General features: G+C 42.6%; 2 protein-coding genes and 2 long non-coding RNA genes across 10 annotated transcripts; 3 read left to right on the top strand and 1 right to left on the bottom strand.

Annotated features, from left to right (window-relative positions):
• Positions 1-2601: 2601 nt before the first annotated feature.
• Positions 2602-59387, bottom strand: LOC131496141 (uncharacterized). Of its 6 annotated transcripts, none has more exons than XR_009254337.1 (6): positions 58886-59387; positions 32029-32216; positions 30502-30618; positions 12559-12703; positions 6433-6559; positions 2602-3115 (listed from the first exon to the last, which is right to left on the bottom strand). It is a non-coding gene; the product is annotated as an uncharacterized LOC131496141 (long non-coding RNA). The 6 variants fall into 6 exon arrangements; XR_009254338.1 differs by having other exon boundaries at positions 32029-32213; XR_009254339.1 differs by lacking the exon at positions 58886-59387 and adding an exon at positions 32671-34939 and having other exon boundaries at positions 32029-32213.
• Positions 3348-30660, top strand: LOC131496139 (membrane cofactor protein-like). Of its 2 annotated transcripts, none has more exons than XM_058701403.1 (11): positions 3348-3516; positions 4304-4413; positions 6509-6688; positions 7015-7114; positions 11568-11653; positions 12578-12664; positions 20663-20845; positions 23436-23483; positions 29485-29535; positions 30049-30084; positions 30578-30660. In XM_058701403.1, the coding sequence occupies exons 1-11, from the start codon at positions 3503-3505 to the stop codon at positions 30637-30639; spliced, it is 957 nt and encodes a 318-aa protein (XP_058557386.1). In that variant the 5' UTR covers positions 3348-3502; the 3' UTR covers positions 30640-30660. The 2 variants fall into 2 exon arrangements, with proteins under 2 accessions (XP_058557386.1, XP_058557385.1); XM_058701402.1 differs by having other exon boundaries at positions 3359-3516; positions 12467-12664.
• Positions 43319-50593, top strand: LOC131496142 (uncharacterized). The gene is made up of 2 exons (XR_009254342.1): positions 43319-44125; positions 50419-50593. It is a non-coding gene; the product is annotated as an uncharacterized LOC131496142 (long non-coding RNA).
• A 95-nt stretch (positions 59388-59482) lies between the features above and the next one.
• Positions 59483-95527, top strand: CD46 (CD46 molecule). The gene is made up of 12 exons (XM_058701401.1): positions 59483-59729; positions 67309-67491; positions 67809-67911; positions 74313-74407; positions 76467-76664; positions 78933-79115; positions 79840-79884; positions 81680-81742; positions 86465-86506; positions 87999-88034; positions 88554-88614; positions 94789-95527. Exons 1-12 carry the CDS (start codon positions 59612-59614, stop codon positions 94859-94861), a joined length of 1200 nt encoding a protein of 399 aa, XP_058557384.1. The 5' UTR covers positions 59483-59611; the 3' UTR covers positions 94862-95527.
• The last annotated feature ends 28406 nt before the right edge of the window (positions 95528-123933 follow it).

Here is a 123933-nt window from a genome sequence, read left to right as displayed (position 1 = left end):
TCAGGTCATGATCTTCCGATTCGTGAGTTTGAGTCCTGTGTCGGGCTCTGTGCTGATGGCTCGGAGCCTGGAGCCTGCTTCAGATTCTGTGTCTCCCTGACTCTCTGCCCCTCCCCTATTTGCACTCTGTCTCTCAAAAATAAAGATTAAAAAAAAAGTTTTTTTAAAGGTAAAATCAGGACAGGTATGAAATTAGGGAAAGTACAAATGAGCCCTCATTACATTGGGCAGGGGAACAATGGGAAGGGAGTACACAGATCAGTTTTGATGCATTTCATCCTCTCAGGAGAAGGTGTGTAGGCAGACAGTGTCGTGCCCGGAAGCCCACCACCTCAGAGGGAGTTAGTTGCCAGCTGCACGAGATGGCAAGAAGGGAACATTTGTCCAGTTTCGGGACCAGTCTCATTCTTCTCCAAAGGGTCTGCTGTTTTGTATAAAACCCACTATCTCCTGTTGTGGGTCATATCGTTAGGTCTTTTCTTTCTCTCTAATTAAAGAAGCCAAGATCTATAAGTGCTTACATGCTAGTTTCTTAGTTTCTTTACTCTACATATTGTAATACCCAGAGGACAGTCCTTCTGGTCAGTTGCTAGGTTACAGAATACTGGGAGATAGGCAACAGAAGGAATGACATGGCCAGATCTTTCTCCAGTGCTTAAAGCTTAAAGATGGTTAGTTTCAATGTCAGATGGCTGACAGCGTATTCTTCCCCATGGTGTTCTGTTTGACACCAGTGGTCCTTTGAGTGCCATGTTGTTTTGCCTTGCTACTCTGAGGGACATGGTGTGCTTGGTGTTGTGGCTGCATGGATGAATGGAGCCAGCCATGGGAACTGTTAAACACAAAAACATGTGATAGTGACTTGAGAGGTCCATGCAAAGGACGGTGCAAGGGAAGGGGAAGGGGCCCTGCCTCCCCGGGGAAGTGGAAAACGCTTGCTGGAGGAACAGTTGAGTGGATTCAGTGTAAGAAGACGAGAGTTGAACAGGGCTTGCGGGTGAGCAGGTAGGAAGGGTGTTCAGAGCAGAGGGAACGGTGTGATCAGAGGCTTAGCGATGTGACATGGCTTAGGGCATCCATGGACTGTGGAGCTACCCGGTGTGGCAGCAGGAGGACACAGAGGCGAGAGAAAGGCAGAGGACACAGAGGCGAGAGAAAGGCAGAGGACACAGAGGCGAGAGAAAGGCAGAGGACTAGATCACAGAGCAGATCACTGTGAAAGCAACAGCATAGTCAAGAATGAACAATCACCATCATTAAAATTCAGCATGACGTTAGCATCTGTCCTTTTAGGGCACCCTGAGCCCTTTTGTTTGACTTGGCACATGGCAAATCTAAACCAGAGTTACTTTAATTTCTCTAGACTCAGTAGAAGATCATTTCTTGAGGACCACATTGTAGATTGTTGGTGTAAGCGCGGGAGGGTTTCAGACGAACGTGGTGGGAAGAAGTGTTGGTAGTGGAACCATGGTGCCTCGCTGCTGGAATATTTTTGGGGGTAATTTACTTAGTCCCCTTGCCTCAGTTTGCTCATCTTATGGGGTGGGGTGGGGAGAGGGTGGATGGAACCCAACTCATTGGATGTGTATGAAGATTGTTAGTTAAAATGCTCTTAAAATAATGGTTGCACAAGTAGTGTTGAATGTTTGCAATTTCTAAAATTATTAATGTCACCACTGTTGTTTGAGAAAACAAGATACGGAATCCTTCATTACTGTACTTTGGGAGAAAATAAAATCCCCAGTGTTTGGAGTTCACCTTCTGTAATGTCAAAATACTGTTTCTAATAATAGCAGTAAGGGAGAAAGCGTTCATAATAAAACAAGAAAGCATAGATAGATTGACATGAAAGAAATTAAATACTCTGACAAGGGGAAATAGTTGTCATTAAACCGAAGGAAAAAGTTTGAAGACAGGCATAAAACAGCCGAGAAAAAAAAAACAAACTATAATTTGCCGCTATCTCCGGAAGAAGTTAGCTGAGCAGAAAAGAATTTGAGTTTTGATCTGAGAGCGTATGGAACTGATGCCAGTGCTCATTCAGCTCTGGCACCAGGCATTGGAAGTGCAGTGATGAATCACACATGGTCCTCAGAAGGTGACCGTCTCATAGGGACTATGAACAATAAAGACTAACACTTTGAAGTGTTCTCTGGAAGAGGTAAATGGGACATCATGAGGATACCTAACCCAGTTTTTCGATGAGAGATGTCAAGAGCCATAAGAAGTGGCATCTCAGCGGAAGCTGACGGATGAGTGGGCGGGAGGGACTTGGAATCTCTCTGGTCGAAAAGTTAAATGATGCGTGGGAGGTCTGGAGTGCTGATGGCATTCAGAAATGCTAGTGGCAATGTAGATAAGACAGGGTGGTGATTTGAGCTCAAAGGAAAGGCAGAATTAGAGAGATGGAACAGGAATTTCAGTTGTGAAAACCCTCTATCTTGTTTGCTGGGCATACGTGAGGCTGAAGAGTCAAGAGGCCACACTCTGCCTTCATAATGTTATTTGAGATAGCTTGACACTTTCCAAGTGGAGCGTGTGGGGACTGAACCAAAGACAAGTTCATCTGCCTGATATGCAGCAAAGCCCAGCACAAAGCTATCGGATATGCAGCGAGGAAAGTTTATTTGAGAGACAACCCAAGGAGGGGATGGGAGAACAAGCCCCAAAGCCCCCTCTCTGAAGGAGGCAAGAACAAGTGTTTTGTCTTTTTTTTTTTTTTTTTTTATAATCATAGGGTTGGGATTATATACATATTGATAAAAACAGTGGGGAAACTTACAACTAATCATGAGGAGAGGTAGAGCATGTGCATTCAGTGACCGCAAGCATATATCCCACGTTCCCTTTGGGGTGGATACTTAGCATCAGAAGGAGGCAAAATTTAGCCCCCGGCCTCATGCAGTTATCTTAGGACAAGGAGAAGGGGCTATGGGTCTGCTCTGAGAGCCAGTATAACCTGGATTGGGTCTTGGACTCCTTATCTCGGGTAAGGAATGTATGGCCTTGCTTGTTCATCCATTGACCTTGAAACCAGGCTGCTGCAGAAAAATCTTCTGAGTTTTTTTAGTAGGGTCTGAAAAGAAACAGTAGCTGATCGGGGAGAAACAGGTCTCTGGAAGAAAAAATAAAAAAGGTTTAAGCTTTCTGCTAGTTTCAACCTCATTAAGCCGATGGGGTACAGTTTCAGGGAGGCAACTGAATATATGCAGTAGGCTCCCTGGCTAGAGATCGAGGATCTCCCTGGCAGACCAGGATATGGGAGGCAGGTCTTCTCAGTGCTAATGGTCATGAGAGTATGCATACTCACCCCCGGAAGGATCTACAGAATGAAGTAACAAGAGCTCCTACAGGAACCCGTCGGGAACATCACATTATCTAATGAGGCGGAGAAGGAAAGGTAGCCAGAGGACAAGCTGAAAACCAGGGTGGTTTGCTATCCTGGAAACCAAGGAGAGAGCTTTTTGGGCAGGAGACAGCTAAGAGTCATCAATGGCTACACATGTTATACACAGGGTAACTGACATCACTCAGGAAGAAACTGTTAAGATGAATTTACCAAGAAGAGAGCCACCTAATGACTTTGAATAATTTAAGTGATTTTATAGACTCAGAAGTGAGTGGAAAGTGAGATTACAATTGACAGGGGTAGATGCCACCGTCTGTGTTTTAAGGAAGCAAAGAAAACTAGGTTGTGTAGATGCAAGAGATGTAGCGGGTAGGTCAGGTTTCACTGAGATTACAGTTTTGGTCAGAGACCATGATTTTCTGAAGGTAGCGTTTTGGGTGGAGCTGTGGGTGGGTGCCGCTGTCTGGGAGTTATTTTAATTGTTGCAAGGTTAGGGAGTGCTTGCATGATTTTTGCAAGTGTAGAGGTGAACGGTTGTCTCGATCCATAGTAGAGCACTATTTCACTTTCTTGAAACTCCTTTGGAACATTGGGGAATTTTCTGTATACTGCCTATGGTATTATATAATGGCATCTATTATTAAAGTATACCATTGCCGGGTAATAGTAATTACATGTAAACTATCTAGAACAAACTAAGCCAAGATACTCTTTTTTCTGGAGCTGGAAATATTTAGTTTCAAAATCCCCATAGGAAAAAAATTCTGAGCAATAGAAGAAGTCTGATTATAAGAGGTATAAAGCTTGTAATCAATCAACTGGTTGCCAAACTAAATTATAAACTCTGCATGTTGTTGAAAGCATGTCTTTTATAGTGCATGTTAGGAGGAAGAAATACTTCAACTTAGTTGAATAAGTTAAACAATCCAATTGATTATTTCTTTTTCCATACAGATCACTGTCTATGAAAGTCATATTTGGAATTCTATCTTCTTTATCTGCTTTCAAGATAGTTACTGAAATTGAATGCATAAAACAGGAATACTTGTATAATTTAATCAGGGGTATGCTGTTACTTAATCTTTTTCTTGGTTGTTCCAGGATTTCTAATGATGTTATATATTTGTATCTACAATGGAATTATGTAGCATTTTTAGCTTTTTTTTTTCCTATTGTAAAATGACAGGGTATTCAGTGCATGTAATGTCATTAATACAACTCTATATTAGTCCTTTTTTTAAACAATGCTTTTAATTACTATGATTTTTTGCTTTTAGCTTTTGTTCTAATTTGGACAGTTGATTGAGGAACATTCACTTATCTTGGTCAGCATAGTGGAAATGTTAAAAACAAAACAAAACAAAACAAAACATATTGCCAGTAGGTGGATTTGAGGACATGATGTAAAGGAAATGTTGGACGGTGTTTATAGATACAATTTTAGAATTTAGGAATATGGTGTAAAAGGAGAGTAATATTTCACTTGAGTAGAGTTCTCTTGACCAGTCTCTTAATCTGAAGTAAGACAGAGATCCAGGGAGTAAGAAAGAAAAGTTTCCTCAGGGATCAAAGTAGATCTATCTCCTTTGTCCTTAGGTCCTCACCCTTACAGGAGAGCCCCCCATGTTCTTTTAGCCCTTTAGGACTTTACTGGATGTGTCTCCATCATGTTATTTTACATAATTGTTCTGACAGATCTGTTTGGTTTTCAAGCTCATGGTCAATTAAAAAGGAAGAGGAGGGGCGCCTGGGTGGCGCAGTCGGTTAAGCGTCCGACTTCAGCCAGGTCACGATCTCGCGGTCCGTGAGTTCGAGCCCCGCGTCAGGCTCTGGGCTGATGGCTCGGAGCCTGGAGCCTGTTTCCGATTCTGTGTCTCCCTCTCTCTCTGCCCCTCCCCCGTTCATGCTCTGTCTCTCTCTGTCCCAAAAATAAATAAAAAACATTAAAAAAAATAATAATAAAATAAAAAAAATAAATAAATAAAAAGGAAGAGGAGTTGATGAAGTAGAAATGACACTATTCTAGGGAGAAAAATCTCCCCACCACTCCCCTCAAAATTCTAAAAGCATAGCAACATCGTAGCTTTTCTGGAAGTGGATATTGGATAAACAGCCCAGACAGCTACCTCAGGGAGTTTCTGAAGGAATGTGTGATCCACTGATCAGTAGAGGAAGATGAGCTTTTATTTGACATAATGCCCTAAAACGCAACATTTTTTTTTCCATGTAGGGCTATTCAGAGTAGTAAATTTTGATATTTAAGTGACATCTTTTCACTTATGAAAAGCTCAGTTCACTAACATGAAATGAAGCCTTATATTTTGAAAGACTTTAATGCATATTTATTTTGAGCTATGAAATACGTAATGCTTATTTAATAATCACTTGTTACTATAGCATTTCTTAAGCATCCACTGGGTACAAAGTATCCTAGAGAAAGAAGACATAAGTTGCCTGACCTCTAGGAACTCTCCTTCTGAGAGAGACTGAACCTGAAGTGGCAGGTTATCATTAGTTTGTTTCAGATCATGGGAAAGTAATCAGAGCAGAGTGCTATATGCTGTAGAAGGCTTCTTAGAGGAGGAGCGAGGTTTTTTTTTTTTTTAACTTTTTTTTTAACGTTTATTTATTTTTGAGACAGAGCATGAACGGGGGAGGGTCAGAGAGAGAGAGAGGAAGGCACAGAATCTGAAACAGGCTCCAGGCTCTGAGCTGTCAGCACAGAGCCCGACGCCGGGCTTGAACTCACAAACCGTGAGATCATGACCTGAGCCGAAGTCGGCCGCTTAACCGACTGAGCCACCCAGGCGCCCCAAGGAAGAGCGAGTTTTGAAATGAATTTAGATAAAAGTGGGGAAGGTTGCCTATCTGTATATATTTTAAGAACATGAACATTAATTTTGTCTTTTCAGTTTTATTGTTGAATGTAAATTCAGCTTGTTCCCCATCAAATCAAAAGCTAATAGGCGGTTATTTAACGCAAGCAAGGCACACATCTTACATACTCCCACTAAGTGGGTAAAAGCATGGAAGAATCATTAAAATCTTGCAAAGATCTTTCCCTTTTGTATTCTGTTACCTACCTGCTGCCAGACCAGAGCCTTGGCTGGTGAAAGAGATAAATACTTCATTTTCATATTCTCGTTGTCTTATCACTAGATGCCTGTGGTGAACCACCAAAATTCGAAACTATGAAGCTCAAGGGTAAACCTAAAAAATATTATGAGGTTGGGGAGAAAATATATTATGAGTGTCTTCCAGGACGCATTACTGTGTTTCCCGTCATGGCTTATTGTGAGCAGAATCACTCGTGGTTCCCTCTCCAAGAAGCTTGTATGAGTAAGTAAACAAAACAACGTATATGTATATATATTGTTTTCTCTAGAGATTTTTACAAATATTAGGGTCCAGTTTCCACTACCGCAATTTTTCTCATGTGAAAAATTAGTTTCAGATAGCAATATTTTTTCCAGAATTTGATAAATCTCCAGGGGATCTTTTTCTTGGCAATAATTGTTTGCCTGGTTGAATGTGAATTTTTAAGTTTGCATAACAGCTAGGTATAGAAGATAATATTGTGTTAGTTGCAGAGAGTCGTGCAGAATTTTGACCTTGATTTAAATGTTCTGAAATTGGCATTAAAGTTTTTTTCAATCTTATTTCAGAAAAAGAATGCGATAGGCTAGCACTTCAACATGGTGAAGTTGTTGCCCCAAATAAAACCTTTTCGTTTGATCACGAAGCTCACTTTTATTGTGATGAGGGGTAAGTTGCTCCTTAGAGAAAATCAGGTGAATGTCACTAATTCCATTTTTGTTTTGTTTTGCAAGCGTTCCCATAAAGTTTATTTCATTAATTTGTATGTGACAACTCACACTTATAGCCAAACAACTCTTGGGCTTTTTATGGAGACTGAAAAGATGCATAATTAATTCAAAGAAATTTATATTGAAGTGAAGCAAAATTGTCTAATACTATACCTAATAATAAGTTTATTGTAAGCATCAAAAATGTAGTAATCATGGTGACTTTATTCTTGACCAAGTATATCCTATTTAAAATGCCAACTCTCAGTTTGAAGGAGGACGTACAGAAATGTCGTGTTCTTAAAGTCCTCTATTTCTTTCTTTACTTACATTGTCTGCTTGTTCTATCCATTATTGTGAATGGGGTAGTGAGGCTTCCAACTACTGTTGTAGAAATGCCTATTATGTAGAAATGTGTATTATTTTGTCCAATTATGTCAGTTTTTGCTTCAGATGTTTTGACGGTCTGCATCAGGTGGCATAAATGTTTACAATTGTGACATCTTCTTGTTGCATGAACCCTTATTAACTAGTAACATATAATATCCTTTGTCTCTGGTAACCTTTTTTAATTTAAAGTCTACTTGGTGTGATATCAGTATAGCCAACCATACTCTCTTTTGGTTACTATTTGCTGAAATATCTTATTTAGTCCATTTACTTTCAGCCTGTTTTCATCTTTGGATCTCAAGTGAGTCTCTTATACATAGCATATGGTGGGATCATGTGTTTTTATCTATTCTACCAATCTCTGTCTTTTGATTGGAGAGTTTTAATCCACTTAAATTTGAAGTAATTACTGATAAGGAGAGGAATTACTTCTGTCATTGTGCTATTTGTTTTCAGTATGCCTTACAGCTTGTTTTGGCCCTCATCTCCTGCATTACTGTCTTCTTTGTTTATTTGACTTTTTCTGGTAAACTGTTCTTATTCCTTTCTCATTTCCTTTTGTCTATACCCTATGGCTGTTTTTTTGTGGTTACCATAGAGATTACATTTAACATCCTAAAGTTAAAACATTCTAATTTGAATTTATACCAGTTTAACTTCATAACATACAAAAACTTTTATCCTTTATAACTCCATCCCCACCCCATTTGGTTGTTAATTACACAAAAGTACATCTTTATACATCATGTGTGCCATAACGTAAACTAATAGTTCTTCTAAATTAGTCCTTTCAGTTATGTAGAAAACAAGATTTGGTGTTAAAAACAAAGTCACAGTAATACTATGTTTTACACTGATTGTTTCTTTTTTTTCTTTTAAATGCACTAGTCTCTTAAGTTATAAAGAAAATAAAAATTGCAATTATAAGCCATTGTTACAATAATACAAGCTGTAATAATTTCCCATGTATTTACCTTTAGTGTGATATTTATCTCTCCTTATGGCTCAAAGATACTTTCTAGTATCCCTTCATTTCATCTTGCAGGACTCCCTTGAGAATTTATTTCTTGCAGGGAACGTCTAGTGGTCACTAACTCCTTCAGCTTTTGCGTATCTATCAAGTCTTAGTTTCTCCTTCACTTTTTTTTTTTCAGAAATACACATTTAACCTTTATTTTTTTTAATATGAAATTTATTGTGAAATTGGTTTCTATACGATACCCAGTACTCTTCCCAACATCCCCTTCACTTTTGAAAGACAGCTTTGCTGGATAGAGGATTCTTGGTTGACAGTTTTTTTTCTTCTAGCACTTTTTGAGTATATTGTCCCACTGTCTTCTGGCCACCAAAGCTTCTGATAAGAAATCTGCTGATAGTCTTATTAAGGATCCCTTGTATGATGACTCACTTCTGTTGTCCTTCTTTTGAAGATTCTCTCTTTGTCTTTGTCTTTTGAAAGTTTGAGTGTTATGTGTCTTAGTTACTCTTTGAGTTCACTTTACCTGGAGGTTTTTGAGCTTCTTGGATGTTTATATTTATGTCTCTTTTTCTTTAATTTTATTTATTTATTTTGAGAGACAGAGAGAGAGAGAATATGTGTGCTAGAACAGGGGAGGGGCAATAAGAAAGAGAATCCCAAGGGCTTCATGCTGTCAGCCCAGAGCCTGACATAGGGCTCGATCCCATGAACCATGAGATCATGACCTGAGCCAAAATCAAGAGTCGGAGGTTTAACTGACTGAGCCACCCAGGCGCCCCCAATATATTCATGTCTTTCATTCAATTTGGGAAGTTGTCAGCCATCACTTGTTCAGATGTTCTCTCTGCCTCTGTCTGTCTCTCTTCTCCTTCTGGGACTCCCACAATATGTATGTTGGTCCACTTGATGGTGTCCCACGGGTCCCATATGTTCTGCTCACTTTTCTTCACTCTTTTTTCTTTCTTTTCCTCAGACTCAATAATTCCCATTGTTCTGTCTCCATGTCCACTAGTTTCTCCTGCTGCTCAAATCTGCATTCAATTCCTCTAGTGAATTTTTCATATCCCAGTTATTTTAATGTTCCAGAATTTATTTTTTATTTCTTTTTAGGGTTTCTGTCACCCCATTGACATCTCCATTTTGATCATGCATGATTTTCTTGACTTTCTCCAGTTCTTCCTTAGTTTTTTGAGCACGTAAAAATAGTTATTTTGAAGTCTTTGTCTAGTAAATCTGCCATCAGGTCTTTTGGGGGAACAGTTTTCGTTTATTTATTTTTTTCTTTTCAGTGTTCCAAACTCTCCCGTTTCTTTGTGTATCTTGTGATTTTTTGTGGAATAATGGACATTTGAATCTAATAATGTGGGCACTCTGTAAACCAGATTCGTCCCTTTCCCCAGGGCCAGTTGTTTTATGTTATTGTTCATGTGTTTTTTTGGTTTTGTTTTGTTTTTGAATGTTGTACAATATCTCTGTTGAAGACCAGTCTGAAATTTAAACTGAAGGCCTTCTCAGTCTTTTCTCAGCCTTTCCCTGGCCATGCACATTCACTTTTTAACTTTATTCACATATTAAGATGTTTCTGAATAATCTTTAATGTCTGGCTCCTGAGAGGGGAAAAATGAAAAATGATATGGGGATCAAAGAGCACTGGCTGTTTAAATCCCCTGGAAGTCACTTCAGCCAATTAGGAAGGGGCTTAAAAGAGTTAGGAGTAGATGTGACAGCAATGGCTGCCCACCTCATTGACTACATCTCTGTGACCAGAACCAGAATTCAGTGATAAGAGCACAGATCCCTGCTATTCAGAGGACGGGGCCCTTTTTGTCCACCCTTGATCCCCCAAACTGCTTCCAAGCTGCTCCAGGAATATGTGCACAGCTGCCTGCTGGGGGTGAGGGATGGGTACCTGACACTGTGCTAAGATGAAATCGACTGAAATCAATGGAGTTTACCTGTCCAAGTCTTTCCTGGGAAGTTGCAAGCCATCAACAGACTCCAGAGTTCCACAGTAGTTACCCATGACAGATTCTGCCCTTGCAGTTGTTGCCCAGTTGGGGAGACAGGTTCTTGGCACTTCCCACTCTGCCATTTTCCTGGAATTCTCCCCCGAACACTCTAATATAGAGAAAAGGCAACCGCATCCATGTATAGACATTTTCACGGACTACTTTTTTCACTTGATCAAGAAAACATACTGGAATATCCAGTCAGTAGTTTTAGAGAGAGAGCCTGCTAGGCAGTTTGAGGGATGCCGAAAGTTCAAGACCTATTCTTTTCTCCAAGAAGTTATAGCCTTGTTGAGAAACACAATGTATACAGAGAGGTGTCAAAGCAAAATAATTAATGAGAAGTAGCAAATAAATAAAATTATTCATGATTGTTACAAAAAAGTCGAGCAGAAGAGAGTACTGTGAATTTAAATCATGAGAGAAAATTTCATTATGTAGTATTCCTGAGCTATTCCCAGAAAAAATATTCTTGCCTAAAAATATTAAAGGGGCTGAAAACTACCCGGCACTCACTATGTACCAGATGCTAACTCATCTAATCCTTAAAACAATCCCATGGAATATTTACTATTATCCCCTTTTCATAGATGAGGAATCTGAGCAAGAGAAACACTAAAGGACTTGCCTGAGCTCAAACAGAAAGTGAGTCATGGAACTGGGACTCAGATCCAGGCAGGCAAGCTCTAGGGCCTAATGTCTCTACTCAGTTGCTTTTACTGAGAAGAATGGAGTGAGCACAGACATAGAAATGGATGTGTAATGTGGTTGCTGGAGATGACAGAGAGACCAGACTGACAGGTACGACAGAGTTATTTCAAAATCTTCTGGCTTTTGGTCAGTGAGCATTCACCGGTGGAAACTCTATTTCATTAAGTGCAGACATGGTTAGGGCTTTCACGGTATAATGTTGTTTAAGAAACTTCTCCCTCAGACTACTGTAGTGCAGAAACGCAACAGTATTGAAATTTTCATTATTGTGCACATCTTGGTAACTAATAGAGAAAACAGTAAGTTTTTCTTTTCTCATTTAGTTATTACTTAGTTGGGCAACAAGTTATAGTTTGTAACCTTCGTGGAAATGACGTGTATTGGAGTGATAACCCCCCACAATGTAAAAGTAAGTAAATTTTCCGTTTAGAATTTAGACTAGCAAGCCTCAGTCTTTTTTGACCTCATATCCCCTTTAAGCTTTTAAATTGTCAAAGATCCCAAAGAGATTTTTTTTTTTTATGTGGGCCGTGTTTATTGATATTCATTATATTGGAAGAAAAACTGAGAAGTTTGGAAAATAATTATATATTCATTCGTGTTTAAGAACAGTAAGCTCAATACATGTTAATGTATGTAGCATATTTTTATGAAAAATAATTTTCTGAAACAAAGGCTGAAAATAATGCCTTTCTTTTTTTACATTTTTGCAAATCCCTTTAATATCTGGCTTACAGAAGGACATCTGGATTCAGTCTGTTGTGAAAGCTCACAATTTGTAGCTTGGAAAATTTCACTGTACATTCATAAGGATGTAAAGAAAGACAATATCTTGTGAATTATTGTGAATCACTCATTTAGCAAATGGATATATTTAAATATTATAAAGAATTTCTCAAATAGCAGTGAATTTTATTTTTAATCACAAGCATTTTTTCTCATTACATTTTCAGTAATGAGACTAGAACGAAACTTAGCATGGCCTTCTAAAGTAATAATAGGTTTTTCATAGAGGTATTTGAGAAAAAGAGTTTTGTTCTGACAGTTCATTTGTTTATGGCTTGAACTGGGGGTAATAATACATTTTCTCATAGAAGCCTAAATAAACAGCTTGTAGAAATCATGTTAATGAATTTACTGAAGGCAGTTCATAGGACTTTACAATGCTATCTTGACACTTTTCCTTTGGCCCTGTCTTGCCTCTTTGTATTTCCTTTTTAAGAGATTTACTGTCAACCGCCTGCAAAAATAAATAACGGAAAATACAGCAATAGCCACAGAACTATATTTGAATATAATGAACTAATAACTTACAGTTGTAATCCTTCACAAGGATCAGACGAATTTTCACTTGTTGGAGACAGCAAACTTATTTGTGTTGGGAATAACAAGTGGAGTAGTGACCCTCCTCAGTGTAAAGGTAATGATGTTTCCATTTATTTCCTTCTTCATTTGTTAACTGTAAGTTTGGAAACAGTTTGTAAATGGTTTTATCTGTAAGTAAGCAAAACAGTCATATGTGCTTCCTCCTCCTGTTAAATTGACTCCTAACGTGGATTAATATAGAGAAAGTCAAATCAGTTTTAGTTACAGAGCTACCCACCCCCCATTTCACATGTTCTCAGAATTCTAGTTCACACATTGTGAACCACTGCATATATGGCATGAGTTAGGAATTTTTTGCTTGAAAGAACTCAAAAATTCAACATATACTGTCTTACAAATAAGAAATCCTTTCTTATATTACAAGATGTCTGAGAGTTCTGGCTAGACAGTAAATTATAAAATCTAACCCTCTCACAGCCAAGATTGATAAGCTCTGTACAAAACATATTTAAAAAACGGGATCGCCTGGGTGGCTCAGTCAGTTGAGCGCCGACTTCAGCTCAGGTCATGATCTCACGGTCCGTGGGTTCGAACCCCACATCAGGCTCTGTGCTGACAGCTCAGAGCCTGGAGCCTGCTTTGGATTCTGTGTCTCCCTCTCTCTCTGCCCCTCCCCCACTCACGCTCTGTCTCCCTCTGTCTCAAAAATAAATAAACATTAAAAAAATTAAAATAAATAAAATAAAAAACAATGATTAAGACACTGGAGAACGATCAAAAGCAGGGGGTCACTGGAGAGGATTTGACTCTTGGAAGAAAGGGACCACTGAATAATAGCAAAATATTTACTGTTTTCGAGCGCACATGGAGCATTCTCTAAAATGAGCAAGATAATTTTTAACAAATTTCAAAAAATTGATATGATTCCAAGTACATTACCTGATTACAGTGGAATGAATGTAGAAGTCAAAACAGGTTAATAACCTAGAAATCTTCAAATATTTGAAAATTATGCAAGATACTGCTAACCAACCCATGAATCAAAGAAGAATTCATAAGGCAATTTAGAAAGTGTTTTGAATTGAATAAATTGGATAAAAAGGAAAATACAGCATATCAAAATATCAAAAACATTGCTTAGAGGAAAATTTATGACATGAAATAGTTAATGTTAGAAAAAAAGAAAAGTCTCAATAACCTGTGCTTCTAAAAAAGAACAAATTAAGCTCTAAACAAGGAGACAGAAAGAAAGAATATCTTTAGAAATAAATCAATGAAATTGAAAAGAGAAAATTACTGAAATCAGCACCTGGTTTGGGGGGAAAACCAATAAAGTAGATAAAATTATAGCCAGACTGAAAGAAAAAAAAGAAGATACTTATTATTAACATCAAAAGTGAAAAAAAAAAAAACAACCCAAATATCCTACAGATGTTTAAGGGATAATAGGGGAATATTATGCAAACAAATTTGTGTTTATAAATTTGACAACATACGTATGAAATTGACAAATTCATTCAAAGACACAAAATACCAACCCAAACTTATTCAAAGATGTACATAAGCTGAATAATTGTCTTCTTCTTCTCCTCCCCCTCTTCCTCCTCCTCATTTTGCTTTTTTAAGTAAGTTCTATGCCTAATATGAGGTTTGAACTCACAACCCTGAGATCAAGAGTCACATGCCGTACCCACTAAGCCAGCTAGGCACCTCTGAATAGTCTTATATCTATTAAAGAAATAGAACTTACAGTTAAAAACCTTCCTAAAGGGGCGCCTGGGTGGCTCAGTCAGTTGAGCATGGGACTTCATCTCAGGTCATGATCTTGCGGTTTGTGAATTCGAGCCCCAGGTCGGGCTCTGTACTGATAGCTCACAGCCTGGAGCCTGCTTCTGATTCTGTGTCTTCCTCTCTCTCTCCCTTCCCCACTTTTTGCTCTTCCCCCCCCCACCTCAAAAATAAGTAAACATTAAAAAAAACCAAAAAACTTCCCACAGTGAGAACTGCAGGCCCACATGGCCTCCCTGGGGAATTCTAGCAAACATTTCAGGAATAAATAATAGTACCTTCATGCAAGCTTTGCAAGACATATAAGAGGAGAGGGACACCTGGGTGGCTCAGTCAGTTGCATCCAACTCTTGGTTTCAGCTCGGGTCATGATCTCATGGTTCCTGAGTTTGAGCCCAATGTCAGGCTCTGTGCTGACAGTGAGGAGCCTGCCTTGGATTCTCTCTCTCTCCCTCTGTCTCCTTCTCTGTCCCTCTCTGTCCTTCTCTCCCTGCTCCTTCTACATGCTTTCTCTCTCAAAAATAAAAACAATAATGAAAAAAATTTAAAGACATATAAGAGAAAGGAATATTTCTCAACTCATTTCATGAGGACAGCATTACCCTGTTGCCAAAACTGGACAAAAACATTGCAAGAAAATTACAAACAATATCTTTAATGACCATAGAACCAAAACTTCTCAACAAAATGTAACAAAGCAAATACTGCCATGTATAACAATAATAATACATCACAACAAAGTAAGATTTATCACATAAATGCAAGATTCGTTCAGATTCAAAGATTAATCAGTATACTAGATGAGGAGACTATAAATTTAAAAAAGTGAAACTTTTAAAGATATTTAAAAAAAAAGCACTTCACAGAATTCATCATCTTTTTCAGGATAAAATTTCTCAACAAAGTGGGAATAGAAAGGAAGTAACTACTTCATTCTGATAAAAGCCGTCAACAAAAATCTCAGAGCTAACATTATACTTAATGTTAAGACTAATTTCCCCCCAAGCAGGAACAAGAGAAGGAAATCCACTCCCACTACTCGCCACCATTGTACAAGAGGTCTTAGCTACTATAACAAGGCAAAAGAAAGAATTAGACATACACATTGCAAAGTAAGAAATATAGTCTCTATTCACTTACAACTTGGTTGTATACAATATTCCAATGACTGAAGTTTTAACAAGGTTTCAAAATATAAGATCAGCATATGGAAGACAGTTATATGTCTATATACTAGGAATAAGCCATTAGAAATTGAAATTTTAATCAACAAAACTAAAAGGCAAACAACAGAATGGGAAAAGATATTTGCAAATGACATATTGGGTAAAGGGCTAGTATCCAAAATCTGTAAAGAACTCACCAAACTCCACACCCAAAAAACAAATAATCCAGTGAAGAATTGGGCAAAAGACATGAATAGACACATTTCCAAAGAAGACATCCAGATGGCCAAGAGATACATGAAAAGATGCTCAACATCACTTGTCATCGGAGAAATACAAATTAAAACCACATTGAGATACCACATCACACCGGTCAGAGTGGCTAAAATGTACAAATCAGGAGACTACAGATGCTGGCAAGGATGTGGAGAAACGGGAACCCTCTTGCACTGTTGGTGGGAATGAAAACTGGTGCAGCCACTCTGGAAAACAGTGTGGAAGTTCCTCAAAAAATTAAAAAAGGATCTACCCAATGATCCAGCAATAGCACTACTAGGAATTTACCCAAGGGATACAGGAGTGCTGATGCATAGGGGCACGTGTACCTCAATGTTTATAGCAATGCTCTTAACAATGGCCAAATTATGGAAAGAGCCTATTGTCCCATCAACAGAAGAATAGATTAAAAAGATGTGGTTTCCTATATACAATGGAATGCTACTTGGCAATGAGAAAGAATGAAATCATGCCATTTGAGCAACGTGGATGGAACTGGAAGATATTATGCTAAGTGAAATACGTCAGTCAGAGAAGGACAGATATCATATGTTTTCGCTCATATTTGGATCTTGAGAAACTTAGCAGAAGGCCACGGAGGAAGGGAAGGGAGAAAAAAATAGTTACAGAGAGGGAGGGAGGCAAACCACAAGAGACTCTTAAATACAGAGAACAAACTGAGGTGGATGGGGGGGTGGGGGATAGGGGAGAATGGGTGATGGGTATTGAGGAGAGGGCTCTTGCTGGGATGAGCACTGGGTGTGGTATGTAAGCCAATTTGACAATAAGTTATATTCATAAAAAAAAGAAATTGAAATTTTAAGAAGTATTTACAGTAGTTCCAAAATATGAAATTCTTGAGTATAAATCTAACAATATATGTGAAAGATATTAATGCTAAAACCTACTAAACACTAATAATGGAAACTAAAGAAATCCTTAATCAATGAAAGGATACATACTAGGTATGGTTTGGAGGATTCAATGTAATAGTCAAGCCTCTCTAATTTATCTAAACTCAGCACAATCCCAACAAAAATCCTAGCAGAACCTTTTTTTAATGGTTATTTGTTCTTGAGAGACAGAGAGACAGAGCATGAGTGAGGGAGGGGCAGAGAGAGAGAGAGAGACAGAATCCAAAACAGACTCCAGGCTCTGAGCTCTCAGCACAGAGTCCTTCGCGGGGCTCAAACCCACAAGCCATGAGACCATGACCTGAGTCGAAGCTGGACACCCACCTGACTGAGCTCCCCAGGTGATCCCAGCAGAACCTTTTGTATAAATTAAACTGATTCGGAAGTTTATGTGGAAAGACAAAATATCTAGAATAGTGAAAATAATTTTGAAAAAAATTAGAAGATTCGCTCTACCGGACGTTAAGACTTAATATAAAGCACACTTAAGGCATATAATCAAAACAATGTGGTATAGGTAAAAGGATAGCCATATAGAGCAATGGAATAGAGTACTACATCCAGAATTAGATACCTGCCAATATGTCCAATGGATTTTCTTCAGGTGTACGGGTATACAAACAGTTCAGTGGAAAATGATGATATTTTCAACAAATGGTACAACACAATCGGATATCCATGTGCCAAAAAAGGGAAACTTCATCGATGTTAGAACCATAGACAAACATTTATTCAAAATGAATCATAGATATCCAATAATTCCACTACTGCGTATTTACCCAAGGAAAATGAAAACACTAATTTGAAAAGATATATGCACTCCTGTGTTTATTGCAGCATTATTTAGAATAGTCAAGCTATAGAAGCAACCTGAGTATCCATCAAGAGATGAATGGCTAAAGAAGATGTAATGTATGCACGCACACACACACACACACACACACACACACACATACATACAGGAATATTACACAGCTATAAAAAGGATGAGATGAGAACTTGCCACTTGCAACATGAATGGACCTAGAAACTTTATGCTAAGTGAAATAAGTTGGACTGAGAAAGACAAATGCCATATGATTTCATTCACGTGTGGAATTTAAGAAACAAAACAGATGAACATAGGGAAAGGGAAGGAAAAATAAGATTAAAACAGAGAGGGAGGCAAACCATAAGAGCCTCTTAAATACAGAGAACAAACTGAGGGTTGCTGGAGGGGAGGGTGGTGGGGGATGAACTAAATGGGTGATGGGCATTAAGGAGGGCACTTTTGGGGATGAGCACTGGGTGTTATGTGTGATGAATCACTACATGCTGCCTCTGACCACAATACTGCACTGTATGTTAACTAACTTCAATTTAAATAAATAAATTTAAAAATATATAAAAAAGGAAAAAACTAAAAATGACTTCTATTTCCTTGGATAATGAATTCTACACGCTGAACTGTGATGTGTAATTCTCATGCTAAAAAAATAAAAGAGCAATTAAAATTAAAAAATTAAAAATAAATAAACTTTGGGAAAAAATGGATCATAGAATTACATGTAAAACCTAAAACCTTAAGATTTTTGCAAGAAAACATACAAAATACTTGTGACCTAGCCAAAAATTTCTTAAATACCACCCATAAAGTGTGTGATCCTTTAAAGAAAAAAACTTGGATGTTCCAAATTTGAGACTTCTGGTCTGCAAAAAAATTGTTAAAGGAATGGGGAAAAAATTAGCAATAGACTGGGAAAAAAATATTAGCAAAGCATATATCAAATAATAACTTTTACCTATGATACATAAAGAATTCTCCAAGCTCAATCATAGAAAACAAGCCAATTTTTTTAAAAAATGGATAAAATATTTGAGTAGACCTATTTCAACAAACATGATATATGGAAGACAAAAAAGCACATGAACATTTCTCAATATAATTAGTGATTACAGAAATGTAATTTAAAACCACAAAGAGATACCACTCAACACCCCTAATAAAACAACTGAAATTGAATACAAAAAACTAACAATACCATGTACCAGCAATGATGTAGAAGAGTTGGAATTTTCACACATTGCTAGTAAGAATACAAAGTGGTATATGACCTCTTGGAATATATTTTTACATTTTTCATAAAGTTAAACATATACTTACCATACAACTCATCAATCCAAGTAAATGAAAACATGTTCACAGAGAAACCTGTGTGAGAATATTCAGCTGCCTTAGTCGTAATTGTCCCGCACTGGAGACAACCCACTAGCCCTTTAGCTGGTGAATGGCAAACCACCATGGTACGTCCATACAATGCAATTATACTCAGCAACCGAAAGGAGTGAGCTCTAACCCATGCAGCAATAGGAATGACTCTCAAATGCATGATGCTGAGTGAAATAACTCATACTCAGAGGCCGTGATCCCCTTATGACATTCTGGAAAAGCGACTCTTTAGGAATGGACAACAGACCAGTGTTTGGCTGGTTGGTGAAGGTGGTTGTGGGGGTGGGAAGGGTTGATTCCAAAGCGGCATGAGGAAATGTTGGGGGGCAATGGAGCTTTTCTGTGTCTTTTTTTTTTTTTTTTTCAACGTTTTTTATTTATTTTTGGGACAGAGAGAGACAAAGCATGAACGGGGCAGGGGCAGAGAGAGAGGGAGACACAGAATTGGAAACAGGCTCCAGGCTCCGAGCCATCAGCCCAGAGCCCGACGCGGGGCTCGAACTCACGGACCGCGAGATCGTGACCTGGCTGAAGTCGGACGCTTAACCGACTGCGCCACCCAGGCGCCCCTCTGTGTCTTTATTGTGGCAATTACATGATTATTTGCCTCTGTCAAACCTCATACAGCTGTCCGCTTAAGAGGATGAGGTTTGCTGTACGTAAATTATGTCTAGCCAGCATAACATAAAGAAAATTATTAGTGCAGTTAACAGTAGTTTCGCACAACGGTGAAAAGATTAATTAATAGATTAATTAATAGATTCTGAAATGAATCTATCAGGTCATGAGCAGTAGTTTACTTCCCAAGAGGTGGAGTAGAAAGGAAAACAGCGGAGCACGCTGGTATGAGGCTGACCTGTATTTCAGGCCTGTGTGCTTATATACGGGTTTACGATGTCAAATGTGCCTTTCGATCTCTGGCTTGCAGGCCAAGATGTTTGGAAAACACTGCCCTAACTCCACTGGCCTTTCTGTTTCTTGAACATCCCATTTGTGTATGTTGTTGCTACCTGAGCACTTTCTTTTTGCGTATCTTTGCATGGCTACTTGCTTTTCAACTTTTAAATCTGAACTCAAGTATTACCTTCTCAGAAAAGTCTTTCCTACCTTTCTAGAAAAGCAGGGTACTGCAGCCAGTGTCAGCATGACCTTTAAAAAAAATCCCTAGAATTGATGAAGATCAAAACTTGCCTCGAATTTGTATGTGGTGGTCAGACCTTTCTCAAAAATTGTCAGTAATGGAGGGGTGCCTGGGTGGCTTAGTTGGTTGAGCGTCCGACTTCAGCTCAGGTCATGATCTCACAGTTCATGAGTTCGAGCCCCACATCGGGCTCTGTGCTGACAGCTCTGAGCCTGGAGCCTGCTTCGGATTCTGTGTCTCCTTCTCTCTCTGCCCCTCCCCAACTTGTGCTCTGTCTCTCTATGTCTTTCAAACAATAAATAAATGTAAAAAAAAAAAAATTGTTAGTAATGGAAAAAAATATAGGAAAGTCAATAAAGTCTAATGACAGTCTTTCTAGGTGGAAAAAAGTTATTAGATTTCTCTAAATCCATTTCCTTCGAATTAAAATGTGCATATGTATAAAGGTTTCTTGGGTATTTTTTTTTCCTTTTAATTAACACCTTGCCTTTCATTCCTTGTATGTTTCTTCCCGCAGGAAATTACTACTTGGCGCTATTTTTTCTAATCCTATGTTAAAGCAGCTTTCCATTAATTCTAGAGTTTCTGTACTTTTCAGTGGTCAGATGTGAACATCCAGTACTTGTGAATGGAAGACTGGTATCAGGAGTCAGAGAAACCTATTCCTACCAAGCAGTGGTTCTATTTGAATGCCTCCCAGGTTTCTATCTTAATGGCAGCAACCCAGTGTTCTGTGGTGGGAGAAATACTTGGGAACCTGAGATGCCGACATGTATTAAAGGTACAAATGTGTTTTTTTTTTCCATCTTTTTAGTTTTAATTTTTTTGACATGAAATATCAGTGAAAACAAATAATTAAAAAAATTTAGTATTTTGTTCCATCTTGTATTTATTTACATGATGGAGATATGACATCATTCCTATGTTGTGATTTTGTACATTTTCATAGGGTCTTTCCACGTTATCTACATCACATACAAATTTCTCATTTAGTATTTTTATGTATAAAAATGTATAGCAACCACTTTTAGAGTAGACTGAAGCATGAGAATTTTTTACATTTGTAAGCCAAGACTAAAAGAATTTTACGTACATTTATTTACACTTATAAGTCAAGAATAAAAGAATAATATTCATTTATATAAATGAAATGAAGCCAATAATTCTGAAGTCGTTGATTCTACATTATTTCGTTTTTCGGTACAGATTTCTCCCAAAATAAAACCTCTAATTTTGAGTCATTCCGATTTGTACTTTCCTGCTTATATTTTACAACAATCCTTTACATTTATGTGATTTATAGTCATTCACATTTTGAGTAGTGAAAGGGTGAAGGACATATTTACAGCCATTTTAGTTCTATTTAGTTTTTCTAAAATTATTTGGCAGAGTCCACAGATATAAACAGGTATGTAAACTTGGGAAGGTTACCTACCGTTTAAGTGGGATGCATTTAACACTTAGCATAGTGCCTGGCATATGGGGAGCTTGTAAAGGTAGCTCATATGACTTATAGCATCACTCGAATTAGTATCAGTGAAGAGGAAGGCTTATGGCTTCTGTTTTTTAACATGTGTGTTTTCTGGGTCGACTTTGCTGTTTCTTTTCTTTTTTTTTTTTTTTTTTAAAGTGATCAGTTTGCTCCCAGGGTGTCTTCCTGGTCTAGGACTATGTTTCACTTGCTGGACTACAACCAGTTTAGTTTGTTGTTTGTTTGTTTGTTTGTTTGTTTGTTTTTTTAAATTTTTTTTCAACGTTTTTTATTTATTTTTGGGACAGAGAGAGACAGAGCATGAACGGGGGAGGGGCAGAGAGAGAGGGAGACACAGAATCGGAAACAGGCTCCAGGCTCCGAGCCATCAGCCCAGAGCCTGACGCGGGGCTCGAACTCACGGACCGCGAGATCGTGACCTGGCTGAAGTCGGATGCTTAACCGACTGCGCCACCCAGGCGCCCCTAGTTTGTTGTTTTTTACGTAGCACAATTTAAACTGGGAAATATCTGCTATCTCCAAATAAGACCCGTATGTCTTCCCCCACCCCCACCCCTTCCAACTTCATACAATTTTTCTTTTTCCCTTTACTGGGCATTTTTATTTGGCAACTGCACCTAAACTTCATAGCAACTGAAAGGCAGGAAAAATCCTTATTCATTGAAATGAAATGAAATGAAGGATTTCCTATAGGTCAGCTACTTTGTTTAAGACTTAAAAGATTATTTTTACTATGTTGGAAGGAAATATCTTCCTGATTTCAGTGCTCCTATCTTTGGCCTCTCTTTCCATCAGAAGCAAGAGACAACAGGAATAGTGGGAAGAACATTATCCTGGGCAACCTCACTAAGGTCCTAGTTTGGCTCAGCTTACTCAAGTAACCTCATTTCTGTGGACTTTAGCTTCCTGTTTTTTGAAAGTGTTGAACTCAAACAGATCATGATTAATAGCTTTTAATTTGTTTGTATATTTCCTATGACCATAGTATTTTAAAGGATTTGTGGAATTATGCATGTTAATACGGTAATTAGAATATATTTTTTAAATAATTCCTGTAAACCTGGTACCTGATACCCTCCTTGTGTGCTTTAGTTGAGGGCTATGAGGTTTGGGGGGGAAAGAAAATGGTTTTTTGGTGGACTGATTTATTAAGATTGCATATGAAATTTATACTCCATGAACCATCCGTATTTACTTACATGATCCCAGTGAGTACATGCACTGTGGTATATCCTATGTTTGTTGATATGCTCTTTTGAAAGAGTTGAACCATAAACATTTCATAGACTTATAAAACACTGATACAGTTTAGTTTTTAGAAGAAAAATTGTAAGAAAAAGCTTATAAAGAAGAGAAACTACAGGGATCCTTTTTAAAAAATCAAAATCAAAACTCTCCATGGGATTGTCAATCATTTTTTTTTTCATCAGTCAGAGAAAGACTATATCAAAAGGACCAGCAACAGATAATGGTGTTAAAGCAGATCTAAATGTGCAAATATTTTTTAAGTCCAAGAAATACAAGGCAGAAGAGAAAAAGGTACACCTTCTTATGTAGTATGATACGACTTGGATGGTATTTTTTTTTAAAGATATGTGTGTTTACTCTGAACACAGTATTTTTATGATTTATTATTAGTCAACTTCTAGGATTTCCATATAAAATACAAAGTTGTAGGGAACATTCTTAGTCATACATGGTTATGAACTTGTGCAAATATACATTAGACTACATTCCCAGAAGTAGAGTTGCAAACTTTGGAAAGTATTTGTATTTTTCATTTTGAGAAATAATGAGTCTTTTTTGAAAATAATTCAAAATTAAATCCATAATTTTGTGTTGATAAGGCTAGTGAATTGTATCCAATTTACTTTTCCAGGTTTCAAGCCTACTCATCCAACCAAACCTCCAGTTTCAAAGTATCCAGGTTCAGTAATTTTCTCCTGTTTATATAGTTAACAACTTTATAAGGTGATGAGTGCCACGTTGTGTCTTGTTCTAATTTGCATTTCTTTACTTATCATCAAAGAATTTGAACTTTTTTGCCCCACTTTGATTTATCCAGGCCCTTTGCTCATTATTTATTTATTTATTTTTTGTTTTATTTATTTATTTATTTATTTATTTATTTATTTTTTATTTTTTAATATATGAAATTTACTGTCAAATTGGTTTCCATACAACACCCAGTGCTCATCCCAAAAGGTGCCCTTTGCTCATTTTTTAAAAATTAGATTTCTAAAATATTTTTCTTGTTGATTTATGAGAGTTCATTATAAGTTAAAACACTTTTAATACGAAGTGAACATTTTTTCAGGGGCTTTGGGGCCTTATTTTCCCTGGTCAGTTTTCTTTCAAGATTTTTATGGTGTACTATTGGTTATAGATGGCTTTTTGTAACATTTTGTTACATGAGTGGTAAATGGATGATATATTTTTATAAATTTTCAAACATTGTGAAAGTATACAGAGTAAAGAATTACTTTAGTCTTTAGATACATCCTTAGATACATATAGTTGGGCATTTTTTCTTTTATCTTAAACAAAATTGACATCATCTTGTATGTAATTTTTTGAAACTTGCCCTTTTCCCATTGAATGTCTTATAGTGGGGTTGTATTTAGATTTATTGCCATTCTTTCCGATGATGACTTTGAAATGTATACTGTATTTATTTATTTGACTATTCTGTTAGTGGTCTTTTACATGTATAGAAATTTTACATCAATAAGTAGATGGACTGATGGACGTATCGATCTTCTCCCTAATGGCTGTGTGTGTTTTGTCTGTCTTATAAAAGCTTTAGGCTTTTCCCATGCTAAAACTTTATAAACATTTCAACCCTGTGTTCTGATTGTATTCTTTGCACTTAAATCATTGGTGCATCTGAAATTCATTCTGACAAATGGAATGAGATAGGTCTCCTCTCCACTCTACCCACCCCCTTGTAACGGTGAAATAGCAACATCTGTTGAAGAAGTTGTCCTCTCTCCAACTGTTTTCCAGTCATCTTTATGTTTCCTTGAACTCTGGCCATTCTTGTAACAGCACTGAGTCATTTTTTTCCCCCACTATAATACTATGATATGTTTTGGGTTTTTAAAAATTTTTATTTAAGTTTATTTACTTTGAGAGGGAGAGAGCGAGAGCAGAGCAGAGGAGGGGCAGAGAGAGAGGGAAAGAGAGAGAATCCCAAGCAGGCTCCTCACTGACCGCACAGAGCCTGACGTGGGGCTTGAACCTGCGAACCATGATGTCGTGACCTGAGCTGAGCCATCCAGGTGCTCCACTATAATTTGTTTTAATATCTGGCATAACACTTCCTTTTTAGCAACATTTAGACTATTCTGTATATTAGTTTTTCTAGATAAACTTGTATTATATTTTATTACTGTTTTAACCATTTTCAGTGTGCATTTCAGTGGCATAAAGTGCATCCACATTGTTTGTAACCAGCACTATCCCCCAAACTTTTTCATCTCAAATTGAAACCTTATACACATTATATATTATATACATTATATACATTATATATACATTATATATATACATTATATATATTATAAACAATAACTCTCAATCCGCCCCCGCCCCCCCCCCACCACCCCATCCCTGGTAACCATTCTGTTTTCTGTCTTTATAAATGTGACTAGTCGAGCTACTTCATAGAAGTAGAATCATTTCTGCCTTATTTCATGTAGCATAATGTTTTCAAGGTTCATCCACCTTGCAGCATGTATCAGAACTTCATTCCTTTCTATGGCTGAATAATATTCCATTGTTTTGTACATTTTGTTTGTTCATTCATCTGTTGAAAAGTCACTTGCTTGGGTTTTTTCCACATTTTGGCTACTCTGAATAATGTATCTCTGAATATTGGCTTTCAAGTGTTTGAGTCCTACCTTCAATTGTGAACTTAACAATTGAAAAGTTTTAATTTGGGGCCCCTGTTTGCAATTTTGGGGTGCTATATATCTAGGAGAATTGCTGGTTATATGACAATTCGGTGTTTACTTTTTTCGAGGAACAACCATACTGTCTTCCATAGTGGCTATACCATTTTACATTCCCATCAGCAACAAAAGTTCCGATTTCGTGGGGTGCCTAGGTGACTCACTCGGTTAAGCGTCCAACTCTTGGTTTCGGTTCACGTTATGATCTCAGTATCATGAGATCAGCCCCGTGTCAGGCTCCACACTGGGTATGGAGCCTGCTTGGGATTCTCTACCTCTATTGCCTGTGCTCTCTCTCTCTCTCTCAAAAAAATAATTTTAATTTCTTTTTTTTGTTTATTTTAATTTGAAAAAGTTTCAATTTCTTGACCTCTATCAACACGTATTATTTTCTGCTTTTTGGTAATAACCATCATAATATATGTTAGGTAATATACATGAGGTATATTGTGGTTTTTACTTACATTTCCTTAACAATTAATAATGTGTTGAGCATCTTCTTGTGTGCTTAATGGCCATTTGTATATCTTCTTTGGAGAAATGTCTATTCAAGTCCTTTGTCCATTTTTGATGGGTTGTTTTTCTGTCTTGTTTTTGAGTTTTAGGAGCTCATTTTATATTTTGGATATCAATCCCTTATTAGATATATGATTTTCAGATTTTTTTTTTTTCCCGTTCTGTGGGTTGTTTTTTCACTCTATTGTTAGTGTCCTTTGGTGCACAAAAGTTTTTAGTTTTAATGTAGTCTAATTTGTTTGGTTTTTCCTTTTGCTGCCTATGCTTTTGGTGTCACATTCAATAAAACATTACCAGATCCAACATCATGAAACCAGATCCAACATCTTATTTTCTTCTAAGAGTTTTATGGTTTTAGATATTTAGGGTCTTTGATCGATTTTGAATTAATTTTTGTGTTTGTTGTAGGGCAAGAGTTTAAATCATCCTTTTGTGTATGTGGATATCCAGTTTTCAAAACCATTTGTGAGAAGTTTGCTCTTTCCCTATTGAATTTTGATAGCACCCTTGTAGAGAATTATTTGACTATATATGCAAAGGTTTATTTTGTGGCCTCTCTTCTATTCCATTGGTCTGTATGTCTGTCTTTTTTTTTTTTTTAATGTTTATTTACTTTTGAAAGAGAGAGAGCAGGGGAAGGGCAGAGACAAAGGGAGAGAGAAAGTCCCAAGCAGGCTTCATGACATCAGCTCAGAGTCTGACATGGAGCTTGAACTCACAAACCATGAGATCATGACATGAGCTAAAATCAAGGGTCAGACACTTACCTGACTGAGCCACCCAGGTGCCCTGCTTTATGCCAGTGCCATTCTGTTCTGATTATTGTACTTGTAGTAAGTTTTGAAATCAGGAAGTACAAGTCCTTCCAACTTTGCTCTCTCTTTTCATGATTGCTTTAACTATTCCTCGTGCCTTGAGATTCCATATGAATTTTCAAATGGATTTTTCTTTCTGCAAAGAGCATCATTAGGCTTTTGGTGGGTTGCACTCCATCTGTAGGTTGCTTCATATCACATTGGCATCTTAACTTTATTAGGTCCTCCAATCCACGAACACAGGATTTTCTTTCCATTTACTTATGTCTTTTTAAATTTCTTACTGCGGTGTCTTATAGTTTTCAGTGTACAAATCTTTTACTTCCTTTGTGAAGTTTATTCCAAAGTCTTTTATTATTTTTTTAGAACTTTATTTAAATCCAAGTTAGTTAACTATAGTGTAATATTGGTTTCGGGAATAGAATTTAGTGATTCATCACTTACATATACACCTAGTGCTCATCCCATCAAGTGCCTTCCTTAGTGCCCATCACCCGTTTAGACCATTCTGCCACCAACCACCCCTCCAGCAATCCTGTTTGTTCTCTGTATTTAAGAGTCTCCTTATAGCAGCACTATCAACAGTAGCCAAATTGTTGACTGTCCATCAACTGACGAATGGATAAAGAAGATGTGGTTTATAGATACAGTGGATTACTACTTGGCAATGAGAAAGAATGAAATCTGGCCATTTGCAACTACATGGATGGAACTGGAAGGTATTATGCTAAGTGAAATAAGTCAGTCAGAGAAATACAGATACCATATGTTTTCACTCATACGTGGAACTTGAGAAACTTCACAGAAGACCATGGGGGAAAGGAAGGGGAAAAAATAGTTACAAAGAGAGAGGGAGGCAAACCATAAGAGACTGTTACATACAGAGAACAAACTGAGGGTTGAAGGGGGAGGCAGGAGGGAGGGGGAAATGGGTAATGGGCATTAAAGAGTGAACTTGTTAAGATGAGCACTGGGTGTTGTATGTAAGCAAGAAATCATGAGAATCTACTCCCCAAACCAAGAGCACACTGTATGCGCTGTATGTTAGCTAACTTGACAATAAATTATTTTTAGAAAAATAAATAAACAAACATTTTTTATAAAGGGTCTCTTATGGTTTGCCTCCCTCTCTGTTTTTCTCTTACTTTTCCTTCTCTTCCCCTATGTTCATCTGTTTTGCTTCTTAAATTCCACATATGAGTGAAATAATATATTTGTCTTTCTCCAACTGACTTATTTCGCTTCGCACGTATTGAATGTATTCGTTCTAGCTCCATCCACATTGTTGCAAAGGGCAGGATGTCATTGTTTTTAATCACTGAGTAATATTCCATTTTAAATATATTCCTTATCTTCTTTATCTATTCATCAGTCAATGGGCATCTTTCCATAATTTCTTTATTGTCAATAGTGCTTCTATAAACATCGGGGTGCGTGTGCCCCTTTGAATCAGGATTTTTTATGCTCCGGATAAATATCTAGTAGTGCAATTGGCAGGTCATAGGGTAGCTCCTTTTCATTCAATTGTAAATGGAATTGTTTTCTTAATTTCCTTTTTACATTGCTGTTAGTGTGTAGAAACAAAATTGATTTTTTTAATTTATTTTATTTTTTATTATTATTTTTTTAATATGAAATTTATTGTCAAGTTGGTTTCCATAAAACACCCAGTGCTCATCCCAACAAGTACCCTCCTCAATACCCATCACCCGCCCACCCCTCCCTCCCACTCCCCATCAACTTTTATTTTATTTTAATGTTTTTATTTATTTTTGAGACAGAGATAGACAGAGCATGAGCAGGGGAGGGGCAGACAGAGGGGGAGACACAGAATCCGAAGCAGCTCCAGGCTCTGAGCTGTCAGCACAGAGCCCGACACAGGGCTCGAACCTGCAGAGTGTGAGATCATGACCCGAGCTGAAGTTGGATGCTCAACCGACTGAGCCACCCAGGCGCCCCAAAACACAATTGATTTTTTCATGTTGATTTTGTATCCTGCAACTTAACTGAATTCATTTATTGGTTGTACTAGGTGTGTGTGTGTGTGTGTGTGTGTGTGATCTTTAGAGTTTTCTATGTAAAAGATCATGTCATGTGTGAACAGAGATCATCTTATTTCTTCCCAATTTGGATGCTTTTTATTTTATTTTTTTTACCTAACTGCTCTAATATGAACTTGCAGTATTTATGTTGAATAGAAGTGACAAACATAAGCACCCTGTCCTGTTCCTGATCTTAAAGGAAAAACTTGCAGTCTTAAATATGATGTTGGCTATGGGTTTTTCATAAATGGCTTTTATTATGTTGATTCCTGATCAACTTCTAAATTGTTTTAAAGTCCTCCTCTATCTTTTAATTTTAAGTAGACTCATGTTGAATTCAGGCTAATTTTGAGGATGCGGTGGTGATAAATTTGCTTGCCATACTGCAGAATCTTGTCACAGGAAACACCAATGTACAGGAAGAAGATTGTTGGTGACATCAAATATAAATTTATAACTTATGATATTTTTATTAAGAAACATTAATATATAAGGAAAATGAAATTATTAGCAGTTTCATACAAAAGCAAAAAATGAAAACCAGTGAATTTATGGATCTTTAAGGTTTAGTCTTCCTTCTTTTTTTCCATTTTGCCCCCCAGGCTATCCTGAGCCCAATGAATCAGCATTATTTGAAGAATTGGAGGAATTAGGTATTATTTTGGCTATTAATTACTCTTCCTTACGAAACCTCGGAGTACTATATAGAAATAGCTATCATGTTCCAATTATTTGTAGTTAAGGAAGGAACCAAGTTTCACAAAATTTGACATTGATAGGGATTTTAGTAGTCCAGATAACATGATAAACATAAGTGGTACTTATGTGTAGACACATGTAGGTAATTTCCTCCCATCTAGGGAATTCTAAGCGCCCAAGAAGCTTTACTAAATAACCTGATATGGCAACGACAGCACAAAACAATGAAAAGTGAGGTTCCTCTGAAGAGTCTTACAAGGTGGACCCTGGATGTGGGATCAGAGTCCAAGGGCTCTGTGATCAGAACGATCTGGACACACTAGCAGTCGTGCTAAAACTACACTGAGGACCTCTTTCTTTGCTGTCGTGTATCGATGTAGTGTATGATCCGAGCAAGGTTAAATGCGACTACTCTCTGGAACCCTTGTGCGCTCAATGATCTTCAAACTGTTTTCATGTTTTCCCAGATGCAGGTATCATTGCTGTGATTATTCTTACTCTCCGTAAGTAGCCCAAACTTCAGTGCCACTTAAATCACAATAGTATTGCGAGGAAGTGCATTATTTTTTAAGTGACTTTTCAGTTTCTGTGGTTTTTATAGCTGGAAATGAAGTACAGCAGTCTAGAACAGTCTGACCTTGTGTATGATACTACACGTTTTGCTGGTGAATGTGTATTCTTTTATATTCCACTTGTCCACTTAGTAACAGACCTAAATACTCCATGTGTCTTCAGGACGATTAGTCATGACTCTGCGTCCCAAATATGCTTTGGGTACTTTTCTAAACTAAGCAAGGATTCTTCCCTGACTTACTGTGGACTGTTCACGAACTTCTGATAGTGAAGAGTCTAGACGGAATATGAATATATATGTGCTTAAATGAAGTAGCATTTTCTGACCACTGAAATGTAACCAACACTTACTTCTGCTGCTACAGTTTGAATCTTGGCAATTAGCTCTCAATTACATGTCCTTTGTTTCCTGGTTTCTTGTAGTTGTCGGCCTTGGAGTACTTTGCACCTGCCTGTACAGATGTCTTCAAAGAAAGAAAGGGTAAATTAAAGGACATTTCTTCCAACTTCCGGTCCTTCTCACTCCCCACCTACGTGCGCGCAGCATTTGCACCTGTGCCTGTGCCATCTCTCCCTAAGCTGAGCCCGCATCAGTGTGCCCTGTCGCATCTGTTTACTAACAATATTTTAGGCTGCTTTTCCTGTCCCGGCGGCCAGAGCGACCTGCGCAGACTTGCTTCGTCTGTTATGACTTCACGAAAAATTTCCGTGGGGCGGGACTTGAGGTTTAAGTTCTATAGCAAATCACGGAGCGTTACGGGGCCTTCCCCACCCACCTTCCCCCTATTTCCTAAATTGGACCGGGGGCCAAGATGAAACTTAGAACAGTTCACTGTGGAGACTCGGACAGTTGTATTCAGTGGAGTTTTTATGATGAAAGTTTCCATTTGTCCGGAGAAGTTAGGGAATTGTTAGAAGCTGTGCAGGTGTCTCTTTCGAATACCCAGTTTGATTTCTTTTCCTTTAGAGCTGTTACTTACACTTGTTAAACCGGGGAGTGAAAAGCAGCAGTGCTTGATTTCCCTCTTTTGTTCTCTCAATTTACTAGGTTGCAGTAAAACTGTTGGGGTTAAACTTAACATTACTGAGGGGTAAGATTTACGAGGCACCTCATTACCCTTATTTTTGTTTTTGTCTATAAAAATGAAAAATGTGGGGGAGGAACTTATAATAGAAAAAAAAGTGTACAAGTACGTGTCTTCTAGGGAGAATAGGGTTTTTAAACATCAAACTTAAATTTTAATGAAATACTTTTCAATGTTGTGAAAGACTTAGAATAAATCCTGGAGCATAGACTAAGGTTAAGTACTTTGAAATTTGATTTTTATTGATTTTCAATAATTTTCTTTCCTTGTAGTTTTGGAAATGACTTTCACAGCAAACCGAATAATTTTAAGACTTTTGGTATTCATGGTTTTATGATATATTTTGCCTTTATACTAGTCATCTGGTTTAGGGCATGTAATAAAAATACATTCTCTACACATAACGAGCTCAAACTCTTTTATGTTATTGGTTCTCTTTTTTAAATCACAATGCCTCCACTTGAATCTTCAATCTTCTATTTGTAGGACACTTGATGTGCATATTTGATTTGTCAATCAGTAGCATACATTTTTTAAATTACACATACATATAGCGTGAGTAGGAAATATTGTCAGTAGAATATTCTTACAAGTCTCAAAAAGCTTTGTGCAGAGAGCAAAACAAGATAGCTTTTTGCTCCTCACTTTCCTTTTTTGTTTAAATTCTCTGCATCAAAATGCTGGTTCCTTCAAAGTGTTAATCGAAATCTCTTCAGCTACCAAGTAATGGGTCTTGTAAGCTGAGCCTCTGGTTCAAGATGGCAATGTGAGAGGATCCCCTGAACTCACCTCCCGTCCGACACACGACGTCTATAGCCACGTTCGGAACAGTTTCTCTCTGAAGGAGATCTGAAAACTAAATCTCCGTTGGGTGGATACAAAACCACATCAAGGGGTGCCTGGCTGGCTCAGTCAGTGGAGCATGTGACTCGGTCTCAGGGTCATGAGTTCAAGCCCCACATTGGGTGTGGAGCCTACTTGAAAAAGAAAAAGAAGACAAACAAACAAACCCACATCAAAAATGAGTAGGAGATAGTGTCTCACTGTAAACTCCTCCCCCAGTGTGGCAACCCACAGTTAGATGGAAGCTCACAACTCTGAGCTTCTTCCTGGGAAGCCAAATGTTTGAACCCCACGTCTGGCACCCCAGCTTTTAAGGCCTGCACCCCAGAGATGGGTCCACAAAACATCTGGCTCTGAAAGCCAGTGGGGCCTATGTCCACAAGGCTACAGCCAACCGAGAAACAGTTCTTAAAGTGCTCGTGTGGTTTTACTTTGGCCAACCCTCCAGGGTACAGCACAGACACAGCAGTCTGAAATGCACCTCCAGTCTTTCTGGGAAAGAGGCCTATTAGCTTATCTGTGTAGCTGAGGCCTGAGGTGACAGGCTTCTACCTAGACCCAAGTCTGGCCGCAGTCCTCTCCACAGACCTTGGAGAGCCGGAGCGACCTTTCACCCTCCCTCTGCCGTGCTCCACATCGCCGGTACCTCCCGAAAAGGAGCTTGTGCACCTGTCTGGTGGCCCTCAGGGCTTATGTTGGCAGGTCACGTAGGACTGGAATAAATGGAGAAACAGTTGTTAACTGGCCGCCCTACCCAGGACATAGCACAGAGGTGGCCAACTGAAATCCTGGTCTTTCTGTGACTCACCTTTTAGCTTATCTGCATAGCTATGGCCTGAGGAACGGGCTTCTAATTAAACACATGTCGGTGAGCCCAAGGCAATCCCCCCACCCCAGAAACTGGGGAGACTGGTGGGCAGGCACCATCCTTGAACTCGCCTATCCTGCCCCAGATTGTCGGTGTCTCTGAGAAAGGACCTCATATACACGTCTGGCATCACAGCTTTTGTGGCTGCAACTCACACGACACATCCCTTGATAGCCAGGCCCTGCTGGTCAGCAGTACAGTAACAAGTAAAGAGACGGTTCTTTTTTTTATGTTTATCTTTGAGAGAGATGGAGAGACAAAGCATGAGCAGAGAAGGGGCAGAGAGAGAGGGAGACACAGAATCCGAAGCAGGCTCCAGGCTCCGAGCTGTCAGCACAGAGCTTAACGTGGGGTTCAAATTCACGAATCCTGAGATCATAACCTGAGCCGAAGTCTGACACTTAACCTACTGAGCCACCCAGGCACCCCGACATGTGAAATTATATTGAAAAGAATCATTTATTTCCTAGATCAGGGTCTCTTGCTACTACAAATATATGTTTTTAGTTGTCCATTTTCCTACTAGGTCTCTGGATTTAATTCCTGTACTAAATTATGCTATCTGTATACCTTGCCTTTTAGTGAAACAGAGGTTAGAGGTGAATATACCACTTACTGGAACAGACCAACCACTGAGGCAGAGCAGATGTACCAAGTGGTTTCTACGAATGAGGGCATCACTTTATCTTTCGATACAATTAAAGTCTTAAGATCTACAGAAGCTGTTCTCTAGTGCTTGTACTCTCACGATGCAACCATTAAGCCATAAGGCTGACATTTCAATGTGGTTTGAGTGTAATCACCACCCTTTGATGCTGCTTTCAATGGTGTATGCATTTGGGTATGAACATCTGGCCTGTTTTCCCTTAAATAACACTTGTATTTATAAGGCAACTCTGTACAATACCCCTGGGAGTATTTAGATGGGGAAATAATTTTTAAACTAAATCTCCATATCTAGGGAACTATCATCCAAAATAAATTACATTGCATTTGTAAAGAAAGTTATTTTAGGGGTGCCTGGGTGGCTCAGTCAGTTAAGCGGCCAACTTCGGCTCAGGTCATGATCTCGCGGTCCGTGAGTTCGAGCCCCGCGTCGGGCTCTGTGCTGACAGCTCAGAGCCTGGAGCCTGTTTCAGATTCTGTGTCTCCCTCTCTCTGACCCTCCCCTGTTCATGCTCTGTCTCTCCCTGTCTCAAAAATAAATAAATGTTAAAAAAAAAAATTAAAAAAAAAAGAAAGTTATTTTAAAGTCTCTTTTGTTCACAGAGTAATGCCAAGTCTTAAGATTCATTCTTTCAACAACTCTAAAATGTGTTTTATGTATGGTTGGGTGTTAAATGCATTTACAAATATATATATTCTACCTCAGCCCTTAAACATTAGAAACAAGAACACTGAAAACTGAGAATGTGAACAAGTTTGACTTCCTGAACTAAGAATATTATTGAGAAATACTCAAAGTAAATAGGGTAGAATTCTATATACTTTTTAGCTATTTATAATATCTTGGTGACCGAAGGAAGCTATCAAGTTTATGGCCTTTGTTCTTCACTTTTTCAAACAACAATACCAGTGAGAAATCAGTTAGGAATTCAGAATCAGTCAGAAACTTCTGTACGTTAGAGAGCTCTCACACTCGTAGCAGTGCTGGGCGGGGGCACCGAGTGAACATGTGGCTTGTAGTCTTCTCGAAGAGGATTTCGCTCTTTAAGAAAGTTAGATTCCACTCTAAATTCCAGCAATGGGTGATTTTCTCCCCGTACTTGAATAAGGACATGTCTTACTTTAAACAATGTCATATAAGAGTAGTGAGTTTTGGGGCGCCTGGGTGGCTCAGTCGGTTAAGCGTCCGACTTCGGCCCGGGTCACGATCTCGTGGTCTGTGAGTTCAAGCCCCGCGTCGGGCTCTGGGCTGATGGCTCAGAGCCTGGAGCCTGCTTCCAATTCTGTCTCCCTCTCTCTCTGCCCCTCCCCCGTTCATACTCTGTCTCTCTCTGTCTCAAAAATAAATAAACGTTAAAAAAAAAATTAAAAAAAAGAGTAGTGAGTTTGGCAGGAACATCTCCATCCAATAACCTCAGGTTGTATCAGAATCTTAGTGGTGTTTTTTTTTTGTTTGTTTGTTTTTACTGTTACTTACTTTTGAGAGAGAGAGAGAGAGAGAGAGAGAGAGAATGAATGGGGAAGGGGCAGAGAGAGGGGGACAGAGAATCCAAAATAGGCTCCTTGCTGAAAGCAGAGAGACTGACACAGGGCTTGAACCCACAAACCGCAAGATCATGACCTGAGCTTAATGGACTGAGCCACCCAGGTGCCCCCGGAATCTTAGTTTTTATGTGCATCTTACCATATCTGCTAAACGCACAGTAAAAATTAAGCCATGCATTTCAGGAAAGGAAACAGTATCTGCTGTCAGTGGAACAAAGGAACCAAAAAAAGCAAACAGCTGTGCTAGCACCGGATGCTGGGGTGGAACAGACCGTGACCTCGCTGAGTCCTCACATCAGGCAGGGTCTCTTTCAAACAAACCACTGGGCAGAGAGGAGGGACGGCCGCTCACATTCAGATTACGGTTTTACAAATTTTGTTTTGCACTTTCATAGTTAGTAGCATAAGTTAGGCCAAAGAAACGCTGCCTTGAGAAGGACATGATTGGGAATCATGTTTTACAAGTATTGGTTTACGGATAAAGCATGTTTATGATGCACTGTAAGTGTCCCCTCCCTGAGGGATCGGTGAGGTACTTCGGGAAGATCTTGAGCAGAAAGAAACAGGAATTTTGAATTAAGTACAGAGTTGAAGTTTTACTATACCCATTTGCACATACTTTTCAGGGATGTAGCACTTGCTCAGGAACAAGAGATGGCTGTACTGTTGATTTTTAACAAGCCCAGTTGACTCTTTTGCAACCAAAGATTGTTATGCTATTTTCCAAAAAAAATGTTATGTTATTGTTACGTTGTTTTTCCAAAACAGACTTTTATACTAGTTTCTGCTTCAAATTTATTTTTTTTATTTTGTATATTTATACAAAATTGCTCTCGATATGTAAATCTAAATTTTGTTTTTCAAATAATGGCAATTATATATGCCATTATATACATTTATATATATGGGATAAAATGAAAAGTTTCTCTAATGACGTGGAAAGCAGCATATGTGAAAGGTTGCTAAAACCGGAAGAATGTATTTGCAGTGAAATGAGAAGTCCCATGTGAGGGGGGGGGGGTCTTTATTGTTCATATTTTGAAAATGGGATCTTCAAGTGTTGTGAAAAATAAAATCCAAGATTGGGAGAATTTTCATTTGTGACGATGCGTTCATTTCCAGTGTGTTTTAGCTCAGAGCAGAGCATGCTTGTACTTGGCCCGACTTCTATACATGTTCCACTGCAGCCCCTCATATTGCAGAGCCTTGAATGTGTCCAGGCTCCTCGCCCAGCCCGTCCTGGGCCTCTCCTGTCAGAGGTGTTCAGTCCCAAGTGCACAGCGTCACGTGCAAGGTTTCTCGCAGGCACCCTGAAGCTTTCTACAACTAAATCCCAACTTGCCTTGCAAAGACTTCTGCTCCACTTCTTCAAAGAACCTATTGTCCGTCGAGCGGACCGTCTGCCCCACGTGCTGGGCTGTGTTCCTGGTTCACTGTCGCCTGTAGCAGTCCTGGCCGGGTCCTGGACATCTTCCCCAAGGCTCAGCTCCTACTGCCCGTTCCGTGAAGCTTCTCCCGACTCGCCCAGCTCTTAGAGCCTTTGTGATGTTACTGAACCTTGAGTTAACGGGGTGTCTATATGCGTGTATCTGGTGGCAGATATACCTTCCACATCACATCAGTGCGTGGGTATGATTAAGTGCTTACAAACCCAAGCCCCAATGATGAAAGTAGAAAGTTTGACTTGTGTAATAACAGGGTTTGCTTTTGTTTACACAAAAAATTTTCTTGGTCTTTTTTGCAGATTCGAATTAAATCAGATTGCTACATGTCTGAGATCAGACCTCGGTATTTTTTGTATCACGGCTGCACATTGGAATAGCCTGGGGAGTTTTGCTGATGCCTGGGTCCCACCCCCCATAAGTTTCTCATATCATTGATCTGGGATGATGCTTTGGCATTGCTATTTTTTCTAAGTTTCTCAAGTGATTCTAATAATGCAGCTATGGTTTAGAACCTCTGCATTAGTGATTCTCAAGCTCCATAGCCCATTTCTACATATAAACCAATAAAAACAGGACGTAAAGGCTTATATTTACAAAATGCTGTTTGTTTTAATTGAGCATATTACATCACAATACAGTTTGAAACTTAAAATGTTATTGCCTGGTTAACAAAACAAGACTTTTTGTGGTTTGAAATAAACAGAGGCAATCTTTCTGATAACAGCTCTGGATGAAAGTTACATTGTTTATAAATATAGAAAATAACTTACTAAATTCTATATGGCTTTAGATTGAGAGTGTAGCATATTTTTTAAATTGGCATAAAATATACAAGGAAGTTTGTTGTTTTTGGTTTTTGGTTTTTTTGTTTTTTGTGTTTTTTTTTTGGTAACCAGGGGAGCTTTTAAGGTGAAAAGGTGACTACCAAAAGTCTTCTCAAACAATGCTGAAGAGAGGGAGGATGGGCACAAATCCGAATTTGCATTGTTACAGAATACTCTAGCTTTAAAGAAACAACCGCTCTGGTATTTGAAAACTTAATAATGTCTGACAGCTAAACTTAATTTTAACCAAGAATGCACTTTCTTAGATCTTTTACAAATTTGCATATTTTTACTTAAGAGCAGGATTTAACATAGTCTACTGACTTCCAGAAAGATGTTAAAAATTGAGTGTCCATGCATTTCCTCCCCCCTTACGCATGGTTGCTTTCATCATTTTCAGGTTCGTTTCAGAAAAGGTGACACTATGGGGCGCCTGGGTGGCTCAGTCTGTTAGGCGTCCCACTTTGCCTCAGGTCATGATCTCATGTTCCGTGAGTTTGAGCCCCATGTCAGGCTTCGTGCTGACAGCTTGGAGCTTGGAGCCTGCTTTGGATTCTGTGTCTCCTACTCTCTGCCCCTCTCCTGCTCACGCTCTGTCTCTCTCATTCTTAAAAATAAATAAACATAAAAAATTAAAAAAAAAAAAGTTGCACTAAACTGAAGCGGTCAGCCTTTGCATGACGGGGCACTGCTGCCCTCCTGTGGCCTTCCCGGGCATTGACAGTCCCAAAGTCCTTCCAACTTTGTCATCGTTCAGAGGCTCCGACCATTGCGGTGAGTCCCAGAAGCCCTTTTTAATTTCATGTTGTATCCAGTATTAACTAGGTCTTTTCTGCTTTCCTTCTGTGAAATTACCATTCTAAAAGGGCTTAACTCTGCCCCTTGTTGCTTAAATATGGGAGAAACCCAGTACTGGGGTCTGTGGTCAATAACATCTTCCTTCCCTCTCAGTTCCGTACCTGAAGGTAAACAAGCCGCCACAAGTATAGATCGCCTGGAGGAAGTTCCCCGCTCTGATTCCTGACTTGCTACCCCAAGAACGCTTGCAGCTGGGTAGTAAAACTGATGTTCGCATAAGCTACTTACGTTGACGTCATTTATCTCCCTTACGCAGCTTTTAAAAACTTGAACCATTTTCTGTGGCCGTGGCAGGCCTTGTGCCGATCTATGGAAATCAAGCAAGAGCTCTGCCATCCTGGTGCTTAGGGCCGGTGGCTTCAGTGAAAATCCAGAAACCACCATTGTTTAGATGACACTTAGTTACGGTGTTTGGGAAAATGGTCAACTGGTCACCCAGCACCACCTGAAAAGGCTCCCAGGAAAACACCCCTTCCGTTTGTAATCGATGTTCGTTATTGGAGAATTCCTGGTGTAGGACCCCGTGGGACTGCGCTTCAATTTCGTGTGTAGTAAGTCTTTTTGAAATGCAGATTCTGATTCCCTAGGTCCCAGGTGGGGCCAGGGTTCAGCATTTCCATGAGTTCTACCTACTGCCATTTGTGGTAGGCTAATGGCCTCCGGCCCAGTGCCTGGGAGGCACAGAAGAGTGTGGAGGGAAACAAACTGGCCCACTCATGCTAGGGGCACTGGGAGGACAGCCTGAACAGAGTGGTTTGGGACACCTGGTGGGGAGGGTGGAGAGACTGGGGTGTTGCTATTTTTTGCCTGACAACCAACATGGTAGGGCTTCAGGGAATCGACAGTGGGCCCACAGTGGAGGCGGGACCCAACTACACCAAACCACACCCCTACGTGGGACCAAACCAGATGGCCCCTCCTCCAGACCAGTGCAGCCACTGGTTCCAAGGCACCATCAGATATCGGTCCAGTGGCTTTCAATTTTCTGATTTGATTCTTGGTCAATTCTTATATATATATGAAGGGGAAGGAGGCAGACTTCCAAATCCAGGAAGCATAGAGAACTCCCTTCAGATTTAACAAGAATAGTTCTTCTCCACGGCATATTAGAGTGAAACTGGCAAAATACAAAGATAAAGAGAGAATTCTGAAAGCAGCTAGGGACAAACGGGCCTTAGCCTACAAGGTAAACACATAAGGGTAGTTAGCCAGAAGGGAGTGGCAGGAAATATTCAATGTGATGAATAGGAAAAATATGCAGCCAAGAGTCCTTTATCCAGCAAGGCTGTCATTCAGAATAGAAGGAGAGATAAAGGCTTTCCCAGAAAGACAAAAACTGAAGGAGTTCATGACCACTAAACCAGCCCTGCAGGAGATCCTAAGGGGGACTCTGTGAATGGAAAGCAGCAAAGACCACAAAGGACCAGAGACATCACCACAAGCATGAAACCTACAGCTATCACAATGGCACTAAATCCATATCTTTCAATAATAACTCTGAATATAAATAGGCTAAATGCTCAGATCAAAAGACATAGGGTATCAGAATGGATAAAAAACAAGATCCATCTATATGCTGTCTACCAGAGACTCATTTGAGACCTGAGGACACCTTCAGATTGAAAGCGAGGTGACGGAGAACTATCTATCATGCTAGTGGAAGTCAAAAGAAAGCTGGAGTAGCCATACTTATATCAGACAAAACAAATTTTAAACTAAAGACTGTAACAAGAGATGAAGAAGGGCATTATATCATAATTACGGGGCCTATCCATCAAGAAGAGATAATAATTATAAATGTTTATGCTCCCAACTTGAAGGCACCCAAATATACAAATCAATCACACACATAAGCGATCTTATTGATAAGAATACAGTATTTGCAGGAGACTTTAATACTCCACTTACAACAATGGACAGATCATCTAGGCAGAAAATCAGTAAAGAAACAATGGCCTTGAATTATACACTGGACCAGATAGACTTGACAGATATATTCAGAACTTTTCATTCAAAAGCAGCAGAATACACATTCTTCTCGAATGCACATGAACATTCTCCAGGATAGATCACATACTGGGTAACAAAACAGCTGTCAATAAATATAAAAGAGTTGAGATCATCCCATGAATATTTTGAGATCACAACGCTATAAAACTTGAAATCAACCACAAAAAATTTATTTGGAAAGCCTCCAAATGCATGGAGGTTAAAGAACATCCTACTAAAGAATGATTGGGTCAACCAGGCAATTAAAGAAGAAATTTAAAAATATATGGAAGCAAATGAAATTGAAAACACAACAGTCCAAACCCTTTGGGATGCAGCAAAGGCAGTACTAAGGGGAAAATACATTGCAATTCAGGCCTACCTCGAGAAGCAAGAAAAATCCCAAATACAAAACCTAACCACAAACCTAAAGGAACTAGAAGCAGAAAAGCAAAGAAATCCCAAAGCCAGCAGAAGAAGAGAAATAATAGAGATTAGAGCAGAAATAAACAATGTAGAATCAAAAAACAAACAAACAAAAAAAACAAACAGTAGAACAGATCAATGAATTTAAGAGCTGGTTTTTTGAAAAAATAAACAAAATTGAAAAACCCCTAGGCAGACTTCTCAAAAAGAAAAGAGAGAACCCTGATAATATCATGAATGAAAGAGGAGATCACAACCTACACCAGAGAAATACAAACAATTATTAGAGAACACTATGAGAAATTATATGCCAACAAACTGGACAACCTGGAAGAAATGGACAAATTCCTAGACACCCACACACTACCAAAACTCAAATGGGAAGAAATAGAAAATGTCAACAGACCCATAACCAGTGAAGAAATTGAATAAGTTATCAAAAATCTCCCAACAAATAAGAGTCCTGGGCCAAATGGTTTTCCAGGGGAATTCTACCAGACACTTAAAGCAGAGTTAATACCTATCCTTCTTAAGCTGTTCCAAAAAATAGAAATGGAAGGAAAGCTTCTGGACTTATTCTCTGAAGCCAGCATTACATTGATTCCCAAACCGGACAGAGATCCCACTAAAAAGGAGACTACAGGCCAATATCCCTGATGAATATGGATGCAAAAATTCTCAACAAGATACTAGTAAATCAAATTCAACAGTACGTTAAAAGAATTATTCACCATGATCAAGTGGGATTCATTCCTGGGTTGCAGGGTTGGTTCAATATTCACAAATCAATCAATGTGATACATCACATTAATAGAAGAAAGAATAAGGACCATATGATTCTGTCAATAGATGCAGAAAAAGCATTTGACAAAATTCAGCATCCTTTCCCAATAAAAACCCTCAAGAAAGTTGGGATAGAAGGAACATACTTTAACATCATAAAAGCCATATATGAAAAGCCCACAGCTAATATCCTCAATGGGGAAAAACTGAGAGTTTTCCCCTGAGGTCAGGAACACAACGGGGATGTCCAGTCTCACCAGTGTTGTTTAACATAGTGTTGGAAGTCCTAGCATCAGCAATCTGACAACAAAATGAGATAAAAGGCATCCCACTTGGCAATGAAGAAGTCAAGCTTTCGCTTTTTGCAGATGACATGATATTATACATGGAAAATCCGATAGACTCCACCAAAAGTCTGCTAGAACTGATACATGAATTCAGCAAAGTTGCAGGATACAAAATCAATGTACAGAAATTGGTTGCATTTCTATACACCAATAATGAAGCAACAGAAAGAAAAATGAAGAAATTGATCACATTTACAATTGCATCGAGAACTATTAAATACCTAGGAATAAACCTGAGCAAAGATGTAAAAGATCTGTATGCTGAAAACTATAGAAAGCTTAGAAAGGAAATTGAAGAAGAACACAAAGAAATGGAAACATAGAGTAAAATATTCAGGTCAGGATGCATGAATAGACTCTTCTTTTAAAAAAATTTTATGTATTTATTTTGAGAGAGAAAGAGAACATACACAAGCAAGGGACAGAGAAAGGATCATGACCTGAGCCGAAATCAAGAATCGGACGTCCGACCAACTGAAAACCCGCATGAATAGACTCTTAACAGAAAGAGAATTGGACAGCAGCCATTTACAGAATATACAGCACTGCCATATTTTAGCAAAATGCACCCCAGGACATCATAAACATTATAGTGATTTGTTTCAAAAATACATTAAATTCTCTTTTACCTCTGCAATAATGTATCATTAATGCAGTGAAAGAAGTTAGTGAAAAAAGCGTGATCGCCCTTCCCCACCTTCTGCCCATCCGTCTTCCAGGAGACCACGTCTTCCAGGAGAACAGAGGCTGTTGCTCACCAGACTTGGCATGAGGTTTCGAGGCTGCTGCTTTTCCCCCTACATCATAACCGATTTCAAATGGTGCTAGACAAAAACAGACTCTGAACACCAGGAGAAATCGGTCAGCCTGTGTAAGAGATGGGTCCAGTGGTGCTCCCGGGGGTCCGGCACTTGACCGTGCAGGTGGCAAGTCTGATTCCAGCCACACTGCAAGTGCAGCTGGGTGTTCCGGGGCCTCTAGGAGAGGGTGCAAGTCTGATGGGGATGGAACCATCCTCCAGGCACACAGCCAGTCACACAGTCCAGGTACAACGGAGAAAATCTCAGGGGTGCTTGGGTGGCTCAGTCAGTTGAGTGCCTGTCTCTTGATATCAGCTGAGGTCATGATCCCAGGATTATGGGATCGAGGTCTGCATTAGGCTCCACGCTGAGCATAGAGCCTGCTTAAGATCCTCCCCCACCCCCTCTCTCTCCCTCTTTCTCTCTTCCTCTACCCCTCCCCTCCTGGCTCTCTTGCACATGTGCTCTCTCTCTCCCTCTCAAAAAAAGAAAAAGGAGAGAAAGATAAAAATCTGTTTTTATTATTATCATTTTTTATTTTGGACAGAGAAAGAGTATGAGCAGGGGAGAAGGGCAGAGAGAGAGAGAGAGAGAGAGAGAGAGAGAGAGAGAGAGAATCCAAAGCAGGCTCCATACTGAGCCCAACACAGGGCTCAATCTCACAACAGTGAGATCATGACCTGAGCCAAAACCAAGAGTCAGACGCTTAACCAACTGAGCCACCCAGATGCTCCTCAAAATCTCTTACAATTTCAGTCAGAAGGAAAAGAGTCTACATTCAGGCCATGGTATCTTCACAGGCAGAGTGAGTGAGTGTCCTCTGTCGAAGGTTCTACACCGTCTTTGAATCATTACAAATGAATAATCGTCATCCTTCCTATTTTAACGGGGCTGGAGAACACAACGTCCCCTTTGGTTTACAACCCGGGAAGATTCTTCAGGATGGCAGTCATGCCCACTTGCGCAGATTAGAAGCCACAAAGATCAATTTTCTTAGCCATTTCTGTGACCTGCCTGTGCAAGAGGAGTGGTTTGGTGAGACTTTGCCTGTAGGGATCAGTGGAGTCGTAGCCTGTGCCTGACATAAGACACGAGTGCGGGGCCCCGGGTGCCACAGCCAGGAGCTCCCGGGAGGTTCTCGGCTCCTTGATGAAAGGCTGCTTTGGACCAAAGGTGACGCACTGCTCTGCTCACCCCTCGTCTGTGACCCTGGGGCAGGAAGACTAATGCGCCAGATCAAACCAGGAGCAGAGGGAAAATCTTCAAGCTAAGCCTGTGTGAGGGGTTTCTTAAAGGCAGAATTTATAGTTGCCTTTAAAAAACTCACTGGCAGTCTCTAGCGGGACTAGATATTCATTGTTTAAGATCCATGGGTTATATTTGCCATGCATCCAATGACTCTGTTTTACTGCCTAGGCATTTTCTTTGGCACGATCTTCTTTCTTTTACCCATCATCGTGGCCAGTTGGATAATTGTAAAGCACAAACAAGGGTAAGTACAACCAAACTCGCCTAGAAAAAGGTTGTAAGTGTCCTTGCCTCCTCTTGGAAGCCAAAGAGAAGTAAAAGAAAACCTCAGAACAAGCACTACTAGATAATCTCTGATACGATTCATAATTATAAAGAAGGCCCTTGACACACATGATGGATAGAGAAATATTCACACTAAAAGAAATACATGATAATAAGAATACTTTAAAAAAAAAAAAAAAAAAAAAAAAAAGCTTGGGATTTTAAGAAGTACTCAAGTTTTACCCAGAGGAAAATAGAAGGAATTTTTCCAAAAGTGTTGATGAGGCCGTTGCTATCCCAGTTTTGCTGAAACATTCCAAACTGAGGCCGCTAGATACAGGCCTCATCAAGGCACTAGGAGTTACAGTGTGCCCACTGGCACATACATCACAGGCTGCCAGTGTCGAAGAATTGAGGCTTTGTGTAGGGTGTTAAAAAATATTTTATAAATCCACCTAATTTTTTTAAAGTTTATTTATTTTCACAGAGAGAGTGCGCGTGCGTGTGGGTGCGAGAGGGGGAAGGGCAGAGAGAGAGAAGGAGAGAGAGAATCCCAAGCAGGCTCTGAACTGTCAACATGGAGCCCAACTCAGGGCTTGATCTCACAAACTGAGATCATGACCTGAGCCCAAATCCAGAGTCAGGTGCTTAACCAACTGAGCCATCCAGGCGCCCTACACCCACCCAAGTTTTAAACTTGCTAAAACCTTGCAAGGATTTGATAAAGAAACAGTTTGACTAGGAAGAGAACATATATGGTTTTTGTGTTAATTGACTTATTTAGAACAAAATCTGGGAGCTCGAAGTCAATCAGATCAGTGTTATAACCTTGATCAGCAAATTCGACACCCATGAGAAACAGTTTATAACTTTTTCTAAGCAAATGCAGTCTCCTAAAAGAAGCCTGACAGAAACGCAAGTTGCTATTTCACGGAGGCCAGTGTAAACTTTTGAAAGGCAGAGCATCACAGCAGAACATCTTAATGATCTAGTCAGGAACTTAATTTCATGGTAAAGCAATTAGTAGGGATTTACATTTAAGATACGTTTTATCCTTCATAACAAATGTTTTCTAGATGTTGCGGTTTGACAAGTAAATATGCTTCCCTCATCTGCACTATAAATAGAAAGTGAAAGTAGCCTTAATGCTCGATGTTAGCAAAAGCCTTTGTGTCAATAACCTTTTCCCCTCAAAGTTTCTCTTTTATTACTACTATAATTTGAGTCAAAAAATTTTTTAATTAGGCTGTTTTAAAAATTAAGGCTGAATTAAAGTAGTTGGGGCTCCTAATTTTCTATTTCTGGACCAATGTCCGGCTAAAACCAGCCAGAGTACACGACTCTTCTCTTAGAGATATTCACAACAGTCTCTCTCCTCCTCCCTTCCAACTACTTCATTCCAACTCCTGTGGCCTGGTCCAAGTTCATCAACTGCCGATCGAATTCCCTAGCCCAGCTATTGATTCGTTTCACCCATGTAACTTAAGATGGTTCCCTCCTATTATCATCCTTGGGCATGAAAAAGATTCAACAGCCATTTCATAAAAATGATTTCCTTAGAAATGGTGATCTCATCCCCTCTAAGTACCCTCAGATCATATGCCATTTCTTCGTGTACTCCATGGCTTTGAACCTGCCTCCTGTCGTCCCTATGTTCTTTAGAAGTGTAAAGCCATGGCATAAGCATTTGCTGACCAGTAGCAACCAGGGATGTGGCAGGGAAAAAGATCATGGAGTAAAACCTCCCAAACGTCTAAATAATCCACCATGGAACATATCATACATATGTAATCCATAAAAATTTCAAAACCTAGCTAAACATGTATGTATTCGGCCTGTTTTCACTTCTTGGAGTAATGAGTGAATTACTTTAAGAAAATGCCATTTATTTTCATGTTAGAAATAACACGTAAGTGAGATTAGTAGGAGGGGGTGTTGTGCTTAAATAATCGGAATGCCCAAGACCTTGTTCTTGGAAGCAGTTGGGTGAGTAATCATTGTTCTGTGTCCTTGTGTGGGTGTAGATTGATTATTCTTATCTGGATCTCAAGCTTTCCTCACAGGAAGGGAAGAAAGTTCCTTACAGTAACGAGAAGGAAGCCATGTGACAGGCACAGAATATGACCTCGACAGAAGAGCAGTTTATGTCAGAGCCCCAAAAGACTGACAGAACAGTGTAGAAGGAATGGCCTGCTCCATGGGAGACGCAGGATCACACCAGGCCTGGAGGGTTGCAGGCACAAGTCTACCTCTCGGAAACGGGAGACAACACGCTACATTTTGTGGGAACACTCTTAGATGATGTTTTAGCACGGCTCATTTCATTTTGTAAATATTTTATTGAGTACTTCCCTGTCCCAAGGACAGTTCTGAGGTTTGTTACGTATCCATCAGCAAAGATGGACTCCTTTATGGAGTTTTCATTCCAGCGGTGGCACAGAGACTATAAATTAGACACACAATTAATTAATTAATTAGAATAAAAGCGATGAAGGGAGTGCCTGGGTGGCTCAGTTGGTTGAAGTGTCCAACTTCGGCTCAGGTCACGATCTCTCAGGTTCGTGAGTTCGAGCCCCACGTTGGGGTCTGTGTTGACAGCCCAGAGCCTGGAGTCTGCTTCAGATTCTGTGTGTCCCTCTCTCTCTCTGCCCCTCCCTTGCTCACACTCTGTCGCTGTCTCTCAAAAATGAATAAATGTTAAAAAAAATTAAAAAATAAAGAGGATAAAAAGACTAGGAGAAAACTGAGCAGAAGAACAGAGTTTCGAAACGTGGATGTGGGAAAGACACAATCTTTAATACCATGATCAGCATGGTCCCCATTGAGGAGTGCTTTAAAGTGAGATCATTCCTGTATGTCTGTGTGCATCCTATTTTTGTCTCATTTTTTAAAGATGTCTATTTTGAGAGAGCGAGCGAGTGAGTGCGAGTGGGGAAGAGACAGAGACAGATGAAGAGAGAGAATCTCAAGCGGGCCCCGTGATCTCAGTGCAGAGCCTGACGCGGGACTTGATCTAATGAAACGTGAGATCATGACTTGAACTGAAATCAAGAGCCAGTTGCTCAGCTGACTGAGCCCCCCAGGCACTCTGAGATTGCCTCATTTTAATTAGTTAGTAAATCTTTAAACTGCTTATGCTGTCTTAAGAAAAGAAGATTGTTTTCTTCTGCCCTGTTTAAAGAGCAAGGCAGGAGAAGTGGCCCGAAGTGGGGTTAGCATGGAAAATACCAGCTACAAAATATGAGTCAACGGGCTGAGGTGTTGGTTAGTGTCCAGCACAAAGCAGGGTTGTGATCAAATAGTGGCATCTTCCTGTGGTTGTGTTATGAGCCAGGACTGAAGGACTTGACGACTGTAGCTAGCCCTCTCCTCCGCCAGGGAGTTCGGCGGCAACTGTCTACCAGGTAGTACGTTTTTAATTGTCCTAAACTTACCACAGGTTTCAAGGATGCTCATTGTTTTAATATTCTGCCACTGGACTTGGTAAGCAAGCCTGCTTTGGACTTATGTCACATCACTGATGATTTCATATGCCTCCTCGGTCCTTAGCTTTCCCAGATTCAGCATGTCTAATTACTCGGTACGTTTGCTCCCTCTGCCCCACGCTGCGTTCCCCACACTCTGTTAAATTATTTCTCGTCTCCTTAACCCCCCTCCCGCCCCAAATCACACACACACACCAAGCGGAAAATGAGCTTCTCGTAAGCAGAGACCACCTCTAGGCGCAAAAAATCATTTTCAGTTAATGATTTTTGACTTCCAATTGTACAGCCGTCAGGATTAATAGGATAATAGCAACAGCTAATGTATTTGTTTACAAAATATTTTACCATTTATTGTCTTCTTTGACCCTCAGAGCAACTCTGTGAGGTAGGTTGCATTGTTATCCCAAAGCAGAGAAGGGTCTGAGGTGGAGAGAAATTCAGTGGCTTGCTTAAAATCATACCAGCAGGAGGTCCTTCAGGAGTAGGGCTTCAGTCCCGATGATCTTAGGACCCTGAACCCATTCAGCTACCCGGTAATAATCTCACCTGCCATTTCTGAATTTGATTCTGTACCACCCAGAACTGCATATAGCACAAAAGTGGGAGGTTTCCTTTTTTTCTTATAGTACTTGTCCATTTTTCTTACAGTACCTGTCCATTTTATTGGTATGTGTGTTGTTGTTTGTTTGTTTGTTTTAGCTAGTCTGGTACATGGGGCAGGTATCCTAGAGAATAGTATGCAATCTCTCCCTTTTACTCTATCCTGAGTTATCAGCCTCTAAGGAAATTACAGTAATTCGGGAAGGGCTTCTGTCCTTACTAGGCTTAGTGAAAATTCTCCTGTCCACTCACATAGACTAGCAAGTTTGATGACTTAACTTTACTGGTTTTCCACTAGTAAGAAACACATCATCTCTGCATACATTCCATTTCAAAGTGTATTTACACAAGAATTTGTGGCAAATGTTGTTTTTTTGTTTTTTAGAGAGAGAAGGGGGGTGCAGAGGGAGAGAGAGAGAGAGAATCTTGAGCAGGCTCCATACTCGCTCAGTATGGACCCTGACACAGGGCTTGATCCCACGACCCCGGGATCATGACCTGATCAAAACTCAAGAGTCAGATGCTCAATGGACTGAGCCATCCAAGCACCCTGATTTGTGGCAAATGTTAAGCAGGATAAGTCACGCACTGATCACTGAGGAATAATATTGTTAAATTCCTGCCTTCATAGCTCATTTAGCCTTGCTCCTTGTTTCGGCCTCTGATCCATTCCCATTCCCATACAAAACAGCCTTCTTGTATATACTCAGATAAAGCTATAAAGTCTTCATTGGTATGATGCTTGGAGTGACAAAATTACTAAGACCACCCTCTATGAAGTATCCCTGCATTATCCCATGCCCACATTGACTACCACCAATCAAGTGGATAGCCATCCACTCAGCACATACTAAGGTTGTATTCTCTCAGGCCCATGTACTGGTCATCATCCAAAACCCCTTTCAGCCATTCCTTGGCTAACCACTTACTAGTCATTGCTCCGTGGACGCCCATAACACCTGTCAGTACAACCCTCTACTCTTCCTCAGGCGTGGATCTCAAGTTTGTCCTTCCTCATTCTGGGAACACTTTGCTTCTGACTCAGTCTTCCTCTTTGTCTCAGGGACGCCCTCATTGTAATTTCCACCAAAGGGTAAAGACTAACTGAGCAATGAGGAAGTACTGGGGGGCGGTGGAGTGAGTTAACTCTTTGCACTTCCATCCTTAAGTCCCTAATACCAACACATATTTGACCTCTAAGGGTACTGGTATATTGTACCATTTACCATGTCGTTTATGTAAAATGAAGTGCTTACTTAAACAACTGCCAAAGAGGCAGAGTAGCATCCCAGGTAAGATGAGGGCTTTGCAATCATTAGGAGCCGTGTCATACCCACGTACTAGCTATGAAACCCTCAGCAAGGCACTCAACTTCTCTAAACTTTATTTTCCTTGTCTGTAATGTGGGGACAATAATAGCTCCTACCTCACTTAACATGGTGCCTCAGTTAGGATGAATGTCAGAAAGTGTGAGCTATTGTTATTTACATGTGATTGTTATGGACATTTAAAAGTGCTTAGGGGTTCCTGGCTGGCTCGGTTGGTTGAGCAGCGAACTTCGGCTCAGGTCATGATCATGGCTTCAAGCCCGGAGTCAGGCTCTGTGCTGACAGCTCAGAACCTGGAGCCTGCTTCCAATTCTGTGTGTCCCTCTCTCTCTGCCCCTCCCCCACTAGCATTTAAAAAAAATAAAAGTGCTTAAATGCTTGGATTTACCCTAGTCCTCAAATGCCTCCGGACAACTGCTGCTGCTGTCCAAACTGTGGGTGTTAACTGTACACAAAACAGAACTTCTATCTTCGCTGTAGAGGAAGAAGGAAGCCTTGTGTAAGATTGTTGTGCAAAGCTGTTGCCCTTGTGAAGCCTAAATGTCACCACCTGGTGGTAAACAGTATTTACCAGTCAAAATGACTTTGGAAGCAAATGTCGTTTGAAGGCATGGACACTTGTGTATCAGCAATTCAGTCTCCTGGCAATGTACAGGATGGTTTTAGTTTTATTTCCTACTCTGAGCTATTTAGTCTTGAGAGGTGGGATTTGGTTGTTTTCCTCTTACATATCGTGCAAAGATTTCAGAAACTTGAGGCAAGTTATGCCCTCAATTTCAAAATGAAAGCCACTGACTACTTTCTTCCAAGACTGAAATGTATAAAATTATTTGTCTTATTTTTCTCCCTCTGCCAATTAGCAAAACTACAGATGAAAAACGTAAGGAGAGTATCCATTTACATCCTCAAGAAGAGAGCGGTGTAAGTCCTCAAACTGTGCAAACAAATCAGGAGAACAGCAGGTACGTAATGTACATATTGAATTCATAATGTTGTCAGTAACTCAGAGCGAAAGTGAGAACAGGATGTGCCTAAGATGTTGCTCTGGCTGGATCACTGGGACCACCGGAGATAGAAAGTTCTTCAGGAACTGGAAATGCCTTGGTTGTTGTTTTCTTAGATTCTTGTTTCCAGGGAGTTGGGTGATGGCTGTCTGCGCTGTGCTCCGGGCACTGTTTTCTCAAAGCATTCCTGTATTTTTGTGCGCTGGTGCTATAAACCTTCGAGAAGAAGCAAGCTTTTGTTTTCTTGTGGAACGCAAGCATTTGGCACTTGGGTGTCCCCCTGGCTCCCCCTTCCCTTAAATGTGCAGGATCACCTGGGGATCCTGTGGAGACTTTGCATTTACCTCCCCCTGCTTTCTGACTCCCACTGAATTCTCTGCCTCACCAGGTCTCCTAGGACTGCTCTCTCCTTCCTGTTTCCTGTCCTCCCCAACAGGGGCTTGTCACCACACCTCATCCCTGCATGCCACCTAGTCAAAGTACCAGCCTACTACCATAGCTGTTGGGTGCTCACTGTTTAGCTGTTTGCTACAGGACCGGGGTGAAAAGGGAAATTACCAAATTATGTGTGCCAAAGTGGCACACACGTAGAGGTGAATATTAGAAATCACGGGACCAGGGGCGCCTGAGTGGCTCAGTAGGTTAAGTGTCCAACTTTGGCTCACGTCACCATCTTAACCCTTGAGGTCAATTTGAGCCTTGCATTGGGCTGTGTGCTGACAGCTCAGAGCCTGGAGCCTGCTTTAGATTCTGTGTCTCCCCCTCTCTCTGCCCCTTCCCTGCTTGTGCTCTCTCTCTCAAAAATAAACAGAAAAAAAAAAATCACTGGACTAGAAGTGACTGTTTTTGTAAATAAAGTTACTGGAACACAGCCTCCCCCACCGTTAGCCTATTTATGGCTGCTTTTCATGCTGCAACAGCAGAGTTGAGTAGAAGCCACAGAGACCTAGACTGAGTGGTTGTCTTTACAAAAGTTACTTTAAAAACTATTCCACAAGAGGGCTTAAAATATCATTTGATTTCTACTCCTTCCTGCCTGGTTATGTACGTAAACACTTTGCCACCTTTTTCCAATCTAAGTGGCATTAATCAGGCTCAGAATTCACTCATCTAAGGAGCTCTCCCAAAGTGTGCCAGTCCAAAGTGATGTCTTTCTTTAAAACTCACAGAACTTCCTATCTATAACATTTTTTAAATAAACTGTTACCTTTCAAGACTAGTAAGTGCTCATTGCCAAAAATACATCGAAAATAAACACATGAAGAATATAAAAATTATCTGTAATAGCTTCCACCCAGCGGTTAGTATTTTAAGTTTCTTTTATTTACATATTGTTTAACATTTGCAAGATTATGCACTGAGAGTATATTCACTGTGTAATACCGAATCCGGATTCTGTTTTCACCAAATGAAGACCATTTTCGTTATCATTAAAAACATATCACACAGCAATGACATTTGTTGTCTTTTGCCTGTTACCACTATTGTATTCACTACCACTTTCCTCTGTTCTTCAAACATGAATTAGTCACTTGTAACACGTACTATGCATTGTGCTTATGTTTTCTTTCTCATGATAACTTATGAGTAACGACTCCTTTTTAAATTTCCCAAAATTTCTGTGTATGGACTTAATCAAATGAGAAGTATAGATATTTGAGAGGGAACTGTTTGAAATTTCATTTTAACTAACTTTTTGGAAATGTTTTTTGACATCAAGGTGCATCTCAAATTGTGTAGACTGACTGTTGACCACCGTTTGAATAATAATACAGGAAGTCCGAAATGAATTTGTCACAAGTCTCTTTTTCAAGATTGGGATTTTGGCCACAGTGCTCCACAGGAGCGAGGTTGATCATTTGTGGCCACATATGGCAGACAAGGAGTGAGTTAGTGTCTGTACCAAGCTTAGGACCCGTGCACTCGAGCCAAGTGCAAGGGCAGAGGGTGATACAGGGCAAGAGGCAGACTCCAAAGACACAGCTGCATGCCGAAGGACGTGAGAATGTTCAAAGATGACGCAGGTACCAAGCGTTGGGACGTGTCACGAGGTAGAAAGGGAACAATGATGGGGGATCAGGTGGCAGTAATAACGGGGTGTCCGGTGAGCCGATGGGCCTCAACAGGGATCTGTCCGCTGGCGGAAGGACAGTCTTCCCGGCCTTGAGGAAGAGGAGAGGCTTCAGCATGGGCAGGGAAGCATTTGGACATCACGGACCATACAATAATCTCTTTCAGTCTTGACGGTGTTGGGGGACGAGGACTTGTTCTCTGAGGCTGGCCCTCCTCCAAACTACCAGCTCCTGTTTGCTTTCCCCTGCCACAACATGGCTCAGAAGACACTCAGAAACATTTGGTGTGTTATGAGGAACCTCTGTTTTTGGAATGAGGCTCTTTTTATTTAGTTGCCCAACGCTGAGAAACATTTTTCCTTTGATAAAAACAGCAACGGGGAAAGGTCAGCTTATTCATTAATCTCTCTCTTATCTATTAAGTGTCTCAGCTTATGCAATACCTTCTTGTGCCCTGCACAGCAACCGCTAAAGAAGGCAATAAACACTTCTTCTGAACTCATAATTGGTGTAATACTGTCCTCATGATTATTACCAGCAAGTTCCGGGTAATTCATTTCAGCCATGCTGTCATCTGAATAAAAATATCCTGTTATTTCAGTGTCCTTCCTTGACAAAGTATATAAACTGGAGAACACCTCGAATTAAAACGTTGGTCGGGAAGGAAGCGATTCATTTCAACAGAATAAGATGTGAAACGCATAAAATCCCAACTGGAAGTGACCTCACAGAGATGCAAGCATGTGCACTTGAAGATGCCCAAGTGCCCCCAGAATCTAGGAAAAGCTCCCTCCTCTTAGTTTGGATTACTGTCACCCCTTCACCCTCTGTCCTTGTGCTCAAAGCACACACCATCCATTTAGGGGAAAAGACTGCCCTTGGGCTATATAGATAGCCTCACTTACTTAAAGGACAAAGGTGTTGCCTAGGATCTTGGTTTACCAGTTTGTATTTTCCTTTCTTATTTTTCTTATTTTCAAATGTCCATACTATGGAATGGGCTCATTAATGAGAATCTGAAAATCCAGAGGGACAATGTGAAAAACAAATAAGTCACATAGAATTATACTACTCTGTGATAACCACTGGTAATATTTTGATTTTTCTGCTAACCTTTGATTTTTTGCTATCCTTTCTTCATGTATGTTTCTTTATACACAAGTCTTACTTAAATAGTTAGGTTTTCTGTTATAGAGCAAAATCTCCTCCTATTAGATCTGAGTAAAATATAGCTATATCAGTTTTGCTTTCCTTAGAAAAAAGAATATTTTCTGTTTATTAAAAAAAAACATTAAATGATTCTGGAGAAGAGGTTTTCAAGAGAAATATCTGAAACAATGAGTTTTGGATATTCCTAAGTTGATTTTCAAAAGCACTTTTACTCTATTCTTTACAAAAACATAACTATTTTAAATAAAAGAATAATTTTATTATAAAAGCAAGTGGCTTACTTTTGTATGGATTCAGAATACACTAAATAAACTAAGAAACTATGACTTTAAGAAGTTAAAAAATTGGGACTCCTGGGTGGCTCAGTCGGTTGAGCGCCCAACTTCAGCTCAGGTCATGATCTCACAGTTCGGGAGTTCGAGCCCCACGCCGGGCTCTGTGCTGACAGCTCAGAGCCTGGAGCCTGCTTCAGATTCTGTGTCTCCCTCTCTCTCTGCCCCTTCCCTGCTCATATTCTGTCTCTCTCTGTCTCTCAAAAATGAATAAACGGTTAAAAAAAAATTTTTTTTTTAAATAAGTTAAAAAATTAATATATAAATAAGTGGTCTTGGAGTTCTTAACTAGTCCACATACGGATCAAAAATTATCTGGTGTGATATTATGGGTCATGCTAATAATCTAGAAAATATCAGAATCTTCCTGGATATTTAACAATAGATTCGCATATGACTACTGCTATCTACATGTAATCCCGGGTTTTAAGTTGCTTTTAGAGTGTATTCTGCCAAATTGACCTTGATAAATATAAAGAGTGAGCCGAACATCAACTGGAAGTTTTCTTTAAAATCATGGAAGGTAGGGAAAAACAGAATAAGCAAAGTCAACTGACAAACCAGAAGAAAAAATTACAGCTTATATCATGGACAGGGGAAACAGGCATATTTAGAGAGTTAAAAATTCAAAAACCATCCCTCTCCATTCCCCCTCCCTGCAAAAGGGCAAAAGATATACAGCCAGGTCACCAAAAGAAGAAAGGGAAGTGACCTATGAATATATAAAAAGATCCTAAATGGCTTTGCTTAGCTGGAACACAGGGAAATCTATTACATCTTAAGCTTCTGAAGAAGTACATTTTTTTTTAATTTTTTTTAACGTTTTATTTTTGAGACAGGGAGAGACAGAGCATGAACAGGGGATGGTCAGAGAGAGGGAGACACAGAATCTGAAACAGGCTCCAGGCTCTGAGCTGTCAGCACAGAGCCCGACCCGGAGCTTGAACTCACGTACCGAGAGATCATGACCTGAGCTGAAGTCGGCCGCTAAACTAAGCCACCCAGGCGCCCCTGAAGAAGTACATTTTAAAGGAGGGCTAGAAAATAGTTGGGCACTGGGCTGTTTTAGAATCAAAATTCCCTATCACATGAAAAAAATGTAAATTCCTTTTTTTCCACCCAGAATGAAGTAGGTCTGTGAGTATTGTGGTTGACAACTATCTGATGCCTGGGACATTTAATTTCAAGAAATTCATGAGACTTTTTTTACCTGTGCAACATTTATATAAGGGAAATACTCTATATACTAATTATGGGTAAAATACTGAATTTCAAGTTTAAAAATTTTTAAATTAAAAATTTTTAATTTAAAAATTTTTAAATACAAACTTTATTTGTATTCTTGAACAATTGTGTTAACCTCTGGCCTTACATTTTCCTTCTGAAAAGCAGGGGCTGGTCCAGCTGGTCTCCAAAGTTATTCCTAGTGCTAATATTCTCTTTTTTCTCATTTGCCTTTTGTGTGCATGCAAGTGTGAGGTGTACGTTAGTTTAAATCTATGACGTTTAAATAAAATGTTGTCTCCATCATTATAATAAGAAAGGGATAAAAGATTTTCCTTTCTAAATCTACTTGTGGACTATGGTTTGTAATATATTTACATTTTAAACCTTCACAAGCCAAGAGGAAACAAAAGGAGTATGTGTTCCTTCTAAGAAATGCCTTCCTTTCTGCACTTGATTGTTTTAGAATCCCGGGGCAGGTAATGGCTTACCACAGGAATGCCCTCGCTGGTAAGAGCTAAATAAGAAGGTCAACTGAATGGCAGGTGTTTACCAGATACAAAGGGCGGTGGCACAGCTCCCAGGGCCAACATCAGCAAGATGGTTGAACCATCCTGTTTAGCCATCCTCTTTCGGGTTTTCACAAACGCCTCGTGTGTAATTCACCATGGCAGCGGAAAGCCTCTCCTGAGAGCACTCACAGGCCCATTCCTGCTGCTAGCCCGACCTCTGATAAGCTCGATGGAAACAGACTAATTTAGGAGGCCAGGGATCATCCAACATGACGATTTATTTTCCAGAAGTTGGCCTGTGTTTAATGACAGCCTCACACACCTACCTCCTCCCCACTGGCCTTCACAGTCTGAAAGGAGATGTAGCACGTAGCTCCAAACCTGGTCTACGCACAGGCATGTTCTCCGTGCTCTCCTCTCCTGCACTTCAGCAGTGTGACAGAATCTCCAGGGGGAGCGGCAGAAACCATGAGTGTTTACTCCCCTGCTTCACTCAAAGCCTGGACTCTTGAGTGCCATTCCCGTCAGGGCTTCAAGGAGTTCACTGTCGACACTCTCCCTTTGAACCAAGTCACTAAAACGATCTCAAGGCTAAGGGACAGACAGCAGCTCTGCTTCGTAACACAGCTTGCAGTGCCCGATCCAGGAACGGTTTGTGTGCACACAGTTGTAGCTCATTCCTTTTAGAGGCAAACCCCACTTTGCTCCCAGTATCTTAAAATTCTTACAACAAAATCTCTCAGAGCTTCCCGGCATTTGGTTAATCCATGGTGGCGGAGAATTGGCAGAGGCATGTTAGATGCACGAGACAGCAACTCCCATTTATTTCATTCAGTATATATAGGTTTTTATTATACACCTTACAGACACAGAACTGTCTCAGCACTGGAGCTACAGCAAGAGAACTCTGTCCCTGTCTCATGGAGCTTGTCCAGAACAAGAGGGAATGGGGCTCAGAACCTTTCAAAGGGAGCCTTAATTGTGTCATTTGAAAATTAATTAATCAATGTGAAAGTACTCAATTATATTAAGAATGGTTTGCTGAACCCCAAGGACAGACTTTGCTGACAGAAGGAAAGTTCCAGTGCAACCGTGCAACCCTGATTCCTGAATCTAATCCAGCACTTGCAACTAACAAACCAAACCCCAGCCATGTTCTGAACCTTTAATTTACTCATAAGCAAAAAACCCACTTACTTCTAAGACCAGAAATAGATGGGAAAATGCTTTCATCCTATTGAGATGTCAATGATATATACCATTTTATACAGATGGTTACAGAGAACAATAAATACATTCTCTGTTTTTACGCGTTAAGTATCAACATTGGTCCATAGGACACTTCTGTTCTGTCAGTATTTTGCAACTGTTAAGAATTAACAGAAATAATTCCCCCTCACTGTCTCCTTAACTATACTTCCTTCAAGTCAATGTCATCACGGAGTGTCTGGATCTTACAATCTAAGATGCTAAGGTGTTTGTTTTATGTATCACTTTACATAACGTTTTATACGCAGTGCCAAGAATCTAGACATTGTTTTGTTCTGGGAGAAAGAGGAAATTCCACGGTTTGTTGAACCCACAATGTTTTTAGTACATCTCTGCTTTAGAATTCTTTAAATGCATACAGCATTTTATAATTCCAGAAGATGCATTTGAAGTTAATACAAAAAGCTTACATTTCCTCACCATTCATATTATAACTTAACTCTGAGAGAGTCTATGAACGAAATAGCAGTGGATGTAGAAGTTGGACTTTGACAATTTTTTTCTTCATCTGATTCCCAGTGTAGCACAGGGGCATTAAAGAAAACTAAAAACCACAATGAAAATGAAATCTCCATTATCCTATTGAAGTTTTGGGGTGATGGGGGGTTCGTGGGGTCTGGCACCAACGGCCAAGAAAGCACTCTTGGAGCCGGCTTTGGTGCAAAAAGGTGATTTTGTGAAAGCATGGGGACAGGACTCATGGGCAGGAAGACCTGCACTGTAAGTGTGGGGGTGACCATTTTATGGAGGCTGGGGACAAAAAGTCAAGAAGGAGTTTGCTAAAGACTTACTGGAGGCCTAGCTATTGCCCAGCTAAGGTTGTTTTTCCCTCTAGCAAGGCATTAACATTGAGACAGTAGGGAGAGCCTGAATTTTAGGCTGTTGATGGGACTGACTTTTTCTGGTAAACTGGTGGAGACTCTCATCAGTTTAACCATTTGGTTTCTTGTCCTTTCTGGTTTTGGGGTAGGTGGAAGTGTCCAAGGAATATCACACATGTCCCACTGTGGGAGAGAGGGGTGCTAGTTTGTGTTTTGCCCTCAGCCCGCCTCACACTCCCTCATCACTATCACCATTAGTTAATTCTGGAATATTTTACACTAATTCCTCTATGAGAATGCCAAAAGTCAAATACTTTATCGAGGTTTTTTTTTTTTTTTTTTTTTTTTAACTCACAAAAATATTGCGTAGTTTCTTGCGTGGATTTTTAACTGCTTCTGCCTAGACATCCATACCGTAAAGCCACCTATCAAATCTGCCTTCTACTTTTGCTAGACACTTAGGATTTATTTTTCCCCCCCTAAATTATACATCTTTGGTCACAGCTCTGACGATTTCTTTGGCATGAACCCTAAATGGAACAACTAGTGGTTTAAAAGTCATGTCCATTTGAAAACTTAACATATGGACAACTTGAAAGCCAAAAGTTTGAGGGTGTTGGCCCCCCCGATACATTTACTCACGCCGGTTGATGTTTATCCTTCTTTGTCAGCTAATAGGAAGAAAATGTCACCTCCTTTTGTGTGCTCTTTTAATAAAGGTCATGTTACTTCTCCTCTTACTAGTCATACAGGTTTAATCACAACGCTACAAATAGATCTGGCTCATTCTTCATTTTCCGCTTGACTTTCCACCGAGAGATTGTTTCCCCAGAAGAGCTCTCTCTTATCAATTCCTCGCATCCCAACAATAACGGCTTTGAGTATCTCCAGGAGATTGGCAATTAATACTCCCTTGTCCTTACCTTTGTCGTGCATGTTTTTTCCTCTTCAATAAAACATTCAGTTGCTCAAGGGCAAGGGCCCCAGAGAGGTGAGGCCCGATATGCTAATGGCCCGGTGTCCTTTAATAATTCATCTCCTATCCTTTCCTTAGGGGTTGGGAGTGCAGTGGCCAAACCTTTGAGATTCTGAAATCTAGCAGGCCTTGAGAAGATCCAAGAGCAGGTGCTGAGCCCCGGAAATCACAAGTATTGTCCCTAAATATGCCCGATCACTGCCAACTCTTGAAACAAGGGCCCAGGGGGTCCGGACAGTCCCGAGTGCCTCAGGACACGACCAGAGCCCCGAGGGATGCTGGCCCCACGACGACCCGCTGCCTGGGCTCTGGGTTTGTATTTTCAGGGCGAGGCGCTTTTCCCTCAAAGCGGCGTTCCGCTCCGGAAAAGGGACAAAGATGACTCCCTAGCCCTCCTTTCCTTTCCACCCTTCCGGAACCCTTTCTCATCCTAAGCCAGCCAAGTCCCGCACGCCACCAGGCAGGTCCCGCTTCCAGCTGCTGGCTAGCCCCGCCCAGTCCGGAAGTCCTCTCACTTCCGCCCAACTCCGTCACTTCCACTCACTTCCGCAGGCCACGCCCCTGCGCCTGGGAGCCTGACACCTGCGTACGAGGGGGATTGTTGCGTCTGGTACCCGGACTCGGGAAGGTCTTTGCCCGGCGAGCTCCCCGGTTCCCGCTGGTCTCCCGGAAGATGATGGCGTCTTGCGCGCTGTTCCACGCAGATCCCGGCCTCCCCGAGAGGCGCTCTTCACTGTCCTGCTTTGTAATCCTTTTGGTGGCCCCAGGGCTACTGCTACCCATGCCCTCCGGTAAGAGCTTGGATCGGGTGTGCGCTCAAGTGGCGAGCCGGAGCGGGTCTGCGAGCAGGCCGACCGGACCCAGGGCCCCGGAGCTTTCTTTGGTGGGTCGGGAGCAGGCGCGGGCCGGGGGTGCCCCTGGACGTGCTGTGCGAGCACCTATCGGTTGGGGATTCTGGGGTGCCGGAGGTGAAGACTTGTGAGGCGTTGGAGTAAGTCTTGCGGGCGATGGGTGCGGCGGGTGTTTTCCCAGGGCGGATCCCTGACCCCAGCGATAGTTTGCAGTGTGCTTCCGGGCCTGAGCACTTGCGGACCTGGAGTTCAGGGTGAAGGTTTGGTCTTCGTGTTCAGTGCGTGCAGCTGTTGCTAGGATCCGTGCTGTGCCTGTGGGGATATTTGCCCTGTGTTTCTTGGAGGGGTGCTGCCTTGGGAAGAGGGTATAATTTGTGCGGGGCTAGGGGACCCCAGGCTGGGTGTTACCGGGTGTGTGCTTTACGGAAGTGACCAGGCCTATGCTGTCGAGTGTTGGGTAAGGAAGCTCTCTGCTTGGTTTACACGGGGGCTGAGAACCCCCCGTGTGTGTGCAAGCTTGACTGAGAGCCTCTGAGTGCAAAAATGCTGTGGGTCCCTGGGGCTTAGAGTTTGGGAAGGCCACACCTTGCTTTTTGTACCTAAAGACAACAGTCTCCTTGTTGTCCAAGATCATATTGGTGTTGGTCGAATGCTGTTCTTTTTTTTTTTTTTTTTTTGACATAGAATCATCTTCCTGTTCCCATCCAATAGACATTACCCAATTCCATTACCTAATGGCTTTTTGGCCATTTCCTTCTTTTCATTAGGGTGGGTCATATTTGAGGGAATTTTTTTTTTAATTTAATTGTATTTATTTTGAGAGAGAGAGTGAGAGAGCGTGCGCTCTCAAGCAGAAGAAGAGCAGAGGCAGGGAGAGAGAATCCCAAGCAGGTGCCCCGCTGTGTGGGGTCAGATGCAGGGCTCCAACTCACCAACCATGAGATCATGACCTGAGCCAAAGTCAGGAGTTGGAGGCTGAACTGACTGAACCATCCAGGTGCCCACTGAATGAATCAAAAAGATTGGTAGCTTACTGATAAATGAGTATCCTGAGAAATAACATGATAAATAATGTCAGTGTGGTTTTCTCTTGCACGCATTAACAGAAGCTGAAGGCCCATCCGTTAAGTTTGTGTAATGTTTCATTGAATAGGAATGAGTGCTTATAATATATGTGTGTGTGTGTGTGTGTGTGTGTGCGCACGTGTGTTAAAAAAGAGTGCTCGTTGTTTAACACTTAACATTCAAGCAACAACCATTTTCAGCACCTTAGTATATTTCATTCTGTCTATATCTGCACCTGTGTTTCTCTGCCCAAGTTATTTCTAGGAGCCTATTAGGTATATGTTATGCATGCTGCATTCTTTCCTTAGTAGCATTCATTCACCAAATATTTGTCTTCTGTGTGCCAGGTTCTGTGCTGGTCCTCAGGATACACTGGTGAGCACTCACAAAACTGCCCCATTTTCATGATCCTGATTTCACTATTGATCTGGCTGCAGTCACATCAATATAAGCAGAGACTGCATTACTCACTGTGAGACCCCCAGTGCCATACACACAGTGGCCGTCAAGAAATTGTTGCTAAAATCTATTGGGAGTGGCAGACACCAAGCATACTACTAATAATATGTTGTAGCGCAGAAGTGCTCTGGAGGAAAGGAGCTTGATTCCCTGACACCATTTAACTGGAGGCAAGAACAGTTTTCTTATTAAACAGGCCATGCTCTGCCACTGTGGGGCTTCTGCACTTGTTATTCCCTTAGACTTGGAGCATCCACCCCCGGCCCCTTGTGCCGAAGGCTCCTTTTTGTCCTTCACACTCAGCTGAGATGTCGCCCCCTCGGAAGGCCCCTCTCTGACCACCCCGTCTCAGGTGGACCCACTCACTCCACCTCAAATCCCCCGACTGGGAGTCACCCTTGCAAACCTGTGTCTTCTGCTCTCCCCACTAGAATGCAGAGAGCTCCTCTGTCTTGTCACACTTGTGGTTCCAGATGCCCATTTTCTGCGTCAGCATCAACACTCTTGTATAAACATTAAGTACCAGAAAATGAAATAAAGGATTCAGGTGAGGCTTACAGTACCAGAGGAAGGTTCTTTAAAGAATCGTGCTTAGGATGGCCTATCCGTGGTGCCTAAGCTAAGGCAAGGGCGCTTGTCAGAGGGGCTCTGTGTTCCATTGTTTATGTAGAGTCTTGCTTGATACTGATCATCAAACAGTTCATTTCTGTGTGGGGGGAGTGGAGTGGAGAGGGGCCAGTGGTGGTAAAAAGAAAACAAAAAGAAGTTTTTAAAAAGGATCAAGGTTAGATTAGCCTTATAGCTAAAAGTGGAAGGAGACTCTGAATGTTATTTGGAATAGAGGAAAGAGACAAATGAAATGAACAGAGTGCAACATGGAAGGGAATAAAACTTAAAAACGAAGAAAAGGGAAATCAAGGCCAAATGTAAGGTTCAAAGGTAAAATCATGGGGTGCCTGGGTGGCCCAGTCAGTTGAGTGTCCGACTTCAGCTCAGGTCATGATCTTCCGATTCGTGAGTTTGAGTCCTGTGTCGGGCTCTGTGCTGATGGCTCGGAGCCTGGAGCCTGCTTCAGATTCTGTGTCTCCCTGACTCTCTGCCCCTCCCCTATTTGCACTCTATCTCGAAAATAAAGATTAAAAAAAAAAGTTTTTTTAAAGGTAAAATCAGGACAGGTATGAAATTAGGGAAAGTACAAATGAGCCCTCATTACGTTGGGCAGGGAAACAATGGGAAGGGTGTACACAGATCAGTTTTGATGCCTCTCATCCTCTCAGGAGAAGGTGTGTAGGCAGACAGTGTTGTGCCCGGAAGCCCACCACCTCAGAGGGAGTTAGTTGCCAGCTGCACGAGATGGCAAGAAGGGAACATTTGTCCAGTTTCGGGACCAGTCTCATTCTTCTCCAAAGGGTCTGCTGTTTTGTATAAAACCCACTATCTCCTGTTGTGGGTCATATCGTTAGGTCTTTTCTTTCTCTCTAATTAAAGAAGCCAAGATCTATAAGTGCTTACATGCTAGTTTCTTAGTTTCTTTACTCTACATATTGTAATACCCAGAGGACAGTCCTTCTGGTCAGTTGCTAGGTTACAGAATACTGGGAGATAGGCAACAGAAGAAATGACATGGCCAGATCTTTCTCCAGTGCTTAAAGCTTAAAGATGGTTAGTTTCAATGTCAGATGGCTGACAGCGTATTCTTCCCCATGGTGTTCTGTTTGACACCAGTGGTCCTTTGAGTGCCATGTTGTTTTGCCTCGCTACTCTGAGGACATGGTGTGCTTGGTGTTGTGGCTGCATGGATGAATGGAGCCAGCCATGGGAACTGTTAAACACAAAAACATGTGATAGTGACTTGAGAGGTCCATGCAAAGGACGGTGCAAGGGAAGGGGAAGGGGCCCTGCCTCCCCGGGGAAGTGGAAAACGCTTGCTGGAGGAACAGTTGAGTGGATTCAGTGTAAGGAGACGAGAGTTGAACAGGGCTTGCGGGTGAGCAGGTAGGAAGGGTGTTCAGAGCAGAGGGAACGGTGTGATCAGAGGCTTAGCGATGTGACATGGCTTAGGGCATCCATGGACTGTGGAGCTACCCGGTGTGGCAGCAGGAGGACACAGAGGCGAGAGAAAGGCAGAGGACTAGATCACAGAGCAGATCACTGTGAAAGCAACAGCATAGTCAAGAATGAACAATCACCATCATTAAAATTCAGCATGACGTTAGCATCTGTCCTTTTAGGGCACCTTGAGCCCTTTTGTTTGACTTGGCACATGGCAAATCTAAACCAGAGTTACTTTAATTTTCTAGACTCAGTAGAAGATCATTTCTTGAGGACCACATTGTAGATTGTTGGTGTAAGTGCGGGAGGGTTTCAGACGAATGTGGTGGGAAGAAGTGTTGGTAGTGGAACCAGGCTGCCTGGCTGAAAGATGGGTGGTAGGTAAGGAGGCCTATTCATAAATGCTAGTAGCAATGTAGATAGAAATGATGGTGATCTGAACTCAAAGGAAAGGCAGAATAAAAGAGAAGGAACAGGAATTTCTGTTTTGAAGACCATCTATATTTAACTCAAGAACAAAAAACCCCAAATAATCTAATGAAAAATAGAAGGCATGAACAGACATTTCTATAAGAAGACAGACAAATGGCAAAGAGACACATGAAAAGGTGCTCAACATCACCAGTCATCAGAGAAAGCAAAACAAAACCACAATGAGATACCACCTCACACTTGTCAGAATGGCCAAAATCCAAAATACAAGGTTGTGGGTAAAAAGTCCTCCTTGTCCACTCTTGGTGGGAATTCAGACTGGTGCAGCCACTGTGGAAAACATAGAAGATTAAGAATACAATTACTGTATGATTCATAATTCCACTACTAGGTATTTACCCAAAGAATGTGAAAACACTAATTTGGTAAGAGACATGTATCCCTATGTTTATTGCAGCATTAACTTACAATAGCCCAGATAGGGAAGCAACCCAAGGGTGAGTTGATAGATGAATGGATAAAGAAGCTATATACAATGGACTATTACTTAGTTATGAAAAAGAATGGAATCTTGCTATTTGCAGCAAGAGGGTATAATGCTAAGTGAAATAAGTCAGTGAGAGAAAGACAAATACTCTACGATTTCACTCATATATTGAATTTAAGAAACCAAACAAATGAACAACAAAAAAGATAAACTAAAAAACAGACTCATAAATATAGAGAAGAAACTGGTGGTTATTAGAGGGTAGGTGGGTGGGGAGATGAATGAAATAGGTGAAGGGGATAAAGAGTATGTTTATCGTGATGATCACTGTGTAATGTATAGAGTTGTTGAATCACTGTATTGTACACCTGAAAACTAATAACACTGTATGTTAATTATACAGGAATTGAAATTTTAAAACCCATCTATTTTGTTTGCTGGGCATGTGTAAGTATGAAAAGAATCAAGAGACCACACTTTGGCTTCAAAATGTTATCGGAGATAGCGTGACATTTCCAAGTGGAGCATGTGGGTGGGCAATTGGATATATACATTTGGCACCCTGGCTAGAGATTGAGGATGCCAGGATGCGGGAGGCAACTCCTCTCAGTGATAATAAGGTCATGGGAGTATACATATTCACCCTGAGGGATCTGCAGAATGAAGTAACACAAATTCCTAGAGCAAGCCATCAGGAATATCACATTATCCAATCAAGCAGAGAACAAAGGGTAGCCAGAGGGTTAAAAAAAAAAAAAAAATCATCAGTGTTCCCAGCAAGAGAAGAAACTATTGTAAAACAGTGCAATATTGGACTCAATTATTATAGTGTATAAAGCTTGCAAACCAAGTTGTCAACTTTGCATGTTTTTGAAAGCATGTCTTATAATTATGCGTGTTAGGAGGAAGAAAATACTTCAAATTAGTTGAATGGATAAACCATCCAATTGACATTTCTTTTTCCATACAGGTCACTATATATGAAAGTCATATTTGGAATTCTAAAATGCTTATCTGGTTTCAATATAGTTACTGAAGTTGAATGCATAAAACAAGGAATACTTGCATAATTTAATCAGAGGAATGCTGTTACTTGATTTATTTCTTGGTGGTTCCAGGATTTCTAATGACATGGTGCATTTGTATCTAGATTGGAATTATATTAGCATTTCTAGCTTTTTTCCCCCTATTATAAAATGACTCAGCGTATTCATTTTAATGTAAATGTAATGTTATTAATAAAATTCATCTCTTTATTAATTCTCTTTTTAATGCTTTTAATTGCTATGACTTTTTGTTTGCCTTTTGCTTTTGTTCTGATTTGGACAGTTGATTGAGGAGCATTCACATATCTGGGTCAGCATAGTGGTAATGTGGAAAACATATTGCCAGTAGGTGGATTTGAGGACATGATGTAAAGGAAATGTTGGACGGTGTTTATAGATACAATTTTAGAATTTAGGAATATGGTGTAAAAGGAGAGTAATATTTCACTTGAGTAGAGTTCTCTTGACCAGTCTCTTAATCTGAAGTAAGACGGAGATCCAGGGAGTAAGAAAGAAAAGTTTCCTCAGGGATCAAAGTAGATCTATCTCTTTGTCCTTAGGTCCTCACCCTTACAGGAGAGGCCTCCATGTTCTTTTAGCCCTTTAGGACTTTACTGGATGTGTCTCCATCATGTTGTTTTACATAATTGTTCTGACAGATCTGTTTGGTTTTCAAGCTCATGGTTAATTGAAAGGGAAGAGGAATTGCTGAAGTAGAAATGACACTATTCTAGGGAGGGGAAAAAAAACCCTCCCTTCACCCCCTCAAAATTCTAAAAGCATAGCAGTATCGTAGCACTCCTGGAGGTGTGTATTGGATAAACAGCCCAGACAGCTGCATTCAGGGAGCTTCTGAAAGAATGTGTGATCCATTGATCAGTGGTGGAAGATGAAATCATACTTAAAATAATGTCCCCCAAAGCAACGTATTTTTCATGTAATGCTATTGAGAGTAGTCAATTTTGAGTGGTGCCTGGCTGGCTCAGTCAGAAAAGCCTGCACCTCTTGATCTTGGGGTCATGAGTTTGAGCCCCACATTAAGTGTAGAGATTACATAAATAAATAAACTTAAAAAAAAGGATTTCAGAATAGTAAATTTTGATATTTAAATGGTGTTTATTCACTTATAAAATGCCCAGTTCACTAATATGAAACAAGAAATGAAGTCTTGTATTTTGAAAGGCTTTAGTGAATATTTATTTTGATCTATGAAATATGTTACGCTTATTTAATAATCACTTGTTACTATAGCATTTTGTAAGCACCCACTGGGTACAGTAATAGAAAAAGAAGACATATGATCCCTTACCTCTAGGAATTTGCCTTCTGAGAGGAAACTAAGCCTGAAGTGACAAGTTATTTTAGTTTGTTTCAGGCTATGGAAGAGTATTCAGAGCAGAGTGCTACATATACTATAGAAGGCTTCTTAGAGGAAGGGCAATTATTCATAGTTTTTTGTTTTTTTGTTTTTTTTTTTTTCATTTTTGAAAGAGACAGTGTGAATTGAGGAGGGGCAGAAAGAGAGGGAGAGAGAGACTCCCAAGCGGGCTCAGGGCCCGATCTCACAAAACCATGAGATCATGACCTGAGCTGAAACCAAGAGTTGCACCCTTAACTGACTGAGCTACCCAGGCACCCTGAGGAGAGGCGAGTTTTGAAATGAATTTAGAAAAAGATGGGGAAGGATGCTTTTTTACATATATCGTTAAGACAAAAACCACTGATTTTGTTTCTTCAACTTATTCTTGAAAGAAAATTCATCCTATTCCCCAAACCTAGTAGGATATTATTTTTATTTAAAATGAGCAATGCACATCCTTGACTGCTATCACAACTTTGGTAAAGGAATGGAAGAATCATTTAAAATCTTGGATTTTTCCTTCTATTCTGTATTACGTTCCTGCTGGGAGACCACAGTCCCTGCTTGGTGACAGAGAGAAAATACTTCATTTTCATGTTCTCATTCTCTTATCCCTAGATGCCTGTGACCCTCCGCACTACAACTCTATGAGGCCAACTGTTGTTAAATCCAGTTATAATCCTGGGGAAAATATACAATTTCAGTGTCGCCCAGGATACAAGCGTATTATACCTCTTCTTCCCGTATCTTCTGTTTGTTACCCTAATAACACATGGACACCTCTCCAGGAGGCTTGTACAAGTAAGTGTACAGATTTTTTTTTTTTTATTGCTCTAGAGATTTCACACATTTGAGATTGCATATTCCACTAGTGCAGTGATTGTTTTCTCATGTGAATGTAGGTTTTAAATAGTAGTTTTTCAGTCCTCGAAAAATCCCCAAGGAATCTTTTTCTTGGCAATTGGTTATCTGGTTAAATGTGAATCTTAAGTTTGGCTTTATAATAGTCAAAAATAGAAAATGCTCTCATGAATTCAGATAAGCAATGCAGAATTGTTACTTTAATTCAAGTATTTTGAAATTGACATGAAACAACAAATTTGAAAATCTTCTTTTAGAAAAATCATGTCAACATCCAGGAGATCCCATAAATGGCCATATGGTCAGCGTAAATGGAAGTTTTCTCTTTGGATCACAGGTTCACTATGCTTGTAATGAGGGGTAAGTAAATTGTTCCTTAGAGGAAATAAGGTAAATATTCCTAATTCCATTTTTGTTTTGCTTCTCTTCATCAGCGTTCCCATAAAGTTGATTGCATTTTCCTCCTATTGACAAGTTGTACTTACCGCCTAACAAGCCTCAGGCTTTTTATGGAAACTGAAAAGATGTGTAATTAGTAGAAAGAAATTTAAATGAAGAAAAACAAAATTCTATAATATTTACCATATCTACTATATATCTCTTGTGAGCATTAACAATGGTGACTTCATTTTTTACAATAAAGTGCACCCTATTTAAAATGGCCAACTCTCAGTTGAAGTTGGGCTTATAGAAATGAAAGACCAAATTGCCAACTGAAGATATTCTTATATTGAGAGCAGACCAAAATTCACCTGGTTAACCTGAACCGTTATGTTGATCAAGATCTGTTAGAATTTTGTGATTGTAACAAAGGTTAAGTATCTCAAAAAGAGGTATTGAGCACTTAAGAATAACAGCCTTTGAGGCATCTGAGTGGCTTGGTTGGTTAAGCATCTGACTTCAGCTCAGGTCATGATCTCAAGGCTCATGAGTTCAAGCCCCACATCGGACTCTGTGACTACAGCTCAGGGCCTGGAGCCAGCTTTGGATTCTGTGTCTCCCTCTCTCTCGGCCCCTCCCTCACTCACACTGTGTCTTTCTCTCTCTCTTTCAGAAATAAACATAAAAAAATTTTTTTAAAAAGATTAACAGCCTTTGTTCTATAGGGTTCTTTCAATAGTATATATTGGGGATACTGGACATTTATGAAAAATGTTCATTTAGAAGGTAAACGGAATACAATATGAAAATGCATCTGATTTTTTTTTTATATTGTCTTTTATCCTGCTACTTTGCTGAATTCATTTATTAGCGCTACTAACACTTGTTTTGTTCTGGTGGAATCTTTATGATTTTCTATAGATAAGATCACATTGTCTACAAACTGATAATTTTACTTCTTCGTTTCCAGTTTGGATGTCTTTTATTTCTTTTTCTTGCCTAATTGCTATGGCTAGAACTTCCAGTACTATGTTGAATAGAAATGGTAAAAACAGGCATCCTTGACTTGTTCTTGATCTTACAGGAACAGCTTTCAGCTTTTCACCATTGAGTATAATATTTGCTGTGGGTTTTTCATGAATGGCCTTTATTATCTTAAGATAGTTTTCTTGTCTTCCTAGTTCATTGAATATATTTACCATGAAAGAGTGTTGAATTTTGTCAAATGCTTTTTCTGCATCAGTTGAGATAATTGTGTGGTTTTTGTCCATTCTGCTGATGTGGCATATGACATTGGTCATTTTTCATATGTTGAGCCATCCTTGCATCCCAGGAATAAATTTTGCTTGTTCATGGTATGTAATATGCTACTGAATTTTGTTGGTTAGTATTTTTTGATGATTTTTTGCATCATGGTTCATAAGAAGTATTGGTGTGTAGCTTTATTTGCTTGTAGTGTCTTTTGGTATCATGTTGATGCTGGTTTCATTGAATGAATTGGGAAGATTTCCCTCCTCTTAAATTTTTTGGAAAAGTTTGAGAAGGATAGGTATTAGTTCTTTAAATGTTTAGTGGAATTCACCCATGAAACCATCAGGTCTGGGGTTTTTCTTTATTGAGAGAATTTCAATTACTGATTCAATCTCCTTACTAGTTATAGGTGAGTAAGTAGTCGTAATTTCTGTTTCTTCATGGTTTAGTTTTGGTAGCCTTTGTGTTTCTAGGAATTCGTCCATTTTATCTAGGTTATCCAACTTGTTGGTGCAAAACTGTTAATAGAACTCTTTTATTATATTTTATATTTCTGTAGAATTGATAGTAATGTTCCCACTTGCATTTCTGATTTCAATAAATTGAGTCTTCTCTCTCTCTTAGTCCATCTAACTAAGGTTTGTGAATTCAGTTGATCTTTACAAAGAACCAACTTTTGGTTTTTCTCCTCTATTTTATTTATCTCCTCTCTAGTCTTTAATACTCCCTTCTGCTAGGTTTGGGTTTAGTTTATTTTGACAGAAAGAAAGAATTGAGTTGGGGAGGGTCAGAGAAGGAGAGAGAATCCTAAGCAGGCTATGTGTTGTCAGCACACAGCCCAACACAGTTTGATCCTATAAACTGTGAGATCATGACCTGACACAAAATCAAGAGTCAGATGCTCAACTGACTGAGCCACCCAGGTCCCCCTGGATCATGCATGTGTTTTCATCCATTCTGCTGATCACTGTCTTTTGATTGGAGAATTTAATCCATTTACATTTAAAGTAATTACTGGCAAGGAGGCACTTCTGAAATTGTGCTATTTTTTTCTATATGTCTTACACCTTTTTATGTCCCTCATTTCCTGTATTACTGTTTAATTTTTTGTTTAGTTTATTTTTACAGTGAAATGTTTAAATTCCTCTCTCATTTCCTTTTGTGTATATTCTACAGCTATTTTGTTTGTAGTTACCATGGGGACTACAGTTAACATCCTACACTCTTAGCACTCCAGTTTGAATTTATACCAGGTTAGCTTCAATAAATTACAAAAACTGCTCATTTACAGCTTCATCCCCACCCTTTTGGTTGCTGATGCCGCGCTGATCTCTACACTAATAATTGTAATACTAGCTTCTGCACTAATAATTTATTTTCTTCTAAAAGATTGGTGTCTTAAATCATATAGAAAACAAAAATTTTACTTACAAACCATTGTTACAATAATACTAGCTTTTAATGTTGCCCAGGTATTTACTTTATTGAGATCTTTATCCATACAGCTTCAAGTTACTTTTTAGTGTCCATTCATTTCACCTCATAGACTCCCTTGGACATTTCCTACAAGCGAAATTGTAGTCACAAACTGTTGGTCACAAACTCCCTCAGATTTTTTTTTCTGGGGAAGTCTTGATTTCTCCCTCACTTTTGAAGGACAGTTTAGTAGGATAGAGGAATTTTGGTTGCCAGTTCTTTTTCTTTTAGCCCTTTGAGCTTTCAGTCCATCCACTATCTTCTGACCTCTAAGTCCTGATGTGAAATTTGTTGAGAATCTTATTTAGGATTCCTCCTAGGCGATGATTCACTTCTTTCTCCCAGCTTTCAAGATTCTCTGTCTTTGTCTTTGTCTTTTGAAAGTTTCTTGTGCTTTCTAGTGTGGGTCTCTATGCATTCTTCTTACTTGGAGTTTGTTGAGCATTTTAGATGTTTATATTCACAACTTTCATCAAAATTGGGAAGTTTCCAACCATTATTTCTTCAGATATTCTCTGTGCCCTTTCTGTCTTCTTCTCGTTGTCTTACAGCATGTATGTTGGCTAGCATATTGGTGTCACCTAAGTATCTGTTGTTGTCTACTTTTCTTCAATCTTTTCTCTTTCTGCTCCTCAGACTCCATAATTTCCATTGCCCTCTCTTCACCAATTCTTTCTTCTGCATGTTCAAATCTGTATTCGATTCCCTAGTGAATTTTTCATTGTAGTTATTATGCTTTTCAACTCCAGAATTTCATTTTGGTTTTGTTGTAGGTTTTCTATCTCCAGTAGATGTTTCCATTTTCTTCACACATTGTTTTCTTGACTTTCTACATTTCTTCCTTTAATTCTTTGAGCATCTTTAAGACTTTTATTTTAAAGTCTTTGTCTAGTTCTGTTAATTTCTGTCAATGTATATTTTCCTTTGAATGGACCAGACTTTCCTCTTTCTTTGCATACCTTGTAACTTTTGTTGAACTGTACGTTTGAATCTACTAATGTGCTAACTCTGGAAATCAGATTCTCCTCTTTCCCTAGGGTTTGCCATTTTATGTTATTCTTGTAGGCTGTCTCCATGTGAAGGATCAGCCTGACATGTAAACTGAAGGTCTTTTCAGTTTTTTCTAGCCTTTCTCTGGGCATGCACATTCACTTTTACTTTTTCCCACATATGCAATTGTCTTTCAGTGTTCTAGTCTTTAATGTCTGGCTCCTGAGTGGAGAAAAATGAAACATGAAATGAGAAGCAGAGGGCACTGGATGTTTAGTCCCCTAGAAGTCACTTCAGGCTGGTAGAAGGGGGCTTACAAGAGTTAGGGGCAGGTGTGACAACAGTAAGTGCCTGCCTCACTGCTTCTCTGTGATCAGAAGCAGAGTTCAGTGATAAGAGCACAGATCCCCGCTATTTGGAGGACAGAGTCTTTTTTGCCCACCCTGGATCTCCCAACTGCTCCTAAGTTGCTCCAAGAATGCATGCACAGCTGCCTGCTGGGGGGTGGAGGATGGGTACCTGACACTCTGCTGAGATGAAATTGACTGAAATCAATGCAGTTTACCTGTCCAAGTCTTTCCTGGGAAGTTGTAAACCATCAGCAGACTCCCTAGTTCTAAAATATTTACATCACATAGATCCTAAGAGTGCAGTTGTCTTCTAGATCGAGAGACAGATTCCTGGTGCTTACCACCTTGCCATTGTTCCAGAATAATCTCCTAATACATTTTAATAGAGAATCAGTGATTGACTGATTCTGGGGGAAAATTCAGCTAGAAGCATTTGCAGGCAGTTTCACTGCTGTTTTTTAACTTGGTCCAGTAAAAATATTGGAGCATGCTGTCACCATAGGCATACCTCAGAGGTTGAGGGTTTGGTTCCATAACCCCTCAATAAAGCAAGTATTTCAAAAAAGTGAGTGAAATTAATTATTGGGTTTTCTAGTGCACATAAAAGTTAGGTTTATGCCATAATGGAGTCTAGTAAATGTGCAATAGCATTATATATTAAAAAAAGAAAACAATGTACATACCTTAATTTAAAGATAAGTTTACACAGAGACGCGAAGTGAGCCAATGCTGTTTGAAAAATGCACTGATTGACTTGCATGTTGTAGTATTGCCACAGATCTTCAGTTTATTAAAAAAAATACAGTATCTGCCAAGTGCACACACACACACAAAAAACACAATAAAATGAGGTAGGCCTATAGTTATTTAGAGATAGCTTGTTAGGCACTTTAAGGAACAGTAAAAATTTAAGACCTATTTCTCAGAGAAGTTGTAGCCTTATTGAGAAACAAAATACATACAAAAAGATGTCAAAACAAAGTAGCAAATGAATAGTCCCAAATAAATATAATGATTCATGATCATTACAATGAGAGTTCAGGAGAAGAGAGTACTGTGAATTTAAATCATCAGAGAAGATAATGAGTAGGCATATCCCTGAGCTACTCCTTGATAGAAAGATACTATGGGGACACCTCGGTGGCTCAGTCAGTTGAGGAGCCAGCTCTTGGTTTCGGCTCACATCATGATCCCACGGTTTGTAGGATATAGCCCCACATCGGGCTCTGCACTGTCAGCTTTTCTCTCCCTCTCTTTCTGTCCCCCCCCCCCCCAATGAATAAGCATTTATAAAAACAGATACTGTGATGTAAACATGAATAAGAACTAAAACTCACCTAACACTTGCTATGTGCCAGATGGCAACTCATCTAATCCTCAAAAGAGCTCCATGATGGGGGCGCCTGGGTGGCTCAGTCGGTTAAGCGTCCAACTTCGGCCCAGGTCATGATCTCACGGTTCGTGAATTCGAGCCCCGCATCGGGCTCTGTGCTGACAGCTCAGAGCCTGGAGCCTGTTTCAGATCCTGCGTCTCCCTCTTTCTCTGACCCTCCCCTGTTCATGCTCTCTCTCTCTCTGTCTCAAAAATAAATACATGTTAAAAAAAGAGCTCCATGATGTATATGCTGTTATCCTCTTTGGCGGGATGAGGAAGCTGAGCAAGAGGAACATTAAGGGACTTGCCTGAGGTCAGATAGAAAGCGAGTCATGGAGCTGGGACTCAGCTCCATCCAGGCAAGCCCTAGGGCCTAATCCCTCTGCTTGGTTGTTCTGACTGAGAAGAATGGCCAGAGCATAGAAGTGAATGTGTAATGTGATTGCTGGAGATAGCATAGAGGCCAGACTGACAGATGTGACAGATTTATTTAGAAATCTTTGCTCTAGGCCAGTGTATATTTCAGTGCAGAAATTCTTTATTTGGTTAAGTTGCAGCTATGGTTACCATTCTCATTATATGTCCCTTAAGGAACTTGTTCCTCAAACTACTGTAGTAGAGAAAAACAACCATGTGAAATGTTTTTTCGGGGCGCCTGGGTGGCTCAGTCGGTTGAGCGACCGACTTCAGCTCAGGTCACAATCTCATGGTCCATGAGTTCGAGCCCCGCGTCGGGCTCTGGGCTGATGGCCCAGAGCCTGGAGCCTACTTCTGATTCTGTGTCTCCCTCTCTCTCTGCCCCTCCCCCGTTCATGCTCTGTCTCTCTCTGTCTCAAAAATAAATAAATGTTAAAAAAAATTTTAAAAGAAATGTTTTTTCATTGCTCTACACATCTTGTTAACTGCTGAAGAATCCAGTAACTTTTTTTCTTTTCTAGTTATCGATTATTTGGGGCAAAAGTTATTTATTGTGAACTTTCTAGTATCGACGAGAATTCAGTGACTTGGAGTCATAATCCCCCTCTATGTACTAGTAAGTATATGCCTTCTTTTGAATTTAGAGGATTAGTCTTTAAAATAGCAGCACTTTCAACAGTAGCCAAATGATGGAAAGAGCCTAAATGTCCATCAACTGATGAATGGATAAAGAAATTGTGGTTTATATACACAGTGGAATACTACTTGGCAATGAGAAAGAATGAAATCTGGCCTTTTGTAGCAACGTGGAGAGTGTTATGCTAAGTGAAATAAGTCATACAGAGAAAGACAGATACCATATGTTTTCACTCTTTTGTGGATCCTGAGACTTAACAGAAGGCCATGGGGGAGGGGAAGGGGGAAAAAAAAGTTACAGAGAGGGAAGGAGGCAAACCATAAGAGACTCTTAAAAAACTGAGAATAAACTGAGGGTTGATGGGGGGTGGGAGGGAGGGGAGAGTGGGTGATGGGTATTGAGGAAGGCACCTGTTTGGATGAGCACTGGGTGTTGTATGGAAACCAATTTGACAATAAATTTGATATTAAAAAAATAAAGTCTTATAGCAACAACAACAAAAATAAAATAAAATTTTGCTGTTGGGATCCCTTTATGCTTTTAAATTAATAAAAACCACAAAGAGATTTTCCTATGCAGGTTATGTCTATTGATATTCATAATTATTTATTAATTCACTTTTAAGAACTGTAAGCTCAATGCATGTTAGCCTATGCAACAATTTTTTTTAAATGTTTATTTGTGGGAGGCAGGGAAGGGCAGAGAGAGGAGACACAGAATCTGAAGCAGGCTCCAGGCTCTGAGCTGTCAGCACAGAGCCCGATGTGGGGTTCGAACCCATGAACAGTGAGATCATGACCTGAGCTGAAGTCAGACACAACTGACTGAGCCACTCAGGCCGCCCCAACAAATTTTTTAAAAAAGCAGAATTTTCGGGGTGCCTGAGTGGCTTAGTACGTTAAGCGTCCAACTTCGGCTCAGGTCCTATCTTACGGCTCGTGAATTCGACGGAGCCCTGCATTGGGCTCTGTGCTGACAGCTCGGAGCCTGGAGCCTGCTTCGGATTCTGTGTCTCCCTCTCTCTCTCTACCCCTCCCCTACTTGCACTCCGTCTCTCTGTCAAAAATAAACAAACATCAAAAAATAAATAAATTTTAAAAAAGCAGAATTTTCCACAAGAAATAGAATAGGGTATTGTTTTCCATTTTTGCAAATCTCTTCAAAATCTGGCTTAAAGGAAGATGTCTGGATTCAGTCGGTGGTGTTATCACACAATTTATAGTATCTGGATGATTTCACCATAGACTCATATGGATAAAAGTGAAAACAGATAATAACATTTTGATACTGTGAACTATCAATTTAGTGAATGGTTATACAGTTGACTCTTGAAAAGCACAGGTTTTAACTGTTGTGGGTCCACTTACTTGTGGTTTTTTAACAGTACAGTATGGTAAATGTGTTTCTTCTTCCTTGTGGTTTTCTTAATAACATTTTCTTTTATCTACCTTGTTTAATTGTAAGAATACAGCATATACTACATATAACAAAAATATGTGTTCATCAACTTTTTATGTTCTTGGTAAGGCTCTGGTCAGTAGGAGCCGATTAGTAGTTAAGTTTGGGGGGAATCAAAAGATATGAGGAGTTTTAACTGCAGGGGATCAGTTCTAACCCCAATGTTGTTCAAGTGTCAAGAGTATTTATAAATTATGAAGCATTTCTCAACTAGCACTGTGTTTTATTTTTAATCACAAGCATATTTTCTCATTAAAGCATCAGCATCTCTTATGATGAGAACTTAGAATGGTCTTGCAGGTAAACATAGGTATTTCATATAGGTATCTTTTGTAAGTATTTAAGAAAATGAGTTTTATGCTAAAAGTTCATGTCTATATTAATGGTTTGAATTTGGAAGAATACATTTTCTCACAGATACTTTCTTGTAAATGGATATTGGATTTATAGCCAGCTTGGAGAAATCATGTGTTAATGAATTTATTGAAGGCAGTTCATAGGACTTCACTAATGTTACCTTCATCTTTTCCTTTCCTTTTGCCTTTCATGTCCTTTTTTTTTTTTTTCTTCATTTTTTAAGGGATATTGTGTCTACCACCCCCGAAAATAACAAATGGGAAATATACCAATAGTGGCAAGGAAGAATATGAATATAATGAAGTGGTAACTTACAGTTGTGATCAATCAAATGGACCAGATGCATATTCACTTATTGGAGAGAGCAGACTTGTTTGCACCGGAAATGGTGAATGGAGTGATAACCCTCCGCAGTGTAAAGGTAATACTTCCGTTTTCTTCCTTCTTCATTTGTAAATATGTTGGAAACCCTTGGTAGATACCTACCTACAAGTAAACAAAACAGCCCCATTTGCTCGTTCCTCCTGTTAAATTGGTTTCTAATTCAATTTAATACAGGTAAAATTGACTCAAAAATAGTTCTATTTATAGAGTTCCCCAGCCCTTACCCTACACATTCTTAGCATTCTAATTTACTTATTGTGAACTCCTCTGTGTATGCGTGAGTTAGGATTTTTCTTTTTTTTGTTTGTTTGTTTTTGGGAGAAACATCAAAAAAACCCAGCACACACTGGCTTAAAAATAACAATTTTCTCTTCTATTACAAGATGTTTGAGAGTTCGGGCTATAGGAAATGGTAGAATAAATTGTAAAAGACTACCCATCTCAAACAAGAATAACAAACCCTAGACAAAACATATTTAAAAATTAATGTATAAGGGTCTAGAGAGTGACATAATGCGGGGAGACACAGGAGGGGATTTGATTGTTAGAAGAAAGGGACCACTGAAGAGCAGTAAAATATTCATTCTGTTCAGGTACACATGGAACATTTTCTAATACCATATTCTATGCAATATGATAGTTAAAAATTTTTTTAATTGAAATGATTCAGAGTGTAATATCAGATCACAATGGAATGAATGTAGAAATCAAAGGTATCTATAAAAGTCCCAAATATTTGAAAACGATGCAAGACACTTCTAACCAACCCATGAGTCAAAGGAGACGTCACAAGGAAAATTGCAAAATGTTTTGACTTGAATAAAAATGAAAAGACAACATATCAAAATCTCACTATTTGTGGGATACAGCAAAAGCATTACTTAGAAGGATATTTATAGCCTGAAATACTTATATTAGAAAAAAGTCTCAAACCCATGATCTAAGCTTCCACCATAAGAAACTAAAAAAGAAGAAATTAAGCTCATTATGACATTCTGGAAAAACCACCCCATAGGAATAGACAACAAATCAGTGTTTGGTTGGTTGGTGAAGGTGGTTGTGGGGGTGGGAAGGGTTGATTCCAAAGCGGCATGAGGAAATGTTGGGGGGCAATGGAGCTTTTCTGTGTCTTTATTGTGGTAATTACATGATTATTTGCCTCTGTCAAACCTCATACAGCTGTCCGCTTAAGAGGATGAGGTTTGCTGTACGTAAATTATGTCTAGCCAGCATAACATAAAGAAAATTATTAGTGCAGTTAACAGTAGTTTCGCACAACGGTGAAAAGATTAATTAATAGATTAATTAATAGATTCTGAAATGAATCTATCAGGTCATGAGCAGTAGTTTACTTCCCAAGAGGTGGAGTAGAAAGGAAAACAGCGGAGCACGCTGGTATGAGGCTGACCTGTATTTCAGGCCTGTGTGCTTATATACGGGTTTACGATGTCAAATGTGCCTTTCGATCTCTGGCTTGCAGGCCAAGATGTTTGGAAAACACTGCCCTAACTCCACTGGCCTTTCTGTTTCTTGAACATCCCATTTGTGTATGTTGTTGCTACCTGAGCACTTTCTTTTTGCGTATCTTTGCATGGCTACTTGCTTTTCAACTTTTAAATCTGAACTCAAGTATTACCTTCTCAGAAAAGTCTTTCCTACCTTTCTAGAAAAGCAGGGTACTGCAGCCAGTGTCAGCATGACCTTTAAAAAAAAAAATACCTACAGCTGGCGCACCTGGGTGGCTCATTGGGTCAAGCATCTGATGCTTGATTTCAGCTCAGGTCATGATCCCAGGATTGTGGGATTGAGCCCCAAGTTGCTCAGCACTCAACCTGCTTAAGATTCTCCTCCTTTCTCTTCTGCTCATGCTCTCCTTCTCTCTAAAATAATAAATAATAATAATAATAATAATAATTAATTAATTAAAATCCCCGGAGCTAATGAGGATCAAAAGTTGCTCTTGAACTTGCCCTGGATTTGTATGTGGTGGTCAGACCTTTCTCAAAACCTGTCAGTAATGGAAAAAAAGTAGGAAAGTGAATAAACTCTAATGACAGTCTTTCTAGGTGGAAAAAAGTTACAGATTTCTCTAAATCCTTTTTCCTGGAATTAAAGTGTACATACACATAAAGATTTCTTGGGTATTTTTTTTTTTTTTATTAACACCTTGCCTTTCATTAGTTGTATGTTTCTTCCTGCTGGAAATGACTACTGTGCACTATTTTTCTTTTTTCTTTTTTTTTTTTTTTTTTGGTCCTTTGTTGAAACAGCTTTCCATTGATTCTGGAGTTTCTTTGCTTTTCAGTGGTCATATGTCCACATCCTGAACCCGCCAATGGAAAACTGACGTCAGGATTTGGAAGAAAATATTCCTACAAAGCAACAGTTATGTTTACGTGCTCAGAGGGTTATTACTATAATGGAACCAACATAGCAGTCTGTGGCAGTAACAGCACTTGGGAGCCTGCAGCCCCAATGTGTTACAAAGGTACAATGGGTATCTGTTTCCTCCCCTCTCTCTCTTTTTTTGTAATTTTGTTTCTTTGACGTTTAATAACAATGACACCAAAAATAGGTGCACGGTCGCAATTCTAGTATTTGACTCTGCTTTATATTCAGTTCCATGACAGATGTATTACAGAATTCACGGAAGCATTCTGCTGCTGTGATCTTACCTGTTTTCCTAGGGTCTTTGCATGTTACGCTGTGATCTTATCCGTTTTCCTAGGGTCTTTGCATGTTGCATATGTCACACAGGTATATAAGTTTCTCTTGTATGGCTTTTTTGTGTGTAAAAATGAAGGGGAGGTGGGTGGGAGATGGGGTGAATGGATGACCGGCATTAAGGAGGGCATGCTTTGGGACAAGCACTGAGTGTCCTGCGTAAGAGGTGAATCCCTGGGTTCTACTCTTGAAGCCAAGACTACACTCACTGTATGTTAACTAACTTGAATTTAAATTAAAAAAAAAAAATGAAAGATATAATTCACTTAAAAGAAAGCAGTAATTCGGGGGGAGGGGTGTACTAATCCAGTCTACATTATTTATTTATTTTTTTGTCAGTACTGATTCCTCTCAGTGCTAGTCCTCCAATTTTGAATCATTCAGATTTAGTTAACTTTCTGCTTATATTTTCCAAAAGTCTTTTAAATTCCTGGTGCAAATGCCAGCAATAACCCCAAGATTTGATGCATCTACATTTTGTTTTCCAGCGTCAACTCCTCCCAGTACAAAACCTCCAATTCCGAGTGTCTCAGGTTTAGTACCTTCCTGCTTATATTTTTCAAAACCTTCTAAATCTCTAACGCTTTACACACATTTATCATGTTTAGTAATGAAAGGAAGAAGAACGCATCGATAGCCATTTTAAGTTGTTAGCGATTCTAAAATTATTTGCCATAGTATGCAGATATAAACAGGTATGTAAACTTGGGCAAGTTATATAAACTTTAAATGTATTTACGTATTTGTAAAATGATTTTTTTTTTCTTTTTTTTGAGAGAGAGAGATAGAGCACTAGTGCTCAAGCAAGGAAGGGACAGAGAGAAGGGGAGGGAGAGAGAGAGTCCTAAGCAGGCTTTACTCTGTCAGCACAGAGCCCAATGCGGGGCTCGATCTCACCACCGTGAGATCATGACCTGAGCCTAAATCAAGTCAGACACTTGACCAACTGAGACACCCAGGAGCCCCTGCAAAATGATTTAATGCCTTCCTTAATGAGTGATGGTAAATGTTTAATGGAATTCATTTACTTTTTTTTTAATGTTTATTTTTGGGAGAGAGAGAGAAAGAGAGGGTTGGGGGGAGGGGCAGGGAGAGGGGGGGACACAGAATCGGAAGCAGGCTCTAGGCTCTGAGCTGTCAGCACAGAGCCCAGTTGCGGGGCTCGAACTCATGAACCGTGAGATCATGACCTGAGCCGAAGTCTGATGCTCAACCCACCAAGCCACCCAGGCGCCCCTTAATGGGATTCATTTAAAACAGCACAGTGCCTGGCACATGGGAAGCTCCTAAAGGCAGCTTATATGACATCACTCAAATTAATATTAGTGAAAAGGAAGGCCCTTGGCTTCTGTTTTTTAACATGTACATATTCTGTGCTTTTGACTTTGATGTTTTACTCCTTTCAGAAGTGATCTGTTGGCTCCTTTAGGGTATCTTCCTGGTCCAGAACAATGTTTCAGTTGCTTGACTGCAACCAGTTTAGCTTAGGGTTTTGTTTCTTTTTGTTTATATGTGTGTGTGTGTGTATACATACATATAATATATATATTACACATATATATATTATATATATAAATAATATATATAATATATATAAATATATATAAATATATATAATATATATAAATAATATATATACATATGTGTGTGTGTATATATGTGTGTGTATATATATAAATAATATATATAAATAATACATATATATAAGTAATATATATAAATTTTATATATATATATATATATATATATATATAATTATTTTGTAGCTCAGTTTAAACTGGGAAATTTCTGCTATCTCTAGAATTAAAGACCTGTATTTCCATCCCCCACCTCCACCAACCCTCCTCACCTCGTACACTCATTCTTTTTCTCTTTACTGGCATTTTTATTTGGCGATAGAAACTAAATTTCATAGCCACCGAAAGGCAGGAATAGTCTTTATTCACTGAATCTTGCATGTTCTGCTAATGAGCTACTCTGCTTAAGAACCGAAAAGATTATTTTGCTAGGGTTGGCAAGAAATATCTTCCAGGGTTCAGAGTTGCTATCTCTGAACACATTATTTTTGTGATTTATTGCCAGTTAACTTCTGGGATTTCCATTTTAAAACACACAGCTACAGCAAACATGGTTATTATGCATACATTCTGATGGACTTGTGCAAATAGATACTTAGTTTAAATTCCCAGAAGTAGAATTACAAAGTTCAAGAAGTATGTATTTTTTTACATACTCTTTTTTACATAATCTTTTTAAAAGTCAAAATCAAAATTAAATCCGTAGTTTTGTATTAATAAATTTGGTGAATTGGAACATTAATTTTTTCAGAATCCAAGCCTCCTCTTATGACTACGACTCCGGGTTCAAGCCATCCAGATTCAGATCATCCAGGTCCAGCACTCTTTATCCTACTTACATTGTTAAGAGCTTTATAAGGCGATGCATTAAAAATGATGTCCTAGGGGCGCCTGGGTGGCGCAGTCGGTTAAGTGTCCGACTTCAGCCAGGTCACGATCTCGCGGTCCGTGAGTTCGAGCCCCGCGTCAGGCTCTGGGCCGATGGCTCGGAGCCTGGAGCCTGTTTCCGATTCTGTGTCTCCCTCTCTCTCTCTGCCCCTCCCCCGTTCATGCTCTGTCTCTCTCTGTCCCAAAAATAAATTAAAAACGTTGAAAAAAAAAAAATTAAAAAAAAAAAAATGATGTCCTACATTAATTTGCATTTCCTTTGCTCATTTTTCTACTAGGTTTCTACAGTATTTTTCTCGATTGTAAATGAAAGCCCTGTTAATATGAAGTGAACAATTTTTTCCTGGGTTTTTTTCTTTGCTTTAATTTTACTAGTCAGTTCTTTTAAGATTTTTATACTCTTAGATGTAGATTGTTTTTCATAATTTTTTTTTTTTAATTTTATTTTTATTTCAGAGAGAGAGAGAGAGAGCTCACGAGTAGGGGAGAGAGGGAGAGAGAGAGACGAGAATCTTTTTTATATGTAAATTTTTTTAGCATTTATTTATATTTGAGAGACAGTGTGAGAGCGGGAGAGGGGCAGAGAGACAGAGACAAAATCTGAAGCAGGTTCCAGGCTCTGAGCTGTCAGCACAGAGCCCGACGTGGGGCTCGAACTCACAAGTCATGAGATCGTGACCTGAGATGAAGTCAGATGCTTAACCAACTGAGCCACCCAGGCGCCCCAAGAAAGAGCAAGAATCTTAAGCAGGCTCTTTTCTCAGTGCTGAGCCTGACAGGGGGCTCGAACCCACGACCCTGGGATCATGACATGAGCTGAAATCAAGAGTCGGACACTCCACCAACTGAGCCACCCAGGCACCTTACATCTTATAATTGTAATATATAAGTAGTATACAAATATAAGTTTATAAAATTTCAAACATTACAAAAGTATTTAGAGTAAAAGATTAGTTCTCATTCTCTTTCTCTAGTCTGTTACTTGAGTTAATCACTTAATAGTTTAGGGTATTTTTTCATCTATTTCTGTACATAAGCATCCTTTTATGTGTAGTTATACATACTTTGGTGCTTTTTTTTTTTCTTTATTCTTAAATAAAAATGGCATCATGCTGTTTTTTCTGAAACTTGCACTTTTCCACTTCATGGATTGTGGTTGTATTTAGATGACTATATCCCATCCTTTTAATGGTGACTTTAAGATGTGCCAGAGTTGATATAACTATTCTCCTATCAGGGGTCTTTTATATATGAAGACGTTTTATTTTAACAAGTAGTTGGATATATTGATCTCTTCTCTAATGGCTGTGTGTATTTTGTCTTCTTCATAAAAGCTTTAGGCCTTCCCCTCGCTGAAATCTATTAACCATGCATTCTGATTACTTTTTGTGCATTTAGATCATTGGTGCATCTGAAATCCACTGTGGTATATGGTGTGATGTAGGGCTCCTCTCTACTCCACCCACCCCTACCTGGTGGCAAAACAGCAACATTCATTGAATAAGTTGTTTTCTCTCCAACTCTTTTCAAGTGCCAATTTTTATTATATATTAAATTCATGGGTATCCTGCACATCCTTCTGTGCCCTTGAACTCTATACACTCCTATGCCAGCACGAAAGCATTTTTTTTACTATGGGACTATGATATGTTTTAGTATCTGGCAGAACACTTCATTTTCAGGAATGTTTAGGCCATTCTGTATGTTAGTTTTTCGAGATAAACTTTTATTACCATTTTAGCCATTTTAAATGTACATTTCAGTGGCATTACGTGTATCCGCATTATTTGCCACCATCACTGCTATCTGTGTCTCCAAAACGTTTTCATCATCATCTCAAACTGAACCTTTATACCCAGTAAACAATAACTCTCCATCCCTCCCCCCCCCAACCCCCCTTTAGCCTTGGTAACCACTATTCCACTTTCTGTCTTTACGCGATTTCACTATTGCAAATACCTCATAGAACTGGAGTCATTTCTAGCTTATTTCAGTTAGCCAGTGTATTCTGGCTTATTTCACTTAGCATAGTGTTTCATTTATTTATTTATTTATTTAAGATAATCTATTGTCAAGTTGGTGAACATACAGTGTATATATACAGTGTGCTCTTGGCTTGGGGGGTAGCACGGATCAGAACTGACTTCCTTTTCTGGCCGAATCCTATTCCGTTGTATTATGTACCATATTTGTTTATCCATTCATCTGTTGACCGATGCTTGGGTCGTTTCTGCCTTTTGGCTCTTCTGGATAACGTTCCTCTGAATAGTAGCACCTAACTGTCTGAGGCCCTTTTTTGCACTCTTGGTGGCTCATACACCTAGGAGTAAGGAGTACGATTGCTGGGTCATGTGCTGGTTCTGTGTCTACTGTTTTGAGGAGCAGTCCTGCCGTCGTCCACGGTGGCTGCGCCGTGTTGCATTCCCATGAGTGATGCACAGATATTCCAGTTTCTCCACCTCTTTGGCACCACCTTTTCTTTCCCGGATTTTGAGAGTAGCCATCCTAGCACACGCGAAGTGGCATCTCCTTGTGGCTTGTATTGAATTCCCTAATGGTTAGTGATTCATCATCTTTTTATATGTTTCTTGGTCTTTTGCAGATCTTCGGAGGAAGGTCTTTTCAAAGTCTTGGCCCATTTTTTCTTATTAAATATAATTTATTGTCAAATTGGTTTCCATACAACACCCAGTGCTCATCCCAACAGGTGCCCCCCTCCATGCCCATTGCCCTTTGCCCATTTTTTTAATTGGCTTGTTTTTTGTTACTGAGTTTTAGGAGTTCATTATGTATATTGTGTATGGAGGTCTTATCAGGTGTATGATTTGCAGATGTTTTCTCTCATTCTGTGGATTGCCTTTTCACTATTGACAGTGTCCACAGATGGACAGAAGTCTTACATTTTCACGAAACCTAACTTTACCTATTTTTTTCTTTTGTTGCCTGTGCTTTTGGTATCACCTCCAAGCAATCATTGCCAGATCCAGCATCACAAAAGCGTGTTCTATATGTTTTCTTTGAAAAGTGTTACACTTGTAGCCCTATTTTAGTTTTCTGTGAGTTTTGAATTTTTGTGTGTAGTATAAAGTGAGGGTCCAACTTCATTCTTTTGTGTTTGGATATCCAGTTTTCTAAGAACCATTTGTTGATAATTTTGCCCTTTCTCCATTAAATATTCCTAGCACCTTTGTGGGCAATCATTTGACCACAGACATAAGGGTTTATTCCTGGGCTTTCTATTCTGTTCCATTAGTCTTGTGTCTGTCTTTATGTCAGTACCACTCAGCTTGATTATTGTAGCTTTGTAGTAAATTTTAAAATCAGGAAGCATCAGTCCTCTCAACTTGGCTCTTTTCTTTTCAAGATTATCTTGGGGGCACCTGGGTGAAGTCGGTTAAACATCCGACTTTAGCTCAGGTCATGATCTCAAGGTTCGTGAGTTTGAGCCCCACATCAGGCTCTGTGCTGACAGCATGGAGCCCACTTCGAATCCTCTATCCCCTTCTCTCTCTGTCCCTCCTCTGCTTGTGCTCTCTCTGTCTCAAAAATAAACATTAAAAAAAAAAAAAAGAATATCTTGGCTATTCTTAGTCCCTTGAGATGCCATATGAATTATAGGTTAGTTTTTTCTGTTTCTGCAAAATGCATATTCAAGATGGTGATAGGGGTTGCATTTAATCTGTAGATTGCTTTGTGTAGTATGAACATTTTAATAATAGTCTTCTAATTCATGAACACGGGATGTCTTTCCATTTATTTATATCTTCAGTTTGTTTCAGCACTATCTTGTAGTTTTCAGTGTATGAGTTTTTCGTCTTGTTTTATTCCTGAGCATTTTGTTCTTTTTTGATGCTATTGTAAATGGGATTTTCTTAATTTCCTTTTTGGATTGTTCATTGTTAGTGTATAGAAATACAACTGATTTTTGTGTGTTGGTTTTGTGCCCTGCAACTTTGCTGAATTCATTTATTCTAATAGGTGTGTGTGTGTGTGTGTGTGTGTGTGTGTGTGTGTGTGTGTGAGAGAGAGAGAGAGAGATCCTTAAGACTTTTCTGTGTAAAGGTCACATCATGTGGAATAGAGATCATTTTAGTTCTTCCTTCCCAATTTGGATGCTTTTTATTTCTTTTTCTTGCCTAATTGCTCTGACTAGAACTTCTAATATTATGTTAAATAGTAAGTGGAAAACACAAGCATCTTGTCTTGTTCCTGATCTTAAGGGGAAAACTTTTCAGGTTTTGAGTAAGCTAATGATGGCGTTTTCATAAATGGCCTTTATCACAATGGTGTCTCCTTCTATTGCAGATCAACATCGAAATAGTTTATTAAGCCCCCCCACATTTTTACTTTTAAGTAGAATCCCATTGAATCCATAGGCTAACTATGATGCAGTTGCTTGTTATACCATAGAATATTATCACAGGAAATGTTACTGAATAGGAAGAATACTAATAATATACAGATTTATGATATATTATGATACTACTTTTAATGGGAAACATTTAACATAGTTTACATAAGGAAAATGAAATTACAAGGGTTTTTATACAAAAGCGAGAAATCAAAACCTCTAAATTTGGAGGCCTTTAAGCTTTATTATTTTCTTTTTTTTTTCTTTTTAACTTATTTCCATTTTTTTCCCCCCTAGGAGCTCCCACTACACCACCATCTGGAGACGTTAATACTTTAGGTACTATTTTGGTTATTGATTGCTTTGTATTATGAGACCCTAGAGTTCTACGTGCAAATATCATATTTCAGTTATGTGTAGATAAGAAAGAGCATGTCACAAATTGGTAATATGTCACATTTGGAGTTATTTTGATAGTGCAGATACGATGACAGATGTAAGCAGTATATGTAGATACATGTATACAGTATAGTTTTTAAGAGCTGTCCCCAAATAGGATTCCTAGTCGGGTGAGGTCACTTTCTTAAACACTATGATTATATGTAGGTTAAAATACATACAACATAACTTGCTGTTCATGGGGTAGTGTTATTTTTTTTGTGGCAATTTGGAGATAAAGTTTCTTTCTACTTGTACCTTGTATACATAAGCCTTAAAATGCTACACGTTGGGTTAGTTTTTTTCTGTTACAGGCTGGTATGGCAAACTTGACATAGGCTCGCATGGTTCACACAATGTATGTTAAAGAAAATGAAGAAAAAGCTATAGTTGCGACAGTTAAATGGAAATATAAAGTTTTCTTGATAAGTAAATGAGAAATGCCTATTACTTTTATTTATATTAGACTAGTAAGTAAGGCTAACCTTTTTATAACTCTTTAGGCTTGTTAGATTTTCCCTCTGAACACTGTAGTCAGACCGTCATTGTACCAGTAAAACCAGTGCCATCTGGTAAGATGGTAAACGCTTCCTAATATTTTATGAAATGAAAAGAACAGATGTAAACATGACATTTTATGCTCTGACTTCCAGAACTTTAATATAAGTAATGGCAGTTCACAAGCCGAGGTACTCCTGACATCATTTCTAAGAATTAAGATTTTGTAGTATGATTTATTGCTCTCTGGGTAGTCAACAATGCATGTTTAAGTCTCTATACATTATTTTCATCTATGTGCCCTGGTGTTTCATTTACATATGTAGAATCTCCTTGGTAATTAGGATTATGTCTTACTTTTTTAGGGGGTAGAGGATCAGGAGGGGTTGATGATAAAATATTATTTTGAAGATTCTGAAACTAACATCCTTGTTTGTGATACATGAGTAGAGATTTATTTATGACCCAGTCCACAGAGCCCATTTTGGTGGAAAAAATACAAATTCCTAACAAAATCATAAATGATAGGATGAGTACTGATTCAAGTAAACCAACTATAATGGGGTAATACATTTTAAAGCAATTTCCCTCTGATCTACTGAATTCTTAGTTGTCCTAGTAAGCTTTACGAAATAACCTGATACGGCAACGACAGCACAAAACAATGAAAAGTGAGGTTCCTCTGAAGAGTCTTACAAGGTGGACCCTGGATGTGGGATCAGAGTCCAAGGGCTCTGTGATCGGAATGATCTGGACACAGTAGCAGTCGTGCTAAAGCTAGACTGAGGAACTCTTTCTTTGCTGTCGTGTATAATCTGAGCAAGATTAAATGCGACTACTCTCTGGGTCCCTTGTGTGCTCAATTATCTTCAAACTGTTCTCGTTTTTTTCTCAGGCAAAGGAATCATTGCTGTGATTGTCATTGTTGTTCGTAAGTAGCCCAAACTTGACGTTACTTAAATAAAAATAATACTGTGAGCAAGTGCATTTTTTAATGTATGCAGTTAAGTTGTTTTTAATTTAACTTTCCACTTTCTATAGTTTTTATAGCTTGAAGTGAAGTACACCAGTCTAGAACGGTCTGACTTTGTATATAATACACTATGTTTTGTTAGTGAATGTATATTCTTTTATATTCCACTTGTCCACTTAGTAACAAACCTAAATACTCCATGTGTCTTCAGGGTGATTAGTCATGACTCTGCGTCCCAAATATGCTTTGGGTACTTTTCTAAACTAAGCAAGGATTCTTCCCTGACTTACTGTGGACTGTTCACGAACTTCTGATAGTGAAGAGTCTAGACAGAATATGAATATATATGTGCTTAAATGAAGTAGCATTTTCTGACCACTGAAATGTAACCAACACTTACTTATTTCTGCTGCTACAGTTTGAATCTTGGCAATTAGTTCTCAGAGTTACATGTCATTTGTTTCTGGTTTCTTGCAGTTGCTGGCATTGTATTCCTTTGCTGCATCCTGGTCATATTTTATCGACACAAGAAGAAAGGGTAAATTAAAGGACATTTCTTCCAACTTCCGGTCCTTCTCACTCCTCACCTACGTGCGCGCAGCATTTGCACCTGTGCCTGTGCCATCTCTCCCTAAGCTGAGCCCGCATCAGTGTGCCCTGTCGCATCTGTTTACTAACAATATTTTAGGCTGCTTTTCCTGTCCCGGCGGCCAGAGCGACCTGCGCAGACTTGCTTCGTCTGTTATGACTTCACGAAAAATTTCCGTGGGGTGGGACTTGAGGTTTAAGTTCTATAGCAAATCACGGAGCGTTACGGGGCCTTCCCCACCCAGCTTCCCCCTATTTCCTAAATTGGACCGGGGGCCAAGATGAAACTTAGAACAGTTCACTGTGGAGACTCAGACAGTTGTATTCAGTGGAGTTTTTATGATGAAAGTTTCCATTTGTCCGGAGAAGTTAGGGAATTGTTAGAAGCTGTGCAGGTGTCTCTTTCGAATACCCAGTTTGATTTCTTTTCCTTTAGAGCTGTTACTTACGCTTGTTAAACCGGGGAGTGAAAAGCAGCAGTGTTTGATTTCCCTCTTTTGTTCTCTCAATTTACTAGGTTGCAGTAAAACTGTTGGGGATAAACTTAACATTACTAAGGGGTAAGATTTACAAAGCACCTTCTTATTTAACTTTATCTGTGTTTTAATCTATAAAAATGAAAAGCAGGGGATCTTAAAATAGAAAAAAAATACAAGTATATATCTTCTGAGCAGAATAGGATGTTTAAACATCAAATAAATCTTTCAACTTTTTTTTTTTTTTTTTTTAATTTTTGGGACAGAGAGAGACAGAGCATGAACGGAAACATCAAACAAATCTTAATGAAATAATTTACAATTTATGAAAGACTTGGAATAAATCCTGGAGCATAGACCAAATTAGGTGCTTTGCAATTTTTAAACTTTAGTGATTTATTTTTTTCCCTGTTGCTTTGAAAATACCTTTGAAATCAAAGTAATAATTTTAAGACTTTTGGTATTCATAGTTTTTTGATACAGTTTCCCTTTATATTAATCATCTGGTTTGGAATATGTAATAAAAGAACATTCTTTCCGCATAAAGAGCTCAACTTTTAAAACAAAGTACCGCAGTGCCTTCACTTGAATCTTCAGTCTAATATTTGTAGAACACATGATATGCATATTTGATTTCTCAATCAGCAGTATATTTTTAAAATTGTACATACACAGCACTCTGAGTAGGAAATACTGTCGTGGAATGTTTTTGCAAGTCCAAAATGTTTGTATAGAAATAGCTTCTCACAATAACAAATCAAAATAGCCCTCTGGGGGCATGTGGGTGGCTCAGTATTAAGCCTCCCACTCTTGATTTCGGCTCACGTCATGATCTCACAAGCCCCAGGTCAGGCTCCAAGCTAAGCACGGAGCCTGTTTGGGATTCTCTCTCTCCCTCCCTTCCTCTCTCTACCCCTCCCCTGCTCCCTCATGCTCTCAAAATAAATATTTAAAAAAAAACAAAAAAACAACCCCTAAAATAGCTCTCTGCTCCTTATTTTACTTACTTTACTATTTACAATGACAATCAAAATACGTGTAGATTCCTTAACAAGTATTAATGATACTCTCTCTAGCCACCATTAATGGATTTTTTAAAGTTGAACAATTGTCTGAGCATTGTACCCCAGATGAAAGATTCAGTGACATTAGTGATCTGAGATTCCATGTCTAATGAGCCCCTGGCGATGTTGCTGCCAGCCGGGGCGACACTCTGAGTTACCAAGTGTAGGTTATTAGTGATGCACCCATAGTCTTGAAATTGGAAGAAATGCCATCAAACATAAAGGTGAAATTTCCTCCTGTTTAAGATAATTGAATTTTCAAAAGGTACCACATCTATGTGTATGTTTTTAAAAAGTGCGTGGGCTAAAGTTTGCCTTTATGTTGCTTTTCTTTAAAAAGAAAGAAAGAGAGAAAGAAAGAAAGAAAAGAAGAAAGAAAGAAAGAAAGAAAGAAAGAAAGAAAGAAAGAAAGAAAGAAAGAAAGTAAAGATTTCTATTATATCCTTTGCACTGTTTAATGTCCTTCATCTGTTCCCCTGAAACGGAGCGTTGTCGCCTTAGAAACTTCCTTACAAGACTATGAAACGTAGGCAGTTCCTTGTCTATTTCTAGGCAGGTAAGAACTCTGGAAGCAGGACACTAGGCACAGATAGTCCCAAATGGCTGTTAAAACTTGGTACAAAACGGATTTTGATGTAAACTTGTATTTATGATGACCTGGGAACACCGTTACCCTCCTGCAGCCTCCATCCCAAAGTACACAAATAGCGTAAGTAGTCATTTTTCAGATCGATGGACAGATCCCTAAATTACGTGATGAAAAGTGGCCCCCGGTTGGAGTGTTCTGCTAGGGTTGCGTAGTCTCAGCTGGGAATAGAACAGGATCCCAGAGCCTCGGAAATGCACCTTCTCCTGGCCGGTTGCCTTTAACTAATTTGCTCCCGTCTCCAGTCTTGGAATCCGCAGCCCTTGCCCTGTGTCTTGCTATTGCTCGAGTTCTGTTTTGCTTGTCGTGACTGTGTGGTTCTGGAAAACATGCCATTTGTTGACATCAGTGTTCTCATGCACGTGTTTCATAAATGCATGGTTTTCTTGCGTCCGGTTAAACCATCCCTGGATAAGTGAGAGTTGGCTTAAATCCATTCGACTCATATACATACTTTATGTATTTTATCACCTGTGACTAAATCGTTTCTCCTTTATTTCCGTTAAGGATATTTATTATTTGGTATAACTTAAACCTGTTTTTAATGTTATATTAACAATGACTGACCCACTAACTTTGTAACTTTTTTTTTTTTACATTTTTTAAAAATTTGCACTTCTTAAGCTGTCTGTGCTTAAGTGAATGTTACACAACATTTTGGGATGTACTACATAGAGTGGCCAGCTCAGGTGGTGGGGAGTATAGTGACATGGGGGAAAAAACCCAAAAGATCAAATTAACTTGAACATTGTTCTACTTGGCTCTCGAATTCTGGAGCTGTAAACTTCAAAAAATTGTATAAGTAACAAAGGATGCTGTAGTTAGTTGAGAGCAAACTTTAGATCCATCCCAGGAAAATGGGATGTTACGTAGTAAGTTTTACAGAGGTCTTTCCGCGGGGTGAAAACAGATGTGCCGCAGGGAGAAACTGTACTCGATGCAAAAGTCAGGATGCATCTGAAAATGTCTGGCTTGTCCTAAAATTGATTGCTAAGATAATGTTTAATATATGCTCTGTGTATTCCCTCTAAATCCAAGATGTGAGAGACAAGGCCCGTTTGTCCTCACACAGTCTTACTCTATGGGAGAGAGTTTACATTGTTCGTATCAGGCTAATTGGTTTTAGAGGTAAACAGATTGCACAGAAATTCCGAATCCGTTCATCTGCCAGACGATCTGTAAGATGTCAACATTAGAGCAGCTCCCTGCACCTAATTCCTGTTTCAGATTCCTAGAGGAGAATCAGAAAAGTCGTACTTTGTGACTCTGATTGTCAGCCCTACTTCCATTCTCTTTGTCATTCATTTTATCCCACCTGTTGTGCCATTCTGCTTCCTTTTGGTTTGTTGTGACTATTTTATTCAGCATTTTCCCTTCCTCTGTTCAGCACATACCAAACTGGTGAGAGCCACAGAGAAGTAAAATTAAATTCTCTCTGAGAAGAAGAGATGAGAGAAAGGTTTGCTTTTATCATTAAAAGGTACCTGCTTCTGTATGTTTCTTTTCAGAGATACCCTTTCTAGAATAGAAAATACCCAATGACTATTTAGATATCAGTACCTTGAACTAAGATATGGTGGCTTTAGTAAACGTCAGGGGGAACGCTTAGATTCCTGTTCCCTTTGCTAAATTATTGGTTTTTATACATACCACTCCTGTTTTAAAAGTAAAAACAAAGAAATACATACTGGCAGACTTTTACTTTGACGTAGGCTCCAACTGAGTAATGTCCCCATTGTCCTTTTATTAGACTGTCTAGCTTCCTTGACCTCACAGTAGCTGTGAATCCAAAATGCAGAAATTTTTTTAGCCCAGTGGGAAATTATCCTAGAATCTTATTATTTTAAGTGGAGGGAGGAAAAATACCCCTTTTCAGAAACTTAAATACATTTTACTTAAGCTTGTAAATGCATTCAATTTTTTTTAATGTTTTTAAATTTATTTTTGAGAGAGAGAGCTAGAACGTGAGCGGGGGAGGGGCAGAGAGACAGAGAGACCCAGAATCTGAAGCAGGCTCCAGGCTCTGAGCTGTTAGCACAGAGCCTGATGTGGGGCTCAAACTCACAAGCAGTGAAATCATAACCTGAGCCAAATGTGGACGTTTAACCAACTGAGCCACCCAGGCACCCCGCAATTTCAACTTGTAAATATTAATTCTGTAAAGACATTCATGTTTTCCTTTACCAGAATATTTTTAGCCTAGGAGAGAGAAACCAACAACAAAAATCCTAGATTTTGGAAAATGATGAATTGCGTTGCCTTAGACCCTTCGAGCCCCACTGCCCTGTGTCTGAGTGAAATGAAGTGTTCTTCTGTTTGTGCCAGAATGTGTGTCTGCATAGCCAGGAAGAGAGCAGATACATATCCCACCCACTCACAATGTGAGCTGCTCCTCTCCCTTACGGTCTAGAGTTTGGGAGCAGACTGTGTCAAAGCCAACAGGAAGGGCAGTTTCTTCGTAAAAGCAGAGTGGTGTCTTGGGTCACAGCAGCAAAGGGCAAGACAAGACATAGGAACTAGAACTGGCAGCCGAGGCCTACCCAGCCCAGTGTATCTTCCTGGTCCCAGAATTCCTCTGAGGCTAAAGCCAACCAGGAAGGGAGATTTCAGTCTGTCGTGAGCTCTGCGGTGTCTGTGAACACCTGAAGGTAATCTAATGGATGCTGAAGATAACGTGAACTTTCTGTGATTAGTAATCCAGTGTTAGATTTTCACCGTCTTGAAATAGCTTCGTTGTCACGCCAAATAAATGTGTCTTAAAATGTAGGAGAGTCTTTTTGATCTTTCTCCCGTATCGGATTCTGTTTAAAATTCCATCAGAAGAGGATATGCCACTCCCACACCCACAAAAGGAGTTTTGACTCCAAAAAACTAGAAAACGAGAGCAGTCGTGGAGAATTCAGTGACAGTCCTGACCCACAATCGAAAGACGCTCCCCGTCGCCCTCAGGAAGTGGCTCTGTGACGAGTGTAGTTCGGTGACGGTGGTGGCTCCCAGGACGGCCTCCCCCACAAGGAGAAACGGGAGGGGATCCAAAGCCGCCATGGTTGGCTGTTGTGTTGGGTAGCATCGAGCGTCCCTGAAGTGTTGGCTGGGGCGCACGCACCGGTGAACAGCTGACTGGCCACCGTTAGTTTCCGTCTGCCTGTTCTAGTCTGTTTACTGAGGCAGGGACCACACCTGTGTTTTCCAGTTCCATCGTCCGTAGTCCCGTGTGGCTACCGTGGACTTGAACGTGGCTGGTCCCGCGTAAGTTGTGCTTATAAAACACACGCCGGACTCTAAAGACTCAGTGCACATAAAATGAAAAATAACATGCATGTTCGGTTAAGCAAAACACATTAAGATTAATTTTGCTTGCTTCTTTTACTTTTTTAATGTGGCTTCTAGAAAATGTAAAATTACCTGTGTCTCACAGTGTATTTCTTTGGATGGCACTGGACTGGAATAATCGATTTTAGATGTCTACTGCCACCATAAAATTGTGACGTAAATTTCAGTTATTTAGGAGAATCTCTTACCAAAACGCATGGCTTCCTTGACAGTGAGGGCCAAATGGGGCATGATTGAACTTGAGCACTGGTGGAATCGTTCTCCCTTTAAACATTTCGTTTCAGAGCCAGATTTAAAATGTTGGTATTAGGAAAATAAGTGTTTCTCTCCACTAGCCCTCATTTTAACTTAAATGGGAAAATATTTACAAAGTACTTTGTATCACGCTGTTCTGTTGTTTCGAAGAGAATCAAAAATGTAATACAGGGATAGAAGCGTTTCTAGACTGGCAGTAGCTGCACATTCGAAATCGTTTCTAAAAAACCATTTATTTCCCAGTCCTGGCACCCCCACAGTTTTTTGTTTGAACTGTGGATTTTCTACATAGGCTTTGGAATTGATTTTATGCTGCTCTCTGATACTGTCTTTTTTACCTCGCCTTCTAGGAAAACAGAAGTTAGCGCCTCATACAGCACTTACCAGGATAAATCCGCTTCGCCAGCAGAGTCCACACAGTAAACGGTTTCCACACAGTGCATCTCCTGATTCTTTTAGAATGTTGACATCGATGGTAAATTCATACAGCCTCTATGGAAAACATATACGCCTTCCTCGAAAAACTAAAAACCAAACCAACGAATGATTCAGCAGTTCCACTTGCTGGTATATATCCAAAGGAAACAAACAAACAAACAAAAACACTGCAGCTCTCTGTTCTCTGCAGCATTATTTACAACGGCCACCACACGGATGCCAACCTAAGTGCCCCCGGACAGATGAATCGTTAAAAGAAAACATGGCATCCAAATACGGTGGCAGACTGTCCAGCCATGAAAAAGGAAGGAAATCTTGCTGTTGGCCACAAAATGCATGGACCTTCAGGCGTTTTGCTAAGTGAAATAAGGTCGAACAAAGACAAAATACTGTATGATCTCATTTGTAGAATCTAAAAGGAAAAAAAAAAAAAAACCCACAAAACAAAAACCCTAGAAACAGATTGGGGGTTGCTGGGGGGTGGGGGGCAGATTCGGCTGAAGGTGGTCAAAAGGGACACACTTCCAGTTCTAAGACTAACAAGTGCTGGGATGTAATTATCGTTCAGTCTGCTGTCAGTAGTATATTGTATTTTTGGAGAGTTGCTGAGCAGAAGACAAACGCTTTTATAATTGAAGTAATGGATGTGAACTAAGTTCATTGTGGTAATCATTTCATAGTATATACATTCTCAAATTATGCTCCTACACCTTATACACAATGTTACGTGTCAGTTAATAAAACCAGAAAGGGGGAAAGAAAGGATGTATAAAAACTATTCCCTAGGGTTTTTTCCCCCACTTCCGTGAATGCAACTGTTAATTAAGCCATCGTGCTAGCGTTTTAATGTGCTTTGAATGTACTCACCATCTTTCGATGCTTCTTTGAACCGTATATGCATTTGGGTATCAACATCTGGCCTGTTTCTCCTTAAAATAACACGTGCATTTATAGGGCAACTCAATACAATATCCCCGGTATTTAGGTGCGGAAATTATTTTTTAAAATGAAATTTCCAACTTTAGACAACTATAGTGCAAAATAAATTACATTTCCTTTGTAAAGAAAGTGACAAATCTTTTTTGTAAAAAGATTAATGAGAAGTCTTAAGATTCATTCTCTCCACAACTCTAAGACATGTTTTACATATTGTTCAGTGTAAAAAGTCTTTCAAATATGTGTATGCTACTCTCACGCTTCACATTAAAAAGAGGAACACTGAAAATTGGGATTTTGAACAAGTTTGACTTCCTTAACTGAGAATATTATCAGAAAACAAAGTAAATAGGGTTGAATTCTATATGTTTTTTTAACTATTTGTAATTTCTTGGTGACTTCCAGAAGCTAGAAAGTTTATGGCCTTTGTTCTTCACTTTTTCAAACGTCAGTAAACAGTCAGAGAAGTCAGTTAGGAATTCAGAATCCGTTGGAAACTCCTGTACAACTTTAGAGAGTTCTCACACTCATAAAAGGAATGGCAGCTGGGGGTACAGAGTGAACCTGTGGCCTATAATTTTCTCTAAGACGATTCTGCTCTTTAATAAAATTAGATTCCACTCTAAATTCCAGCAACGGGTGATTTTCTCCCTGTACTGGAATAAGACGATGCCTTTAAACAACGTCATGTAAAAGTAGTGACTTTGGCAGGAATATCTCCATCCGATAACCTCAGGTTGTATCAGAATCTTAGTTCTTATGTGCATCTCACCTTAACTGCTAAAAACAGTAAAAATTCAGCCACATTATTTCAAGAAAGGAAACTGTGTCCGCTATTGGCCGAACAAAGGGACAGAGAAAGCAAACGGCTGCAGTGGCCCCTGGGGCTCAGGTGGCACTGCCCGTGACCTGAGTCCTTACACCAGGCAGAGTCTGAAATAAGCCACTGGGCAGAGAGGAGGGACGGCCACTCACATTCAGAGTATGGTTTTACAAATTTTGTTTTGCACTTTCATAGTTAGTAGCATAAGTTAGGCCAAAGAAACGCTGCCTTGAGAAGGACATGATTGGGAATCATGTTTTACAAGTATTGGTTTACGGATAAAGCATGTTTATGATGCACTGTAAGTGTCCCCTCCCTGAGGGATCGGTGAGGTACTTCGGGAAGATCCGCTTGAGCAGAAAGAAACAGGAATTTTGAATTAAGTACAGAGATGAAGTTTTACTATACCCATTTTCACATACTTTTCAGGGATGTAGCACTTGCTCAGGAACAAGAGATGGCTGTACTGTTGATTTTTAACAAGCCCAGTTGACTCTTTTGCAACCAAAGATTGTTATGCTATTTTCCAAAAAAATTGTTATGTTATTGTTACGTTGTTTTTCCAAAACAGACTTTTATACTAGTTTCTGCTTCAAATTTATTTTTTTTTATTTTGTATATTTATACAAAATTGCTCTCGATATGTAAATCTAAATTTTGTTTTTCAAATAATGGCAATTATATATGCCATTATATACATTTATATATATGGGATAAAATGAAAAGTTTCTCTAATGACGTGGAAAGCAGCATATGTGAAAGGTTGCTAAAACCGGAAGAATGTATTTGCAGTGAGATGAGAAGTCCCATGTGGGGGGGGGGGGGGTCTTTATTGTTCATATTTTGAAAATGGGATCTTCAAGTGTTGTGAAAAATAAAATCCAAGATTGGGAGAATTTTCATTTGTGACGATGCGTTCATTTCCAGTGTGTTTTAGCTCAGAGCAGAGCATGCTTGTACTTGGCCCGACTTCTATACATGTTCCACTGCAGCCCCTCACATTGCAGAGCCTTGAATGTGTCCAGGCTCCTCGCCCAGCCCGTCCTGGGCCTCTCCTGCTCAGAGGTGTTCAGTCACAGGTGCACAGCGTCAATTGCAAGGTTTCTCGAAGGCACCCTGAAGCTTTCTACAACTAAATCCCAACGTGCCTTGCGAAGACTTCTGCTCCACTTCTTCAAAGAACCTATTGTCCGTCGAGCGGACCGTCTGCCCCACGTGCTGGGCTGTGTTCCTGGTTCACTGTCGCCTGTAGCAGTCCTGGCCGGGTCCTGGACATCTTCCCCAAGGCTCAGCTCCTACTGCCCGTTCCGTGAAGCTTCTCCCGACTCGCCCAGCTCTTAGAGCCTTTGTGATGTTACCGAACCTTGAGTTAACGGGGTGTCTATATGCGTGTATCTGGTGGCAGACATACCTTCCACATCACATCAGTGCGTGGGTATGATTAAGTGCTTACAAACCCAAGCCCCAATGATGAAAGTAGAAAGTTTGACTTGTGTAATAACAGGGTTTGCTTTTGTTTGCACAAAAAATTTTCTTGGTCTTTTTTGCAGATTCGAATTAAATCAGATTGCTAAATGTCTGAGATCAGGCCTCAGTGTTCTGAACCATGTTGCACATGGAATCACAGGGCATTTTACCCATGCCTGGGTCCCACCCCTCTTGGATTTCTTATGTAACTGATCTGGGATGTGGCCTGCCTGGGCATAGAGATTTTCCCAGCTTCCAAGTGATTCTAATATGCAGCTAAGGCTGAGAACTTCTGCATTAGTGACTTACAAGTTTATAATGACACAAGCTTATATTTACAAAAGAAAATCGAGGTTTTATTCATTCAGCGTACTTAATAAACCCGAAAACGTCTAAGACTTAAAATCATGGTCTTGTTGCATGGCTAACAAAGCTCTGGTTTAAGAAAAAACAAAAGCTGTCTTTACAATATCAACATTTGATGTAAATTAGGTTCTCTATAAAATTTTTTTTTTAACCTTTATTTATTTTTGAGACAGAGAGAGACAGAGCATGAACGGGGGAGGGTCAGAGAGAGGGAGACACAGAATCCGAAACAGGCTCCAGGCTCTGAGCTGTCAGCACAGAGCCCAACGCGGGGCTCGGACTCACGGACTGCGAGATCATGACCTGAGCCGAAGTCCATGACCTCAGCCGAAGTCGGACGCTTAACCGACTGAGCCACCCAGGCGCCCCAATTAGGTTCTCTATAAATGAAATTAAATTTTATTGGGCTTTAATTTGAAACCACACCCTATTTTTTAAATTATCATAAAATATACAGGGAGAAGTAACAAAAAGTCTTTTGTAGGAATGCTTAGGAGGGTAGGGCAGAATTGCACTGTTAAGGAATATGCTTGGTTTAAGGAGAACAGGCAACTTCAGTATTCTAAAATTTAGTGATGCCTGCCAACTAGCTGCAACCAAGAATGAGCTTCCTTGCGTATTCTAAATATTTGCATATTTCCACTAAAGAGCAGGATTTAACATAGTCTACTGACTTCCAGAAATGATGCAAAAATCAAGTGCCTGTGCACCATTTTTTAATTTTTTTTTTTTTTTCCTAAGTGATGTTGCTTTCATCATTTCCAGGTTCATTTTAGAAAAGGTTGCACTAAACTGAAGCGGTCAGCCTTTGCATGACGGGGCACTGCTGCCCTCCTGTGGCCTTCCCGGGCATTGACAGTCCCAAAGTCCTTCCAACTTTGTCATCGTTCAGAGGCTCCGACCATTGCGGTGATTCCCAGAAGCCGTTTTTAATTTCATGTTGTATCCAGTATTAACTAGGTCTTTTCTGCTTTCCTTCTGTGAAATTACCGTTCTAAAAGGGCTTAACTCTGCCCCTTGTTGCTTAAATATGGGAGAAACCCAGTACTGGGGTCTGTGGCCAATAACATCTTCCTTCCCTCTCAGTTCCGTACCTGAAGGTAAACAAGCCGCCACAAGTATAGATCGCCTGGAGGAAGTTCCCCGCTCTGATTCCTGACTTGCTACCCCAAGAACGCTTGCAGCTGGGTAGTAAAACTGATGTTCACATAAGCTACTTACGTTGACGTCATTTATCTCCCTTACGCAGCTTTTAAAAACTTGAACCATTTTCTGTGGCCGTGGCAGGCCTTGTGCCGATCTATGGAAATCAAGCAAGAGCTCTGCCATCCTGGTGCTTAGGGCCGGTGGCTTCAGTGAGAATCCGGAAACCACCATTGTTTAGATGACACTTAGTTACGGTGTTTGGGAAAATGGTCAACTGGTCACCCAGCACCACCTGAAAAGGCTCCCAGGAAAACACCCCTTCCATTTGTAATCGACGTTCGTTATTGGAGAATTCCTGGTGTAGGACCCCGTGGGACTGCGCTTCAATCTCGTGTGTAGTAAGTCTTTTTGAAATGCAGATTCTGATTCCCTAGGTCCCAGGTTGGGGCCAGGGTTCAGCATTTCCATGAGTTCTACCTACTGCCATTTGTGGTAGGCTAATGGCCTCCAGAGATTTCAGAGTCCTAACACCCGACACCTGTGAGTGTCACCTCTCTGGCAGAGGGTCTTTGCAGATGGGATCTTGGGTGGGGCCCTGAATGTAATCACAAGGTTCCCTAGAAGGGAAGGCAGGGGGGACCTGACTGCAGCACAAGGAGGCGTGACCCGGAAGCAGAATGTTCTGCTGTTGGCCGTCAGGATGGAGGCAGGGGCCGCAAGCCAAAGGACGCAGCTCTAGAAGTGGGGAAAGGCAAGTAAACGGTTTTTTCTAGGACCTCTGGAGGGAGACCGGCCCTGCCAATGCTTTCATTTCAGCCTAGTGAAATGATATCACACTTTTGACTTCCAGAACTAAAATAAGTGATGTGTTTTTTTTTTTGTTGTTTGTTTTTGTTGTAGAGAATGTACGTAAACGGGGTAGAGGAACGGCGGGGAGAGAGAGAATCTTAAGCAGCCTTCACCCATAATGAGCGTGGACTCTGGGGCTTGATTCCGGGACCCCGGGGTCACAAGCCAAAATCAAGAGTCAAATGCTTAACCAACTGAGCCACCCAGCTCCTGTGTGGTAAGACAATCACTGTGTGAATGTGTCCCACGAAAATCCTGTTAAAGTCCTGACCCCCAATGTGATAGTATTAGGAGGTGGGGCCTTTGGGAAGGGATTAGGTCATGAATGGGTTTAGTGCCCTAATAAGAAGAGGTCCAAGAGAGTTCCCTCAGGCCCTCTGCCCTGGGAACGCACAGCCAGAAGGCACAGTCTTTGAACCAGAAAGCGGACTCTCACTCGACACTGAATCTGCCAGCGCCTTGATCTTGGACTTCCCAGCATCCAAAACAGAAATATCTGTTGTTTATAAACTGCCCAGTCTAGTATTTTCTGACAGCAGCCCGAGGGGACTAAGACCAACACCAAGTTGTGGAATTTGTTACAGAACATGAATACACCCTTGCTAGGGGTCCTCCCACCGCAATTGGAGTAGAAAGCCTCTTAGAACAAGACCACAGAGGAGCGGCTCTCACCCGTTGCTGCCAATCAGAATCATCTGGAAAAACCTTAGAACAAAAATGTAAGCCCCTAAAACAGTATAACCAGAACCCGTACAGGTGGGCCCGAAGTATCACTAATTCAAAGGCTACTTGGGTGAATCTAACTATAGAACACTACTGGGTTAGTATAAACCAAAAGTATGACTTGTGTTCAAGGAATGTTCTTAGCCTTACCCCAAATATGGACACCCTAGTCTGCTAGGTAGCCCCTAAAACATCCACCAGCTTCTCGTTGCAGGCCAGGCCAACATCTTCCATGAATTACCAGTTTCAAGACTTAAAACATTCTGTTTTACCTCATTTGGTCAGGTTGGATTTGTGTCATATTAATTCACCTGCACTCATTTTCACAGACGGGAATTAGTCGCCAGTTTCCAACTTGCATGAGGCTTAGATCCAATCCTCCCTCTACACTCACACACCTACAGCTAAAGATGTGGTAAAACTGAGGTGATGGGGGCCCATGCCTGACACGGCATTTCCTATCTAGATCGATAGCGTGGCCTTAAAAACAGATTCAAGATGTCTCCAGGAGAGGGACGCCTGGGTGCTTCAGTCGGCCGAGCATCTGACTTTGGCTCAGGTCATGATCTCACGGTTCGTGGTTCGAGCCCCACAGTGGGCTCTGTGCTGTCAGCATGGAGCCCGCTCTGGACTGTCTGTCCGCCCCCTGCCCCCCCGCACCTTCCCTGCTCACTCTCTCTCAAAAATAAACAAAACAAAAAGTCTCCAGAAGAAACATTCTGCTCACTAATTTGTTTTGAAAACCCAACCTGGAATGGCAATTTTAAGTAAAGGGCTGTCAGCATCTAGACGAATAAAGTAAAATAATCCTGTGTGAGAGGCACCACAGCTATGCGTGCACTTTGCTTCTCGTGACCTAGCACTCGGTGGGAGCACGAGGGACCCCCTTTTCGGAAAAGACGTCTCAAGTCACTGTTTCTGTGCTTTGATACTAAACCCGGTCTTCTGGCACTTCCAGCATTTGGGTGGCCGGAATCAGCATAACCCGAGGGCAGAATCCTTGGTGCAACTCTGAGGCTGGAGCTTGGGACTCGGGAGGGGAATCAAAAGTCGGCTGAACACGCTGCAACTGGGCCAAAGCTGTTAGACGCACAGGTCCTACTGTACCTAGCGCGGCCAGGGAGGGAATAAAACCATCCCCAGGATGTGATTTTATCCGTGAGAACACGGATTCTTCAATCAACAGCCCGAAATAGCATTGCAGCTGCAGGGAGGGGGCGCGTCACCCTCCCTGGGCAGTCTTCCCAGCAGATGCTTCACCACCACCCCCCCACCCCCACCCGCCAGGCAGGGCAGCCATCTGGGGGACGTGAACTTAGAAAAGCTTCCCAGGTGCTAGAGCTGCGACCACTTACCGAGAGCCACTGGCATGAAGTACCATAGGTAGCTAGTAGCTGGCCGCGTGTGTCTTGTGCAGAATGCTCACTCAAGGGGCCACAGCCCTCCTACCTGAAGATTCCCCAGGCTTAATCCCCCATGAAGTAAAATCTGGCTAACTGCTGAATACCTTCACAGAACTGGCTCACCCTGTCTTCAGCGGTGATAGAAATGAAGAACGAAAAGTAGATCTCCTGCATTTTTTTCTTTTAAGTTTATTTTGAGAGAGAGGGAGAGGGAGAGGGAGAGGGAGAGGGAGAGGGAGAGGGAGAGGGAGAGGGTCAGGGGAGAAGCTCAAGCAGGCTCTGCACTGTCAGCACACAGTCTGACTTGGGGCTCGAACTCCCAAATCGTGAGATCATGACCTGACCTGAAATCAACAATCGGATGGTTAACCAACGGAGCCACCCAGGAACCCCCTCCTGCGTCTTTTATAAAGCAACGGAAACCATCAGGCTGCTCCCCTTCACCAGCCATGTGGCAGTATGTTCGGTTGTGCAAAAGCTTCCGGAAGGAACACCGACCGCAGAGGGGCCAGGGGCTGCATGCAGCCCCTTCGGAACCAGCCTCAGTGTCCCCTTCAAAAAGGAGCATCCCTCAGCCCAGGCTTGAACATTTCTCTTTTCCGTGATCTTTTCTCTCATTTTATTTCTTGGCTCACAGGACCTCATTCTTATCTTAACGGGCTTCGTTTTTAACGTGTGTCTGCCATAACCTCCTCCAGTTCTTTAGGAAGTAGGTAAGTCTGCATAGCAAGTTAACATTTGCAGGACCCCACTTCTCATGGCATTACGAACAGAAAATGATCAGATGAAAAACAAAGGCATGATTGACTGAAGAGAGTAAAATATTTATTCAGGTCAAGATGCATGAATAGACTCTTAACAGAAAAAGAATTCAACAGCAGCCATTTACAGAATACACAGCATTGCCACATTTTAGCAAACTGCGACTGAGGACATCAGATAGGTTACAGCGATTTGTTTTTAAAACCGCATTCAATTCTCTCTTACCTCTGCAATAATGTATCATTAATGCAGTGAAAGAAGTTAGTGAAAAAAGCGTGATCGTCCTTCCCCACCTTCTGCCCATCCGTCTTCCGGGAGACCACGTCTTCCAGGAGAACAGAGGCTGTTGCTCACCAGACTTGGCGTGAGGTTTCGAGGCTGCTGCTTTTCCCCCTACATCATAACCGATTTCAAATGGTGCTAGACAAAAACAGACTCTGAACACCAGGAGAAATCGGTCAGCCTGTGTAAGAGATGGGTCCAGTGGTGCTCCCGGGGGTCCGGCACTTGACCGTGCAGGTGGCAAGTCTGATTCCAGCCGCACTGCAAGTGCAGCTGGGTGTTCCGGGGTCTCTAGCAGCGGGTGCAACGCCGATGGGGATGGAACCGTCCTCCAGGCACACAGCCTCGCCCCTCCCCCGCTACAATCGAGTACCGGAGGAGCCGGCATCGCCTGGTCCCCGCGGTCAGAGGCCCTACGGACAGGGGCACCCGGTGGTGCTCCCAGGTGCTACAACCAGGCATCACCTCGGCCCCTGCTCCAGCTTGGAGTTTCTTTGAAACACAAACCCCCCCCCCCCCCGCCCCCGCACGGCCGCCCCTCCACAACCCGCAACGGACATACGCTGCGGTGCACTTTTCCTTTTCAAGTTCTTCCTCTCTTGGACCGGCTCAGGCGGCAGAAGGAGGGGGTCCGTCCCACCAGCGAGAGCTCCTCTGCAGGTGGCCCTTTGCTGCGCCGCAATTCTTACTCCTAAAACACTGATTTCAAATGGTGCTAGATACAAAGATGGAAAAATCTAAGCCACCATGTGAAACCAGCTTCCAGAAGAAGAGGATCTCACTGAAGAAAGAAGGAAGACACAACCGGAAGACCCAGGTGCTGCCCTGTCTTCTTGCAGTTCCACTTGGGACGGGACATCGCGGTCCGTGAGAGAGGCACAGAGCGGACCTAGCCAGGGATGCTCAAGGAATGTGAAAGTCGCGGCTGACGCGTCACACAGACGGGAGCAATACAAAACTCATGAAGTCTAGTCGATCCCGGACAACCAGTCCTAACAGTTTATTACACATGTGATGAAGGGAAGTATCCCAGAGCTATTATGAAAATGCGTTAACGTTTTCATTAGCATCGCCCCCTGCTCTCGAAAACATTTCACAGCACGCAGTGTCTTCTGATACTATGTCACATCATCAGGAAACAAGCATCCTATCTGCCCAGGAGGTTCGAGCCAGGTGAGTTTCACCTGCTCGGGGGCAACTCCTGATGCGCCCTATTCAGGAAGAGCCTGGGGTCCACCTTCCCAGCCTCAAGTAAGGGTCAGAACACTAGCAATCTTTGTTTAACCTCTGCTGTGACACACGCACACAAATGTCGTGTCCTGAAGTGGTGTTAAGTACATAATCCTCTAACACAAGGACCGAGTTTTGTGTTGTTTTCAAAAATGTGTCTGAAAATAAGATTGGCATCCTGTGTTCAAATGAGATTTCCCATCTCCTAAATGTGTCGGGTTTTTTGTTTGTTTGTTTGTTTGCTTTTGTTTTGGTCATCGGAAGCTGAGAAAACAGGTCTGTATCTCCTGGGATGCCACAACCAAGGAAAGAGGAGAGAGAGTAGAATCTGGATCTTTCGGGCTGTCCACCAGCTCTGAAGGCTTCCAGATTCAGGCCTGTATTTATTGTGGCTCCCGGAAATAACAGCATGTGCCGCTGCAGGCAGGAGAAGGAAATAAAATTTGAACACTGAGGTGTGCTTTGCAATTGGGTCGGTCTTGTGAAGCAAGTAGTATTCCCGCGCCTGCAGGACAAACTGCTCCTTCACGTAGTTCGGGGACTCGCCACGGTCACGTGACTACTACGTGGTAGAGAGCCCCCAAGTCTAACTCCAGGGTCTGTGTTCCTGCCCCTCTGTCCACTGCACCTGCTCCACGGCTGGCCTATCATCTCATTCTGTTCTTGAACTCAATTGTGAGCAAGGGTGGGGCGGGGGGAGTCCTAGGCAAGGTTTCTGCGTGGCCGTGGATGTGACTGACTGCACAACACGTTTAACCTGGTGGAGATGGGAGCCCAGCTGGTCCTGTGAGGGGCCCGGTGCCTCGCCCACTGGCTCGCCCACTCCTCCTGCCCCTCGGGAGCCTCTGTGCTCTCCTAGGGCGTAGCTGCTCTCCTAGCTCCTAGGGCACAACCAGCAATGGCTGTGTTGGACTCTGGATTCTGACCCCAGCACTGGGCTCCGAGCCCAGGGGCTCTGCGAGGCCCCAGCCACTGAGGGAGGAGCTGGGCAGCGGCTCTGACACAGGGCACCTGCAGTCAACAGCTGGGCCCCGCGACACAGGTTAACTTCCCGGGTTTTAAGGTCAGGAAGTAAGTGGTAGATGAGAGTCATTTCTGTGGGGTCCTATAAAACGAGGGGGTTGGAGATCTACCTTTGCTACTTCTCGGCTTTTTTGCTTTTTACTCCGGCGGAACTCTTCCTCCTTAGTAACCCCCGACTGCCTGTATCCACAAAACCTTTCCCAAGGTATTGTCACACAGGCGTCTTTCAGTGATCCAGACAGCCTCCTTCCTCCCCTAGCAGGTCTCTGCGTACACCATTCCCTCTTTCTGGAACATTCTCTGTCGTCCACTCTCCCAGGGCTACCACCCCATCAACCCTCTCCCAGGTGACGCAGGTCGCCTGAAACTTTCCCCAGGTGAGCCAGGTGTTGGGTTACGCCCTCTCACAGCACCTAGTTCTTGTCCTTCAGGACGCACGTACATCACGTGGTCACCAGGGGGATTCATTACAGTCTCTCCCGCTACCCAGGAAGCATCGGCCCTGAGTTCAGAGGGGAAGTGGCAACCATCCCTGAGGGAACTGAGGGCCATGAACCAGGGTCTGGGCCCCCAGACCGAGTTCTACAACACTCAGTTCTCTGGAGGAAGAGAGAAATCATTCACAACACATGAACATAAACACCGTAAGACAAGAAAAGGCAGGGCGTGGGGGGGGGGTGGGGGGGTAAGTAATCCTAGTACCAACACCTTCTGCCCTCCCAACCCCACTGAACAGGAGTCTGCTCGGGTCTCAGCCCTCCCAGGGGAACCAGGCTTTTCTGGCAAAAGTCCATCGAGCAAGGATGCACTTACCTGAAGCTAGCTGGTGTTTCTGTTCCCTTGTTGGACGGGGCCAGGTGGTCTAACGGGGGCTGGAGGCTCCAGCCTGCTAGGGCTTTGCTGTCAAAGGCGGACGGTGTGATCGTCCCAGCCTGGCCCAACAGTCCCACGCACACGGGCCAGTGGGAAGAGTCTGGTGCGCTGTCGGGGAAGGGAAACCGCCCAGCCAGAGGGCTGGGTACGCCACCACGCAGGGAGAAGGTTTGGGAAGCACAGTGCAGCCTCCATCCATTTCTGTGCAGACGTTCTATTTGGAGGGTTTTCCACCCCCTCATGCCTAGACACTCCTCTGCTTGGGCAGCGACCGAGGGTGGAGGAAAGGTCACCACACAGTGAATCAGAACACAGGGGCTTTAATTCCTGCGCGGCCCAGACTTGAGAACGGGGGACCTGCACCTCCCTGGAATGGGCCCCAGTTTTTCCAAAACGAGGGAGGGCTCATGCAGACCAGTCTTCGTGCACTCAAATGCTTGAGGGCTGGGGTGGGAAACAGGACAGAGAGGCAGAGACCTCGTGCAGCAGAAGTCCAGTGACCTGGAGAGGCTGTGTTTTGTCTAAAGGCATGTCTCAATCGGACACGTTAAGCAAACAAACAAACAAAAACAACGAAAACTCTGTAAGTCAAACAAAAACATCTGAGGGTTAAGTATGATTCATGGGCCATCGGTTTAAAGGGCAGTCTGGAGACTGCAAAGAGAGCTTCTGCTGTGTTCTAGAAATGATGCCGTCTGTGCCTTTTAAAGTCCTAAAAATCCTATGCCAGGCATGGTGTCCAAAAAATAACACGGGATGAAAATGGGAAGGAGAGGAACCCCGGTTTATGAGACCTATAAGCAAACCCGCGAACGGACAGACACGCACCCCCAGGAACCGAAGGCCGCCAGCTCGTTCAGTGTGTTCAGCTACCACCATGTGTTCAAATCCAGAATGCTGGGAAGGTTCCTGGGAGGCGTCTTCTGCCTCCCTCCCGACCAGGCTGGGTGCTGAGTCACGGCTACTTACATGACTGACGCAAGCTCCAGCCGGCGCGGGGGAGGGGTGCCGGAAGCAGAGCCCAGATCAGGTCTTCCTGCTACCCGGGATGCTGGTTTCCAGGCTCCTGGCAGCGAAGAAGAGTCATCTTGGTGAGAGAGAGGGGCCTGGGGAAGACCCTTTTGAAAATGAGGAAGGTTCTGCACTCCACACGGTCCTTGCCCATTGTATGCGTGAGCATAGAGGCCCGGCCCAGCTTCCTGTCACTCAGCTCCAGGCCAGACCCAGCGTCCTGGACATTTTGTCTTGAGCTGTCAGGGTGGGGGCCTGTTGCCAACTAGCTGTGGTTAATGAATCAGAGGAAAGGGTGATAAAATGTGTACGGGTATGTGCACGGGGGGCAAGGGAGGAGGGAATGGAGGGTGAGAGAGGCAGGAAACATGGAGCTGGCTCTTTTCCTGGCAGCTTGGCCCCCAAAAGGAGGGCGGGGCATCCAGGGATCCCTACACGTCCCAGACCCGGCATCCCGAAGTGGGAATAACACGCTCTAGACCCATTGAGCCCCTCAAATGCCTGTGGAGGTAACAGGGCAGGAGGTCACAGCCTTCTCACATCACATGGGCCCCACATCAGCAATTCCGGTTTTCCCTGGGGCCGGGGTACCGCGGCCTGAGTTCCCAGGCAGCTGCTTTCCACTCGGTTCGGTTCTCTGTCCCTCCCTCAACACCAGAGAAGACCCGCATCTGGAAATCCTCCAGATTCAGTACAGGCCCAGGCTCGGGATGGCTGGTCGGCTGGCTGGGAGGATGGGATGCCTTGGGGTGCCGTGGGGCGTGGGGGGCAGCAGGGGACAGTGGGGAGCACAGAGAAGGAGGAGCGATGGAATGAAGAGGGGGGGGGGCCCCCACGCTTCCCCAGAGAGAGGCTTCGCTCAGGCAGAGCAGGAGGACGGGCACTGCCCTGAACTGCTTCCCACGAGAGGAAAGCGAGCACGCCTACAGTCCATTACACAAACACAATGCCCACCACACGGTTCACGGGTCCAAACAACCTCGGGCCAAAGGCAGACCACCGCTGCTTCTCACTCTCCCGTCCCAAATCATGTGCTCCACGCAGTGCAGGTGGGCGTGGCAGCGAAACTTCGGTCTCAGGTGAAATCTCACTCAGAAGGCTGGGGGGCGATGCCCCAGCGCCCAGCTTCCCTGCTCCCCAGGCGGAGCTGGGTCACCCCGAGCAGCAGACACGGTACCCCACCAGGCACTCCGCTGCCAGGACCCTGTGCCTGGTTGCTGCGGGGAGCAAGTCTCTGTCCCCTGAGCCCCTCTGGAGGCTCCAGGGCTCCACAGCTCAGCCCGGCTCCCTGTGGAGGGAGAGCAGGCCACCTGTACGAGTCTGACAGCCTCCTGGGAGCATGGCCTCCAGCAGACACCGGGTAGTGGGACAGACCCACTAACCTCTGAGCGGAGGTTCTCCCGGTACCTGGGCACACCCCCAGCGGGGCACGTGGACTGGGGCACACCTCGTACCGTGGCTCCACATCTCTCGCTGGGGGCAGGAAGGGGACGCAGAGGGTACGTCCAGAGTCCAAAGCCAACTTGGAACACCTTCCTTGCCTGCTTCCCCTGCGGCCGGCCGGCCGGTGGCTGTACCTAGGCCAGCCCTGTTCTGTTATCGGGCCTCGGGCCTGGAACAGAGAGTGGTGGGAGGAGGCAGGAGGAGGCAGGACGAGGAGGGAGGGAGGCTGGTGGGGGAGGGGTGGGGGAGGAAGTTTCACAGTCTGGCGCACTCGCATCAGATCAGAGAGAGGGGAACACGTACAACTTCCCCTTTCCAGGCGCTTCTCTGCCCCTGCTTTTGTTTCGGTTCCTTCCCCTCTGGACTGGGGATGGCTGGGCTGGTGGGCTGGGCGGGGGCAGGCGCCCAGGTACCCGGCCAACTGGGCCCTCGCCCGGCTCCGTCCCGGGCCTGGCAGGCTCCCTCGGCCGTTACCCGGCATGCCCTTCTCCTTGTCAGGGAGGCCTCACCCTCTTGTTTTCAAAGTTTTATAACAGTATTGTTTGTTGTCCAGCAGATTAAATTCTTTTGGAGGCTGGAGGGTGGAGGCGGGGGTGTTGAGGGAGAGAGAGAGGAGGGAGAAGAGAGAGGGAGAGAAAATACAAACAACTTCCATTGGGGCCAAAAGATTAAATGAGTTCCTTTTGGAACACAGAGTTCACCTGTCTTGGAGAGAGGCCCGTGGCCAGGAGCGTGTGTCCCCTTCCCGTCTGTCCCCGTCCCTCTCTGTCGCCCTCACCTAAGCAGGGTGACAGGTGTTCTTGGACTTTCAAGGCCACTACTCAGGGTTCAAGCTGAAAAGAAGAAACTGCTAATAATGTTAGGGGTGGGGGATTCATGCCTGAGCAACCCCTTCCCAAAGAGGGGGCATGGCACGGGGTCTGGCTGGTTCCCACAGACACCCTTGATTCCCGTCTCCTCAGGGCTCCACATGCCCCACTCCAGAACAAGGTAGAGAAGAGGATTCTGTGGGCAGTGCAAGGATGGCTCCCCTCTGCAGTGAGCCTCTGGCCTGTTCACATTTTATTTTTATTTTATTTTATTTTTTTTTTTTCAACGTTTTTTATTTATTTTTTTTGGGACAGAGAGAGACAGAGCATGAATGGGGCAGGGGCAGAGAGAGAGGGAGACACAGAATCGGAAACAGGCTCCAGGCTCCGAGCCATCAGCCCAGAGCCTGACGCGGGGCTCGAACTCACGGACCGCGAGATCGTGACCTGGCTGAAGTCGGACGCTTAACCGACTGCGCCACCCAGGCGCCCCCTGTTCACATTTTAAATAAAAGCAATACATTCAATGATGTCGGAGACACTGAAAAGAACAGTACCCCAAGGAAGTCGTAACACGAATGCGTGGACAAGTATTCATGTACACCTAAGGAACGCATGAGAGTGGAAAACAGGAAAGAAAGGAGACAGAAAATCAATATAAAATGAGCATGATCTTACAGACAGGAGGGCCCAGCAAAAAGTCCCCAGCCTGTCAGGCCTTTTGATGCTAAAGCTGCAGGCTTAAACACAAAATGATGTATGATTCTCCACACGAAATCAACCCTCATTTAGGCATTAACTGGTTTATGTCAGACTCTGGCGTTACCAGTAAATAGTATGTCTGTCTGAATACACATGTGTGCCCGTGGGCCTTCCCTGAGATACTCCTTTTCCTTGTCCTACCTTCTTCCCAGCAAACCATGTCTGTCCCTGCCCTTGGCCTTCCCACCAAACTCAGTCACATCTCTAGTGCCTATCAAAGGGCCCTAGGCTGGGGGGGTCAGCAAGGGTGGGGAGTGGCAGTGGTACAAAGACAGGATTAGAGCCGCTCAGGGCTCTCTCCTGGCGGCGATGAGGGACAACATGGCTTTCTCCTTTTTTTATTTGCAAATAATATCAATGCCGTTCGGGTCAGTTCTGGGAATTCTCTCTGCACGAGGGAACAAGGTTAGAGCTCCAGGCCCGATGTTCGTGGGGCCCACCGAGGTTAGGCTTGCCTCCACGGCAGAAAGAAAAGATGTGTAACCTGTTCTGGGTCCCGGTACCCGAAGCTCACGCTGTTCCAGGGAGAGCCTCACGGTCCCACACACTCAGGACCCGAGGGACCTCGACAGGGACATCCAGTCCCTCTTCTGAGATAAAGAAGCTCTGTGTCTCTTTGGGAGCCCTCAGCGAAGAGGCCGCCACAGCCCTCCCTGAAGGCTGGCCTAGATCACCTCCCAGCTACAGGTCCTGTCATCCTCCTCCCCATCCTCCAAGAGAACAGAAAGATCTGGGTGTGGCGTGACGCATCTTCACAAAAAAGTTCCCAAAAGCCTTCACTCCAGCAAAACAATTCTTTTATGGATTCCCCATGAGAGGGCTTCTCTACGAGCCAAGCCTGCATCCGGGGAATACAAACGGACAGACATATGTGTGCTGCCACGCTGTCCGACCCCGATCCTTCAAGAAACGTGCCCGAGGTGAGCCCAAACCACCACGAGTTAAGGGTGCCATCAACCAAGACAAGCTCTCCCTTCATACAGGCTCGCTCTGGGTCTGTCTGAATAAAGGCCACTCAGAGGGCCACGCGGCCCAGAAGACACAGTCCAGGCTGTGCCTCGACCCTCCTCATAAAGAGTGGGCTTACACCCAGGATCCAGGGAATACTGATGCCCAGGCGTTCTCTGATCTACCTTCCCCTCTGTGGGTAAGGCCTACTTTTTCAACTCTATCAGAAAGCAACGTTCAGAGCTGAAGCCACTGGTTCCACCAGCCTACACTATACACTGGCCAATCCTTCCAGCGGGCGCTGTACGTTCATTAGCCAGCAAACAGACAACGTATACACAATGCACACGCTGGGCAGAAAGCTCTGGGCATACCTTATAAATCTGTTGGAAAAAAAATGCCCCACAATGGGGCTTCATTTCTAAGTGAGCCACTTGGGAGAAACAGGGCTACATGCACATGCCTGAAGTGCCTGACAGATGTGTCGGAACGGTCTAAAGCACCGTGTATTCCAGAAGCTTCCAAGCGTAGGGAGTCTCACCAGAGTCACATGGTGAATGGCTGGCTTCCTGGTCAAGGAGGGCAAGCCAGGTTTCATAAGAACTCCTCGTAAGAGAAGTTGAAACAATCCAAGAACAGGAGAACCTGGGCGGAGGCTCCCTTCCCCATTCAATGCGTAGAAAAGAAACCTGCAACCTACAGAGATCAAGTCAGCTACCCAAGATGCACTCCCCATCCCTGCCCTGCCCCCCTGCTCAGCTAAAGAGCACAACTGAAACCCAAGGAAATGACATCTGGAGTCGGAGGGCCTGGGGGCGGAGGGGGGGGGGGGGTGCGGTGACCCAAATTAAGCAGGTACAAGAAACCGGACCTCAGCAGGGCTGTCTGAGGCTGAGCGTGAACACCCACGGGGATCCCACCGCCGACCTTCACAGGGCTGTGTGAGGACCAAGCGAGCCAGCGAATCTGAAAAGAGCTGCGAAAACAACACACGGTGCGCATAAGACGTCGGTCACGGATCAGTTCGGCTCCTGCCTGAATCCTGGCCCAAATCCCTGTTTGCCACCCCACCCTGGTGGGGAAGGGGGCGGGCTCACAGCTACGAGTCCCAGCTTAAGTGTCCAGTAAAGCAGCACACGGATCGTGTCTTGAAGGCATATTGCTAATTTGAAAACCCTGCATTCCATTCGGCGGCCCGCGCAGCATGTGCCCGCAAGCCCCAGGGGCTCCTACCCACGCAGCCTTGGAGAAGCGGGGGACGCTGGGGACAGAGGCCGCCATATCCCCGGGCTGGCCTTTCACAACAGCCCACGAGGGTCTGGGGCCTTGAGCTTCCCTGCATGTGTTTTACTTTTGCTACCTTTAAAACAGTGACTCAAGACTGAAAAGCTAAAATGGAACCAAGCGGCTCGGAGATATTTTTGTTTTTGTTTTGTTTTTTTTTCCTCTTGTCTTTTTTTTTTTTTTTTTTAAATAGAAGGGCTTAAACAACCACATGAGAAAAAAAAATGGCTAAATATAAAGGAAGACTTCATGACAGCAAGGGGCACAGACCCTGAACAGACATCTCAGGGAAGGCCCAGGACACGGGACCTGTAGTCCCATGTTCCCTCAAGGATTCAGGGCCACAAAGGACAGAGCGTCTTCCCTAGAGCACGGTGGCATCTCAGGTCAGCCCCTTTGGCACAGCAAAGACCCCAGCGGCTCCCACACTGCCCAGCTCCAGACAGGCCCCTTGGTGGGAGCCAGAGGTCACAACCCCTGTCACTTGGGTGACCTTCCTGAGACACCTTCACGCAATCTCCGGCCCCTTCCCGCTCGCTCCTGAAGAGTTCCTGGAAAACTGTCTCCACCCACCTGCCCTAATTGATGGTGACAGCATCCCTGCAGAAAACAGGACTGTAGCTGTTCTCAGATCCTTCAAGGCCCCTCCCCTCTCCCGTAAGTCAGGCCTGCTCGTTCCGACCTGAGTTTCTGCCTAAGAAACACCTCCGCGAATACCCAGGTAGCCCCCATGTCAGAGTCGGCAGGCACCTCCCAAAAGATTCTGGTTCAACCCCCTCATCTTATAAATAATGAAACTGAGTCCCAAAAGGGTAAAGTGAATAAGATTTTACCACGGGATCCTGGGCCAGAACACGGGACTGTGGAGTCTTCTATACCACGCCACAGAACGCCCCCTTTCCCGGAGTTCCCACAACCACACCCCAAGACCCACACCGCACCTTCGTGCAACATCTGCCCCCTGGCAGCAGGTGGCAGTCTCCGAGGTTCAAGTGGGGCAGGCTTCGACCACGGGGCCAAGGAGGGAAGAATCACATGGCCTGACTCACCATAAGCTTCTACCCTGTAAACAACTCCTGAGCCCTGGAGCCACACACACTGGAAACATCCCCTCCCCCATCTCCAGCCACCAACTTGCCTCAACCTCTTTTGGACACAAAACTTGTCCAAGCATCTGGCACAAGGTGACTTCTCCTCCCTCTCCCGCCCCCTGACCCGTCCCTATCGCGATCATCTTGGAACCACGGGTTCTGCCAGGAGAGCCTGAGCTGAGTTCTGTCTCCTGCAGGCACATATTTTACTGGTGACTTGGCGAAGACTTAACCTGAGCGCTCCCCTGTCGGTGTGGACGAGAGAGGGGCACCGTGACGAGGCAGAGAGACGCCAGCTGCCACCCGGTGACGGGGGGAGACGTTAGGCCAAGAGCAGCCATGGCTAACGGAAAAATCTTCGCTTGCTGGTGACCAACAGCTTGACGTCTACTGCCACCTTGATCCCTGACTCACTGCAAGTTCTTGTAAGCTGTGGGGACCTTGGGTGGTTTTTCCAGCTCTTAGGAAAAGAGAGACATTAGCAACTCTATCAACTTGAACTCTGGGGGCTCCATCGATATGGCTTCCCCAGGTGGTCGAGATCCTTCAGTCTCTCAAATTCCCTCCCTGACCAACATTGGGAACGCTGCTTCTTATGGGTGGGTGTCCCCCTTTTTGTATCTGCATACTTTATATAGTTCCTAATTCCTTTTTTGTTATCGTGAATGACCTCTCCCTACACCAGAAAGTACACCCCATGAGAGCAGAAACTTGGTTTTGTAGAGTTCTGCGCCCCCAGCTCCTAGCACACGCCCCGCCATGAAGCAGAGACTGGGCGCACACTTGTGGAGTGGGTGTATCTGCCATGCTCAGCCCTGCCTGTTCAGGGACACCAGGAACTAGCTGTCTCTGCCTTGCCCCCCTCCCCCCTGAAAGGGATATGGCGTGGCTACGGCCAGTGGCTGCCCCGTCCCCCTAGGCACCTGGCCTTTCACGCTGGTTTCCGTCAGATCTCCCGGCTGCCTAATCTCTGATGGTCTTAGCTCCCAAAGATGTCTGACTTCCACCCAAGAGGGCGAAGAAAAAGCACAGGCTTTGGAATCCAAAGTGCCGGGGTTTAAATCTCGACAATCCCACTTGCCAAGTTTGTGACCTTGGTTCGGTGAATTACTACTCACGGCCTCCTTATCTGTTGAAGGGAAGTAATACCTACTTCATGCGGTTGCTCTGAGGATGAAATCAGACCAGCAAAGACAGACGCTTAACGAAAGTCAGTTTCCCTTTCCTGGGACCCTCTGCCGGGACCAAGAGTCCCGATGCCCATCTCATAGCCTCGCGCCTCATTACAGACCCTGACCTGGGCTCCACGCACACACAGGCCCATTCCAGGCTGCAGCGGGCACCGCGGGTTGAACGCCGGACGCATCCTCCCACCCCACCCCCGCTGCCCTGATCCTGTGGTCAGACGATGCGCGACCACGTCCCCGCGTGCCTCGCTCCATCCTCGTGCCCCTGCTCCTTCCTGCCCAGGCCCGACACTATCGCATCAGGCTGTGCACGGGCCTTGGGGCCTGGAGGTTTTCTCTGGCTTCACCAGCTCACGAGCAGCCTCCTGTGAAAGGAGCCGGCAAGGAATCAAACCCAGCCTAGGCCTTCTTCACAGACACTCCAAGGCCCAGAAAAGCAACGCAAAAGGAGGGCCTCCCACAGACAGCCTGCTAGTGGAAAGGGCAGTATCTCTTTCATATCTCACAGGGAGGCAACGTGCCCAAAACAGTGACCAGCACGAGGTACACATCCTCGCTAAAGCTGTGGCTGCAGCCTCAGAGGCCCTCGTGCCAGGGGACAGAGCCAAGATATGCATTAAACAATTCACGGCCCCGACCGGCTCAGGATTCAGTGGAACAGAGAAGGTGCTGACCAATCAGGTCCCCCGGCGGGGCCCCTCCCCAGCGCCTCCTGGCCAGGCCACACCACCGCAGCTCTGGCACCACCAGCCCTGTTAACCTCTGCTGGACCCCGGATGGAGAGGCCCCACTCTGCCTCCTGGCTCCCAGAGCGCAGGGGTTCAAAGGTTGAGAACCGAGTGCCAGATATGCCCGGTCCCCCTCTCAGGGGACACCAACCGTGGTGCTAGCTTGGCTGGGGACACGTAATGCCCGTGTCATGGCAGCAGAAGCCAGCCCGGTAAGCAGGGAGCAAGGAAGCAGATGACGAACGAAATGAGGAAAATCAACGGGGAAGCACCCACCCCAAGTCTGGAAACGCCAGAGGCCCCGCAGACAACTGCGTCACAAGGAGCAAAATCAACTCTCCCTCCGCTTCCCACTCTGATCTTCCCAGTCCAGCCAAGGGCAGGGCAGGGCTGTGAATGGGAGCAGCGGCCACCCTGAGCCAGGCCCGGGACCACACCACACCATATGGGGGCAGAGGCTCCCGAGCGTGGCCAGCGGCTCCATCTGGCTCCGGCCCGGCAGCCTGCACTGGCCAGACTCTAGCCGACACATCTTGAGGGACTTGGCCGGCTCCTCCTCGTCTCCCCAGCTGCACCAAAGCTGATCTCTCCTCTTTATTCGTGTTCCAGGTCCAACACCCCCAGCCATCCCTCCCCACGTTACTGCTGGAGGGGCTGAGACTTGTCAAATTCCTTCAGGGAAGAGAAGAGTCGGGTGTCTCTTCCCAACAGCCTCGGATTCCTCACTCGGGGAGGACCTCAGGCTGCTCACAGCCAGCTCAGCCTCCGGTCAGATGGGGAGGAGAGAAGATAAAACACTGACGGGCAGAATTCACCGGTCCTTCCTGGCCAGCTGTGGGAAGGGGGTGGGGAGAGCAGAGGTGGGATCTCACAGGTGCCTCCGGATATCAGCCAAGGGGTGCGGTAAAATTACCGGGGACCATCCCTTTTACCTTGAGACCCCAGACAAATCTGCTGTCAGCTAATTCCAACCTGACCCTGCTCGCCCAGAACATTGCAGGAATGCATTCAATAGGAGATTTCCTGGTAGGCAGCGTGGCAAGCGACTACGGTCTGCTTTCTGAACTGTCTCTAGAATGCGACAGGCCTCCCCAGTTCTGCAGTCCCAACATCATTTTTAATCACCGTTGCTATTACTGTGACCAGCATCAAGTGAGGCAGAGAAAAAACATTTGTACGTCAACAGCCTGGAGATGCTTTGCAATGGTTTACCAGGCCAGGAAATTTTTTTTTTTTTTTTTTTTTTTTTAAGGTGAAGGCAATGAGGGCCTAGAGGAAGAGAGTGATTTACTCAAAACAAAAAACAAACAAAAAAACCCCCAAAACAAGCTCCATAACACACGCAAGTAGAGAAAGAGCCCTGAAGTCTACTGCCCAGCCCATACTCTAAACTCCAGGCTACGGCTGCAGACGCAAGCCCCAAGGTGTCCGGAGTCAGAGTGAACATCCACTGGGATACACAAGTAAGGGCACCCCCAAGTCCCAGGCAGACTCCCTGCCCCCAACTGGGCTCAAACCCAGAATCTCATGCTGGATGTTGGGGGCCAAGGAGAGTTCCCGGCCAGTCACTGTGGGAGGCCCAACTGCTCTGCTGACTGCCACACCCAGAAACGCGTCCCTGCCATCTCCCACATCCCGGCAGCCGGATCACTGTGGCTGGCCCTTCCCCCAAGTCCTTGCTGGTTACTAACCCCATTCACAGAAAAGCCAGGAGTAGGAGAATGGAAAGAAGAGAGCATTGTTTGGGAGATTGTGAATGGAGACGTTTGAGGATTCCCCACTGACTAAGGAAAATGGTCTCCATGAGAAGGGAAGGGGGCTGGGAGGTGGGGGGGGGGGGGCGGAAGCATCAGCCCACACCTGACTTACCTGAGAGGCCGGGAAGGGGTTAAATCCCATTTTCTTGCTGCATCTGGGTTCCAATAAGCAGCTTGGCGATGATTCACTGACAAGACCGGAACCTGTCACATCAGTCAGCACTCGGGGTCGCGGAACCACAGAAAATCGGTGGCTCAACAGCACCTACGGGAGGGAGGAGGCAAATATCCAGCCTGCTCTGCCCTGTACCACCCAGCACGAAACGCTCAGTCACCACCCAATTCCTCCAGAGGATGGCTGACTAAAGCCAGATTTCCAGAAACCCCAAACTGGTGGGGGGGGGGGAGGGGGCGGTGGTGAGGGCGGCGAGCAGACACAGCTCCCGGATGCCCGTAGCCCAGTCTGCCGTCACATACCCGAAAGAGAATCAAAGGAAGGAGGAGGAAGAGGTAGAGGAGGGCAGGGAAGACAGGAGATCCAAAAGAAGCTCAAGAGGTCAGAAGACCTCCTTGGGCATAGAAGGCAAACAGGAAACCAAGAAGACATGCGGGAGGCTGGTGGGCGCCATAGGCCACATCGCACACCATCAAGAACCTCCTGGCCCTCATCCCAATCAGACCTTCCGATCTCGCAGCATCTGAAACAGGGAAAAGGAAAGAAAGCTTGGCAGCCCTGAAGCAGACACAGCCACGCGCGCGCTCACACACACACACACACACACACACACAGCCCTTCCTGGAACGAAAGACCCCTTGGAGAAGGCTCACACTCTCTAGGTTCCGGTTCCCTGGGAGAAGGGCTCCTCTCCCGCAGGGGAGGGCAGACATGTCCGATAAGAATTGCTTAGCACAATGCTATATATAGTCTAGGTTCCTAGCGGCCTAGAGATTTGGAGCTAGAACTTGGCAGAGAACCATGCTAGATGCTGGCAAGGACCGTCCTCCCCCAGCCAGCCAGCCGAGAGCCTCACCTCCCCGCTGGGGGCAGTGAGGGCAAGCAGGGCCCTTTCCGTCGGCCCATTAATAACACCGCACTGAGGGACATGGGCTTTAGGCTCCGCTTTAGGGAAAATCGACTTCTCCTGAATGTGAGGGCGATGTGCGGGGGCTGGACACTGGGATCTAACCTCTCTGCAGCTCTCCAGCCGCACCAGAAAATCCAATCTCTGCTGGAGGATCAGGGGCAGGGGTGCGCGGGGAAAGGAGAAGTCACGGCAGCTGGGTGGGTTCAATGAACATCTATCGCTTCCGATGTGTGACGGAAAACCAGAATGCAGACGAATACTTGGCTGCAGAAAGCCAGGCTGCCAGGCATCTCCTTTTTTTGTTCCAAATAAATGCAAACGGGCCATTCTATTAGGCGGTATGATGGCTGTCTTCTGCACACCAGCTCTGTCCCCAGCTTAGCCTGAGTCTCCAGGAGGCTGTCACCGACTCATGGAGCTCAACTCCTCTGAGTTCTCTGTGGGGAAGAAGTGAAAGGAAGCCAGGTAGGCTCAGCTCTTGGGGCCAGCCAGCCAAGCAATGAATTCTGCAAGCCCCAATCAGGGTCCCATCTGGGGCTAATATGTGGCCCCGGGACCATGGTCTTCAGCTGCTGCTCACTATCCAATGACAGCAACAAGACAAGGCTGTGCCCCTTGTCCTGGAGAAAAGTCCAGTCCCCGTGGGCACAGGGTCTCATCAAAGAGGAACTACCACCTCTTTCGGAAAACAAACCTGAGGGACAGCAGAGCTCTCTGAAGTACAGAATCTGAGCCCGCGTCATATGCGCAGCTTCTGGACAAAGAGACACAAAGGATCTAACATCCACATATATACGATTTTTTTTTAGGTCAAGTTGCTCTCTATTCAGGCTCAAAATGACATGACACAAAGGGGCTGGGGCTGCCTTTGCATTCTGGGCCAGGGACAGCCGGCTCTCGTCCTTTGCCCTGCGTACCTCTCCACTGTGACCTCCACCAGGTCTTCCTGCTCCCTCTGTCTCCCAAGGCCCCAAAGCCACTCCTTGCAGAGATCCCAAATGAGTCACACTGGGAGGTCCTTGGGGAGCGGAGGAGGTGCTCGGCGACAAATGTCAGTGCTAAGCATCATCTATGGGAAAGCAGGAGACTGAAAAATGGCCTAAGGGGTACATAGGCAGGGTGGTCCCGGGCCAGGCCGTCCTCAATTCCCCACCCACAAGTTGTTTGCTCCTCTGTCCCCAGACAGGGCCGAGGGAGACAGAGGAGAGAAGGGAAGCCAGATGCTGAGGATAGTGGTTTGCCTGAGATTCAGTGGCAATGGAGGCCCAGGCCTCTCTTGCTCTCAAGAAGGCATGGCTGGCCATGGTTGGGCGGGGCCGGGCGGGCGGGGCGGGGGGGAATGTCACGCGCCCTTAGCGCAATGCTGCAGATTCAAGAAAAGTCTAGAACCCTGAGCCGCCATGATGACGCACACACACACACACAAAGGTCAAGGACTCAAGGCCCACTATTTCACCTAAGAAGGAATTGAGGACGATGAAAGGGGAGAAGGTAAGGTGGACTCGGGACAATAAGGAAAGGGGAAGCTGAAGTAGGCTGCACCAGAGCTGGCCTTCGGCTTGAGGCCAGTGATGTGGACCCACCATCTCCTGGTGGGTGACACCATCTGCTGGTGTGATGCCAGCAGAGGTCACCTGAGACACCACGTCCCCACCATGGGCTCTTGCTTCCGGGGCCCCGGAATGCCAGTGATCACTAAGGACTCCCAGGCCCACCCTACCCGAGACGGGCTCACCCTCCATCTATGACAATGAGCCACGGTGAGAAATCCCAGAGGGTTTTCTGGCCCTGAGAAGATGTCTCTTGTTTGGGACGGGTGAGAGGAGCTTGTAAAATGACCGTTTGCCAAGCTTATCTAATAACACAAGCAGCTGCATTTTCTTTTTGGTTTCTGAAACTGAAGGGTCCACAGACCCCTGTTGGGTTACCTGGCCTTGTCTCCCCACCCCCGATGTCCAGAAGCGGTCTTCTCTGCCAAGCCCTTCCTGAAAACGAACCCAGCCTAAGGGTCGGCTCTGAGCCCCGATAAGCTGTTTTTGCTGCTTTCATGTTGACAGAACGTCCTGGCCATTCGGCTGAGTGCCCCATCTCCCAGCTCCCGACACACTGAGTCATCATCCAAAGAGGAAAAACACAACAAAGCAGCCGTCACCAGGGTCCCCATTGCCGTCGGCTGACGACTCATGGGCTGTCGTCACTCTCTGCTCTGCAGCCCTGGAATCGGTGACGAGGGGCTTCAGGGTGCCCAACTCCCCTCCCACGGGAGGCAGCAGCGTCAGGAAGCAGGCAGCCACTGCTGCGATTCGATTCGGAAAGAGGGGAAGCTAACCTGGCGTCACGAGGCTCCCAGGAAGGATCACTGGTTAACCCTCACGCTGCCACCACCCACCCTGACCTCACGGCTCTGCTCCCACATCGTTTTCCCAATGCAGAAGTTAAGGGGGTCTTTACTCCAGGTCAGGGAAAAGCACTTCCTCGCAGGCTTCAGGTGTGCAATGCCCGGTCACCTCCTCCCCTGCCTCTGGTATCACTGAAGGCAGGCAAGCTCCCTTCCCCCCATTCCTTCTCCAGCCACCTGCTATGTACTCTTCTTAAGTCCCCGATAAAACAGCTGGGCAGGGGAAAGGGAGGTGCACCACTTTCTGTCGGGAGCCTGCTTGCTTGGCAATATATTAGGCATTTCACTGTAGATTACAGTGGCTCCATGTCACTGACTGAGGTCACTAAGCCTCAGAAAAACCACCTAACAAGATGAGGCAGGGTCAAGATCCAAGTGCAATGGTCCTGCTCCCTGCCTTGTCCCATCTCCACTGATCCTGGGTTCTAGAGCTCACTCTGCTCTGAAGGTGCTACAACCATCCCACCTCCACCTTCTCTTCCAGGAGGAAGGTAAGTAGGATAACTGAGGTTTGTTAATCCAACAAAATTTCAGCTACAAAAAAAAAAGCCATCATCTTGGGTGAACCTGACCGCAAAGGAAGAGGAGAAAGTTAACGAGGTAGCAGGGTCCAGGGGAGCGTGGAACAGCTACGAGACCCAGACCTCAGGCGCAGGAAGAGCGGCCACCCAAACTCCCATATGGCATTAGAGGTGTATGAAATTCCTTAAACAGGCACGTTCTGGGGATCTACCTTGTAGAGCCACGTTGCAGACACTGAGAATTGAGAGGTAAAGAAGAAGGCAAAGGTTTGGGGAAACAGGGGTTCTAATCATGATCAGAACACTTACCAGCCACGGGACTCTCCTCGGAGGGTTGTGGAAAGCAGTGAATGAAAGAAGTTCCGTGGAACAGCCTGACGTGGCACCTGGCGAACAGAAGGCACCAAATAGGTTAAGTGTCTTCCTTCTTTGACTCTCAGCATCTTGCAGCTCATCATCTCATAGGTGACCCAAGACTTCTACACAAAGAGCCGTAAGGCCACCAAAGTAGCACACGAGAGGGACAAAGTGTACGAGAGCTTGGCCGGAGGGAGCAAGGAGAGGTTACGAGGACTGCTGCTTGTGAAGGTGATCGGGAAAGGTCCAAGGAGGACGGTGGGGCTGCCGCAGGTGGGTGCGGTGGAGCCAAGGAGGCATGGAAAATACCAGTAGGGAAAACCGAGAGATAGGAAAAGCAAGAAAAAGTAAGTTGCCTGGCTTTGTTGGAATACGTGGTCCACCTGGGGAAACGCAGAAGAGTAAGACTGCAGAGGAGAGCTAAGGCTAGTTACAGACAGTCCTCAGCACTGTGCCAAAGGGAAGGAATTGTACTCTGGAAATGATGAGAAACCATTTTAAACCTCTAAGCAAGAAAAGACAAGATGGCCGCTGCACGCAGAAGGGCCTGGAAAGGAGAGGGACGGGCAGCAGGGAGCCTCACCGGAGGACTACAGCTGGAACCATGGCACTGGCAGGGGGCATGACGAGGAGCAGAAAAGAAAAACAATGAGAAGGGAGGGCCATCGAACAAATCCTCAAAGCTGCCTTGGACCCCACCCCCTTGTCCCCATAGAGAAACTGCCAGAGACAGAGCCTATTTGGGGAACACAAACCACAGGTCCGACACGTCTGAGATGAGCAGCCAGGTCTCTGCCTTCAGTCGCCCCCTCCACACACACACCCCCCAAAAAAAAACTCAGCTTCTCCCCTGGACTGCTTTAAGCCTCAGGCCAACGAGGGCATGGGAGACCCAGGCCTTCTGTTAGCAATGCCCACCCTCTGGCCAAGCCGGGGCTCCAGGTGGTGGAACCCCCACCCAAGACTGTGTCCGAGGGTGGGACTGGGCGGTCCTGCCCCTGGGGCCACCTTCACTGCGGCAGCCACCACTGGGCCCGCCTCTGCTGCGCTTCTGCCCCCCCTCCCCTCCTCCGTCACAGCCCCCGCCCCCCGCCCACTCTGCGGAACTGGCACAGCAGGACCAGAAAAACCAACGCCACCATGTCAGAGACCAGCAGAAATGCCTCCAAAATGGCAGCCTTAGGATAAAAGGAGTCAAAAACACTATCAACCCACCCAAGGAAAGGGAAGCCAGTGACAAGGGGAGTGAACTGTCAACCACCTCCCAACTGGGCCCCCGACACACACCCTTTCTCACTCTTAGAATCGTCATGTCTTTCCCTTCAGAAACTTCCTCTCAAAACCCAGAAAGCATAAGAAGGAAAGAACGGACGTCACACCCCATGCTCCCGAGAGGTCCTGGGGCCACGGGTGACACAGGGCATTGAGAAGGACATTCTGCGTTCCACCTCCCAAGGGGGACAGCAGCCCACTTCTGTCTTCAAACCCAACTCCCATCACTGACTGGATGAGGGCTAACCCTCCGAGGGAGCCAAGTCTTCCCCGGCTCCCCAAGCAGACCCTCCCCAGCTCCATGGGCCCTGGGGAGCCAGGAGGCAGGGTTGCAAAGAAAGGCCGAGAAGGCACAGCCGTGCCTCCGTTATGTAAGAAGAAGGGCGGTGCTGTCCTAGGCCAGCGACCCAGGGCGCATTGCGCTCCCGGATGCGCAGTCATGGGCGGGGGCCACTGCGCAAGGCGCAGGGCTCTGAAACCCCCTCCCCACAAACGTGAGACCTGCAACACGGACTCGATGG

Source organism: Neofelis nebulosa, chromosome 15 (assembly GCF_028018385.1).
Source record: "Neofelis nebulosa isolate mNeoNeb1 chromosome 15, mNeoNeb1.pri, whole genome shotgun sequence".
Taxonomy (NCBI): domain Eukaryota; kingdom Metazoa; phylum Chordata; class Mammalia; order Carnivora; family Felidae; genus Neofelis; species Neofelis nebulosa.
This window is presented reverse-complemented; position numbering and strand designations above follow the sequence as displayed.

Coding starts and splice junctions, on each gene's coding strand:
- CD46 (XM_058701401.1), top strand. CDS start 59,612: ATGATGGCGTCTTGCGCGCTGTTCCACGCAGATCCCGGCCTCCCCGAG. Junction 88,035..88,553: donor TGTGATTGTCATTGTTGTTC/GTAAGTAGCCCA, acceptor GGTTTCTTGCAG/TTGCTGGCATTGTATTCCTT. Junction 88,615..94,788: donor TATCGACACAAGAAGAAAGG/GTAAATTAAAGG, acceptor CTCGCCTTCTAG/GAAAACAGAAGTTAGCGCCT.
- LOC131496139 (XM_058701402.1), top strand. Junction 7,115..11,567: donor CACTTTTATTGTGATGAGGG/GTAAGTTGCTCC, acceptor TTTCTCATTTAG/TTATTACTTAGTTGGGCAAC. Junction 23,484..29,484: donor TCCAGTTTCAAAGTATCCAG/GTTCAGTAATTT, acceptor TTTGCCCCCCAG/GCTATCCTGAGCCCAATGAA.